Source organism: Neoarius graeffei, chromosome 23 (assembly GCF_027579695.1).
Source record: "Neoarius graeffei isolate fNeoGra1 chromosome 23, fNeoGra1.pri, whole genome shotgun sequence".
Lineage (NCBI taxonomy): Eukaryota > Metazoa > Chordata > Actinopteri > Siluriformes > Ariidae > Neoarius > Neoarius graeffei.
Window position 1 is genome coordinate 19828224 of NC_083591.1, and position 144179 is coordinate 19972402.

A 144179-nucleotide genomic window follows, 5' to 3' on the forward strand; every position below is an offset into this window, starting at 1 on the left:
AGTTACCCTGGGGTCCTTTGTGACCTCACCGACTATTACACGCCTTGCTCTTGGAGTGATCTTTGTTGGTCGACCAATCCTGGGGAGGGTAACAATGGTCTTAAATTTCCTCTATTTGTACACAATCTGTCTGACTGTGGATTGGTGGAGTCCAAACTCTTTAGAGATGGTTTTGTAACCTTTTCCAGCCTGATGAGCATCAACAACGCTTTTTCTGAGGTCCCCAGAAATCTCCTTTGTTCGTGCCATGATACACTTCCACAAACATGTGTTGTGAAGATCAGACTTTGATAGATCCCTGTTCTTTAAATAAAACAGGGTGCCCACTCACACCTGATTGTCATCCCATTGATTGAAAACACCTGACTCTAATTTCACCTTCAAATTAACTGCTAATCCTAGAGGTTCACATACTTTTGCCAGTCACAGATATGTAATATTGGATCATTTTCCTCAATAAATAAATGACCAAGTATAATATTTTTGTCTCATTTGTTTAACTGGGTTCTCTTTATCTACTTTTAGGACTTTTGTGAAAATCTGTTGATGTTTTAGGTCATATTTATGCAGAAATATAGAAAATTCTAAAGGGTTCACAAACTTTCAAGCACCACTGTATATATATATATATATATATATATATCTCATATCATCTCTAGCCGCTTTATCCTTCTACAGGGTCGCAGGCAAGCTGGAGCCTATCCCAGCTGACTTCGGGCGAAAGGCGGGGTACACCCTGGACAAGTCGCCAGGTCATCACAGGGCTGACACATAGACACAGACAACCATTCACACTCACATTCACACCTACGGTCAATTTAGAGTCACCAGTTAACCTAACCTGCATGTCTTTGGACTGTGGGGGAAACCGGAGCACCCGGAGGAAACCCACGCGGACACGGGGAGAACATGCAAACTCCACACAGACGGGCCCTCGCCGGCCCCGGGGCTTGAACCCAGGACCTTCTTGCTGTGAGGTGACAGCGCTAACCACTACACCACCGTGCCGCCCATATACATACACACACACACATACATATATATATATATATATACACACACACACACCAGAGCATCAGTGACGCAACAGCTCACATGGCTGTACCATGAGAAACCAGAACCATTTATAATTGGCCAAGCTGCTACTCATGAGAACAATTAGAACAATTTGATCTTCAAATCAAAACAATCTGAATCAAAATCCATTGAAAACTCAGGGAGGAGTAGTGATTTTCCTGAAAGTTTGCTCATCGGCCTAATTAGCAACTTGTTAATGAGAAACTCCCTGGTCTTGTGATAACTTTTGTGTAGACTTCCCAACAAAACAATCAGAATCAAAATCCACTGAAAACTCAGGGAAGAGTAGCGATTTTTGTGAATTGTGGACAGATGGACGGATGGACAGACACCCTGTGGTGGCAACAGTTCATCATCCTACAGCCGGTAAGCTAATGAGAGACAGAGGGAGAGACAGAAGATGGTTATGAGTAAGTGTGTGTACTAGTCTCTGTGATGTGTGTGGCATGCATGTCCCTGGTCATGTTGTTCTTTTCTTTAAGTTTGGCCTGCAGCAGTGTGTGTTCCACTACCCCCATACGCACATCCATCTCCTGGATCTCCTGCTTTAACTTAGTCAGACTCTGCCGGATCTTTACTACTGGAGCTACAAAACAAACATTAATTTATACCAGAAAATTAACAAATGTTATCAGGTAATTGTGCAATAAGGGGTTATGTGTGTTGTTTCACCTCCATCTGACATGCTGCTACCCTTCTCTTCCATGTCCTGTTTGACTTTCTCAAGCTCCTCACTGATCTGTACATAATATTACAAACGTGACATTAAATGCTATGAAAACATGAGACATGAATATTCATGTGTCTGTGCCTGTCAGGTATGTTGTATGGGCTTTTGTGAAGTCAATATATTTAATAGGTCACAGGTTCCCAACCTTGGTCCTGGCATACCCCTGTCCTACACATTGTAGTGTTTTTTTTTTTTTTTTTTCTGCTCTTGTAAAATGATCAAAAATAAATCAGCTGAAGTGGTTGTGATAGAGCAGGGAAAATACAAAAATGTGCAGTACATACATGTGGGTTACATAAAGCTTTGAGGTGAACGCATCTGTAGTGATTGTATTACCTCTGCTATTGCTCTGGTTCTTTCAGTTACTCCTCCACTGCCCTGCTGATACAGCTCCTTGGCCTAAACACACACACACACACGGAGCAAATGTGTAATGAACTACTATACCCTGCTTGTGTGCCATATCATACTACATTAATTACATAATAAAATACTATTCAAGCATAACATCTTAACCATGCTTGCTTCATGCAGACTACATTCTATATGCATGTGATAAATTATCTAGTTTTGTATGTATGGTTACTTTAGATGTGTGTGGTAAGTTTTTGTGTCAAAAAGACAGCGGTATGAACACAATTTTGGTATGAAAGTCATAATGCTCAATGTCTAAATATTTTGTGCACTTTAAACTTCATGAGCTGGTTTGGGATGCATTACCATCTTACTTGTGAAGAATACTGATGATTTCATAAATAAACTGTAATGGATGCAATTTATATGAATTGTGCTGTTAACTGAATTGTGAAAAGCTGTAATTGTGTAAAGCCTGGGACATATTGCAACAGTTCATCAACCTTCATCCCAGACAATCACTAAATTAACACTACAATTAACCAAGGAAACAAAATACGAAACAAAACACGATGTCTGCTTCTCTTAATTCTTTTAGGTCTAAGCCATCTTTTCCCATTTTTTCAAAATGATCTCCTTGTGCTTGTATAACATCAACACTGTAATATACAATCAAGTTATATACACAATTCCCCCCCCACTGGGCTATCAGAATAGGTATGCTGCAGTGATGTCACATGAATGTATAAAGTTATAACCCCTGGCACATATATATATATATATATATATATATATATATATATATATATATATATGTGTATATGTATGGAATCATTACTCTTGGAGGATGTTCATTCTGTTCTTTTACTTCGTAGTGCGAAAAAAAAAATTCACAGATATGACAAAACTATTTTTGTTTAACACCTGAACATTCTGGCTTTGTAAAACATACCTCAAACAAATTAAATGTAATTGTTGCAATTAATGCCATATTTTTTTCCTGATCAATTAGAAAAAATTATGGAAATCACACATCGATGAGGGAAAAAATCATGGAAATCACCTTGTAATTTGCATTTCTAAAACAAATACCTGCATAGGTCTGAATATGCACATTAGTCAGCAGTTAAAAGAGAGTACTTGCAGATCTTAAAGGTATACAAAACCCCCCAAATAAACTCCTTTATACTGACATAACTCCATACAAGACATTTTTGACTACTGATTTGCTCATATTTGTACCTGTCCAGATTGTTTATCTATTAAAATAAAATGTCCCTATGGCAGCTCCCAGGGACATCTCAGAGGCTCAGATATCGCACTCCGAGTACAAATTATGCAAGACAATCTGAGATTGTGAGGGAATTTGCATGCTACATTACTTACCGAGGCTGAGATCTAGTGGATACATCACTTCTAAATTGTTGTAAACAACTCTAAAGTTGCCCGAAAGTCAAGCGTCTGGCTGTAAAAATAGGTCCGATCATTGAAGCAGTGAAAACACACACACACCCCTACTCAGTGTTGTTTTTTAAAAAAATTCCTTGTATTTTTATGACATGCTTTTATTTGTTTGTATTCACTGAAAAAAGCGATCTTTTTAGATGGCAAGAATCGTGTTATGATGACAATGGCTTTTGTTTACTAGTATCTGTATCAGCACTGTGTATGTGTTATCTAGCTGAGTGAGATTCACAATTCATAAAAGTGAAAACAGAAAAGTGAAAATTCTGCCAATTCTGTTTTGTGATTTTGCCAATTCCATTTTTTTTTTCATTTTCTGTAATAAGAGATATAAAAAAAGTTTCCATGTTTTGCAGTTACATTTTACATCCAATTTTGGAGTTCTGAAATACAGAAAAACAAAACTTGAGCAATAAAATATTTCTTCAATTTCTACAAAATCATAGATTTTCAGGTTCAAATTGGGACGGTGAGAGAAAGAAGTTGAAGAAATGTATGGTTTCACCTCCACTGAACGACATCAAAATGAAACAAAAAGACATCATGTCAGGGCTTGACATTAACTTTTTAATTCACTTCAAGATTTTTCACTTGTCCTGACCATAACCTTTTTATTACGATGTATTTTCTAGTTTACTGAAAGGAAAGTAGTTAACAAAAAAAGTTTATTAAAAAGCAGGTTTGGTTATGATAATCATCATGTTTTAATGATTTAGAATTTTTCAATAAAACTCAAACTTTAACTGTAACAAACAAAAACTATGCAGTGTCCCATTATGGTGCATGTGTTGTTATAACCCATTACAATGACAAGGCTCTGACCTGCAAAATAGATCTGTCAACTGTTTATACGAGAAAGTTGGAATCTGAGTGATGGAGAATATTGTTTTTCATTAGTGAAGTCCATGCCTCAAAGAATTCAAGCCATCATAAAAGCCCGATGAGGTACAACAAGCAAATGTGATTTTATTTGTGATTTTTTTTTTTTGGTTGAGGATTCCATAAATTTTTCCTCGTCATTTAGTGATTTCATAATTTTTTTCTCTACTTGATCAATTTAATTACAATTTGTGAGGTATGTTTTACAAAGCTAGAAAGTTCTGCTGTTAAAAAAAACAGTTTTGAGTCATATCTAAGAATTTGTTTTGCTACCAAGTAAAAAAGCTGAATGAACATCCTGAGTGATTCCATATTTTTTGCCAGAGGTTGTATATGACCATAAATACAAAATAAAAACTAAAATGTACATTTAATTTCACAGAACTTTACTGAAATCTCACAGAGAACAGTCATGAAAAAGTTTTTTTGGTTTTGCAAATTGTTTTCCCAAGTCTTGGCACAGGGGGGAAAAAACAACAAAACATTCGAACGCAACAAAAACTATATTTTTTCAAGAGGAGTCGGTCCATTTTTCCATTTACAAAAAACATTATATGGATTAGCCCCTCCTAGAACTGCCACCTTATTGTGGTGGACGGGTTTGTGTGCTTGAATGATCCTAGGAGCTATGTTGTCGGGGGCATTATGCCCCTGTCAGGGTTTCCCAAGGCAGACAGGTCCTAGGTGACAGGCCAGACCAAGAGCAGTTCACCAAAAACCCCTATGGAGAAAAAAGCAAGGACGGTGATGTCGCCCGGTATGACGCAGCCGGGGCCCCACCCTGGAGCCAGGCCCGGGGTTGGGGCTCGTATGCAAGCGCTTGGTGGCCGGGCCTTTGCCCATGGGGCCTGGCCGGGCTCAGCCCGAAGAGGTGACGTGGGCCCGACCTCCTGTGGGTTCACCACCCACAGAGGTAGCAGTAAGGGGATTGGTGCAGTGTGGATTGGGTGGCAGTCGAAGGCAGGGGCCTCGACGACCTGATCCCCGGACACAGCAGCTGGCTGTTGGGACATGGAATGTCACTTCGCTGGGGGGGAAAGAGCCTGGGCTTGTGCGGGAGGTTGAGAGGTACCGGCTAGAGATAGTCGGGCTCACCTCCACGCACAGCTTGGGCTCTGGAACCCAGCTCCTCGAGAGACTTTCCACTTCTCTGGAGTCGCCCGTGGTGAGCGGCGGCAGGCTGGTGTGGGCTTGCTTATAGCTCCCCAGCTCAGCCGCCATGTGTTGGAGTTTACCCCAGTGAACGAGAGGGTCGCCTCTCTGCGCCTTCGGATTGGGGAGAGGGCTCTTGCTGTTGTTTGTGCCTACGGGCCAAATAGCAGTATAGAGTATCCGGCCTTCTTGGAGTCCCTGGGAGAGGTACTGAGAGGTGCTCAGACTGGGGACTCCATTGTGCTACTGGGAGACTTCAATGCTCACGTGGGCGATGACAGTGACACCTGGAGGGGCGTGGTTGGGAGGAACGGCCTCCCTGATCTGAACCCGAGTGGTGTTTTGTTATTGGACTTCTGTGCTAGTCATGGTTCGTCCATAACGAACACCATGTTCGAGCATAGGGGTGTCCATAAGTGCACGTGGCACCTTAGGTCGGAGGTCGATGATCGACTTTGTAGTCGTTTCATCTGATCTCCGGCCCTATGTCTTGGACACTCGGGTGAAGAGAGGGGCTGAGCTGTCAACTGATCACCACCTGGTGGTGAGTTGTATCCGCTGGCGGAGGAGGAAGCTGGACAGACCTGGCAGGCCCAAACGTATGGTGAGGGTCTGCTGGGAACGTCTGGCCGAGCACTCTGTTGGGGAGGTCTTTAACTCCCACCTCTGGGAGAGCTTTTCCCAGCTTCCGAGGGAGGCGGGGGGCATTGAGTCTGGAGTGGACCATGTTCTCTACCTCCATTGTGGACGCAGCTGTTCGGAGCTGTGGCCGCAAGGTCTCCGGTGCCTACGAAGGCGGCAATCCCCGAACCCGGTGGTGGACACCAGAAGTAAGGGATGCCATCAAGCTGAAGGAGTCCTATCGGGCCATGTTGACCTCCAGGACTCCTGAGGCAGCTGACGGGTATCAGCAGGCCAGGCGTGCTGCAGCTCGGGCAGTTGCGGAGGCAAAAACTCGGAACTGGGAGGAGTTCGGGGAGGCCATGGAGAAGGACTATCGGTCGGCCTCGAAGAAATTCTGGCAAACCGTCCAGCGCCTCAGGAGGGGGAAGCAGTACTCTGCCAACACTGTTTACAGTGCGGGTGGGGAGCTGTTGACCTCAACTGGGGACATTGTCGGGCGGTGGAAGGAATACTTTGAGGATCTCCTCAATCCCACCGTCATGTCTTCCACTGAGGAGACTGAGGCTGATGACTCAGAGGTGGACTCGTCCATTACCCAAGCCGAAGTCACTGAGGTGGTTTGCAAGCTCCTCGGTGGCAAGGCACCGGGGGTGGATGAGATCTGCCCTGAGTATCTCAAGTCTCTGGATGTTGTGGGGCTGTCTTGGTTGACACGCCTCTGCAACATCGCGTGGCGGTCAGGGACAGTGCCTCTGGAGTGGCAGACTGGGGTGGTGGTCCCTCTTTTTAAGAAAGGGGACCGGAGAGTGTGCTCCAATTATAGGGGAATCACACTTCTCAGCCTCCCAGGGAAAGTTTACTCCAGGGTACTGGAGAGGAGAATTCGACCAATAGTCGAACCTCGGATCCAGGAGGAACAATGCGGTTTTCGTCCTGGTCGCGGAACACTGGACCAGCTCTATACCCTTCATAGGGTGCTCGAGGGTTCATGGGAGTTTGCCCAACCAGTCCACATGTGCTTTGTGGGTCTGGAGAAGGCATTCGACCGTGTCCCCCGTGGTATTCTGTGGGGGGTGCTTCGGGAGTATGGGGTTCGGGGCTCTTTGCTAAGGGCTGTCCGGTCCCTGTACGAACGGAGCAGGAGTCTGGTTCGCATTGCCGGCAGTAAGTCAGACCTGTTCCCAGTGCGTGTTGGACTCCGGCAGGGCTGCCCTTTGTCACCGGTTCTGTTCATAATTTTTATGGACAGAATTTCTAGGTGCAGCCAGGGGCCGGAAGGAATCCTGTTTGGGAACCACAGGATTTCATCTCTGCTTTTTGCGGATGATGTTGTCCTGTTGGCTTCTTCAAACCAGGACCTTCAGCATGCACTGGGGCAGTTTGCAGTCGAGTGTGAAGCGGCTGGGATGAGAATCAGCACCTCCAAGTCCGAGGCCATGGTTCTCGACCGGAAAAGGGTGGCTTGCCCTCTCCAGGTTGGTGGAGAAGTCCTGCCTCAAGTAGAGGAGTTTAAGTATCTCGGGATCTTGTTCATGAGTGGGGGAAGGATGGAGCGTGAGATCGACAGGCGGATCGGTGCAGCCTCCGCAGTGATGCGGTCGCTTTACCAGTCCGTCGTGGTGAAGAAGGAGCTGAGCCAAAAGGCGAAGCTCTCAATTTACCGGTTGTAGCGGGAACAATGTGTGGGTGGAGCACAGAAGACGGCAGGACAGAGATCAGGATGCAATACCGGCTTTTATTGCCAAACTTTTCAGTCTAACACTCAAACCAACACTCAGAGACTGACTCGCGCACACACACACTGTAGTCTCCTCTCGGCAACAACTCCCCTCCGCTCTAACTCTCCCTCCTTAAATAGGGCGCGGTTTACTGGGGAGAACACACACAAAACATAGGTTAATTACACTCAGGTGTAGCAATTCTGCCACTTACCTTCCCCAACTCCGCCCTCCTGTCACAGACCGGCGCTTGACCACGCCCCCGCTGCCACACCGGTCGATCTACGTTCCGACTCTCACCTATGGTCATGAGCTTTGGGTAGTGACAGAAAGAACAAGATCGCGGATACAAGCGGCCGAAATGAGTTTCCTTCGCAGGGTGGCTGGGCGCTCCCTTAGAGATAGGGTGAGAAGCACAGTCACTCGGGAGGAGCTCGGAGAAGAGCCGCTGCTCCTCCACATCAAGAGGAATCAGCTGAGGTGGCTCGGGCATCTTTTTCGGATGCCTCCTGGACGCCTCCCTGGGGAGGTATTCCAGGCATGTCCCCCCAGGAGGAGGGCCCGGGGAAGACCCAGGACACGCTGGAGGGACTATGTCTCTCGGCTGGCCTGGGAACGCCTCGGTGTTCTTCCCGAGGAGCTGGCCGAGGTGTCTGGGGAAAGGGAAGTTTGGGCTTCCATGCTTAGACTGCTGCCTCCGCGACCCGGTCCCGGATAAGCGAAAGACGACGAGATTATATGGATTAGGTGGATTATATAACAACAACATAAATTATTAAAAGATTTTATTTCAATATTTGACCATTTTTTAGGTGGTTCCCACAGGTGAAAACTCATGAAATTTGGCACAAACATCAGTACTCAGGGACAGCTTTGGCCCCGGGTATGGCCCAGTGTATGTGCTATGAGCTCCATAGCGTGACCATTTGTAATTGAGTCTTGTTCTCGGCATATAGTTTTATGTACACACACCAAATTTGGTACACATGTGGGTCTCCCTAAGATGAACACATTTGTCATATTACATTGCTTTAGCCATGCCCAACAGGAAGGGAGTTATTGTCACAAATGGTGAGCTGAGGTGAAGTGAGGGCCCAAGAGCAGACCCAGAAAACAGGCAGTGTAAAGAGAAAACTTCTTTAATGAAGTAGATGGCAGAAAGGCCAGTAGGGCTCGGGCAAAAATCGGTAGTCAAAAAACAGGCCAGGAGGTCAAAAACACAGAGGAGCAGGCAGACACGATCAGGGACAAAAAACAGGACAGAAAAATCTTCGCAAAAACTAATGAACACAAGGACAAGGGAAACCCAGGCAGAGGTAGCAAAAAACACAATCCAAAAGAACTGGCAGGCAAAAACAGGGACAAAAAACTGGACAGAAAAACTTGACAAAAACAAGGAAAAATTCAGGTGGGGGAATCAAGAAGACAAAATACCAATAAGCTGTAGAGGCAAGGAAAGTCTACAAGAGACAGTCTGGCAAACGGAGTAGCTCCAAACAGTTCTTAAAAAGCCCTGGCTGATGGGAGAGGAGTGGTAGCAGGTGTGGGAATGCCACTTCAGGAAATGGCCTTCAGCAAGGCAGGACTGAATTCGTGTCCTGGATCTGGCCTGGAAGTCCCACAATTTAAGACATGGATGGACTGGACAGGACTGTGACAGTTATTTTGGAGTGTGTGTGTTTTGACACGTAACATTCTGAAACACTCCTTCCAGACGGTTCATCGGATTCTTGCCAGATTCGGTACACATGTTGTTACTGATGCAAAATTGCAAAAGGGACTTCTGATATCATACAATGCGCTGAAATGGTGACAATGAATTTATATATGTCTCACTGGGCATAAATTCTTCATGCATTGCTTAATGAGGCTCAAACGTCACAGGTTATTGGTTATGATAATGTATGTTGTAAAACCATTCTTCCCCAGAAAAATAACAGTTCAAAGAAATTAGAAACCCAATATTGCCATGACATTCATGTCCATAATGAGGATATGTATTCTGACCGCAACTTATATATATATATATATATATATATATATATATATATATATATATATATATATATATATGTATGTGTGATATATATATATATATATATATATATATATATATATATATATATATATATATATATATACACACATACATACACACACACAACCCCAATTCCAAAAAAGTTGGCATGCTGTGTAAACTCTAAAGAAAAACAGAATGTAATAATCTGCAAATCATGGAAACCCTATATTTCATTGAAAATAGTAAAAAGATAACATAGCAAATGTTGAAGCTGAGAAATTTTATTGTTTTTTGAAAAAATATATGCTCATTTTGAATTTGATATCAGCAACACGCTTTAAAAAAGTTGGGACAGGGGCATGTTTACCACTGTGTTTCATCACCTCTACTTTTAACAACACTCTGTAAACCTTTGGGAACTGAGGAGAGCAATTCCTGTAGTGCTGAAAGAGAAATGTTGTCTCATTCTTGCCTGATATACAATTTCAGTTGCTCAACAGTTCGGGGTCTCCTTTGTTGTATTTTGCACTTCATAATGTGCCAAATGTTTTAAATGGGAGACAGGTCTGGATTGCAGGCAGGCCATTTTAGCACCCTGACTCTTTTACTATGGAGCCATGCGGTTTTAATATGTGCAGAAAGCAGTTTGGCATTGTCTTGCTGAAAGAAGGAAGGCCTTCCCTGAAAAACATTTTGTCTGGATGGTAGCATATTATTCTGAAACGTGTATATATCATTCAGCATTAATGATGCCTTCCCAGATGTACAAGCTACCCATGGCATGTGCACTAATGCACCCTCATACCATCATAGATGCTGGCTTTTGAACTGTACACTGATAACAAGCCGGATGGTCCCTCTCTCCCTTAGCCTGGAGATGTGGTGTCCATGGTTTCTAAATAGAATTTCTACTTTTGATTCATCAGACCTCGGGACAATTTTCCACTTCACCTCAGTCCATCATAAAAGAGCTCGGGTCAAGAGAAGGTGGCATTATTTCTGGATATTGTTTATATCTGGTTTTAACGTGCATTTGTGGATGCAGTAATAAACCGTTTTCACAGACGATGGTTTCCTCAAGCAGTCCTGACCCCATGCAGTGATTTCCAATGCAGACGTGTCTGCTTTTAACGCAGTGTCTCCTGAGGGCCTGAAGATCACAGGCATCCAATGTCAGTTTTCAGCCTTGTCTCTTGTCTACAGAGATTTCTCCAGATTCTCTGAATCCTTTCATGATATTATGTACCATAGATGATGTGATTCCCAAATTCTTTGCAATTTTACATTGAGGAACGTTATTCTTAAATTGTTGTACTGTTTGCCCATGCAGTTTTTCAGGCAAAAACTGCAGTTTTCAGGCAAACTCCATTTACTTAGACAGGCATGAGCAAGCAAAATACTAAAGTGTGCCTGAAGCACTCTCTATTAAGTTTATCTATTTTGCTTAGAATTTTACCTCACACAATTTTGATTGTGCATTCCTGTAGTCTGTGATTAGGTGTTCTAGCTGTGTGTTGACATACTTCTCTCTGCTGCTCACTTTCTCCTGAGTCTTACTGATCTCCTCCATCAGTTTATCCAGAAAAGCCTGAAACATATGCAAACACTGAGCTCCAAAAGCATTAAATGAAAAAAAAAAGAAAACACACACACACACACACACACCAGGGCTTTACATTAGCACCCGCCCACCTGCCAAATGCGGGTAAAATTTGGCTTTAGCGGGTAATGACTTTAGTCCCACTAGCCACTTTGGCGGGTGGTTTATTCTGTGGTATGACAATATATTTTAACTGTATTTGTCTCTGAAGGCATTTAATATAATAAACGCACTGCAATGTAATATTACGCGCCTACAGCTCCCATGAGCACCTGCATAAACATTCTGACATGTTAGAATTGTTTAGAATGTTTGTTTATATCTCAGATAAAATCAATGATACAGTAACCTGCGGTTAATGAACGAAGCAACAAAGTTGCTGACGACTGACAAGTGCACTATGTGGCGGCATATAGCTGGAGTTTCAAACCCTGCTGCTCAGGAAAAAAGGGGCAGAGATGAGCAGGGCTACAGGCAGCATTTTAAAATCACCGAGGTCTGTGATGCGCAAAGCACGCGCCGAAAAATTTGACATATTTAAATGAGAGGGGTGAATTACACGCCACACGAGATCTATTCCTGAAATTACTTTTAATGGTGTTTGAACTGAATATCATCAGTTTTGAAAAAAAAAAATGTATGTGGCAAGAGTAAGAATAATTTAAACTTGTTTAATGGTTTGATCTACCCCAAGCAATGAGGACAAAAGATACCCTAACCACGTAGCCTATGTAACTAAGATACATTAACAATCTGGCATCCGTTACACCTACACAAAAAAAAATTCTGGGAAAAAAAAAATCAGTATACACCACCATGTTTTAGGCAAAGTTATCCAAGGCAAACATAAGTTGAAACTTTCCACTCTATTGCTTTGGCTTATCGAACGATTTATTTTTAAAATCACAAACAAGGTAGGCTACAACTGCACTGCTTTGAAAATGTAAATTTAACAGCTTGATGAAAGTGCGCTGATGGTTCCCATGGAAACCCCGTATCTCCTGCACTGCGTTCCTCCCCCGAGTTGCGCGCTCATTCGCTTTTGTGTTCTTGGTCTCAGAGCCACGCACACAAAACAGACATAGAAGACAGAATCAATGTTTAACATAATTAACAATGCACTTTTTACGAAGACATTTTAATGTTTTTTTTTAAATCCAGTTGAATATTTAGCGTACAAATGTATTTTCAGCTCTTAAAAATGACCGAAGTCCGGACCTCGGTGGCCTCAGAGCTGGCTACAGCCATGGAGATGAACAAGACGCTAATAAGACAGTTCAATGACAAATGGAAGTTCGGGTGAGATTGGCTAGTTCATAGCAAAACCAAAAATACCATGTACTGCGAAGACTGTAGAAAGTATGGCAAAGACAGGCACCAGTAATTTTAAACTCGAAACTCTAAAGGACCACGAAAAGTCAAATGCACACATCGGTACTATAACATCAAAACTGGCGAAGACGGCTGGTTCACTACAGGACAGCATTGCTTTCAAGTCTCTGGCTGTCATGAAGTCGGCTGAGCTGGAGAGAATGGAGCTGCTGCTTAGAAACGTTCATGCGATTGGAAAGAAGTTGATCCCGCCCCAGCTATCAACTTATGGCCTGCTGGAAGCCTCAGGTCACGAAGACCATTTTTCATGGATCATTCAGACTCATCTGATGATGAATGTAATGAGGACATTCTCTCTCTACATATGTTCACATTTTAATACTTTTATTTGGATCTAAACACAAGGAAATTTCTTATTACAGATCCAAATACTGATGGAAGTAATTTCAGAGGATTAGTAAGAACAGATCACAAAATGTCATGCGCTATCCATTGCTATGCATTAACTAGGACAGGTCAATCACAAAGTGTCCCATACTATACATTACACTGTATTGATAGTTAGGGGTAAACATGTAAAAATAGGTATGGTTAAGGGTACACATGGCATCTCCTCCAGATTGATATGCTGCCTATTATGGCAGAGATTGAACAATACTTAGCAAGGTTTTTTTTTAATTGTCCTTATTCAGTCCACAGAATTGCAGCCCACACAGGGCAAATCTATGTACATGTCCCAGGCTGTCAAACACTAGGACAACAAGTTTACACCTATAGCCCTGGTTTGTGACTGTATCCAAAAGTGGCTGGTATTTTAAAAGCTTGGAGTAGTAACAAGTGTCCATGTATAAATCAAAACAACAACCTATTTCCACAAAAATAACATTCTTATTGTCAGCATCTATAATGGTGATGTCAGGGGTGTTTGGAATGTTACTAAAGGGGGTGTCTTCATGATTAGCGCTAAACCAGTCCATTTTTACTGCACAGTGGTTATGGATTTTTATTGAAAGTCCGTACACCTCTTTGATGTCTTTTGTTACCAGGTCCACCAACCTGTCATGCCATGCTATATAGAGACCATTATAAAAGTTGCATCCATTTAAAATGTGTGCAACTGTCTCATTATGATGGGTAGTGAGATGGAGAATGCAATGTGGATGATGTCTAGATGGATACCAGATGGCCAGATTAGATTTAGTCGGTAGCACTTGAAGACGGGCTTTGATGGTAAAAATGAGGATATCCTCACCGACTGAGGTGTTGGAGTATACAGTATGAGACAGGGAGTAATTTGCGTATGGTAAACACGCCAGTTTCCCTTGTAGCCTGAGACCTGTCCAATGTTCTGCACTCTGAGATCGCCAAATTTTGAGTATGGCTGCTCTCACGCTTTCAATTGGTAGCTCTTGTAATGTGTCGTGGAGTTTGTAAGTGACGCGGGGGTAGGTGAGCGGGTCTGTTACAACGTTTTGAAGCACCACTGGTGCGCTGTCTGGTCTCGCCCACTTCAGGTTTAATCCCATACGATTACATAAATCGTTTAGATCAAGCCAATCAGATCTCACCCCGAATCCCACAGCTTTGATGTTTAGTTTGCCGTTGTTTTTAATTTGAAACCCCAAAAACTGCTCTTCACCCTCCTGGCGACTGGAACTTTGCGCCTGTTAAGATGTTGTATAAGAGATGCATGAGCCGTCTCTCTCACTGTCAGGTCGCTATTATGTAGCATGTTCAGGAGGTGGTTGGTTCTCGTGGCCGTGTATACCCACTCAACATTCGCAATACCCAGACCACCATCCTTTCGTGACTGAAAAATGATGTCTCTAGTTGAGTGCGTACAGTGGGGCAAAAAAGTATTTAGTCAGCCACCAATTGTGCAAGTTCTCCCACTTAAAAAGATGAGAGGCGCCTGTAATTTTCATCATAGGTACACTTCAACTATGAGAGACAGAATGGGGGAAAGAATCCAGGAAATCACATTGTAGGATTTTTAATGAATTAATTGGTAAATTCCTCAGTAAAATAAGTATTTGGTCACCTACAAACAAGCAAGATTTCTGGCTCTCACAGACCTGTAACAACTTCTTTAAGAGGCTCCTCTGTCCTTCACTCGTTACCTGTATTAATGGCACCTGTTTGAACTCGTTATCAGTATAAAAGACACCTGTCCACAACCTCAAACAGTCACACTCCAAACTCCAGTATGGCCAAGACCAAAGAGCTGCCAAAGGACACCAGAAACAAAACTGTCGACCTGCACCAGGCTGGGAAGACTGAATCTGCAATAGGTAAGCGGCTTGGTGTGAAGAAATCAACTGTGGGAGCAATTATTAGAAAATGGAAGACATACAAGACCACTGATAATCTCCCTCGATCTGGGGCTCCACGCAAGATCTCACTCCGTGGGGTCAAAATGATCACAAGAACGGTAAGCAAAAATCCCAGAACCACACGGGGGGACCTAGTGAATAACCTGCAGAGAGCTGCGACCAAAGTAACAAAGGCTACCATCAGTAACACACTACGCCGCCAGGGATTCAAATCCTGCAGTGCCAGACGTGTCCCCCTGCTTAAGCCAGTACATGTCCAGGCCCGTCTGAAGTTTGCTAGAGAGCATTTGGATGATCCAGAAGAGGATTGGGAGAATGTCATATGGTCAGATGTGAAACCAAAATAGAACTTTTTGGTAAAAACTCAACTTGTCGTGTTTGGAAGAGAAAGAATGCTGAATTGCAACCAAAGAACACCATACCTACTGTGAAGCATGGGGGTGGAAACATAATGCTTTGGGGCTGTTTTTCTGCAAAGGGACCAGGACGACTGATTCGTGTAAAGGAAAGAATGAATGGGGCCATGTATCGTGAGATTTTGAGTGAAAACCTCCTTCCATCAGCAAGGGCATTGAAGATGAAACATGGCTGGGTCTTTCAGCATGACAATGATCCCAAACACACCGCCCGGGCAACGAAGGAGTGGCTTCGTAAGAAGCATTTCAAGGTCCTGGAGTGGCCTAGCCAGTCTCCAGATCTCAACCACATAGAAAATCTTTGGAGGGAGTTGAAAGTCCATGTTGCCCAGTGACAGCCCCAAAACATCACTGCTCTAGAGGAGATCTGCATGGAGGAATGGGCCAAAATATCAGCAACAGTGTGTGAAAACCTTGTGAAGACTTACAGAAAACGTTTGACCTCTGTCATTGCCAACAAAGGGTATATAACAGATGAACTTTTGTTATTGACCAAATACTTATTTTCCACCATAATTTGCAAATAAATTCTTTAAAAATCAGACAATGTGATTTTCTGGATTTTTTTTCTCATAGTTGAGCACGGACGATTGCTCTAAGACAACGAGGGAGGCTCAGCCTCCTCTAAAAATGACGAACATCGTGTAGGATGAATTGCGCTAGGCTTATGTTATAGCCGACCTTATAACATTGCTATTTCAGATCCAGAATCATAGAAATATATGTGCTCAACCCACTACAGTGCGAAATCATTCCCTTATAACTTTAATGTGTGCGTGAGTTTTTCCCCCTCGTGACAGCGCGATGCAGCGCAGCCTCAGTGGACTTCAATGGCATTTGGGAGCTCTGAGCTTTTCAATCTCAAAATGCAAGACAATTATTGGACAAATACTGCGAAAACGCCTGCCCACGGAGTCTCACGGACTCCCAGCCTCAGTGGACTTCAGTGGCATTTGGGAGCGATGCGCTTTTCAATATCAAAATGCAAGACAGTTATTGGACAAATACTGCGAAAATGCCCGCCCATGGACTCCGAGCCTCACATGGGAGGGACATGGCAGTTTCCGCGAGGAGACTGGTGATTGGTGAAAGCGGCCGGATATTTTCTTTGATTGACAGCTCGTTTCATCTATAGACAGGCAGCGGTGAATCTCAGTTCAGTCCCATGTGGATTCGCAAGTGCTGTGGTGTATTGTAAGAGATCAGCTTACATTTCGATTTCATTCATTACATACGGTTTCTACCAGCTTTTTTAGTTTGTATATATTTTCATTGTAAATAAAGTGTAAATATAGTGTTGTCAAGTTTGCTATCTTAGTTCCAGAAATTTTGTTTATTTGAGTGACTGAACTTGAACTTGAGGGGGCTAGTCAGCTAGCAAGAAAGCTGCGCACGGATGCCAAGCATTGCTGATTTAATTTTGGCGAAGCCATTTGCCAGTCTTCCTTTCGAGGAAAAAATTAAAATTAAAGAGCAGGGTAGACCAACGCCTCAAATTGACTTGGTGAAAAAGGTAGGGAATAATACTCGTTCCTTTCAGCTCTCCTGGTACGAGAAAGTGAATTGGCTAACAGCAAGTGACCCACATCAACAACAGTAAATAGGCTACTTTAGTAATATGTCATGGATGAACCAAAAATATAGAATCTATTTAAAATGTTTATGCTGAGTATATTATATTGGAATATATATTTTTCTGGATATGAATTAAACACAGCTACAATTTGGAAAACATTTTTAAACAAAAACACAGCCGAGAACATTTCACGCTACAGACCTGGATTAAAAGTGAAGGGTTATCAAAATTGTCAATAAAGCATCTCAGTCAAAATAAGTAAAATATAGGGAAAGTGTCACTGAATGAAATGTGTGGCACCCAGCTCTACTGCTGAGGTTCCTGACAAAGAGCTGCTTTCATCTCATCTCATCTCATTATCTCTAGCCGCTTTATCCTTCTACAGGGTCGCAGGCAAGCTGGAGCCTATCCCAGCTGACTATGGGCGAAAGGCGGGGTACACCCTGGACAAGTCGCCAGGTCATCACAGGGCTGACACATAGACACAGACAACCATTCACACTCACATTCACACCTACGGTCAATTTAGAGTCACCAGTTAACCTAACCTGCATGTCTTTGGACTGTGGGGGAAACCGGAGCACCCGGAGGAAACCCACGCGGACACGGGGAGAACATGCAAACTCCACACAGAAAGGCCCTCGCCAGCCCCGGGGCTCGAACCCAGGACCTTCTTGCTGTGAGGCGACAGCGCTAACCACTACACCACCGTGCCGCCCAGAGCTGCTTTCAATAATGATCAATTTTTAAACAACATGCCACAATTTTAAAATATAAAATGTTAAAATATACCCCTCCCCCCAACACCACCACCAGTAGGCTAGACAGTAGGCTAATGGGCCAAAAGAACCTGTTATTTCACAGTTTGTGACCCTGCCAACAATCAGCCAGACCAGAGGCAAGAGTATGGGCAAAATTGATCTTTTTTTCTTTTAAAATCTGGAAATATTGTAACCGACCAGCCTCCCCTGTTTGAAAGACTACCAGCCACCACTGTAGTTGAGGTATACCTATGATGAAAATTACAGGCCTCTCTCATCTTTTTAAGTGGGAGAACTTGCACAATTGGTGACCGACTAAATACTTTTTTGCCCCACTGTATTAATGGTGCACTTCCTTACCAGTTGCACCGTTTTATTGTTTAAATCTATGAGTGTCTTCTGTGGAATATGGACATTGGCGAATAAATGCTGAATTTTCGCCAAGGCAATTTCTCTGATGGCCTGAAGCTTCATGATGATGGGTAAGGGGCTGGAGTCAATGAGAGCCAGCCTATTTGAATATTCGCTGGTAAGCTCCACCAATTGTTCTTGCCAGTCACCTGCCACATTAAACTTGTGACCGAGGTATGGATATGTTTTGTAGCGTGAATAAACTCGTATTGGTTTTTGAAATATTGTAAATGTTAGTGGCTTGTCTGATTTTGCTGAGTACCAGCGGTTGCCTCCGCTGCGCCTTTCGTAAAAGACAGCACACTTGGCTTGTTTCACCTCCAGTTTGGACCACTGCAGAAAAGTCTCTGTGCGATTAAGCATCTTAGTTGATCACGGGCTCGTCTCTCGATGCTGGCTGCACGTCATCTGTGTATCCTTGAACCGGGTTTGGAGAGTGCACCCCCGCAGGTGCGCACTGCTGTATCCATTTTAGCCAGTTGTTTAAGGCCAGGATGAAGTTGACCGCACTCCATGGACAGCCTGTCTTAATTCCGATTTTCAGCGGGACAGGATCAGTTAAGATGTTGTTACAGATAATTTGAATAAACGAATTTTTGTATACATCCACAATGATATAAATTTGAGGAAGATTTATTTCTTGAAGTGCATGCAGCATTACTGCGTGGGATAAGGTGCTGAAGAAAGTCCAAGAAAATTGTGTAAAACTTGCACGAATCGTGCTTAAAGTCGTCTATTCCAGTCTTTAGGCAGAAGGTGTGTTCATTCATCCCCTGTCTGCTGATGTAAGCCTTTTGACTGGTTGATAAGATTTAATTTTTTATAAGCCAAGGCAGAATACGGGCAAGTAAACACTTCATGAACACTTTATAGACCGTCGGCAACAATGAACTGTCTCTCCATGTGGAGGGATCATCGAGAATATTGTCTTTTTTTTGGGACACGGTGTATTAAAGCTCCTTTCCAGGAATCAGGAACTTTACCGTTTAACAGGCATGCATTGAAGATTTGGGTGAGAGTCGGACATGATATTTGCTTTGTGGCTTTTAGCGTCTCATAAGTGACTCCATCGGAGCCAATCGCTTTATTATTTGGTAGGGCGTACATGACTTTTTCTACCTCTGCCACTGTACCTTCAGGCTTGTACCTGAAGTTCACAGTCTGCACGGTCAGAGGTGAATTGGTGTTGCCACGGTGTGTCTTGTATTGGGGCGTGTTCATCTTTACCATATTTATCAGCATAATATGTTTAAACAAAACATTTTATTGGCTACTACGGGTAAATTTGGGTATGAGCTATTGTTTAAAATTATGTCAATTGCTTTCGATCTCCGGTGTTGCCACAGATAAGAAAGTTTGTTTCTTCCCACCTGTTTCGGGTGTTGACATTCAGTTCTTCTACTGGTGACCTGTGGTTGAATGACATCCCGAATGAAGCGCAATTGCACCTCAATGCAACCTCGGAGAGTATCCAGAAGCCTGGTGTCAGAAAAAGTTTGGTTGCAGCGTGGAAACTTTTTTAATATCCTTCGGGTATACTTCAGTAATGGTAATCCAAATGGCCTTCCATCACCATGGCAAGTCGTAAATGCGCCGTTCTTGAAGTAAATCCCATTCAGAATGCGGATGATCTTAATCCATTTTTTAGACGCTTCGCTGCTGGAGACAAAATGCTGTCTCTTCTCCAGGTGCTTCGTATCCCAAGTTCTCCTAAAAACCCTCTCCTCATGCTGGAATAGTATCCACTCATCTGGGGAGAGAGGAAGGGTGTACACGGAGAAATCGGGCCATGGGCCTCCTCCAGCGGTCTGCGTCTTCGGTATCGGGTCAGGAACGCTCCAACTCCGTTGCCTAATTCTACCGGTAAGTAAAGCGGCTTTTAATGCCACTTTCAGGTTAGTGATTATGCACATTACAAATATGAATTGACCACTTCCATACTAACGCTACAACTTTTACAATGCCACACCACTCTGAACCGCACGCACCTGTTGTGTCTGCCAGCGATAACGCAGGGAACTGCATTATTGCCGACAGTCATGACAGGTGTGTGCGGTTCAGAGTGGTGTGGCGTTCGCTCTGGCCGCCATATTACACACAGAAACACACACACACTATTAATAGATAATCCATAATATACATAATAATACTTGATAATACACAAAATACTTGCATATCAAAACATCAAATGTTTTTCAATGATAAATGTTTTGAATTGAATTTGAATTCTCCCCCCCCCCCATCTGTCCCTCTGAGTTACATGTTTATCCTGGGATTGAGATGCTGGCCTCTTCTGCCCCTCGGACCTGCTTGATCCATCCTGGTGCCCTGTGTCTGGTCGGAGTTTTATCGCCCCACTCCTGTGAAGGACGGCCCCATGAGGACAGTTGAGGGTTATACCTGTTAAAACTGTTAATATTATAGTCAGGCTGTCTGTTGTTGCCCAAATGAGGATGGGTTCCCTTTTGAGTCTGGTTCCTCTCGAGGTTTCTTCCTCATGTCGTCTGAGGGAGTTTTTCCTTGCCACCGTCGCCACAGGCTTGCTCATTGGGGATAGATTAGGGATAAAATTAGCTCATGTTTTAAGTCGTTCAAATTCTGTAAAGCTGCTTTGCGACAATGTTTATTGTTAAAAGCGCTGTACAAATAAACTTGATTTGATTTGATTTGAATTGGACTTTTAATATTAGAATCAGTTCAGTTGTACTGAATGTTATTTTTCATATTATACAATATTTCATATTGTAAGGGGCTTGAATTTGAGTTCAATAAACAGAACACTGTTTATATTTTTGTCTGAATTGGTTACATGTTTTCATATAGCTACCTTAACAGCACTGAATACTGAGTGCGATTTCCTGGCAACAAAATTGTGGCTAGTGAAAAGGCTGAATGGCTCACTAGCCATTCAGCCTTTTCACTAGCCACAATTTTGTTGCCAGGAAATCGCACTCAGGAAAACCACCAGCCACAGTGGCCAGTGAGCAAAACAGTTAATGTAAAGCCCTGACACACACACATATTATATATATCTCTTCATCCATTATCTGTAGCCGCTTATCCTGCTCTACAGGGTCACAGGCAAGCTGGAGCCTATCCCAGCTGACTATGGGCGAGAGGCAGAGTACACCCTGGACAAGTTGTCAGGTTATCGCAGGGCTGACACACAGACAAACAACCATTCACACCTACGGTCAATTTAGAGCCACCAATTAACCTAACCTGCATGTCTTTGGACTGTGGGGTTAACCGGAGTACCCAGAGCAAACCCACGCAGACACAGGGAGAACATGCAAACTCCACACAAAGGCCCTCGCCGGCTGCTGGGCTCAAACCCAGGACCTTCTTGCTGTGAGGCGACAGTGCTAACCACTATATATAAAATAAAGCTTCCTCCCTGGAAACGTGTAACATACCTTAGCCTCTTTCAAAGAGCTTTTAATGCCATCCTGGTGTTGATGCATCTGGTTCACATGGCTCCGCCAATCCTGAAGGGTACCATAAATATTTGTTACTCAAAACTCTGAATAAGTAAAACATCCTGATTGGCAGGCCTGGTCAAAGCATTTAATTTGGAAATATAATACAAAATGAAACAAACAAAGTAAAAAAAAAAATGCAAATAGCAGGTGTAAATATTTAAGATTCAGTGGTGTTATTAGGATTTGTTATTTTTACTTTCTGTAACTTAAGTAGGAAATGATTTGTGAAAATGGAAGCTCTAACCTTAAAATCTGTGCATACAGAGACTTTGAGCTGGGGTAGAACCCTCTCCACCTCCAGATTCCACTCTGCAGAATTGGTCACTGACTCCAGAATCATCTCTGGTCTAAGTCCAGTCGCCTCCTATACACATATTCACTTGCACATCACATCAATCAGTAAAAAGAATAAACATAGAATAAACAAAGATAATTTTACTTTTAATTAAAAACTAAAATGTCACATTAAAAGTAAAAGCGATGCATCCCACTTGGGTTCCCAGCCACAGATAGCTGTTGCATCATCAGAATTCAAACTCTCAATTTCCAGATGATGGACCAAATGCTTTTCTGTTAAACTACATCAGCGGTACAGTGCCTTGCAAAAGTATTCATACCTCTTGAACTTTTTCACATTTTTCCACCTTACAACCACGAACTTAAATGTTTTTTATTGAGATTTTATGTGATAGACCAACACAGAGTAGCACATAATTGTGAAGGGAAACAAAAATGATAAATGGTCTTCAAAATTTTAAACAAATACAAATCTGAAAAATGTGGTGTGCATTAGTATTCAGCCCCCTGTCCTCTGATACCTCTAAATACAATCCAGTGCAATCAATTGCCTTCAGAAGTCATCTAATTAGTTAATAGAGTCCTACTGTGTGTAATTTACTCTCAGCATAAATACACTTGTTCTGTGAAGGCCTCAGGGGTTTGTTAGAGGACACTGAAGAACAAACAGCATCATGAAGACCAAAGAACTCACCAGACAGGTCAGGGATAAAGTTCTGGAAAAGTTTAAAGCAGGGTTGTTATAAAAAAAAAATATCCCAAGCTCTGAACATCTCAAGAAGCACTGTTCAATCCATCATTCAAAAATGGAAAAAGTATGGCACAACTGCAAACCTACCAAGACATGGCCGTCCTTGTTTGCTGACAGAGCAAACAAGGAGAGCACTGGTCAGAGAAGCAGCCAAGAGGCCCATGATCACTCTGGAGGAGCTGCAGAAATCCACACCTCAGGTGGAAGAATCTGTGCACAGGACAACTATAAGTCGTACACTCCACAAATCTGGCCTTTTTGGAAGAGTGGCAAGAAGAAAGGCATTGTTGAAAGACAGGCATAAGAAGCCATGTAGGGGACACAGCAAAGATGTGGAAGAAGGTGCTTTAGTCAGATGAGACCAAAGTTGAACTTTTTGGCCTAAATGCAAAATGCTACGTGTGGCGGAAAACCAACTGTGGCAGCGGGGGCGTGGTCAAGCGCCGGTCTGTGACAGGAGGGTGGAGTCAGGGAAGGTAAGTGGCAGAATCACTACACCTGACATCAATTAACCTGTGTTTGTGTGTGTCTTCCCAGTGACCGCGCCCTATTTAAAGAGGGAGAGCTGAGAGCAGACCGCGCCCTATTTAAAGAGGGAGAGCTGAGCTCATCCCCGAACAAGACGCCAGTCGTGTGTGCGCGTCTATATCAGTGAAGATTGTTAGACTGAAAAGGAGAGCAATAAACGCTATTTTTGAACCCGATCTCTGTCCTGCCGTCCTCTGTGCTCCACCCACACCTAGTGAACGCTACAGTGGTGCTGAAACCCGGGAAAATGGAGCACCAGCCGAGCAGCCCCATGGAGTCCTCTCCGTTCGCCGACCTGGTCCACGCCCTCGCCACGGCCCAGCAAAGCCAGCACCAGGCGCTCGTCACCCTCCGGAAGGAGCAAGAGCGGTGCTTCGAGGCCCTGGTGCTGGCCCAACAAGAAGATCGCGAGGCGTTCCGGCACCTCCTCGCGTTGGCGGGGTCCACCAGCGCTCCTACTGCGGGACCGTCTCCCCTCACCGTCACCAAGATGGGCCCGCAGGACGACCCTGAGGCGTTCATCACGTTCTTTGAGCAAATTGCCGAAGCCTCGGGGTGGCCGATGGAGCAGCGCGCGGCGCGCCTCCTCCCACTGCTAACGGGAGAGGCACAGCTGGCCGCGCTACAGCTCCCCACCGACCGCTGGCTGGCCTACGCGGACCTCCGCTGGGCCGTCCTCCAGCGCGTGGGGCACACCCCAGAACAGCAGCGCCAGCGCTTCCGCGCGTTGCGCTTGGAGGAAGTTGGCCGGCCGTTCGCGTTTGGCCAGCAGTTCCGGGATGCCTGCTGGCGGTGGTTGAGGGCCGACAACCGCGATGCCGAGGGAATCGTCGACCAGGTGGTGCTGGAACAGTTCATCGCTTGCTTGCCAGCAGGAACCGCACAGTGGGTCCAGTGCCACCGCCTGGCGTCGCTGGATCAGGTAGTCGAGCTGGCGGAGGACCATTTGGCGGCTGTCCCGGCGGCAGGACAGCAGACGGCATCTTCTCTCCTCTTCTCTCTCTCTCTCTCCCCCTCCTCCTGTGTCCCGTCCTCGCCCCATTCCCCCACCGCGGAGGCGGGGGCCGGCGCCATCCCAGCCGGCCCGCCGCACCCGCGGTGCCCTCCCGTTTCTCCCTTCTGTGTCTGTCTCTTCCCCCACCTCAGGTGAGTGAGCCCCAGAACACCGGTGCAGAGGGAAAGCCCGGGCCGGTTTGCTGGCGCTGCGGGGAGCCGGGCCACCTTCAACAGCAGTGCACGGCGATGGAAGTGGGCGCGGTGGTTCGGATCCCCGATGCGCCAGAGGCCGCCCTCGATCGGGCCGGAGCATATCGCATACCGGTGAGTATCCAAGGTGATACATATCAGGTGTTGGTGGAGTCTGGTTGGAACCAGACCTCGATTCACCAAAGCCTGATGCAAAATGAGGCATTGGGGGGAGCACAGGGGGTGAAGGTGTTGTGTGTGCACGGGGATGTTCACAGCTACCCTTTGGTGTCAGTCCACATTTTTTTCCGAGGGGAAAAATTTATAGTGAAGGCGGTGGTTAATCCTCGCCTTACCCACTCTATAATTTTGGGGACTGATTGGCCGGGATTTTGGGATTTAATGACACGCTTAGTAAAGAGTGAGTCCTGCCATTTGACAGTGGGAGGTCCCGGTGTCGCTTTGGCGGCAGCAGCTGTCACAGAGCCGTCTACGTCATCTCCGCGTCAGAGTGAGGAGCCACCGGCTCCTCCTCTCTCTATTGGGGAATCCCTCGCGGATTTCCCATTAGAACAATCGCGAGACGAGACTCTGCGACATGCGTTTGACCAAGTGAGAGTAATCGATGGTCAAACACTCCCGCCGAACGCCACCCCGTCCTTCCCCTACTTCGCGATTATGAAGGATAGGTTATACCGAGTGACGCAGGACACTCAAACTAAAGAGCGAGTCACGCAGCTTTTAATTCCAAAGAGCCGCCGGGAATTGGTATTCCAGGCGGCTCACTTTAATCCCATGGCTGGACACTTGGGGCAGGATAAGACACTAGCCCGAATAATGGCCCGATTCTATTGGCCGGGGATTCGCGGCGATGTTCGTAGGTGGTGTACGGCGTGCCGCGAATGCCAGTTAGTAAATCCAGCGGCCATTCCAAAAGTGCCTTTGCGCCCTCTTCCATTAATCGAGACCCCATTTGAGAGAATTGGGATGGATCTCGTCGGGCCATTAGATCGGTCAGCATGAGGGTACCGCTTTATATTAGTTCTGGTGGACTATGCAACACGATACCTGGAAGCAGTGCCTCTGCGCAATATCTCAGCACGCAGTATTGCTGAGGCACTTTTCCGCGTCATCTCCCGAGTCAGAATCCCGAAAGAGATTCTGACTGATCAAGGCACTACATTTATGTCACGAACACTGCGCGAACTGTATGGGTTATTGGGGATTAAGCCGATCCGCACCAGTGTGTATCACCCACAAACGGACGGTTTAGTGGAACGGTTCAACCGCACCCTCAAAAATATCATTAAAAAATTCGTAAGTGAGGACACACGTAATTGGGATAAGTGGCTCGAGCCCTTGTTGTTCTCAGTGCAAGAGGTTCCCCAAGCCTCCACGGGGTTCTCCCCATTCGAGTTATTATATGGGCGTAAGCCGCGCGGCATCCTAGATGTGCTGCGGGAAAATTGGGAGGAAGGACCTTCGCAAAGCAAGAACGAAATTCAATACGTTATGGACCTGCGCGCAAAACTCCACACGCTCACCCACCTAACCCAGGAGAATTTGCGGCAGGCCCAGGAACGGCAAGCCCGCCTGTACAACAAGGGTACGCGCCTTAGGGAGTTCACACAGGGAGATAAGGTACTCGTACTGTTGCCCACGTCGAGCTCCAAATTGATTGCCAAGTGGCAAGGACCCTTTGAGGTCACACGGCGAGTCGGGGACGTCGACTATGAGGTAAGGCGAACGGACAGGGGTGGGGCGCTACAGATTTACCACCTCAATCTGCTTAAACTCTGGAATGAGGAGGTCCCCGTGGCATTGGTGTCGGTGGTTCTGGAGAAGGCGGAGCTGGGGCTGGAGGTTCAAAAAGGGGCATTGATATCATGTACCTCTCCGGTCCCCTGTGGAGACCACCTCTCCCCGACCCAACTCACAGAGGTCGCCCAGTTGCAGAAAGGGTTTTCGGATGTGTTCTCGCCCCTGCCCGGTCGCACTAACCTCATAGAGATGCACATAACCACATAGAGATGCCCCCAGGGGTAGTAGTGCGTAGCTGCCCTTACAGACTACCTGAACACAAAAAAAGGTGGTTCGGGAGGAACTTGAGACCATGCTCGAAATGGGCATCGTCGAGGAGTCCCACAGTGACTGGAGCAGCCCGGTGGTCTTGGTACCCAAGGCCGATGGGTCGGTCCGGTTCTGCGTGGACTACAGGAAAGTCAACGTGGTGTCTAAATTCGATGCGTACTCAATGCCTCGTATTGATGAGTTGCTCGATCGACTCGGCACGGCTCGCTTTTATTCGACACTGGATTTGACGAAGGGATATTGGCAGATCCCCTTGACTCCCCTATCCCGAGAAAAAACGGCCTTTTCCACACCGTTTGGTTTACACCAATTCTTCACCCTTCCGTTTGGGCTGTTTGGGGCGCCCGCTACGTTTCAGCGCCTGATGGATAGGGTCCTCCGCCCCCATGCCATGTATGCGGCCGCATATCTAGATGATATTATCATCTATAGTAATGACTGGCCGAGGCACCTTGAACATCTGAGGGCCGTCCTTAGGTCGCTGAGGCGAGCGGGGCTCACAGCCAACCCAAAGAAGTGTGCGATTGGGCGGGTGGAAGGACGGTATCTGGGCTTCCACTTGGGCAACGGGCAGGTGCGTCCCCAAATTAATAAGACGGCAGCGATTGCGGCCTGCCCGAGGCCCAAGACCAAAAAGGGGGTGAGACAGTTCCTGGGGCTGGCTGGCTATTACTGTAGGTTTATACCTAATTATTCGGACGTCACCAGCCCGCTGACTGATCTCACTAAAAAGGGGGCCCCAGATCCGGTCCAGTGGACGGAGCAATGCCAGCGGGCTTTTTCAGAGGTAAAGGCTGCACTGTGTGGGGGGCCACTTCTACACTCCCCTGACTTTTCTCTCCCCTTTGTGTTGCAGACTGATGCGTCGGACAGAGGGCTGGGGGCAGTTTTGTCCCAGGAGGTGGAGGGGGAGGACCGGACCGTCCTCTACATCAGTAGGAAGCTGTCAGTGCGTGAGGGGCGCTACAGCACCATTGAAAAGGAGTGTCTGGCGATCAAGTGGGTGGTCCTCGCCCTCCGTTACTACCTGCTGGGGCGCCCTTTCACCCTCTGTTCGGACTACGCGCCCCTCCAGTGGCTCCACCGCATGAAGGATGCCAACGCGCGGATCACCCGTTGGTATCTAGCACTACAACCCTTCAACTTTAAGGTGGTCCACAGGCCGGGGGCGCAGATCGTCGTGGTGGACTTCCTCTCCCGTCAAGGGGGGGGGAGTCGGCTGCGGGCCGGACGGCTGCCCGGCCTGAGTCGGGCGGTGGGGGTATGTGGCAGCGGGGGCGTGGTCAAGCGCCGGTCTGTGACAGGAGGGCGGAGTCAGGGAAGGTAAGTGGCAGAATCACTACACCTGACGTCAATTAACCTGTGTTTGTGTGTGTCTTCCCAGTGACCGCACCCTATTTAAAGAGGGGGAGCTGAGAGCAGAGGAGAGCTCAGGAGAGCTCATCCCCGAACAAGACGCCAGTCGTGTGTGCGCGTCTATATCAGTGAAGATTTTTAGACTGAAAAGTAGAGCAATAAACGCTATTTTTGAACCTGATTTCTGTCCTGCCGTCCTCTGTGCTCCATCCACACCTAGTGAACGCTACACTAACACTGCTCATCACCCTGCACACACCATCCCCACTGTGAAACATGGTGGTGGCAGCATCATGCTATGGGGATGCTTTTCTTCAGCAGGGACAGGGAAGCTGGTCTGAGTTGATGGGAAGATGGATGGCGCTAAATACAGGGCAATCCTGGAGGAAAACCTGTTGGAGGCTGCAAAAGACTTGAGACTGGGAAGGAGATTCACCTTCCAGCAAGACAATGACCCTAAACATACAGCCAGAGCTACAATGGAATGGTTTAGATCAAAGAATATTCATGTGTTAGAATGGCCCAGTCAAAGTCCAGACCTAAATCCTATTGAGCATCTATGGCAAGACTTGAAAATTGCTGTCCACAGATGCTCTCCATCCAATCTGGCTGAGCTTGAGCTATTTTGCAAAGAAGAATGGGCAAAAATTTCAGTGTCTAGATGTGCAAAGCTGGTAGAGACATACCAAAAAAGACTTGCAGCTGTAATTGCAGCAAAAGGTGGCTCTACAAAGTATTGACGCAGGGGGCTGAATACTAATGCACATCAAATTTTTCAGATTTTTATTTGTTTAAAATTTTGAAGACCATTTATCATTTTCATTTCACTTCACAATTATGTGTTACTCTGTGTTGGTCTATCACATAAAATCTCAATAAAAAACTTTTAAGTTCGTGGTTGTAAGGTGGAAAAATGTGAAAAAGTTCAAGGGGTATGAATACTTTTGCAAGGCACTGTATACATGACACTCTTATCCAGCGTGACGTACAACAAGTTCAACAAATTTTCCCTAATCTGCATGTCTTTGAAGTCGGAGGAAACCCATATAGACACAGGGAGAACATGCCAACTCCATACAAAAAGGACCCCATCAGTCATGAGGTTCAAAATCTGAACCTTCTTGCTGTGAGGCGACAGTGCTAACCACTGCACTATTGTGCCACTGTGGAGTCCCTGGAATTTATATGTATATATATATATATTTTTTTTTTGCATGCAACATAGAAATGTAATTTTTGCATGTAGCATGGAAATGTTTTATGTCTTGAACTTCATGTAGTAATAAACAACAGCAAATGCGCCAAAAGGGGCTCTTTGATAGCTAAATTTATATATTATTATTATTATACAAATATAATAACCAATTTTGCATGTATTAATTGTGATTTTAGGTACTTAATGTACAGCCCCAATTTAAAAGATTTTGGGATGCTGCAGGCCTCTGTAAAAGAGCTGAAGATGAAGAAGAATTTCACCTTTCAGCACAATAATGACTCAAAGTACAAATCCAAGTTAACAATGGAATGCCTTTAGAAAAAAGATCAAAAATTTTGGAATGGCCCAGTCAGAGTCCAGATCTAAATCCAAACAAAAACTGTGGAATGGCTTGAAGAGGGCTGTGCACAGGACACCCCCCTCACAATTTGTTAGATCTGGAACACTTTTGCAAAGAAGACTGGAATAAAATGGCCAAATCTAGATGGCTGACATTGGTACAATTTTACCCCAAAAGACTGAGTTCTGTATTACAAGCCAAAGGTACTTTAACAAAGTACTATTGAATGGATGTGCACTCTTATGCAAATAGGTTATTGTATCAGGGCTCGACATTAACCACTGCCCGATTGCCCAGGGCAAGTGAAACACGCATTCCGGCAAGTGAGATATGTCCCCGACATGCCAGACCGGGCAAGTTGGAATGGGCATATATTACGAACTAGCATCACAAAAATTAGGCTTTTTTGATATTTTATTTCAGTTCCTAAAAGCATCCCTCACTACATATCCACCATTATGCCTTGGCTGTTTTCTTAGGCCCTGTCCACACGGCAACGGATTCAGGTGAATCTGATAAAATTTATCATCATTTTGGCCTGGCGTCCACACGGCACCGGCGTTTTGGGTGCCCCAAAACGATATTTTTTGAGAACGGTTTCCAGAGTGGAAAAATCTGGCAATGGCGCCGTTGTGAAGTCGTCTGGATGAGTAGAATGGATTTGTTTACGATGACGTCACAACCACATGACTAGAACAAGCAGCACTCTCGGGTTTATGCGCATGCGTCCTACTTCTATTGTTCTGGTGTCTCCGATGGGACCGTCTTACAGCGCACGTAGAGGTGTGGCATGTGTATTGCATCGTTTTCAGCAAGCGTTGCGTTGCCATATGTACCTGATATTTTACTGATCCGATGCCCATGTGGACGTGATATTCTTTTTACCTGCTAAAAAAAAAAAATCTCGTTGCCGTTGTCGTGTGGATGTAGCCTTAGTCTTGGTTTCATTTACTGCTTTGCAAGTTATTTTATATACCCCCGCTGTTGTAGTATGGTACTGTTTATAGACCCCTTGTGCATGACGTCACGCATCATGTGATAATTACAGCCAGGGTCAGACAGACACCGTCTTTCATGCAAGCAAAGCTTAATCTGTCTTCAATATGGTTAATTTTTGCTTGTTCAAACAGAGAAATTGATAAAAGGCATTACCGTCTCCCCGCTATCAAGAAAAATGCTAAATAGAAGCAAATGCTTCAAGAACAATGAGTAAATGAGTGGTTAAAAGAATACAACGAGAGGAGCGCAGCCTAAAAACTCCAGAGAAATTCACAGTTGTATTTAAAATGTATTTTACAAAAACAGAAAGTCAGAAGTGAGTATGGAAGTTTGCTTAAAAATCTTTGTTTTTTCTGCTTGCATTCAAGTTAGCTCCTTCTTGAAAGTGTTTGATTTTCTTAAAGGTGAAGCCGCTTCCTTATTTGACACAGAAAACCCAAATTAGTTTCAAACAACTCGGGCATGCTTTAACATGCGTGATAAAACCTGAAAGAAACAGAACAGCTTAAGAGCAGAGAGAGCTGGAGCTTTGTTTCTGTTATCAGAGGAACACAGTCCTATGCAAAATATTTATATACCAGTTGGGTTTTTTTTTTGTTGTTGTTACATCATTCACCTCTCATCTCATCTCATTATCTCTAGACGCTTTATCCTTCTACAGGATCGCAGGCAAGCTGGAGCCTATCCCAGCTGAAGGCTAAAATAGCCTTCCAGCACTGCTATTGCAGTAATAATTTAAACACTGTCTTTTTAAAGACTATTTCAGCCCTCTTTTCTCGCTATAAAACTCCATTTAAGTACACTTGCTACAATCGGGGGGGACCAGACCACAAATGTTTGAGAACCCCTGGACTAGGCCATTCCAAGACATTTAAATGTTTCCCTTTAAACCACTCCAGTGTAGCTTTAGCAGTATGTTTAGGGTCATTGTCCTGCTAGACCATGAACCTTCAATCCCAGTCTCAAACCTCTGTCTGACTCAAACAGGTTTTCCTGTATTTAGTGCCATCCATCTTTCCTTCAGTCCTGACCAGCTTTCCTGTCCCTGCAGATGAAAACCATCCCCACAGCATGATGCTGCCACCACCATGCTTCATTGTAGGGATGGTGTTCTCAGGGTGTTGGAAATGCCATGTGTGGTGCAAACCCCACGATGGCCAAAAAGTTAAATTTTTGTCTCATTTGACCAGAAGGCTATATTTGGCTATAATGGATTTAATGGTGCTCCCTGGGATATTCAAAGTTTGGGATATTTTTTTATGACCCAACCCTGATCTATGCCTCTCCACAACTTTGTCTCTGACCTGTTTGGAGTGCTCCTTGGTTTTCATATTGCTTGCTTAGTACTGTTGCAGAGTCAGGGTCCTTCCAGAACAGGTTGATTTATACAGACATCATGTGACAGATCATGTGACTTTGATTGCACACAGGTGGATCTTAATCAACTAACTATGTGACTTATGAAGTGAATTGGTTGGAACAGCTCTTATTTAGGGGTTTCATATGAAAGGGGGTGAATACCGATGCACACTCCAGATTTCTGTTTTTTCATCTTAATTATTGTTTGTGTCATAATAAAACAACAATTTGCACCTTTAAAGTGGTAGGCATGTTGTGTAAATCAAATGGTGCTAACCCCCTAAAAATCCATTTTAATTCCAGCTTGTAATGCAACAAAACAGGACAAACACCAAGGGGGATGAATACTTTTGCAAGGCACTCTATATATATATATATATACATACACACACACACACACATTATATTATCTCATATCATCTCTAGCCGCGGCGGCACGGTGGTGTAGTGGTTAGCGCTGTCGCCTCACAGCAAGAAGGTCCTGGGTTCGAGCCCCGGGGCCGGCGAGGGCCTTTCTGTGCGGAGTTTGCATGTTCTCCCCGTGTCCGCGTGGGTTTCCTCCGGGTGCTCCGGTTTCCCCCACAGTCCAAAGACATGCAGGTTAGGTTAACTGGTGACTCTAAATTGACCGTAGGTGTGAATGTGAGTGTGAATGATTGTCTGTGTCTATGTGTCAGCCCTGTGATGACCTGGCGACTTGTCCAGGGTGTACCCCGCCTTTCGCCCGTAGTCAGCTGGGATAGGCTCCAGCTTGCCTGCGACCCTGTAGAAGGATAAAGCGGCTAGAGATAATGAGATGAGATGAGATCTCTAGCCGCTTTATTCTCAGGGATCATCTAAAAATTAGCTACCTTTATTACAAAGTTAAACAAAGGGAATTTTAAAAGGCCATATTAAGGGAAAAAATTTATACACAGACATATATACGCTTATTGTTCACTTTATTATGAACATCTGCACATTCATGCAGTTATCTATTTATTCAAACATGTGACAGCAAAGCAATGCATAAAATCATGCAGATACAGGTAAAAAGCTTTAGTTAATGATCAGACCAAACTTCAGAATGGAGAAAAAAGTAATCTTCGAGATCATGGCTGCATTGTTGTTACAAGATGGGCTGGTTTGAGTATTTCAGAAACTGCTGATCTCATTGAGCAAGTGGAACTGCCCTGTGTGTGTGTGATTTTTTATATATATATATATATATATCATCTCTAGCCGCTTTATCCTTCTACAGGGTCGCAGGCAAGCTGGAGCCTATCCCAGCTGACTATGGGCGAAAGGCGGGGTACACCCTGGACAAGTTGCCAGGTCATCACAGGGCTGACACATAGACACAGACAACCATTCACACTCACATTCACACCTACGGTCAATTTAGAGCCACCAGTTAACCCAACCTGCATGTCTTTGGACTGTGGGGGAAACCGGAGCACCAGGAGGAAACCCATGCGGACACGGGGAGAACATGCAAACTCCGCACAGAAAGGCCCTCGCCGGCCAAGGGGCTCGAACCCAGACCTTCTTGCTGTGAGGCGACAGCGCTAACCACTACACCACCGTGCCACCACATTATAATATTATAGTTGGCCTAGTGGTTATCGTGTCTGCCTCTTGATCAGGAGTTCGACTCACGGTCAGGTCATACCAAAGACCATCAGAAAAATGGTACCTACTGTTGTCTAGCAAGGCAAGCTGCAATACAGATGCGAGTGGGGAGTCAAACTCTCGTTGTTACCAGAGGACTAGCCCCCCACTGTAACCCTAGCTATATAACAGGCGAGAGGCCGAGGGCTACGGAGATCAGCGCCACCCTATGTGCCACATGGTGTGGGAAGGACTTTGAGATATATATCTCACACACACCCAATTCCAAAAAAGTTGGGGCACTGTGTAAAACAAATAAAACCAGAATGTGAATATTTACAAATCATGGAAACCCTATATTTCATTGAAAAATAGTACAAAGACAACATATCAAATGTTGAAACTGAGAAATTTTATTGCTTTTTGAAAAATATATACTCATTTTGAATTTGATGTCAGCAACACATTTCAAGAAAGTTGGGACGACTGAAAAAGTCTTGTGATGCTGAAAAAAACAAACAAACAAAAAAAACCTAATTTGGTTAATTGTGGCAACAGGTCAGTAACATGATTGGGTATAAAAAGAGCATCCCAGAGAGGCTGAGTCTCTCAGAAGTAAAGCTGGGGAGAGGTTCACCACTCTGTGAAAGACAACACAGGGCAAACAGTGCAACAATTTAAAAATAATGTTCCTCAATGTGAAATTGCAAGGAATTTTGGATCACATCATCTATGGTACATAATATCATTAAAAGATTCAGAGAATCTGGAGAAATCTCTGTATGCAAGAGACAAGGCTGAAAACTAACATTGGATGCCTGTGATCTTCAGGCCCTCAGGCGACACTGCATTAAAAACAGATACGTGTCTGTAGTGGAAATCAATGTATGGGCTCAGGAACACTTCAGAAAATCACTCTCTGTGAAAACAGTTCATTACTGAATCCACAAATGCAACCTAAAACCATATATAAACAATATCCAGAAACACCGCCACCTTCTCTAGGCTTGAGCTCTTTTACAATGGGTGAAGGCAAAGTGGAAAACTGTCCCAAGGTCTGATGAATCAAAATAAGAAATTCTTTTGGGAAATCATGGACACAATGTCCTCCAGGCTGAAGAGGAGCGGGACCATCTGGTTTGTTATCAGTGCACATTTCAAAAGCCAGCATCTGTGATTGCATGAGGATGCATTAGTGCACATGACATGCACATGACATGGGTAGCTTGTACATCTGGGAAGTCATCATGAATGCTGAATGATAGGTACACATTTTAGAGGAATATGCTGATATCCAGACAAAATCTTTTTTCAGGAATGGCCTTCCTTCTTTCAACAAGATAATGGTAAACTGCTTTCGCACTTCCTGATTCCCGAGTTGTTTGCGACAAGTCTTTTTTCCGTGAGTGTTGGCGTTAATTACCAATCTTTATTTTTTCTACAAATAATTTTCCAGTATCCTCTTCATTTTTTATTGTACTTTCGCTTTCCTTTTTGTACTTTCCACTTTCGCTTTCCTTTTTCTTTCTCTCTCTTTTGTTCGTAAGAATGCCAAGACCGTAAGCTTTCTTTTTTTCTCCTCCTGCGTAAAGATCACAAGCAGAGGCCATCCACATTGGATCTGCTTTAATATCAACAGATCTTCGATTAAGGTACATGAATCCTTTCATCATGGCACACCTTCAGCCTGTTCAGTGTGCTGAGTACAGGATGTTTAGTCATTCTTCCTCCATCGCTAGCGATAGCTTTACTTGTGGTAAGTGCAGATTAGTTAGCTCTCTGACAGAGAAGATTATAGTGTTAGAAGCACATATCCAGGGTTTAGAGAAGGCCAGTGAGAATGAGAACAGTGTAGTTTCTGTAGGGGAAAGTCTGGATGACCTAGGTGGAGTTAGTAATCCCCCAACTCCAGCATTAGAGCCCTTACAGTGATGGATGCGAATGGATGACGGCTCAGCGGCATAAGCGTAGAGCCAAAGCTACCGCTGAGGCTCGCCCACAGGAGCACCACTCCTCTCCGCATCATGTGTCAAACAGGTTTGCTCTCCTTAGTGATGCACCCACTGAGAAACCTGAAAGAGCTCTGGTTATAGGGGACTCTATCATACAGCATGTGAAATTAGCTCAGCCTTTAGGGGCACCAGCAGCTTTAGTCAGGTGTATACCGGGAGCCAGGCTGCCAGACATAGCAGGTAATCTTAGGGTCCTAGGCAAGCACAGGTTCTCAAAGATAGTTATCTATGCAGGAGCTAATGATATACGCCTTCATCAGTCTGAGGTTACTAAGAGTAACTTTGTAGAGGTGTTTAAATTAGCAAAGGCGATGTCCGATGCTGTAGTATGCTCTGGCCCCATCCCATTGCGGCGTGGCGATGTAGCTTACAGCAGGTTATGGTCGCTGAACTGCTGGTTGTCCAGGTGGTGCTCTGAAAACAGTGTGGGCTTTATAGATAATTGGACTAATTTTGAGGGCACTGCTGGCCTGTTAGGGTGGGACAGTATCCATCCCACTCGGGAAGGTGCTGCTCTCATTTCCTGCAGCATAGGTCATAGTCTCAGAACAGGCCTAGTTAATTTCTGAAAATCCAGAGCCAAGGCCAGGGAGCAGATGAACAGTAACCTAATCTAGTAACTTAATCAATATAAATTGTTCTAGTAACCTAATCAATATAAAATTAGATCATACTGACTGTACAGCTGCTGCCAGCACCTTTGAACTAAAGGTGGGGCTATTAAATATTAGATCGCTTACATCTAAAGTGCTAATGGTTAATGAACTTATTACTGATTAGGAGGTTTACTTTGTTTAACTGAAACATGGATTAAGCCAAGTGAATATATAGCATTAAATGAAGCTAGTCCTCCTGGATACAGTTATATACACCAGCCTCGTCTAACTGGCAGAGGAGGAGGTGTCGCGGTTTTTTATAATGATTATCGAGGTGTAACACAAAAACCTGGTTATAAATTTAATACATTTGAAGTTCTTCATACTCATATAGTGTATGTAGCCTCGAAAAAGAGGTCTACCCAGTTAATTCCATTACTTATTATTTACAGGCCCCCGGGGCCATATTCTGAGTTTCTTTCTGAATTTGCAGATTTTATCTCAGATCTGGTTATTTCCTTAGACAAAGCTTTAGTTGTCAGAGATTTTAATATTCACTTCAATAACCAAGAAGACCCTTTGAAAACAGCATTTGTGTCCATTTTAGATTCAGTAGGGGTTAATCAGAATGTCATAGGACCGACCCATAGTGGTGGCCACACCCTCGATCTAATTCAGGTTAAACGTAGAAAATATAGTCATACTTCCATAGTCTGAAGTTATCTCAGATCATTATCTCATTTCATTCAAAATATGTCTGAGTAATAATATATGCACCTCACCACGCAACTAACGTACATTCACGTCAACTACTGCACAGAGCTTTATAAATGATCTCCCGGAGTTATCAACTTTGATTGGGTCACTGTCAGCCCCTGCAGAACTTGATCAGGCAACTGAATGCTTAGAGTCAACGTTACGCCATACTTTAGATAATGTAGCTCCTCTTAAAAGGAAAATGGTCAGAGACAAAAAATTAGCAGCCTGGTATAATGATGACACTCGCACTTTAAAACAGACCACTCAAAAATTGGAACATAAATGGTGTCAAACAAAATTGGTAGCCTTCAAATTAGCGTGGAAGGAGAGCTTCCTGAAGTATAGAAAAGCTCTTAGTGCTGCTAGATCAACATATCTCTCCTCCCTACTAGAAGATAACAAAAATAATCCTAGATTCCTATTTAATACTGTAGCAAAATTAACCAGGAATAAGTCCACTATAGACACATGCACACCTGCAGTATGTAGTAGCAATGACTTCATTAATTTTTTTAATGAGAAAATTGAGAATATCCGACAAAAAATTCAAACTATTAATTTAAGGTCAGACAATGTAAGTGACCCTGTAGTTAACAATATAACTGTATCAGATCAGCAATTAGAATGTTTTACTCCCCTTAGAGAAACTGAATTACTTTCATTACTCTCCGCATCAAAAGCCTCAACTTGTGTACTAGATCCCTTACCTACGCGTCTATTCAAAACAGATAATACCTGAAGTAATTGAACCGCTTCTAAAAATAATAAATTCTTCTCTTCTTCTCTTGGCTATGTACCCAAATCCTTTCAACTAGCAGTTATCAAACCTCTGATTAAAAAACCTGACCTTGATCCTTGTCAGCTGTCCAATATCAAACCTTCCCTTTATCTCCAAGATCCGTGAAAAAGCTGTGGCATAGCAGTTATGCTCATATTTACATAGGAATAACATCCATGAAATGTATCAGTCAGGATTTAGACCTCATCATAGCACAGAGACAGCACTGGTTAAAGTAGTAAACAACCTACTGTTGGTGTCTGATCAGGGCTGTGTCTCACTGCTTGTGTTGCTTGACCTTAGTGCAGCATTTGATACCATTGATCATTCCATTCTTCTGGATAGACTAGAAAATGTTGTGGGAGTTAAGGGAATGGCTCTCTCCTGGCTCAGCTCTTATTAAACTGATCGCTATCAGTATGTTGATGTAAATGGTGATTTTTCTAGACAAACTGAGGTAAAGTTTGGTGTTCCACAAGGTTCAGTCTTGGGTCCACTGCTTTTTTCTTTATATATGTTACCTCTGGGTGATATTATTCATGAACATTGTATTAGTTTCCACTGTTATGCTGATGACACAGTTTATGTTTCTGCAAAACCTGATGAGAGACACCAGCTCTCTCATCAGAGGAATGTGTGAAGGACATTAGACACTGGATGCTTATTAACTTCCTTCTGCTTAACTCTGACAAGACTAAAGTACTAGTACTAGGACCACATGCAGCTAGAAGCAAGTTTTCTGATTACACAGTAACTCTGGATGGCCTTTCTGTTTCTTCACGTGCAGCAGTAAAAGACCTCAGAGTGATTATTGACCCCAGTCTTTCATTTGAAACTCACATTGATAACATTACCCAGATAGCTTTCTTTCATCTCAGAAATATTGCTAAGAAATTTAATGTCACTACATGACGCAAAAAACTAGTTCATGCTTTCGTTACCTCCAGGATGGATTATTGTAATGCCTTACTGTCTGGATGTTCCAATAAGTGCATAAACAAGCTCTAGTTAGTTCAAAATGCAGCAGCAAGAGTCCTTACTAGAACTAGTACATGACCACATCACCCCTGTCTTATCCACACTGCATTGGCTCCCAATCAAATTTCATATTGATTATAAAATACTACTATTGACCTTTAAAGCACTGAATGGTCTCACACCACAGTACCTGAGTGAACTTCTGCTCCTCTATAACCCACCATGCCTACTTAAATCAAAAGGTGCAGGCTATCTGCTGGTACCTCGTATAGTGAAGGCTACATCAGGGGGCAGAGCCTTTTCTTACCAAGCCCCACAGTTATGGAACAGCCTTCCAAGTAATGTTCGGGAATCAGACACAGTCTCAGCGTTTAAGTCTAGGCTGAAAACATACCTGTTTAGTCAAGCCTAAAGACTAATAGTGTTTATGAGTTAATAGTTAATAGTTAAAAGTTAATAGTGTTTATGAGGTAAAGGAGTAGATCTGGAGGGTCCTCAGACATAGAGCGTTTTGGTAAACTGGGATGTATGAATCCTGTCAGTCCCCCACTTGCTTGCTCACTCGAGTTTGTTGATGGTGTACTGGCTGGCTGCTTTATGTCCCGGGGCTTCCTCATGCCTGTGTTACCTTCTGGCTCTCCCCTTTTAGTTATGCTGTCATAGTTAGTTGCCGGAGTCCCTGCTTGTACTCAGTGCAATATGTATACTGTTCCTACTTATTCAGGTGACATTGGCCATACCCAACAACCTGTATTTTCTCCCCCCCCCCCCCCCCAAATCTGTCCCTCTGAGTTACATGTTGGTCCTGGGATCGAGGTGCTGACCTCTTCTACTCCTCGGACCTGCCTGATCCATCCTGGTGCCCTGTGTCTGGTTGGAGTCTCATCGCATCGCTCCTGTGGAGGATGGCCCCATGTGGACAGTTGAAAGTCACACTTGGAGGATGCTCTGGACACTTAGTCATGCTTTTATGGCTGAGGACTACAGTTGACTTGCTAACTTTAAAACTGCAGTTGTCATGAACAGTTTTGCACTCAAGTTTCCATCAATGAAAAGTTCATAACATCAGCAAAACTGACTTCATGTTAAAACTGTTTATGTTATAGCCATGTTTTCTGTTGTTGCCCAAATGAGGATGGGTTCCCTTTTGAGTCTGGTTCCTCTCGAGGTTTCTTCCTCATGTCGTCTGAGGGAGTTTTTCCTTGCCACCATCGCCACAGGCTTGCTCATTGGGGATAGATTAGGGATAAAATTAGCTCATGTTTTAAGTCGTTCAAATTCTGTAAAGCTGCTTTGCGACAATGTTTATTGTTAAAAGTGCTCTACAAATAAACTTGACTTGACTTTCTGCACATATTAAAACTGCATGGCTATGTAGTAAGAGAGTCCAGGTGCTAAACTGCAGTCCAGACCTGTTTCCCAGTGAAAATATTTGGCACATTATGAAGCGCAAACTACGACAAAGGTGACCCCAAACTGTTGAGCAACTGAAACTGTACATCAGGCAAGAATGGGACATTTCTTTTTCAAAACTAAAGCAATTGGTCTCTTCAGTTCCCAAACATTTAAAGAGTGTTGTTAAACATAGAGATGATGCAACACAGTGGTAATCATGCCCCTGTCGCAACTTTTTTGAAACATGTTGCTGACTCCAAATTCAAAATGAGCATATATTTTTCAAAAAACAATAAACATTCTCAGTTTCAACATTTGATATGTTGCCTTTGTACCATTTTTCAGTGAAATATAGGGTTTCCATGATTTGCAAAATATCACATTCTGTTTTTATTTCGTTTATGCAGTGTCCCAACTTTTTGGGAATTGGGTTTGCGTGTGTTATATATATATATATATATATATATATATATATATATATATATATATATATATATTATATAAAATACACACACACACACACACACACACACACACACACACATACATACACACAAATATATATACCGTACATACACACACATACATACATATATACATATATATGTATGTGTGTGTGTGTGTGTGTGTGTGTGTGTATACACACAGTGGTGCTTGAAAGTTTGTGAACCCTTTAGAATTTTCTGTATTTCTGCATAAATATGACCGAAAACATAATCAGATTTTCACACAAGTCCTAAAAGTAGATAAAGAGAACCCAGTTAAACAAATGAGACAAAAATATTCTACTTGGTCATTTATTTATTGAGGAAAATGATCCAATATTACATATCTGTGAGTGGCAAAAGTATGTGAACCTCTCGGATTAGCAGTTAATTTGAAGGTCAAATTAGACTCAGGTGTTTTCAATCAATGGAATGACAATCAGGTGTGAGTGGGCACCCTGTTTTATTTAAAAAACAGGGATCTATCAAAGTCTGATCTTCACAACACATTTGTGGAAGTGTATCATGGCACGAACAAAGGAGATTTCTGAGGACCTCAGAAAAAGCGTTGTTGATGCTCATCAGGCTGGAAAAGGTTACAAAACCATCTCTAAAGAGTTTGGACTCCACCAATCCACAGTCAGACAGATTGTGTACAAATGGAGGAAATTCAAGACCATTGTTACCCTCCCTAGGAGTGGTCGACCAACAAAGATCATGCCAAGAGCACGGCGTGTAATAGTCGGCGAGGTCACAAAGGACCCCAGGGTAACTTCTAAGCAAGTGAAGGCCTCTCTCACATTGGGTAATGTTAATGTTCATGAGTCCACCATCAGGAGAACACTGAACAACAATGGTGTGCATGGCAGGGTTGCAAGGAGGAAGCCACTGCTCTTCAAAAAGAACATTACTGCTCATCTGCAGTTTGCTAAAGATCACGTGGACAAGCCAGAAGGCTATTGCAAAAATGTTTTGTGGATGGATGAGACCAAAATTGAACTTTTGGTTTAAATGAGAAGTGTTATGTTTGGAGAAAGAAAAACACTGCATTCCAGTATAAGAACCTTATCCCATCTGTGAAACATGATGGTGGTAGTGTCATGGTTTGGGCCTGTTTTGCTGCATCTGGGCCAGGACGGCTTGCCATCATTGATGGAACAATGAATTCTGAATTATACCAGCGAATTCTAAAGGAAAATTTCAGGACATCTGTCCATGAACTGAATCTCAAGAGAAGGTGGGTCATGCAGCAAGACAACGACCCTAAGCACACAAGTCGTTCTACCAAAGGATGGTTAAAGAAGAATAAAGTTAATGTTTTGGAATGGCCAAGTCAAAGTCCTGAGCTTAATCCAATCAAAATGTTGTGGAAGGACCTGAAGCGAGCAGTTCATGTGAGGAAACCCACCAACATCCCAAAGTTGAAGCTGTTCTGTACGGAGGAATGGGCTAAAATTCCTCCAAGCCAGTGTGCAGGACTGATCAACAGTTACCGGAAATGTTTAGTTGCACTTATTGCTGCACAAGTGGGTCACACCAGATACTGAAAGCAAAGGTTCACATACTTTTGCTACTCACAGATATGTAATATTGGATCATTTTCCTCAATAAATAAATGACCGAGTGTAATATTTTTGTCTCATTTGTTTAACTGGGTTCTCTTAATCTACTTTTAGACTTGTGTGAAAATCTGATGATGTTTTCGGTCATATTTATGCAGAAATATAGAAAATTCTAAAGGGTTCACAAACTTTCAAGCACCACTGTATATATATATATATATATATATATATATATATATATATATATATATACACACACACACACACACACACACACACACACACACACAGGGTTAGTCAAAATTATTTTAACACTAATGGATTATTTTTCTTCTCCAGATAGACGTACGCCCTGTAAATCATCTTGCACATATGATGTATGCTTTGTTTTTAAGTGTTAACATAATTTTGACTAACCCTGTGTGTGTGTGTGTATATATATATATATATATATATATATATATATATATATATATATATATTAGTGCTGTCAAGCGATTAAAATTTTAATCGCGATTAATGTCGCGACTGTCATAGTTAACTCGCGATTAATCGCAATTTAATCGCACATTTTTGTCACATGAAAAACCATTGTAATTCTCTTATCAGCATAAAAAAGTGAATGGGCTTGCTCACCATTCGAACTACGGGGGTACTCGGGGGATCCGAGATCCCCTGAAACAGACATGAGATCCCTTGAAAACATGATTTGGGAAATGTTGGGGGGTCTCTAAAATATTGGCAAAATGATGTTTATTGACATAGCAATCGAGTGTAACGGGAAGCATTTGCATATCCGAAGTGAGCGCGCGATGGAGAGCCGCGCTCTGAGACAAGCGCAAGCACACACACCCCCCCCCCCCCCCCCCAAGGGAAAATAAGGGACCCCCCCCCCGAAAATATCGGCATAGTTCGAACACTGGTTGTACCAATGTTTTTTTTTTTTTTTATTGCAGAGCATAACACGTCTTGTCACAGCCACTGCAAAGTGGGGCTGGAGCCGCCGATGGGAAAACGAAACTTAAACCGAGCACCGTGGCTCTTCGGGGGAGGGCAGAGGACTCTGGCTGTGCGGGGCGTGGCATCATGTCACAGAGCGTTAATCTCGTGATAAAAAAATTATCGCCGTTAAAATTGAGTCAAGTTAACGCGTTAATAACGCGACATTTTTGACAGCACTAATATATAAAAAAATCTCCTTCTCACCCCCGGCGGGGGTGGGGTGGGGGGGGGTGGTATCCATGTCATCCTCAAGCTCGGGTCCTCTACCAGAGGCCTGGGAGTTTGAGGGTTCTGCGCAGTATCTTCGATGTTCCTAGGACTGCGCTCTTCTGGACTGAGGCTTCAGATGTTGTTCCTGGGATTTGCTGGAGCCACTCTCCCAGTTTGGGGGTTACTGCCCCAAGTGCCCCCACTACCACGGGGACCACGCAACCCTTGACCTTCCACATCCGTTCCAGCTGCTCTTTCAACCCTTGATACTTCTCAAGTTTCTCATGTTCCTTCTTCCTGATGTTGGCGTCAGCTGGGATCGCCACATCTATCACCACCACCCTCTTCTGCTCTTTGTCCACCACCACTATGTCCGGTTGGTTAGCCAGGATCTGTTTGTCAGTCTGGAAGCTGAAGTCCCACAGAATCTTGGCCCTGTTGTTCTCAGCCACCTTCTTTGGTATGGCCCATTGGGACTTGGGTATTTCTATTCCATACTGGTTGCAGATGTTCCTGTATACTATCCCAGCCACTTGGTTGTGCCTCTCCATGTACGCTGATCCAGCTAGCATCTTACACCCTGCTACTATGTGCTGGACTGTTTCAGGGGCTTCTTTGCACAGTCTGCATCTTGGGTCTGATCTACTCTGGTAGATCCTGGCCTCTATGGCTCTTGTGCTTATGGCCTGTTCTTGTGCTGCCATGATTAGTGCCTCTGTGCTGTCTGTCAGTCCTGCATTATCCAGCCACTGGTAGGATTTCTTGATATCAGCCACTTCCTCTATCTGACGGTGGTACATGCCATGTAGGGGTTTGTCTCTCCAGGTTGTCTGTTCCTCCTCCTCCTCTGCACTCTCATCAGGGTTCTGCTGCCTGAGACATTCACTTAGCAGTTCATCCTTTGGGGCCATCTTTCTGATGTATTCTCGGATTTTCGATGTTTCATCCTGGACCGTGGTCTTGACGCTCACTAGCCCTCGGCCTCCCTCTTTCCGCTTAGTGTATAGTCTCAGGGTGCTGGACTTGGGGTGGAACCCTCCATGCATGGTGAGGAGCTTTCTAGTCTTGATATCTGTGGCTTCTATCTCCTCCTTTGGCCAGTTTATGATACCAGCGGGGTATCTGATGACTGGTAGTGCGTACATGTTGATGGCTCGGACCTTGTTTTTACCATTCAGCTGACTTTTCAGGACCTGCCTTACTCTCTGGAGGTATTTGGCTGTGGTTGACTTCCTTGTGGCCTCTTCATGGTTTCCATTAGCCTGTGGGATGCCAAGGTACTTGTAGCTGTCTTGGATATCACCTATGTTGCCCTCTGGTAGGTCAATCCCTTCAGTCCGGATCATCTTGCCTCTCTTTGAGACCATCCGGCCACACTTGTCCAATCCGAATGACATCCCTATGTCATCGCTGTAGATCCGGGTGGTGTGGATCAGCGAGTCTATTTCTCGCTCGTTCCTGGCATACAGCTTGATGTCATCCATGTAGAGCAGGTGGCTGATTGTTGCCCCACTACGGAATCGGTACCCGTAGCCGCTCTTCGTGATGATCCGACTGAGGGGGTTCAGGCCTATGCAGAACAGCAGTGGTGATAGCGCATCTCCTTGGTATATGCCGCACTTGATGTTGACTTGGGCAATGGGTTTTGAGTTGGCCTCTAGGGTTGTCTTCCACATTTCCATTGAGTTCTGTATGAAGGTCCTTAGGTTCCTGTTGATCTTATACAGTTCCAGACATTCCAGTATCCATGTGTGTGGCATTGAGTCGTAGGCTTTCTTGTAGTCAATCCAGGCAGTGCACAGGTTGGTCTGTCTCTTCTTACAGTCTCGGGCGACTGTTCTATCGACCAGTAGCTGGTGCTTGGCTCCTCTGGTGTTACTGCCAATTCCTTTCTGTGCCTCGCTCATGTATTGAGCCACATGCTTACTCATTTTTGCCGCAATGATGCCTGACAGGGCCTTCCATGTTGTGCAGAGACAGGTAATTGGCCGGTAGTTGGATGGGATGGGTCCCTTCTGGGGGTCCTTCATGATTAGGACTGTCCTGCCTTGGGTTAGCCATTCTGGGTGGGTTCCATCCCTCAGCAGCTGGTTCATCTGTGCTGCTAGGCGTTCATGGAGTGCAGTTAGCTTCTTCAGCCAGTACGTATGGATCATATCGGGGCCTGGTGCTGTCCAGCTCTTCATCTTTGACACTCTTTCTTGGACGTCTGCCATTGAGATGGTTACTGGTTCTTGTTCTGGGAGGTTGCTGTGGTCAGCTCTTAGGTCCACTAACCATTGGGCATCAGTTGTGTGATGCCTTTCTTTCCCATATGTCTTTCCAGTATTTTTCCACCTCAGCTCTTGGTGGGTCTGACCGGTTGTTGTTCCCCTGCCATTGAGAGTACACCTTGGCTGGTTCAGTGGAGAACAGCTTGTTTATTCTCCTGGCCTCTCCTTCCTTGGTGTATCTCCTCAACCGGGTGGCCAGAGCTGTTAGTCGCTGTTTGGCAGTTTCGAGTGCCTCTGGTATGGAGAGTGAGTTGTACTTCCTGGGCGCCCCTTTATTCACCATGTTCCCTTTCTGTAGTTCAGCTAGCTGGCTAACTTCTCTCCTTGCTGCCTTTATCTTGGCCTCTAATCGTCTCTTCCATGGTGGATACTGTTTGTTATGTCCCGAGCCCACCTTGTGTCCAAGCATCTCCATGATTACTGTTGCTGTACTGGGCAATTCCATGTAAATGTCAACCTCACCATGCAAAAATAAAGCAACATGTAATACATCAAAACCACTCCCAGAGATCTCACCTAGGCCTGTATTTTACAGATGTGAATAAGTTGAACCAATTTGTAACCAACCTAATATGTCACTGTCAGTCTTTCTTTCTTATAATGTAAAACCCAAGCTAAAATCAACTTTGATCATGTACAATTCTATATTATTGCCACAAGCCACAGAAATGTATGCTAAAATCCACAAAACAGCAAAACAATAGCCATCCTAAATATTATTTAAGAACTTTGATAGTTTTAGCTGATATTTAGAGAGTTTTTCAAAGGGTTATGGTGGTTAAATTGCTGATTTTCTAAACATATGCCATGTCTATTTCAGACGCGTCACATCCATAACGGAATTTCGTCACATCCATAACGCTGACTTTTCCTTCCGAAACTCTGCATGAAATACAAAATATTTTAAACAAAGATTTTTTAATATTCACCTTGGACCCCTCTATCAAATGGATATCTCCATTTCAACATTAGGTTTACGATTTCACAGAGTTTGATAAAAATGGACAGTCACCCAAGAAAAGTGATACTTTTTCTGTCACATCCATAACGCATCTTTTATTGGCATTTTCTGGCATGCCCTAGATGTACTATGGGAATTGTTCTTGTTCTATCACTTCTCCAGTATGGTACAGTCTTAAAATATGCAACACCTGTTTAAATACTGGGAGACAATAAAACATGCACTGGGTCATTTGTTGCCATTTTGAGTTCAAGTGTCACGTCCATAACGCTGGAATTGCCCACTGTGTATCAGCTTGTTGGTCTCAGTGATGGTTCTTGTGGAGATTGTCTTCAGAGCAGCATTCACATCTACTAGTAGATCTTCTGAAGGTACTTGGCAACTCAGCTTCGGTATTCGTCGGGGGCTCCAGGTTTCCAGTTGGGTCACGATCTTCCTTCTCAGGTCAGCAGCTCTTGTGTTGAGGCTGTTAGCTGTTGGGGCTTGGTACCCAATCTCTGGTTGTGGGGATGATGACATCTCCCCGCTGACCTGTCTTCCTGGCTCCCCCTCATTGTTGTATTTCATTAATCTCTAGTTGTGATAGCAGATTTCGATTATGGATGTTGGAACACTGGGCTAATAGCTGTTTCTTTGTTAGCCTTGATTGTGGGTTTCGAAGTATCCAATGGTCCCACATTCGCTGCATGCATCCCCTCTCTCTGGGATTGCTTGTATAGTAGCATTCCAGCAAATCCGTATTTTCTGTCCTCGTCCATTGATGTCTTGTTCCAGTAGCCCATTTCTCATCAGTTTGCCCTGGTTCCCTAGCAACTGACGCAGACCTTGTTGACCCGGGCGACGTCTGAGCCGGTATGACTCTATCAGTTATGTTTTCACTCATTCCTGAGGTAGGCTGATATATCATGAAGGGTTTTTGCCTAAGGACCCTTACTGGATGATGTTTTGCCCCGACCGGGATTCGAACCCCGATCTCCTGCGTCGTAGTCAGTGAGCCTTACCACTGTACTATCCAGCTGATAGTACAGTGGTATATGATATGTGATGTATATAATGATATATATATACACACACACACCCAACAGCAGAGATTGGGAGGCTTGTCAAGATCAAGGGATTAAACAGAACAAAGTATACACCTTTGTCTAATTTCTGGCTGCCTATTAGCATGCATCTGTGTGTCTTTCAGATGGCCAGTAACAAGAGACAGAGAGAGAGAGAGCGCTGTGTTCCCCAAAGCATGTGGTGTCTGTGTGTGTAGTATTCACTGAAAAGTGAGCATTAAAAATAAAGTGCACCTTGAATTCTAGTGCCTGCCTCTAGTTCCTCATTTTCCACTGGTGCTGAAAGCCAAGAATGAGGAACAGAATGCCACCATGGAGACCAAACCAGTCAGGGAACTCATCCAGACACTCACCAACAACCTCTACCAAGGATTTGTCACGCTGTCCGTGGATCAGCGCTTGTGGGCTCTTCTCGAGGCCGGGGGGGGGGGGGGATATATCAGGTGATCCGGAGCTTGCTCCAGTGGTTGTTCATGCAACCAGCATGCCCATCCAGCTGGTCAAGATGGGGCCGCAGGATGACCCGAAAGCCTTCCTTGAATTGTTCAAGTGTGTTGTGGAGGCAAGCTCATGGTTAACCTCATAGTGGGTGGCTCGCCTACTGGCGCTCCTGGTGGGGGAAGCACAGCTTCACATTCATGCTCATTTCACTATATAAGAATGAGTACCTCACTGCAATTTATCTTTTACACTCATTTTAATCTCTCTGCATAAGAATGAGCACTTTGCTGTACCTTGATGTTTGCGAGCCATTTTTCCCTTCTACATTTCCAAATCTCTCTAGTTTCCCCCCCGATGGTTAATTACTTTTGGTAAATTAAAAAAAAAAAATCTGATGTCTTTGTTTTGTTTACAATGATTTGCACATCCAAAAACACAGCAAAACCTTCCCATACAAGTCAACCAGAATCAAAATCAAGTTTATTGCCAACTATATACTCACATGGTGATTGGTGCTAAGATAGAAGAATTTAGCAAAGACAAAAGTAGCTGCATACATAGAATAATAAGATACAAATTTGAAAAGTGTGTCCAATTTAAGGGGTATGTGTATGAGTTGTTGAAGTCCAAGCTGTATAGTACGTCCCTGAATGTGCAAAAACAGGTCACATGATGAAGATGGAGAAAAGTCATGATATGAATGTATGAGAGGAAGAGAATACATGCAATGGGTTAAATAAATAGCCAAGCTGTGCGGTGTGTGCCAGAATGTGCAATAAAAGTTCACAAAATGAAGATGTATGACATGACCTTGAAATGTGCAAAATCGCAGTTCAGAGACAAAGTGCATTCACATTACAGTACAGATTGGAAGTGTGAGGTTAGAGTCAGTGGGGGACTCTGACCTTATTGATGAGGCCAGCTGCAATGGGGAAAAAGCTGGCTTTATGGCATGAGGTTGTAATGGATTGCAGCTTCCTACCAGAGGGAAGTGATTCAAAAAATTTGTGCCCAGGGTGAGAGGGGTTGGCCACAATCCTTTCTGCTCTCCTCAGGGTCCTGGACTCATACAGGTCTTGAACAGATGGAAGATTGCAGCCAATCATCCTCTCAGCAGAGCAAATGATGCACTGCAGTCTGCCCTGGTCCCTGACAGTGGCAGCAGTGTACCAGATGGTGATGGAGGAGGTGAGGATAGACTCAATGATGGTGGCGTAAAAGTGCACCATCATTGTCTTTGGCAGGTCAAACTTCAGCTGCTGCAGGAAGTACATCCTCTGCTATGCTTCCTTGGTGAGAGAGCAGGTATTCGTCTCCCACTTAAAGTCCTGAGTGATTATAGTGCCCAGGAAGCAAAAATACTCCACTGAGGTTACTGGGAAGTCAAAGAGGAATATGGGGGAGGGTGTGGCAGAGCTTTGCCCGAAGTCTACAATCATCTCCACTGTCTTTACAGCATTAAGCTCCAAGTTGTTTTGCCTGCATGAGGACACCAGATTGTCAGTCTACCCACTTGTAGGCAGACTCATCCTCAGTAAAAACTAATTCGTCTGAATGAAGCACTACAAGCATGCCTCGTCATGACGACGTAGTTACCGTTGCTATGGGGGTCACATGATGGTGCAAAGCTTCTATAGACCAGCAAAAGAGAGGAGTAGGGTGAGCAGTGGCTCATTATCATTTTAAGGAACAGGCAGTCAAATTGGATGTTTTGAATTGGGTTGTTTAGATACAGTGTGAAGGGTGCTGTTTTTTTGTTTGTTTGTTTTTTAATCCTTGTGGTATTTTAACCAAAGCATATCACAGACATTTCATTAAGACCTCAGGGAACTGTTTCAACTTGTGGAAATTATGTCACCTTTTAATAAGTTTCATTTCTGATTTGACATTGAACTGAGAACATTATTTGTGATAGTTTCCCAGTTCAAACAGTGATATAAGTGCTGCTAATTCTTAAACTCACATTCTGACTAGTTCTGGACTTCAGTTCCTCCAGATCAATGACATCATCTTCCTCATCAGCCTCCTCCTACAAACAGACACAGTTTAGTGTTGTATTGTTGGGTGGAGATAGTGTTCAGCTCTACCACAGTACACAATACTGTAAGTTGAAATTAATAGTGAATGTGCAATACAGACTTTCAGCTTTAAAGGAACAGTCCACCGTACTTCCATAATTAAATATGCTCTTATCTGAATTGAGACGAGCTGCTCCGTACCTATCCGAGCTTTGCGTGACCTCCCAGTCAGTCAGACGTGCTGTCATTCCTGTTAGCAATGTAGCTAGGCTCAGTATGGCCAATGGTATTTTTTGGGGCTGTAGTTAGATGCGACCAAACTCTTCTGCGTTTTTCCTGTTTACATAGGTTTATATGACCAGTGATATGAAACAAGTTCAGTTACACAAATTGAAACATAGCGATTTTCTATGCTATGGAAAGTCCGCACTATAATGACAGGCGTACTAACACCTTCTGCGCGCTTCGGCAGCGTATTGATATGGAGCTCAGATATCAATGCGCTGCCGAAGCGTGCAGAAGGTGTTAGTACGCCTGTCATTATAGTGCGGACTTTCCATAGCATAGAAAATCGCTACGTTTCAATTTATGTAACTGAACTTGTTTCATATCACTGGTCATATAAACCTATGTAAACAGGAATAACGCGGAAGAGTTTGGTCGCATCTAACTACAGCCCCAAAAAATACCATTGGCCATACTGAGCCTAGCTACATTGCTAACAGGAATGACAGCATGTCTGACTGACTGGGAGGTCACGCAAAGCTCGGATAGGTACGGAGCAGCTCGTCTCAATTCAGATAAGAGCATATTTCATTATGGAAGTACGGTGGACTGTTCCTTTAATTTGGGAGTATTTGCATTCAAATTGGGTGAATTGTTTTAGAAACACAGCACTTTTAAAATGTGGTCCCACCCTTTGTAAGGGTCCAAAAATAATTGGACAATGTCCCAAGAAAAATCAGGAACTTAAGAAGCTGCAGTAAAGGCCTGGCAGGGCTACGTACACCAGGGAAGAAACCCAGTGTCAGGTGATGTCTATTGGTTCCAGACTTTAGGCAGTCACTGACTGCAAATGATTAACCAAGTACTAAAAACTACAATTTAAAATAAAAATCACAAGCAGCAATCTATGGGGGACAGCAATCTATGGGGGACAATCACTCCTTGCAAATAGCACCCCCAGTGACAAGCCAAGTTACATAGAACCTTAAAGAGATCATACATGAACATACTTCTCAAGTTTTATGATGATAGCCTAGTGCTAGTTATACTGGGAAATAAACCACTCATATTTCTCATACGTGCTACAACCAGGACATGGAAAGCCAAAACTGTGACCCCTCTCATATATATATATATATATATATATATATATATATATATATATATATATGACCCCCCCCACCCCTGATTCCCCCCTTCAAGTCCCGTGTTTAAAGTTTAAAGTGTACCTGTGTTGTAGTTGTGCTTATGCAAAGGTTTTTTAAATGTTCCCACAGTGTACTCCTGACAGGAGCATAGTGGGGGGGTGTTCTTTTTTTTTTCCCTCATCTCTCCTCATATTGTGCTTCCTTTTTATCTTTATCCCTGTCTTCCTGTCCTGTCTACCCTATGTCAATTGTATGTTGTATATGTACGGACAGGTTGACAGCTAATTTCGCTGGTACATGTGACTAGTGACAATAAAGGGCATCATCATATATATATATATATATATATATATATATATATACACACACACACAAAATTACTTGTGAGGAACTCGAATTGTTTTTTTTTTTTTAAAGATATCTTTTTGGGCTTTTTTCACCTTTATTGGATAGGACAGTGTAGAGACAGGACAGGAAATGAGTGGGGGAGGGATCGGGAAATGACCTCGGGTCGGAATTGAACCCGGGTCCCCGGATTTATGGTATGGCGGCTTATCCACCTGAGCCACGACGCCCCCTGAACTCGAATTGTTTTGATAAATTTTACAATTTTACTCCAATGATGGTCACTCCCAGTGTTTCCCGTTGAGTGGACACGTGTTGTCAAGATGGTGAACCGATTCAAAATTAAAATTCTTTTGATGAACTTACATATTTTTTGTAGATGTCTCTATATAATATAAAGAACATTACATGGTCAAACAAAGATATGAAGTTTATCTTCTCGTGTTGAAAAATATTTCACTCGTTTGCTCTATTCACTTGTGAAATAAACATTCACCATTCAAAGATAAACAGATATCTTCAAAGATATCTTCGCATGACCACGTAGTATTCCCTCTCTCTCTCCTTCATATTATATATATAAATAAATACAATACAATATAAACACACACACACACACAGTGGATATAAAAAGTCTACACACCACTGCTAAAAGGGCAGGTTTTTTGCATTCTGAAAAGTGAACTTATTCCACATTTATTGTAAAATTGCAACCTATATAAAGAAGGTGAAAACAAATCAGAAACTGTTTAGCTAAAAAATGGAAAAGGAAAATTCATCCAAAAATCGGGTTGCATTAGTGTGCACATCCCTAAACTAATATTTACAGTGGTGCTTGAAAGTTTGTGAACCCTTTAGAATTTTCTATATTTCTGCATAAATATGACCTAAAACAACATCAGATTTTCACACAAGTCCTAAAAGTAGATAAAGAGAACCCAGTTAAACAAATGAGACAAAAGTATTATACTTGGTCATTTATTTATTGAGGAAAATGATTCAATATTGCATATCTGTGAGTGGCAAAAAGTATGTATGGCAAAAGCCCATTCCTCCGTACAAAACAGCTTCAACTCTGGGATGTTGGTGGGTTTCCTCACATGTACTGCTCGCTGCTCATATGAAAGTTTTCAATTGGATTAAGGTCTGGGCTCTGGCTGGGCCTTTAGCAAACTGCAGATGAGCAGAAATGTTCTTTTTGGAGAGCAGTGGCTTTCTCCTTGCAAGCCTGCCATGCACACCATTGTTGTTCAGTGTTCTCCTGATGGTGGACTCATGAACATTAAAATTAGCCAAATGTGAGAGAGGCCTTCAGTTGCTTAGAAGTTTCCCTGGGGTCCTTGGTAACCTCGCCGACTATCATACACCTTGCTCTTGGAGTGATCTTTGTTGGTTGACCACTCCTGGGGAGGGTAACAATGGTCTTGAATTTCCTCCATTTGTACACAATCTATCTGACTGTGGATTGGTGGAGTCCAAACTCTAAAGATGGTTTTGTAACCTTTTCCAGCCTGATGAGCATCAACAACACTTTTTCTGAGGTCCTCAGAAATCTCCTTTGTTTGTGCCATGATACACTTCCACAAACATGTGTTGTGAAGATCAGACTTTGATAGATCCCTGTTCTTTAAATAAAACAGGGTGCCCACTCACACCTGATTGTCATCCCATTGATTGAAAACACCTGAGTCTAATTTGACCTTCAAATTAACTGCTAATCCGAGAGGTTCACATACTTTTGCCACTCACAGATATGTAATATTGGATCATTTTCCTCGATAAATAAATGACCAACTATAACATTTTTGTCTCATTTGTTTAACTGGGTTCTCTTTATCTACTTTTAGGACTTGTATGAAAATCTGATGTTGTAGGCCCTATTTATGCAGAAATATAGAACATTCTAAAGGGTTCACAAACTTTCAAGCTCCACTGTAGTTGAAGCACCTTTTGATTTTATTCCAGCATTCAGTCTTTTTGGGTGAGTGTCTATCAGCTTGGCACATGTGGACGTGGCAATTTTGCAAAAAAATTTACCAGATCTGTCAAAATGCGAGGACATCTGTGTACACCTCGCTTCAGGTCACCACAGAGATTTTCAGTTGAATTAAGGTCTTGGCTCTGGCTGGACCATTCCAGAACACTGATCCTCTTTTGGTGAAGCCACTGCTTTGTTGATTTAAATGTATGCTTTGGGTCGTTGTCATGCTGAAAGATCAAATTCCTCTTCACCTTCCTAGCAGATGCTTGAAGGTTTTGTGCCAAAATGGAATGATATTTGGAGCTAATCATGATTCCATCCACCTTGACTAAAGCTGAAGAAAAGCATTCCCAAAGCATGATGCTGTCTCAACTATGCTTCACTGTGAGAATGATGTTCTACTACTGATGTGCTGTGTTATTTTTGCACCAAACATACCTTTTGGAATTATGGCTAAATAGTTAAACCTTAGTCTCATAAGACCATAATACATTTTTCCACATAGTTATGGGAGGCTGGATAAACCTTTTTGCAAAGTTTTGCCGGGTTTGAATGTTTTTCTTTGTGAATAAAGGCTTTTATTGTTAGCAAAGCCATTGAGAATGACAGCATGAGCCAAACTACAAACATGGTCACTCAGAACTACAACTACCAGAGAGCACAACGCCCCCTGTCACTGGCTTATTGATATCAGCTGTCGTTCATTCACAAACTCGTCAACTACACTACTTAAGCCTCTCACACACACACACCTCTTCAGTGTGAAGTATAGTTCTGCGTTTCTCTAGTCCTTACCAAGCCTTTCTCTCACTGCCTGACTCTAGTATTTCTGACCCTTGCTATCTCTCTTTGTTTATGTTATCTGTCTTGCCTCTATTACCCTGTTTGCCGATCAAACGACCCTTGCCTGCTTTCTGACTACGCTTCTTGTCTTGCAATTTGGCTTTGTTTCCAGTTTGCTCCCCGCTCTCCCCTGCACATACATCCATAAGTGCCTGCATTCTGACAGGATACTTTGCCTATCATGGACGTAGCAAAAGAGGTGAAGCAAACTACATTGAATGCTCAAGGATGACTTCTAGGAGAACATCAACAGATGCTTGCAGACCTCAACACCCGAATGGCTCAGCTCACAACTGTGATGTCACAGGCCCTCCTAACATATCCTGAGGCTTCTCCTAGTCCCGCACTGCAACTTCCCATTCCAGAGAAATATGCCGGGAATGCTCTCACTTGTAAGGGGTTCTTACTTCAGTGCCCCATGTACTTCTCCACAATGCCCAATCTCTCTGATGAACACAAGATCACTAAATTTTTGTCATTCCTTGCTGGCAAAGCATTGCAATGGGTGAGTGCTGTTTGGAGAAATGGCGGTGAGCAAACAACTTCGTATGAATATTTTCTCAAGTTGTTCAAGAGAGTTTGACCATGAACCCGAGGGAACTGAAGTCAGCAAAAGTCTACTTACAATCTCACAGGGATCCTGAGGAGTCACTGAATACGCCCTGGACTTCAGAACGGTAGTGGCAGCCAGCAGACAGAATGATCCAGCACTAAAGGTGGTGTTTTGCCAAGGTCTTTGTCCAGTAATTCTCAGTGAATTAGCGTGTAGAGATAAGCAACTAATGCTGGACTCCCTCATTGACCTAGCAATACGACTAAATCATTTACTGACCCACTGACCCACATCAAGGTGAACACCAAACCAGTTCAACCCTCTGAGGACACTACACTCATGGAGGTTTCTCACACCCATTTGAAACATGCTGAACATGAAAGGCAGAGGAAGGAGGGGCTATGCTTCTACTCTGGGAGTTCCAAGCATCATATTGTATCAGTCAGTGTCCCATCTGCCCGTCTCGCACCGGCTCAGCTGAAAGTCCAGCTCAAGCAGTGAGTCCGGTGCAAATTCAATGCAAAGTATTGCTAAAATTGGCATCCTCCACACACATTCTGTCTGCTTTTGTCAACTCAGGGGCAGAGGGGAACTTCATCAACAGCATGATTGTCCAGAAGTTCAACCTACCGACGACCCCTCTGCAAAGTCCACTCGGCATCAGAACCATCGATGGGGGACCGATAAGTGATGGTTTTGTCACTACTTGCACTGCTCCCATTCATATTCAGGTGGGAGCACTCCACTCAGAACTCTTCTCCCTCTACGTGACCACCACTGTTAAATCACATCATTCTTGGTTACCCCTGGTTACAGCTTCATGATCCACATCTCTTGGCAGAACAAAGAAATTCTCCAATGGTCATCCACCGGCTTTCAGAACAGTCTCTCACGTCCCCAAATCAATCTCTCCTCCACCTTTGTTGAGAGCCTACAACCGGATTCCATGGAGAGTGTTCCTGAGTGTTACCTGGACTTGAAATAAGTTTTTAGCAAGGGGAAGGCTTGTAGGCTGCTATCACCACACCAACCTTATGACTACACCATCGATCTTCTACCCGGCATGTCACCTCCACATGGTCACATCTACCCCCTTTCTCAGAAAGAACACTCTGCCATGGAGGAATATATCCAAGAGGCCCTCAAACAGGGTTACATCTGGCCTTCAAAGTCTCCCGCATCAGCAGGCTTCTTTTTTGTGGAGAAACAAGGTAGTGGTCTCCAGCCATGCATAGAACGAATGAACCCTTTATTATCACTGTTACCAGTGAAATTGACCATCAACCTGTCCTTACAGAGGGGGAACAGGACAGGAAGACAGGGATAAAAGAAAAAGAAACAGTAGTAACATGAGAAAAGATGAGGGAAAAAAGAACACCCCCCCCCCCCCACTATGCTCCTATCAGGAGTACAGTGTGGGAGCATTTAAAAACCTCCGCACAAGCACACAATAACACAAGTACACTTTAAAAAACAGGACTTGAGGGGAGGGGAGGAGGTAGAGGTAACCCAGCGCAAGCAAGCAGCCGTCCGCTCCTGCAGCCATGAAGGCACTGGTCACGCACCTGCTTGTCACACTGGGGGTGAAAAACGGCGACCGCAGAAAATTGGGGAAGGAATGCAAAGAATGCGAGAGTGTCTCCCAGCAGTGACCTTCTGGGGGAAATGTTCCCCAGCAATGGCCTTGATCGAGGCCGGTGCTGTTCAGGGAGCCGAATGTCGACAAGATAGAGATTGTTTGGTCTTTTGAACAGACGCAGTCTTTACACGTCCACACCACTCGTCCATATCTGTCCATTTTGTCCATTCTGTTCAATTCAATTCAATTTGGTCTCTGAAATACTTATTCCTTGCAAAGCCGAAAGCATTTCCAAGATGACAACCATGTTGTGGTTCAAGTTCTGCCACAGTCTGAGTGCCGACAGCTTTGCCCACCACTTCAATCACATCGGGCAGCTTTGTGGGGCTTTGAACAGCTGTCACCGTTGTCTGATTTCCTCGATATACCAGGGCAATGCCTAATCCAATCAGCAAAAGTCCGGTAATCATGGTTCCGAATAGGTAGATATCGTCAGTGTCCTCCACAGACGTTCTGGCAGGACAGGTGGGTTCCCCCAAACCCAGGCTTCTTGTCGAGAAAAACTACATAGACTATAGAGGATTGAATCAAGTCTCTGTCAAACATCCCTGTCCTCTTCCTCTTATTCCTTAGGCTCTAGAACACCTTCGATCCACCAAGATCTTCTCAAAGCTCGACCTATGTAGTGCCTACAACCATCAGAATGAAGAAAGGCGATGAATGGAAGACCACCTTCAGCACAACCGCCGGCCATTTTGAGTACAGGATAATGCCCTATGGCCCTTCTTAGGCACCTAGCATGTTCCAGTGCTTGATCAATGATGTGCTAAGGGACATGCTAGGCAAGTTCATGATTGCCTATATTGACAACATCCTAATGTACTTTCCCAACAAGAAAAGCCACCTAGAACATGTCTGAGCCATCCTCCAACGCCTGCTGGTTAATCATCTCTACGTGAAAGCAGAGAAATGTGAATTTCATCAGAGTTGAATCTCCTTCTTGGGCTACATCAGTGCAGAAGGAGTCAGCAAGGATTCTGCCAAGGTATTTGCCATCATGTTCTGGCCAGCACCCACATCTGTAAAGGACCTTCAGCTTTTACAGATGTGGCAGACCTTTGCCAACTTTTACTGTCGCTTCATTAGAGGCTTCAGCATGATTGCCGCTCCTCTAATGGCCCTGCTCGAGAAGGGACCCAAATGTCTTCAATGGAACCTTCAGCAGAAGAAGCCTTCAACCGACTCAAGCACACCTTTACCTCTGCCCCAGTTCTTCAGCACCCTGATCTGACCAGGCCATTCACAGTTGAGGTCGATGCTTCTGATACTAGAGTAGGAGGAATCTTGTCTCAGCACTTCGGTGAGAAACACAAGCTTCACCCAGTGACTTTCTTCTCAAAGAAACTCACCTCTGCAGAGAGGAATTATAATGGTGGGAATAGAGAACTACTCACCATTAAAATTAGCCCTTGAGGAGTGGAGACACTGGCTGGAGGGAGCCATTGAGAATGACAGCACGGGCCAAACATGGCCACTCAGAACTACAACTCCCGGAGAGCACAGCGCCTCTTGTCACCCGCTTATTGATATCAGCTGTCGTTCATTTCTAAACTCAGCCACACTACTTAAGCCTCTCACACACACACCTTCAGTGCGAATTATCACTGTGTTTCTCCAGTCCATACCAAACCTTTCTATCTCTGCCTAACTCTTAGTATTTCTGACCCTTGCTCTTTCTTTGTTTATGTTATCTGTCTTGTCTCTATTACCCTGTTTGCCAATTGACCGACCCTTGTCTCCTTTCTGACTACACTTCTTGTCTTGCAATTTGGCTTTGTTTCCAGTTTGCTCCCCGCTCTCCCCTACACATACATCCATAAGTGCCTGCATTCTGACACTTATCTTGCTCTCATAACCCAGACATATGAAGAATATGACTGATTGTTGTGACATGTAGGGAACAACCAGTATTTTCCAGGAAATTCTGCAGCTTCTTTAATATTGCTGGCCTCTAGGTGGCCTCCCTGACCGGTTTTCTCCTTGTCTTCTCATCAATCTTGGAGGGATGTCCCAACCTTGGTAGAGTCACTGTTAAGCCATATTTTCTCTACTTGTTGATGACTGTCTTCACTGTGCTCCATGGGATGTTTAATGCTTTGGATACTTTTTTGTACCCCTTGATACTTTCAATAAGGAGATCCCATTCATGTTTTGAAAGCTCTTTGCTTGGCTTATGGAGTATGATGCAACCAAGAGGATCTCAGAATAATTCTACAGGAACAGCCAAACTTTATTTGAGGTCAGAGCCACTTTAGTTTGTATACACCTGGCACCAACTACTATTTAAGATGAGACTAAACGTGATTGGTTGATTCTGAACACAGCCACGTCCTTGATTATTAAAGGGTGTGCACAATTAGGTGCACAAAGGGTGTGCCAGGTTTTTGGATGGTTTTTATTTTATTTTTTTGTTGCCCTAAACAGGTTTTGATTTTTCACCTTTGTATAGATTGCAATTTTACAATAAAGGTGGAAAAAGTTCTGGCAGAATTCAAGTTCTGATGGAGGTGTGTAGACTTATGTTCACTCCGTGTGTGTGTGTGTGTGCGCGCGAGAGAGAGACAGACAGACAGAGAGACAAAGAGAGCACACGCACAAACTCCATTTCCAGAATAATTGGGATATTTTCCAACAAAAACAAATCTGTGATTTTGTTAATTCACGTGAACCTTTTATCTCATCTCATCTCATTATCTCTAGCCGCTTTATCCTTCTACAGGGTCACAGGCAAGCTGGAGCCTATCCCAGCTGACTACGGGCGAAAGGCGGGGTACACCCTGGACAAGTCGCCAGGTCATCACAGGGCTGACACATAGACACAGACAACCATTCACACTCACATTCACACCTACGGTCAATTTAGAGTCACCAGTTAACCTAACCTGCATGTCTTTGGACTGTGGGGGAAACCGGAGCACCCGGAGGAAATCCACGCGGACACGGGGAGAACATGCAAACTCCACACAGAAAGGCCCTCGCCGGCCCTGGGGCTCGAACCCAGGACCTTCTTGCTGTGAGGCGACAGCGCTAACCACTACACCACCGTGCCGCCCTGAACCTTTTATTTAAATGACAAAGATTTTCAATAGTTTTACTGACCAACTTAACTGTATTTTGTCAATATAAACGAAGTTGGAATTTGATGTCTGCAACACACTCAAAAAAAAAAAAGTTGGGACAGAAGAATTATTACCACTGAATTACATCACCTTTCCTTTTATAACTCTTTCAATCGCATGGGAATTGAGGATATTAATTGTTGCAGTTTTGCAATTGGAATTTTTGCCCATCCTCGTTTTATACAACACTTCAGCTGCTCAACTTTCTCTGATTGCTGTTGTCTGATTCTCCTCTTCATGATGCTCCATCCATTCTGAATAAGAGACAAATCTGGACTGCCAACAGACCAGTCAAGCACATGCACTCTGTCTATGAAGCCACGCTGTTGTAGCCCATGCAGAACGAGGCCTAGCATTGTCCTGCTGAAATAACCATGGACTTCCCGGAAAGAAATGATGCCTTGATGGCAACATGCGTCTCTCTAAAATCCCAGTGTATACCTCTGCGTCAATAGCACCTTCACATACATGCAAGTCACCCATAATGTGGGCACTGATGCACGCCCATACCATCAAAGATGCTGGCTTTTGCACCTTTCTCTGATAAACTGGATGCTTGTGTTTACCTTTGGCACAGAGAACTCAACGTCTGGTTTTCCTGAAAACAAGCTGTGATTTGTTAATTCTGACCACAGCACAGGTTTCCATGTCTTTCGGTCCCTCTGAGCTGAGTTCAGGTCCAGAGAAATTGGCTGCATCTCTGCATAGAATTGATGAATGGCTCCCTCCTTGCATAAAACAGCAGCGGACTGTGTTGACAATGGTTTGCCAAAGTATTTCTGAGCCTATATGGCTATATTTATCATATTAGCATGACCGTTTCTCAGGCAGTACTGAGAAAAGCCCTGAGGGCTCAAAGTTCACGCACATTCAACAGTGGTTTCCCTTTATGCACTGAGATGTCTCTGAATTCCCTGGATCTTTTCACAATATTATGTACTGTAGATTTTGAAAGACTTAAATTCTCTGCAATCCTGCACTGAGAAATATTGAGTTGATTAACAATTTCATGAATTTTGGAACAAAGTGGTCAGCCATGGCCCATCCTTGCTTGCAAAGACTGAGCCTTTGGTGCATGCTCCTTTTATACTCAATTATGATACTCTCACCTGTTACTAATTAACCTGCTTCTTGTGGAATCTTCCAAAATGGTGTTACTTGAATATCCTATCAACGATTCAGTTTTATTTTGCCTCTGTCCCAAAATTTGTGTGTTGCAGGCATCAAATGTTAACTTTGTTTATACTTACAATTAAGCTGGTCAGTAAAACCACTGAAATTATTTTCTTTGTACTTTTGTCAGTTAAATACAAGGTTCATGTGAATGAACAAATTAGAGATGTTTGTTTTGACTGCATTTTGGAAAACATCCCAACTTTACTGTAAATCGGGTTTGTATATGAAAAAGTAGTAACAGAGTAATTAGTCATTAGTGCAAAAATTGCTGTTTTTAATGTGAAATGAGACCAGCTTAAAATACATACAGTAATCGCTACCTTGTACCAACAAACTTAGCTCTGAATATTAGCACACTTTATTTCATCCCCAAATTTAGCCCTGCTGCTGTTTTGAGCATGGATTAAATAAAATTATAGATTCGACTATGCTGCCTCACATGCAGGCTGTAACATTTAATGTTTTTTCCAGCACTGGCAATCAGTAAAACCAAGTATGGAGATAGGTCTGTTTATGCAAGACTTCATTAATGTGAGCTAGCTATCTTTACTGCCAACTTGCTGACACTGTTAGCTAAGGAATCAGACTAAAGGCATTTTACAATCTCTGGCATGACCATTAATGTCACTTACCAAATGTCACTGACCACTTAAGTAAATTGATGATGCTTACTTGCTTGGTGGCAGTCAGATAATACTTTTTCATCTTTTAACAAAGTCATGATTAGCTTTTAGCTATACAAGGCTATATTTGAGCCCTGCATACTGTACAGAATGGGAGAGGTGTCTTATTCAGCTTTTCAACATCAATCCAGTCTATTTTCCATTTTTGAATTGCCAGAGTGGCAACTTTCTTTGCTGTTTTGTTTGCTGAGGATGGTGTTGGCCCAAGATTTTGGTTTCTTTCTTCTGAAACCGTCCCCCCCCCCCCCCCTTTTAAAATACAATACTGATCCATCGCAGCAGCTTACTTCACTGCAGGTGCAAGATTGTCCTGCCTCTGCCAGGTATTATAAAAGTGTTACATAGAAGTACATACCATTTTCATACAGTTACGTACAGTGCCAGTTAAAAGTTCGGACATGTGCGCATTCATAAGTCTTTTTCTGTATTTCAACTATTTTTGACATTGCAGAACAATAGTGAAGACATAAACTATGAAATAATACATGGAACATGTATGGACTTATTTGATAAAAGTCTTCAGAAAAACCAGAAAATGTTTCATATTTTAGATTCTTCAAAGTAGCGACCTTGATGGCAGTTTTTTTACACTGTTGGCATTATCTTAACCAGCTTCATGAGGTAGTTACCTGGAATGCTTTTTAATCAATAAGTGTGTCTTTTTAAAAGTTTTTTTTTATTTCTTGCTTTCTTAAAAGGTGTTTGAGATCATCAAACAGTAAATAGTCAATAATAAAGTACAGTAATTTTATGCATTACTATGGATAAAGAAAAGCTACTGAATTAGGTGTGTCCAAACTTTTGCTTGGTACCATCAAAAGTATGCAATAGCACTGTTTGCATGAGTGTGTTACAGATGGAAATGGCTTAATGTAGGATAATAAATGTAACATATAAAATTATTACTTTCTGGTCACATTCATTATTTAATTTAAATTCCAATATACTGTGATTGACAGGTTTTTTTAAACTATGTCCACGTATTAATGGACCTGACTATATGTGTAACTTTGAAAGTGTGTGTGCCTCACAGTCAACTCTTCCACTTTGCTGAGTGTGAGCTCAGCATCATCTCCAATCACTGACTTCTCCTCCAGTTCCTCTGAGGGGTATAGAGGCCTGAGAAAAAGAATGAAATATTTGAAGAGCTCTTCTTAAATGTTCTTCTAAAGTCATGAAGTGTTATTTACCTCTTCCAGACAAACTGTCTACACTTCAGGGCTTCCTCTGCTAAGCGGTCCAAGGTGTAACATACATATTCCCCAGAACCAGACTTCAGCTTAGTTGGGGGAAAGTCAACCAACACACCCTACAGCAACCACACAATCAATCAAATCATAGAGTGAGTACACTTTCTAGAAATGGCTGTTTCTCTCTTTTTCATACACATACACATGCAATCACAAACAGTCTTGTGTTCTTATGTGGTTGTAACTGACCAGCGCCCTAAGGTGCATCAGGACATTTGAGACAATTGCATTGGGGTCATCGTATTCTTGTGGTGTTTCAAACGACTGGCCACATAGTGTGATGAGCCACGCTGCAATGACGCTGAACATGTAGAACTGTTCACCAGGGTTACTCACTGTGTAAGAATTTGTGACAAAATAATGCCTGGAAGAAAGATAGTGGGGAGCAAAATGGAGAGAAGCAGAGAAAGATGATAAGATGGCAGTAGTCAGTTTTGGTACAGTTTTTTTTTTCCAATGCAGCCACTCAATCATGCATGCACTGACATTTGAGAATGTACATTTACTATGCCAGCATAAAGGCAAAGACTCCGGTTCCTCTGGAGAGTTTCCAAATGGCCCTTTTCCACTACCCTTTTTCAGCTCACTTCAGCCCGACACGGCTCGCGTTTCGACTATCTCAGAACAGCACGACTCAGCTCGCTTCAGCCCTGCTCAGCACCCAAAACTCGCACGGTTTTGGAGTAGGGCTGAAGCGAGCCAAACCGAGCTGAGTGGGGCTGGGGGCGTGAGGAGACACTCCCCTGTGCACTGATTGGTGAGGAGGAATGTCCTCACATGCCCACACACGCCCTGCGAGCACGCTGGGATCTGTAAACACCGTAAACCCGGAAGAAGAATAATTACGAATTACGAGAATTTCTGAAGCCTTATGCGCCTCGCCTCATCTATACGCTCTTGCCAGTATCTGTTGGCGTTGTTGGTGACAACAAGCCACAGCACCAAGACCAGCAACACTAACGACTCCATGTCCTCCATGTTTATTGTTTACTATCCGGGTCGTGAGACTACCGCTTAAAAGGTCACTGATGTCACTGTTTGCGCCGCCTAACGACATCACGTGACGTCCACCCACTTTTGCTAACTCCACCCAATGTGTCCACCCACTTCCAGCCAGCACGGTTCAGCGCGGTTGTAGTCGAAATGCAACTCCAACAGCCCCACTCAGCTCGACTCAGCCCAACTCAGCACAGCACGGCTCAGCCCAACTCAGCCGCGTTGGTAGTGGAAAAGCGGCATTAGTGGACCAGAGAGTTTCCAGAACTCCCAGATATCATTTTTTCAATATCAATAATTCATGTTTGAGAGAGTTTCAATAAAATGATGCCATTCAATCCAGTTATAGCAGCAAAACATTGAATGTAAGTATTGTGGTCCAATTTCTACGTTTGGTTTCCTTAAAGGTCCCATGGCATGAAATTTTCACTTTCTGAGGTTTTTTAACGTTAAAATGAGTTCCTCTGACCTTCTTAAGTCACACCAGTGGCTAGAAATTTCATAATGTGTAAACCAAACTATGCCCAACATTTGAGAATGGCGCATCAAAACGGCGCGTTGATAAGCTCTTCCCTTTACTACGTCAGCAAAGGAGATGATCCCCATGCCCCCCCTCTGGATTCCCACCCACCGTATGAATTGCCCGCCCAGTTGTAGTGAGGAGACCATACACAACATGGCATCACCTAAGCGAGCGAAACATGGAAATTGCGCTGTACATGGATGTGACAACACAGAAAAGAGTCTGTTTTTACTGCCGACGGGAGAGCCCCTGAAGACGCATTGGCTTAATTTTATTTACTTCAATAATACGCCGTCGAGTCTACCTAAGACGGTGTATGTTTGTCGGAAGCATTTTCCTGAGGAATGTTTCCACAACTTGGGACAGTACAGGGCAGGTTTTGCACATCAACTGTCACTGAAGCCTGGGTCCGTACCAAGCATCCCTGCCGCATCAGCCACAAACAGTGAACAAGTATAACTGTTAAGTCATTTTGCCGTGTTTTAAAATCGGTGCCACGTTAGCCTTGCAATGGCTACATTAGCTGTGCAGCTAACCGCTTCCTGCAGTTAGCCAGGTACTCTGCGCTACAAAACCAAAAAGCATGCAGCATGCTCTATTACAATAGCCAATCAACAGTTTTTACAAAAGACACCCACATTCTTTTAAGTCACTCGTTCATTTTATTTATTTGTTTGTTCAGTAAAAACCCAAACATTTGTTGAATTTATTTTATTTCCTCGAGTCGCACCTTACTGACATCAGCGCGCGGTATTTTTCCCTTTGCGGTTTGTTCCTTCTCTCTCGCCATAGTAAGACACCCACATCTGCTTGTTCTGACCCACTGGAGGTAGCGTCACAGTGCTGTTAGCCAATCAGAGGTAACACGTTTACATGTCATGAATATTAATGATAAGACCCGCCCCCACCCTCTACCCTTCCCCGCCTCCATGCTTCTCATTAGCAAAATGACGCACTGGGAAAAGCGCTGAAATGGGGCTTTCTCCCAGGAGGCTATATCTACGTGCCGAGGGTTCATTTCGAGAAAGGCTGCGGATATAACATCCGGAAACCTCCACGAGCCCGTTTAAAGCATCAACAAACCACCATGCCATGGGTCCTTTAAAGTTGTTCATTTTATACTCTACAGTCAGTGAGAAAAAAAATCTAGCCATGCACTCGTAAGTACAGTGTGCAAACCATCGTAACACTACTAATTCATTACCCAGCCACCATGTTCAAAATAATAGTGAAAGAAAAAGGCCCAAATGTGTGGAAATCTAATATCACACATTACGCCAGCAGAATGGAAATCAACATACCGGTAGACATTTTCAATCACTATAAATAAATGAAATATTCGATCGCTGCAAGTCTGTTATTAAAGGGTACTTGTACAGCATTTAAACTTAATTTATATCGATAGTAGAAGCCTTAATTATTATAATGCATACAAGTGCAGCCACCTGATTAGCTATCATAAGTAGCTTTAAGTGCTTAACAGTCCAAAAGCACGTCAAGCTTTACTGTACATGGGCAACCAATATGGCGCCCAGGATGTGACATCAAGTCGTTGATAGCCAAGCACCAGACGTTAGGTGTAGAGTAGAGTGGGGTAATATGCCCCCGGCCTGTTTTACCCAAAATAACCACCAGATGGCGCAAAGTTACATTTCTATTGTTGCTCTGGACTGGCTTGACAATGGGGATATACAAATATCCACTGTGGATCGCATATCAGCAACGCAGCGGAGAGAAATCAAATTTCATGGTAAGTGATATAATTTTCAGATATCAGTAAAACTGTATTTAGATAGCTGCTATTTCGTCAGATATCACAACTGTGTATGTGGTATGAGTAGACAAGTCAGTACGTTAAAAAAATACATTAGGTATAAAAAGTTGAATCACATTTTGAAAGTAAGACCCTTTTTTGTAAAAGTGTAGTCTGTGGGGTAAAACGCCCCCTTAATGGCGAGGTAAATGGCCCCCAGGGGGCATCGTTTCCTTTTATCATAATTACTGTATTTCATACATTTCTGAATAGCAGATACATAGTTTTTAATAACATCTCGCTTACCTGGTTGAGTAAAACAAGTAATTTGAACTTAATATTAAAAATAATTGAAATTTAAAAAAAAATTGAAATTAAAATGCGAAATATAATAAAATACTGCATCTATTCATTAATTCAGGGATATTTTCTTGTTTCTTTCACATTATAGGCTTAAGTAAACACTTTTGCTATCCAAACAGCTTTTTTTGAGTGAGGGGGCCTATTGCCCCACCTCAGGGGGCCTTTTACCCCACTGGGGGAGGGGGGTAAAAGGCCCCCTTGGCACAATGTTTGTTTTTGTTAAAAAAAAAAAGTATTAACTTTAGGCAAACTTTAGGTGGCATTATTGTTCATGTCACTGTTGTCAAAAACTATGAGTAAAACTAAACACATGGTTCATTTCAACTTGGAGAAAAACTGAATTTTCCTTAAGGGGGGCTTTTTCCCCCCACTCTACTCTAACCGATGTCGATGTATTTGTGAGCCTGGATTTAGTCAGATGAAAAAGACTTACCCGTATCTGCAAGTCAGTATGGATAGGGGAGAAACTGGATATTTGTAAGAACCTCAGAAAAAGGACGATAATAAGTCAGTGAATTGTTTCACAGATAAACCCAGTTTGGAAATGTATGTTGCACACAAGCCTGCATTAAAAATGGCCTACATACAGTGGTGCTTGAAAGTTTGTAAAGCCTTTAGAATTTTCTATATTTCTGCATAAATAGGACCTAAAACGACCTAAAACATCAGATTTTCACACAAGTCCTAAAAGTAGATAAAGAGAACCCAGTTAAACAAATGAGACAAAAATATTATACTTGGTCATTTATTTATTGAGAAATGATCCAATATTACACATCTGGGAGTGGCAAAAGTATGTGAACATTTGCTTTCAGTATCTGGTGCAGCAATAACTGCAACTAAATGTTTCTGGTAACTGTTGATCAGTCCTACACACTGGCTTGGAGGCATTTTTTTTTTTTGAATATTTATGTTTGATTTTTTTCAAGAACAAGGACAAAATTACATTTACAAACTGGCAAGACAAACTCAAATCAAGGAAAAACTCAATGTCCACAAAGTGGCAAAGTAAAAATTAAATGAACTCACAATTACAGGACAATAGAAAGTGGAAAAATTAAATAAATAAAAAAAAAAATAAATAAATACAAACAATAATAGCAATAAATGAATAAATAAAATACATTATGCAATAATCGAAGATACAGAGAAAGACAAAGGGTAGCATCACTACTCATAGATCATGTCAAACTTGAATACAGGGAAATTAGTCAGTCAATCTGGCATGCTGGTACTGTAGATTTTCCATATAAATTAGAAATGGTTGGCATATTTTGTAAAAAGTCTTACTACTTTTCTGCATCCAGTAAGTTATTTTCTCTAGAGGCACACAGCTATTGACTTCACTGCAAACTGCAAACCGTTTTATGCTCTGCGAGAGTTTTCCTCGTTTATTCTGGTTGGAGTCTACATCCCTTCTCAGGCTTGTGTTACTGAGGCATTACAACACCTGGCTAACCAGATAAACAACGTGGAGAAAAAACACACGGACTCTTTGCTCATTGTTTTGGGGTACTTTAACAGAGCAAACCTCAGCCACGAACTGCCAAAATATAAACAGCACATTAAGTGGACAGGGACACTAACACTCTGGACCATTGTTACACTGTTTTAAAGGACTCATACCACTCTGTCCCTCGTGCAGCCTTGGGACTATCTGATCACTGCATTGTTCATCTTATCCCGACCTACAGGCAGAAGCTGAAATCTGCTAAGCCTGTAGTCAAGATGGTGAGGAGATGGTCCGATGAGGCCAAAGTGGAACTACAAGTCTGCTTTGACTGCACTGATTGGAGTGTTTTTGAGGCTGCAGCTTCAGACCTGCATGAACTGACTGATACTGTGACATCTTACATCAGTTTTTGTGAGGATATGTGACCCCTCACCGAATCCAGGGACACATGTCGGCCGAAACGAATCCGAGATAATCGCAAAAGAAGCATTTTTTTCTAAATTTGTGATTTTTGTTTTTTTCCATCATGTGCAAGTTGAGATCTTGAAGAATGCAATCAGTATTTCAGATAATATATTGTTTTGTTAGAAAAGCATACATGTTTGTTGCAAATTGTCTCGTTTTTGTCAGGACTGTAGCCTGCTGGGGGGTGTGGGTAAATTACCATATGGGCCATTCACATGATGATTTAAGTCTTTTTTTTTTTTCGCGAATCAGCTGTATGATCCGAGCTGAGCGCATGGCAACTTAACCTGCATAGAGGCGTGTAATTTCACTATGGAATGAGCATGTTAAACAGAGCACAGAGGAGCTGAAACACCGCGAAGCAAACAGACACACGGTATTTACATCGGAGATAACCATTTCTAGCAAAAAAAAAACAAAAAAACGCAACCTCGTTTTCCAGATTGAATGGAATACTTGAATGATCGGATGATACACGGACCGTTCTAGGATTACATTCCATCGGAGGCATTGGTGTGTGCAAGGCGCCGTTTCTCTTTCTGATGGGGCAAGTTTATTAATCTAAGGCTGTGTGGTTATTTTTGCATGTAATGGAGAGTGGTTTGGTTAAGCCTAGGTCACAACCGGACATACGATTTTTTGGCCGTGCGATTTTTGGCGTTTCCCAAATCGCTGTGGTTTTTTTTTTTTTTGTTCACGGAGAAAGACGCGCGTTGGCCGTAAGTTTGTCTTGCAACCTGAAAAAATCGTAAGCGCCCGTAGAGTTTGTTTGATATGACAAAGAACTTCTGCGGCCGGTCTGCGGCTCGAAAATCAGCACATCACACGCGCGCTCTCGTGCGTTTCATGCGCGCTCTCGTGCGTTTCTTGCGTTTTTTGCATGTAGACCGGCCGTAGGAGCACGTACGGCCGGTTGTGACCGAGGCTTTACATGAAACTAGTGTTGTGTTAGTTGTGTCATCATTGTGCTATCTTTCTTTCTTACGGTGTGAGTAATTTTTCAACCACAAAACGTTAAAGTATACTTTAGGACTTATTTTTGTACTTCATAATTGTGTTGGGTATACTTTGCATGGAAGGAAAATTGACGTGGTGATCTTTGTTTACATGAAAGTAGTATCGTGCTAGCTAGTAGGGGGTAGAGCTTTCCTTAATATCATGCAAATGAGCACCATTATGTGCCCGCCCTACACCCAGAGTAGCTGAGATGGAAAACTTTGAGGGCGATTTTCTCCCTTTTCTGTTTTAAGTAGTATACACTTTCAAAAGGCCACACATTCTTCAAATATTGTCAGATCTCCACATGGAAGGCATCATTGGAAAGCTTAGAAACTGTACTTTCTGAATCTGTCAATAACTCAAAATGCCCCCGGGCAGACATGTGTCCCTGGATTCTGTTTTCTGACACATATGCGTGTGCCCGGGCCCCACCCTGGAGCCAGGCCCGGGGTTGGGGCTCGTATGCGAGCGCTTGGTGGTCGGGCCTTTGCCCATGGGGCCCGGCCGGGCTCAGCCCGAAGAGGTGACATGGGCCCGACCTCCTGTGGGTTCCCCACCCACAGAGGTAGCAGTAGGGGACTGGTGCAGTGTGGATTGGGTGGCAGTCGAAGGCAGGGGCCTCGATGACCTGATCCCCGGACACAGCGGCTGGCTGTTGGGACATGGAATGTCACTTCGCTGGGGGGGGGAAGGAGCCTGAGCTTGTGCGGGAGGTTGAGAGGTACCGGCTAGAGATAGTTGGGCTCACCTCCATGCACAGCTTGGGCTCTGGAACCCAGCTCCTCGAGAGGGGCTGGACTCTCCACTTCTCTGGAGTCGCCCGTGGTGAGCGGCGGCGGGCTGGTGTGGGCTTGCTTATAGCTCCCCAGCTCAGCCACCATGTGTTGGAGTTTACCCCAGTGAACGAGAGGGTCGCCTCTCTGCGCCTTCGGATTGGGGAGAGGGCTCTTGCTGTTGTTTGTGCCTACGGGCCAAATAGCAGTATAGAGTATCCGGCCTTCTTGGAGTTCCTGGGAGAGGTACTGAGGGGTGCTCAGACTGGGGTACATTGTGCAGACATTGTGCTACTGGGGGACTTCAGTGCTCACGTGGGCGATGACAGTGACACCTGGAGGGGCGTGGTTGGGAGGAACGGCCTCCCTGATCTGAACCCGAGTGGTGTTTTGTTATTGGACTTCTGTGCTAGTCACGGTTTGTCCATAACTAACACCATGTTCAAGCATAGGGGTGTCCATAAGTGCACGTGGCACCAGGACACCTTAGGTCGGAGGTCGATGATAGACTTTGTAGTCGTTTCATCTGATCTCCGGCCCTATATCTTGGACACTTGGGTGAAGAGAGGGGCTGAGCTGTCAACTGATCACCACCTGGTGGCGAGTTGGATCCGCTGGCGGAGGAGGAAGCTGGACAGACCTGGCAGGCCCAAACGTATGGTGAGGGTCTGCTGGGAACGTCTGGCTGAGCACTCTGTTGGGGAGGTCTTTAACTCCCACCTCTGGGAGAGCTTTTCCCAGCTTCCGAGGGAGGCAGGGGACATTGAGTCTGGAGTGGACCATGTTCTCTACCTCCATTGTGGACGCAGCTGTTCGGAGCTGTGGCCGCAAGGTCTCCAGTGCCTACGAAGGCGGCAATCCCTGAACCCGGTGGTGGACACCAGAAGTAAGGGATGCCATCAAGCTGAAGGAGTCCTATCGGGCCATGTTGACCTCCAGGACTCCTGAGGCAGCTGACGGGTATCGGCAGGCCAGGCGTGCTGCAGCTCGGGCAGTTGCGGAGGCAAAAACTCGGAACTGGGAGGAGTTCGGGGAAGCCATGGAGAAGGACTATCGGTCGGCCTCGAAGAAATTCTGGCAAACCGTCCAGCGCCTCAGGAGGGGGAAGCAGTACTCTGCCAACACTGTTTACAGTGCAGGTGGGGAGCTGTTGACCTCAACTGGGGACATTGTCGGGCGGTGGAAGGAATACTTTGAGGATCTCCTCAATCCCACCGTCATGTCTTCCACTGAGGAGACTGAGGCTGATGACTCAGAGGTGGACTTGTCCATTACCCAAGCCGAAGTCACTGAGGTGGTTTGCAAGCTCCTCGGTGGCAAGGCACCGGGGGTGGATGAGATCCGCCCTGAGTATCTCAAGTCTCTGGATGTTGTGGGGCTGTCTTGGTTGACACGCCTCTGCAACATCACGTGGCAGTCGGGGACAGTGCCTCTGGAGTGGCAGACTGGGGTGGTGGTCCCTCTTTTTAAGAAAGGGGACCGGAGTGTGTGCTCCAATTATAGGTGAATCGAAACTCCAGGGTACTGGAGAGGAGAATTCGACCAATAGTCGAACCTCGGATCCAGGAGGAACAATGCGGTTTTCGTCCTGGTCGCGGAACACTGGACCAGCTCTATACCCTTCATAGGGTGCTCGGGGGTTCATGGGAGTTTGCCCAACCAGTCCACATGTGCTTTGTGGATCTGGAGAAGGCATTCGACCATGTCCCCCGTGGTATTCTGTGGGGGGGGTGCTTCGGGAGTATGGGGTTCGGGGCTCTTTGCTAAGGGCTGTCCGGTCCCTGTACGAACGGAGCAGGAGTCTGGTTCGCATTGCCGGCAGTAAGTCAGACCTGTTCCCAGTGCATGTTGGACTCCGGCAGGGCTGCCCTTTGTCACCAGTTCTGTTCATAATTTTTATGGACAGAATTTCTAGGCGCAGCCAGGGGCCGGAAGGAATCCTGTTTGGGAACCACAGGATTTCATCTCTGCTTTTTGCAGATGATGTTGTCCTGTTGGCTTCTTCAAACCAGGACCTTCAGCATGCACTGGGGCGGTTTGCAGTCGAGTGTGAAGCGGCTGGGATGAGAATCAGCACCTCCAAGTCCGAGGCCATGGTTCTCGACCGGAAAAGGGTGGCTTGCCCTCTCCAGGTTGGTGGAGAAGTCCTGCCTCAAGTGGAGGAGTTTAAGTATCTCGGGATCTTGTTCACGAGTGAGGGAAGGATGGAGCGTGAGATCGACAGGCAGATTGGTGCAGCCTCCACAGTGATGCGGTCGCTTTACCGGTCCGTCGTGGTGAAGAAGGAGCTGAGCCAAAAGGCGAAGCTCTCAATTTACCGGTCGATCTACGTTCCGACTCTCACCTATGGTCATGAGCTTTGGGTAATGACCAAAAGAACAAGATCGCGGATACAAGCGGCCGAAATGAGTTTCCTTCGCAGGGTGGCTGGGCGCTCCCTTAGAGATAGGGTGAGAAGCACAGTCACTCGGGAGGAGCTCGGAGTAGAGCCGCTGCTCCTCCACATCGAGAGGAATCAGCTGAGGTGGCTTGGGCATCTTTTTCGGATGCCTCCTGGACGCCTCCCTGGGGAGGTGTTCCAGGCATGTCCCCCCGGGAGGAGGCCCCGGGGAAGACCCAGGACACGCTGGAGGGACTATGTCTCTCGGCTGGCCTGGGAACGCCTCGGTGTTCTTCCCGAGGAGCTGGCCGAGGTGTCTGGGGAAAGGGAAGTTTGGGCTTCCATGCTTAGACTGCTGCCTCCGCGACCCGGTCCCGGATAAAGCGGAAGAAGACGAGACGTGTGTGCCCACCAAGACCTTCCGCACATACAACAACAAAACCCTGGTTCACTGCAAAACTCAGGCAGCTTCGCCAGGCCAAGGAGTAGGCCTACAGAAGTGGGGACAGAGTCCTGTACAAACAGGCCAGAAAAACACTGATGAAAGAGATGAAAGCAGCTAAGAGGAGCTACACTGAAAGGATCAAAAACAGCCTTTCAGCCAATGATCCAGAGTCCTTGTGGAGAGGCCTGAAGAGCATCACCAACTACAGGAGACCATCCCCCAACACTGCAATGAATCATCAACTGGCTGACGAGTTGAATGTGTTCTACTGCAGATTTGGCACATTCACACCTCTTCCCCCCCCAGACATTAAAGACCCATTTACACCCCCTGCTATTCTGCTTCCTCTCGCCTCTGACCCCACACCAGCACTTAAGATCTGTGAAGAGGATGTTTGTCAGCTTTTTCGCAGACAGAAGATCAGGAAGGCACCCGGCCCAGACGGTGTGTCACCCTCCTGGCTGAAGGTCTGTGCTGATCAGCTGGCCCCCATCTTCACCCAGATCTTCAATAGATCCCTGGAGCTGTGTGAAGTCCCCTCATGCTTCAAACGCTCCACAATAATCCCGGTTCCCAAGAAAACCACCATCACAGGACTGAATGACTACAGGCCTGTAGCCCTCACATCTGTAGTCATGAAGTCCTTTAAGAGACTGGTGTTGTCACACCTGAAGGACATCACAGACCCCCTTGCTGGACCCCCTGCAGTTTGCCTACTGGGCAAACAGGTCAGCAGATGATGCAATCAACATGGGACTGCACTACATCCTGCAACACCTTGACTCTGCAAGATCGTACGCCAGGATCCTGTTCGTGGACTTCAGTTCGGCGTTCAACACCATCGTTCCAGGCATCCTCCACACCAAGCTCACCCAGCTCACTGTGCCCTCCTCCACCTGTCAGTGGATTATAAACTTCCTGACTGACGGGAAGCAGCAGGTGAGGCTGGGGAGCAGAAATGGGTCAAAAATTGAGGGAGGAGAAGCAGTTTAATTGATTTGCACAAAATTCAAAATGGGTCAAAAATTGAAGGAGGAGAAGCAGTTTAATTGATTTGCACAAAATTCAAAATGGCGGGAAATTTTTCCGGGCGGAAAATGATGTCACAGGGTGCGCTGGAATCGTCTCGGCCCAAGGATTCCAGGGACACCAAGTTTTTGAAAATCGGACCAACGGTTCAAAAGTTACAAGCAGAAACGTATCGGTGACTTGCACCCGCGAATTTGAGCTGCTGGTGGCGCTAGAGAGTTTAAGGCGTAGACTTGAAACTTGCTGAGACGAACCTTGAGTGTGTGAAGAAACAGTGTGCAAAAATCCAGCACCCGGACTATCAGCACTGGCGCCCCCCAGGGGTGTGTGCTCTCCTCACTGCTATTCTCCCTTTACACCAACGACTGCACCTCAAGAGACTTGTCTGTTAAATTCCTGAAATTTGCAGATGACAACAGTCACTGGCCTCATCCGAGACGGTGACGAGTCTGCATACAGACAGGAGGTTGAACGGCTGGTCTGTTGGTGCGGTCAGAACAATCTGGAGCTGAACACACTCAAAACTGTAGAGATGACAGTGGACTTTAGGAGGAGCCCCCCCACCCCCACCGTCACCAACAACACTGTGACTGCTGTTGAAACCTTCAGGTTTCTGGGCTCCACAATCTCCCAGGACCTGAAGTGGGAGACCAACACAGTCACCATTATCAAAAAGGCCCAGCAAAGGTTGTACTTTATGCACCAGCTCAGGAAGCTCAACCTGTCTAATGCCGCTTTTCCACTACAAACGCGGCTGAGCCGTGCCGTGCCGAGTCGAGCTGAGTCGGGCTGAGCGGGGCTGTTGGAGTTGCATTTCGACTACAACCGCGCTGAACCGTGCTGGCTGGAAGTGGGTGGACACATTGGGTGGAGTTAGCGAAAGTGGGTGGACGTCATGTGATGTCGTTAAGCAGCGCAAACAGTGACATCAGTGACAGTGGCGGAACAAGTCAGAGCCGGGCCGGGGGCAGGGCAAACGACCGGACCCTTTATTAAAGCTTATCATAACATCATTTTAGGCTACAAAATGTCCGCAACTGCGGTGTTTACCAATTTCAACACTACCGGGTGCAACTATGTTATTTAGTACATCAAGTCCTTCAAACGAACATGTAACTCAGAAACAAAAAACATTAGGATACTGTACATGGCTCATAATAAAACATCAATAGCCTATACTGCGCACATTATTTGAAGGGCATACGAATGAGCGCTCAGAGGTTGCAACGCTGACAGGAAGAGTCAGAAATAAAAGGAGGGCGGTGCAAACCTCACTGAATGCACTGTGTTTACCAATTTCAACACTACGGGGTGCAACTATGTTATTTTGTACATTAAGTCCTTCAAACGAACATGTAACTCAGAAACAAAAAAACATTCGGCTACATACTGTACATGGCTCATAATAAAACATCAATAGCCTACTGCGCGCATTATTTGAAGGGCATACGGCGAGCCTTACGCTCCGCGAACTCGTCCCCGATGCTCTGTATGTCACTGATTCAGTGATCTTTTAAGCGGTAGTCTCACGACCCGGATAGTAAACAATAAACATGGAGGACATGGAGTCGTTAGTGTTGCTGGTCTTGGTGCTGTGGCTTGACAACGCCAACAGATACTGGCAAGAGCGTATAGATGAGGCGAGGCGCACAAGGCTTCAGAAATTCTCGTAATTCGTAATTCTTCTTCTTCCGGGTTTGCGGTGTTTACAGATCCCAGCGCGCTCGCGGGGCGTGTGTGGGCATGTGAGGACACGCCTCCTCACCAATCAGTGCACAGGGGAGTGTCTGCTCACGCCCCCAGCCTCAGTCAGCACGGTTTGGCTCGCTTCAGCCCTACCCCAAAACGGTGCGAGTTTTAGGGGCTAAGCAGGGCTGAAACGAGCTGAGTCGTGCTGGTTTTTGGTAGTCGAAACGCGAGCCGTGTCGGGCTGAAGTGAGCTGAAGCGAGCTGAAGTGAGCTGAAAAAGGGTAGTGGAAAAGGGCCATAAGGAGCTGCTGACACAATTCTACTCTGCCATCATTCAGTCTGTTCTCTGCTCTTCCATCACTGTTTGGTTTGGATCGGTCACCAAGCAGGACAAAAACAGACTGGAACGGACAATAAGGTCTGCAGAGAAAATTATTGGTGTCAGCCTGCCCTCCATCCAAGACCTGTACCTGTCCAGAGTCAGGAAACGGGCAGGTAACATCTCTGCAGACCCATCACACCCTGGTCACAAATTGTTTAAACTTCTCCCCTCTGGGAGACGCTACAGAACACTGTACGCAAAAACAACCAGACACAAGAACAGTTTTTTTCCCCTCAGGCTGTCTCTGTGATGAACAGCTAAAACCGGATTCAAATATCAGTAACATCAACTGTGAAATATCTGCACACTCATGCCGTCATTCTGTGCACACTGTATATTTATATTTACTAAGTCATCCTTGCACTATGCACCATTTTGCACCAAAAGATTAAAAATTTATATCCTTGTCGATACATATATTTACCCTTCTACATGTACATAGCTTTTTGTTTTTTGTCTATGCTTTTTTTTTTATCTGTTTGTACTCAGAGAGCTAAGTGAAACCGGAGTCAAAGTCCTCGTGTGTGTTCACATACCTGGCAATAAAAGTGATTCTGATTTAAAGTAGAGGTGACCCCATCTCTGCACAAGTCCCTCCATAACTGCTCCTCAATACTTATTCCCAGGTCCTTCTCCCATTTAACCCTTGATCTATCCATATCTGGTATTGATAAAGTCGACATAAGAGCTGTATACATTTTTTTTTTTAAAGATTTTTTTGGGGGGCTTTTTCACCTTTATTGGATAAGACAGTGTAGAGACAGGAAATGAGCAGGAGAGAGACAGGGAGGGATTGGGAAATGACCTCAGGTCGGAATCGAACCCGGGTCCCCGGATTTATGGTATGGCGCCTTATCCACCTGAGCCACGACGCCCCCAAGCTGTATACACTCGAACTGATAGTTCTAAATAACGGTTGGCCATCATGACACAGATGCTCAACTGGAGATATGGGAGATACATTCCAATCTCCTTTTTGATTGGCTCTAATAAAGTCATGTAACTGGAGATAACTAAGGAAATCCTTATTTGTCAAACTGTGCTTTTCTTTTAACTGTTCTAGAGATGTAAATACTCTGTCTTTATCGCAGTGTTCTAGGCGGCAAATACCTTGATCCTGCCAAGATCTAAAGTTGCCACTCTGAAGGATCATTGGTAACAATCTATTTCCCCATAATGGAGTTTTAGGAGAAAGAAACCCATCTATCTTAAAAAATTCATGGAGTTTATACCAAACCTGGATTGAATGGATAATTAAAGGATTAATCAGTTGTAGTTTTGATTGTTTGTTTATTTATACAATAAATTTGTTGGTGGCGGCACGGTGGTGTAGTGGTTAGCGCTGTCGCCTCACAGCAAGAAGGTCCTGGGTTCAAGCCCCGGGGCCGGCGAGGGCCTTTCTGTGTGGAGTTTGCATGTTCTCCCCGTGTCCGCGTGGGTTTCCTCCGGGTGCTCCGGTTTCCCCCACAGTCCAAAGACATGCAGGTTAGGTTAACTGGTGACTCTAAATTGACCGTAGGTGTGAATGAGAGTGTGAATGGTTGTCTGTGTCTATGTGTCAGCCCTGTGATGACCTGGCGACTTGTCCAGGGTGTACCCCGCCTTTCGCCCGTAGTCAGCTGGGATAGGCTCCAGCTCGCCTGCGACCCTGTAGAAGGATAAAGTGGCTAGAGATAATGAGATGAGATGAGAAATTTGTTGGTGTCTCCTCTTTCATTTCTATCCTTTCAATATTGAGCCATGAAGAAGGAGGGCCCGTGTCAAACATCTGTGCCAAAAATCTGGATTGAGCAGCATAATAGTACAACTGAAAGTTCAGGAGTTTCAGACCTCCATCCTCATAATCCAGAGTTAATTTATCCATGCTGAGTCTTAGCGTCTTACCATGCCAAATAAACTGATTATTTTTTAAGGGAGGAAAAGAATGCTACTGGGACATGAATCGGAAGTGACTGAAACATATATAGGAATCTAGGCAGGATATTCATAACATTTAATTCTATCAAGTAAAGTAAGAGGCAAATCCATCCATTTTTTCAAATCTCCTCCCATTTTCTGAAGCAAACTGACTAAATTGAACTTGTAGAGATTTTTTAAGGTTACTGTCAACAAACACACCTAGATATTTAAAACCCATAGGAGACCATTTAAAAGGGAACTTATACTTAACTTTACTGAAATCAAATACAGACAACAGCAAAATCTCGCTTTTGTCAAAATTAACCTTGTACCCAGAAAATGAACTGTATGTACCCAATAATTCCTGGAGGTAAGAATGAGAGTGTTCAGGGTTGGTCAAAAATAAAACGATGTCATCAGCAAAAAGTGAAATCTTATGTGTATCAGTACCAATCTCAAAGCTACATATATTAGGATTGCTTCTAAGGGCCTCTGCCAGGGGCTCAATGGCAAGCGCAAAGAGGGCAGAGAAATAACCCTAGCCTGGGGGGGATCTGCAAAGAGATTTTATCAAATCAATAAAACCAGCACCAAAACCAAACTTCTTCTCATCTCATTATCTCTAGCCGCTTTATCCTTCTACAGGGTCGCAGGCAAGCTGGAGCCTATCCCAGCTAACTACAGGCGAAAGGTGGGGTACACCCTGGACAAGTCGCCAGGTCATCACAGGGCTGACACATAGACACAGACAACAATTCACACTCACATTTACACCTACGGTCAATTTAGGCCAAGTTTACATTAGACCGTATCTGTCTCGTTTTCTTCGCGGATGCACTGTCCGTTTACATTAAAACGCCTGGAAACGCCGGGAAACGGGAATCCGCCAGCGTCCACGTATTCAATCTAGATCGTGTCTGATCCGGTGCTGTGTAAACATTGCGGATACGCGGATACGCTGTGCTGAGCTCTAGCTGGCGTCGTCATTGGACAACGTCACTGTGACATCCACCTTCCTGATTCGCTGGCGTTGGTCATGTGACGCGACTGCTGAAAAACGGCGCGGACTTCCGCCTTGTATCACCTTTCATTAAAGAGTGTAAAAGTATGAAAATACTGCAAATACTGATGCAAATACTGCCCATTGTGTAGTTATGATTGTCTTTAGGCTTGCCATCCTTCCACTTGCAAGTGGTAAGTGATACGCGCTGGGATCACACACACAGCGGCTCAGTCCCGAATCATTGCTCGTGTGCTTCACTCGCGCGCTCTGTGAGCTGCGCAGGGCCGGAGTGCGCACCCTCCAGAGGGCACTCGCTGTTCAGGGCGGAGAGATTTGGAGCGCAGGATGCCTGCGGAGCTGAGCGTATCCGTGTATTGGCGTTGCTGTGTGCAGGCGAATCGTGTATTGGTGTTGCTGTGTGCATGTTAATCGTTTTAAAAACGTTAATCTGATGATCCGCTGATACGGTCTAATGTAAACCCCACCTTAGAGTCACCAGTTAACCTAACTTGCATGTCTTTGGACTGTGGGGGAAACCGGAGCACCCGGAGGAAACCCACGCGGACACGGGGAGAACATGCAAACTCCGCACAGAAAGGCCCTCGCCGGCCATGGGGCTCGAACCCGGACACCAAACTTCTTCAGAACACAAAATAGATATGACCATTCAACCATATCAAAAGCCTTTTCGGCATCGTGTGAGACAGCCATACTTGGTATCTTATTTTTGTTAGCCAGATGTATTATGTTAAACAAACGCCTTAAATTATTGGTGGACAATCTATTTATTTATTTGTTTAACCCTGTTTGATCTGGGTTGACAAGTAGGGGAAGACACATTTCTAATCTTTTAGCTATCATTTTAGTAACTAATTTATAATCTGTGTTGAGGAGTGAGATTGGTCTATAGGAGGAACATTTTTGAGGATTTTTCCCTTTTTTGTAATAACAGCTTGAGAGAGTCTGGAAAGCACCTGTCCCTCCTGCTCTGCTCGAGCACCTCCATCAATAGTGGTACAAGAAGGTCTTGAAATTCTTTATAAAATTCAGATGGAAAGCCATGATCCCTAGGTGATTTATTTACATCAAGTGATTTAATGGTGTCCAACAATTCAGCACAAGAAAAGGGCTTCTCCATACTCTCCCTATCTTCCCCTGATAAACATGGCAAGTCAATGGAGGATAAAAAAGACTCCATTTTAGATAAATCTCCATGAAATTGTGACGTATAAAGGTCCATATAATACTTTTTAAAGGCCTCATTAATTTCAGTGGGATTGCAAGTTATAACTTTGGACGATGTTTCTATAGCATTAATTGTTCGTTTGCTCTCTTCAGTTTTAAGCTGCCATGCTAGCACTTTATGTGCTCCCCCCAAGTTCATACAATTGTTGTTTTGACCTAGTTATTGCCCTCTCTGCTTGATATGTATTTATAATGTTGTATTTTAATTTCAGATTCACCAATTCTCTATACATGTCCTTAGTTGGGGCATTTTGGTACGTTTTTTCAAGTGCATGGAATTTGTAGTTCCAGAGTATTAAGCTCAGTGCTATGTTTCTTCTTTAACCCTTTTGTATAGGATATAATTTGGCCCCTCAGAAAAGCTTTTAATGTGCCCCAAAAAATGAAAATATTAGGAGTCAATGGTCCATTTGTTAAAGTGAAAAAGTCAATCTGTTCTCTTATGAAACTACAAAATTCAGGTTGTTTTAAAAGTGTAGGGTTAAGCCTCCATTTGTACCTTTCAGTTACTTTGTCAGGAATGGATACAGACAGCACCAAAGGATTCACGAAGCAATCTCGGAAGGTATTCAACGTCTATCACTCTATAAAATATATGACTAGAAATCAAAAAGTTATCTGTACGAGTACGACAGTTGTGAGGGTGCGAATAAAATTAATAGTCTCCATCCTGTGGATGCATATGCCTCCAGACATCATTCTCATCTCATCTCATTATCTCTAGCCGCTTTATCCTTCTACAGGGTCGCAGGCAAGCTGGAGCCTATCCCAGCTGACTACGGGCAAAAGGCGGGGTACACCCTGGACAAGTCGCCAGGTCATCACAGGGCTGACACATAGACACAGACAACCATTCACACTCACACCTACGGTCAATTTAGAGTCACCAGTTAACCTAACCTGCATGTCTTTGGACTGTGGGGGAAACCGGAGCACCCGGAGGAAACCCACGCGGACACGGGGAGAACATGCAAACTCCACACAGAAAGGCCCTCGCCGGCCCCGGGGCTCGAACCCAGGACCTTCTTGCTGTGAAGCGACAGCGCTAACCACTACACCACCGTGCCGCCACCCTCCAGACATCAATTAAATTTAAATCTCTCATGAAAGAAATTGTGGTTTTAGCTGATTTGGTGAGAAGACAGGGTCTATCAGAAGATCTATCCGAAGATCTATCTGATCTATCGTCAGCTGTTTAATCTCATTTACTGCGTCCTCGGTGTCACTGATATGATTCTCAGCCCCAGTCACCCTCGATAGCACGTTATCCAAAGTAGCCTTCACTCCATTCATGGAAGTTTGGAGTTGTGCTGAATTCAAGTCAATTTTCTCAGAGAGAGACTTGTTTAACTCACGAATTTCCCTGAGCATAATGGGAAGCACCCCCATGGATGTATAACTCATGAATTTCCCAGAGCATAACGGGAAGCACCCCCATGAATCCTCAGATTCACACGGTGTTGAATTCACATTGACCGTGGCCATGCTTGTCTCGTTTTGGCTGGTGTTAGCTTTAGCCACAACTCCTTCTTTGCTAGCAACAGTTTGGTCATCTCTTTCTTATCTTTCTTTCTGTCTTTGTTTCGAAATCGAGCATCCATTCCACATCAACTGTCTTTTACGTTATATTTACCCACTCCGAGGTTTAATTTAGCATTGTTTTCTGTTGAGTTATAGGATAAGTTAGAGAGCTCAGTCTGGGCATGTCTGCTCAGCTACAAGGCATCCCAGAATCCTCAGTTTGGAGGAATTTTAGCCCATTCCTCGGTACAGAACAGCTTTAGCTCTGGGATGTTGGTGGGTTTCCTCACATGAACTGCTCGCTTCAGGTCCTTCCACGACATTTCCATTGGATTAAGGTCAGGACTTTGACTTGGCCATTCCAAAACATTAACTTTATTCTTCTTTAACCATTCTTTAGTAGAACGACTTGTGTGCTTAGGGTCGTTGTCTTGCTGCATGACCCAACTTCTCTTGAGAATCAGCTCATGGACAGATGTCCTGACATTCTCCTTTAGAATTTTCTGGTATAATTCAGAATTCATTGTTCCATCAATGATGGCAAGCCATCCTGGCCCAGATGCAGCAAAACAGGCCCAAACCATGATACTACCACCACCATGTTTCACAGATGGGATAAGGTTCTTATGCTGGAATGCAGGGGGTTTTTTTTACAGAGGGTGTGATGTTTGCTTCCAGATTTGCTGGTATTTATTTGAATCCATGCTTCCCTCAACCAATGAAATGTGCCATGTGCCACTGGCTGCAACACAACCCCAAAGCATGATCGAGCCACACCCATGCTTCAGAGTTGGAGAGGTGTTCTTTTCCTAGAATTTGGCACCCTTTTTTCTCCAAACATACCTTTGCATATTGTGGCCAAAAAGTTCGATTTTGATTTCATCAGTCCACAGGACTTGTTTCCAAAATGCATCAGACTTATTTAGATGTTCATTTGCAAACTTCAGATGCTGAATTCTGTGGCTAGGATGCAGGAAAGGTTTTCTTCTGATGACTCTCCCATGAAGGTCATATTTGTTCAGGTGTCGCTGCATAGTAGAACAGTGCACCACCACTCCAGGGTCTGCTAAATCTTTCTGAAGGTCTTTTGCAGTCAAACAGTTTTTTATTTGCCTTTCTAGCAATCCAACAAGCAGTTCTTTCAGAAAGTTTTCTTCATCTTCCAGACCTCACCTTAATCTCCACTGTTTCTGTTAACTGCCATTTCTTAACATTACAATCTGAGGAAACAGCTACCTGAAAACACTTTGCTGCGTTCTTGTAGCCTTCTCCTGTTTTGTGAGCATCAATTATTTTATTATTCAGAATGCGAGGGAGTTGCTTACATGCGAGGGAGTTGCCCATGGCTGTTGATTTTAGCGACAAGTTTGAGGAGCCAGAGAATTTATACAGCTTTGAAATCTGCATCATCTGACCTTTCCTAATGAAGAATTATGGCCCGGTTCTATTGGCCAGGGATTCGCGGTGTGGTGTACGGCGTGCCGCAAATGCCAGTTAGTAAATCCAGCGGCCATTCCAAAAGCGCCTTTGCGCCCTCTACCATTAATCAAGACCCCATTCGAAAGAATTGGGATGGGTCTCATCGGGCCAACACAAGGGTATCGCTTTATTTTAGTTCTGGTGGACTATGCAATGCGATACCCGGAAGCAGTGCCTCTTCGCAATATCTCAGCACGTAGTATTGTGGAAGCACTCATCTCATCTCCCGAGTCGGAATCCCCAAAGAGATTCTGACTGATCAAGGCACTTCGTTTAGTTCGCGCAGTGTGCGTGACGTGTATGGGTTACTGGGAATTAAGCCGATCTGCACCAGCGTTTATCACCCACAAATGGACAGTTTAGTCGAACGGTTCAATCGCACCCTCAAGAATATAATTAAAAAGTTTGTACGCAAGGACGCATGCAATTGGGATAAATGGCTCGAACCCCTGTTATTCCCAGTGCAAGAGGTCCCACAAGCCTCCACAGGGTTCTCCCCGTTCGAATTATTATATGGGCGTAAGCCACGCGACATCCTAGACGTACTGCGGGAAAACTGGGAGGAGGGACCTTCACTGAGCAAAAATGAAATTCAATATGTTAATCAACCTGCGCGCAAAACTCCACACACTCACACACCTAACCCAGGAGAATTTGCGGCAAGCCCAAGAACGGCAAATCTGCCTGTATGACAGGGGTACGCGCCTTAGGGAGTTCGCACTGGGAGATAAAGTACTCGTACTGTTGCCCACGTCGAGCTCCAAATTGATCGCCAAGTGGCAAGGACCCTTTGAGGTCACACAGCGAGTCGGGGACGTTGACTATGAGGTTAGGCAAATGGACAGGGGTGGGGCGCTACAGATTTACCACCTCAATCTGCTCAAACTCTGGAACGAGGAGGTCCCCGTGGTGTTGGTGTCGTTAGTTCCGGAGAAGGCAGAGCTGGGGCTGGAGGTTCAAAAGGGAACATTGACATCACTTACCTTTCCGGTCCCCTGTGGAGACCACCTCTCCCTGACCCAACTCACGGAGGTTGCCCAGTTGCAGACCGAATTTTTGGACGTGTTCTCGCCCCTGCCCAGCCGCTCCCGCCTCACAGAACACCGCATTGAGATGCCCCCGGGGGTGGTAGTGCGCAGCCGCCCTTACAGGCTACCCGAACACAAGAAAAAAGGTGGTTCGGGAAGAACTCGAGGCCATGCTCGACATGGGCATCATCGATGAGTCCCACAGTGACTGGAGCAGCCCGGTGGTCTTGGTTCCCAAGGCTGACGGGTTGGGTCGGTCCGGTTCTGTGTGGACTATAGAAAAGTCAATGCGGGGACTTCTGGTTTGACGAGCAATGGAGTAGGCAGCAGATCAGAAGAGCTCTGTCACAATTCGACATTTATTTGATATATACTGCATTATTTGCCTACTTAATGTGGTGAACCCACTTCTAAAGTTGACTTCTAAGTTTATGGCCATGATATTCAATGAAACATGGTCAAGACACCCAAAAGTAAAAAAGCCGAAAACGAGAACAGACAAGATGGCGGCTTAGCTTCTGGGCTACTAGCTAGCAATGACCCTGCATACGGCGGCAACAATAATCCACCAATGGCCTCTCTGACTGATATCCAGGAACTACTCGCTGGTATGGAGGAGCAGATTATTACAAGCTTGACTGCACAAATTTCAGCCAACTACGCCACTATCGCCAAACATGACCAGACGATCCAGGCCATTGAAACTTCAATGAACAATTTCCACGGGAGGTTAACCACATTGGAATTGGCAGTCGAAAAATTTAGAAAGGAAAACAAGCAGCTGCATTTTAAAGTGGATGACCTCGAGAACAGGTCCAGGAGGTGTAATATTCATATAACGGGCATACCTGAAGGAGCTGAAGCCAACCAACCGACCTCTTTCATCGAATCCTGCCTGGGAGAGGTCTTTGGTCCCGGCGCCTTCCCTCGCCCTCTGACCGTGGATAGAGCACACAGGCTGGCCATCCAGAAGAGACGAGACAGCGCTCCGCGAGCCTTCATAGCCTGCATCCACCACTTCCAGATGAAGCAACATATCATGCAGCTAGCGCGAGAGAAAGGTCCCCTGTCCTATAGAGGCTCGGAGAAGCGCCGAAGTGGCTAAGAAAAGAGCTGCCTTTGCTCTGGTCAAGGCCCAGCTGAGAGCAGCGGGATACCAGTTTAGCCTACGCTTCCCTGCCAAGCTTCATGTGGTTGCCGGTGGATCCAGACATGAGTTCAGCACCCCGGCTGAAGCCGCTGCTTTTTTGGAGGACAGACGGCCCCCGGTTGGGACTCCTTAGCGAAAGTAACAATGCCACTGAAGAACAACTCCAAGGACATTGCACTTTTCTAGCCCAGCTCGGTTGGACCGGTGAGTGAATAAAAGTGCCGACTCAACTAAGATGTTAAGTAACGGAGGACTGATTAACCTATCCTGTTATGCTGTGATTCGTTAGGATAATACGTGGCGGCCTTTATTTTTGTTTAACACGCTGCTAATTTTCATTGTTCTGTTTGCTGTTTGAAGATTTAAAAACAACTTAAATGGTTTAAAACTATTCAAAGAGAGTTATTGTGGTCTGATGTCCCAGTGACATTTGATGATGCACTCCCGTCATTATTACATTATTATGAATGTTGATTGTTGTTTTTCCTCCTGTTCAGGCTGTTAACACGTAGAATTGCCGTTTATTGATGTGTGTGTTGACTATGGCACTGTATGAATATACTACAGTTTGAATACTTGTGTGGAAGTGGTTCATCATGCTCAAATTCTTTTTTTTTCCCCTCTGTATTTAAAAAAGAAAGCATTACATAATGGCAGAGTTTGAAGTGCGGGTAATATAATGCACAAAGTGCGTAATGGCACAAGCCAGGAGATAGGTTTTATAGATTTATGAGCAAAAAAGCGACAAAAAACAACGCTCCAATCTTGTGAACACAAGATTGGAGCGTTGTTTTTTGTCGCTTTTTTGCTTTGTCCATTTGTCTTCGTTTTTTTTTGTTTTTGTCCCCTCTCCCCCAAACGTTCTCTGCTGCTGCACACTTTTCAGACAGGGCACCATCTTTCTGTCATCAAACTATCCTGCTTTACCACCTATTTACTCTTTTAAACCAGTATGGGTAGCCACCATAATAAGGCAACTGATAACCCCACCAAGTTCATATCTTGGAATGTTAAAGGGGTCAATAACCCAGTTAAAAGACAAAAAGTTATGTCTCATTTACAGCAGCTGAAGGTACTGTAGATGTAGCTTTTTTACAAGAAACCCACCTATGTAATGCCAGTGTTACCAGCCTCAAACGAAGTTGGAACCATTCAAGTGTACCATTCCAAATTTAATGCAAAGGCGAGAGGGACGGCCATATTAATAAACAAAAATATTTCCTTTCATTCCCAAGAAGTAATTAGTGATCCTAATGGGCGATATGTTATTGTTGTTGGTCAGCTCTTTGCCAATCCTGTAATTTTAGTGAACTTGTATGCACCAAACTGCAATGACAGTAATTTTTTTTGAAAAACTATTTCTGACAATACCCAAGATTGATAAAGGATACCTCATAATAGGAGGGGATTTCAATCTTGTATTGGATGTCACCTTGGACAGGTCATCAACTAACCCTCAGACTCTTTCTAGGTCAGCAGGAGTTGTGAAGGATTTCATGTGTCAATGTGGCCTTTCGGATGCTTGGAGGTTTCATTTCCCTCACACTAGATCTTATTCCTTTTTCTCAAACGTACATCACACCTGCACCCGTATAGATTATTTCTTACTTGATAACAGGCTTCTACCCAAGGTCAAGACTTGCTCATATACCAGTATTATTATTATATCAGATCACAGCACCCTCCAATTTGACCTGGATCTCCCAAATCGCCCTCCCCCATCAGAATTTGGAGACTCAATCCCCTTTTACTTTCGGACGAAAAATTTGTAGAGTTTATCTCATCCCAAATTAAATTCTTCCTAGAGACAAATACCTCCCCTGAGGTTTCATTTGCCACACTATGGGAGACTCTTAAGTTTTACATTTGTGGACAAATCATAGCTTACTCTTCAACACTTAAAAGAGAAAAATATTCAAAAATACATGAAATCTCCCAACAATTACTAGATGTCGACACGAAATATGCTCAAAGCCCGACTCCGGATCTTTATAAAGACCGTTTGAAACTGCAAACTGAAATCGACCTCATAATCACTGATGAGGCAACACGCCTTGTTATGAAGACTAGGCATAATGTCTATGAATTTGGAGACAAATCGAATAGACTATTAGCTCTGCAGGCTCGTCAGGCAGCAGCTGCCCGCTCGATTACAAGGATCCAATCACAAACAGGTGAAATATTGACGGACCATGATGACATAAATAAAGCCTTTTCCCAATTCTACTCTGACCTTTATACATTGGAATGCAGTGGTGACTCCGATCTCCCATGCAATTTCTTTGAAAATCTAACGATTCCTACTGTGTCAGAGGACCAAAATACAAACTTGTGCGCAGACATTTCGGTCTCTGAAATTGTTACAGCTGTTAAATCTATGCAAAATAATAAGGTCACCTGGCCCCGACATGTTTACGTGCGAATTCTATAAAAAGTTTGCCCATCTACTAGCACCAATTCTCCAAACCATGTTTAATGAGGCACTCTCCCTAAGTATTCTTCCTATGACATTGAGACAGGCCTCAATCTCTCTATTGGCAAAGAAAGATAAAGAGCCACTTTTTTGTACATCATATCGTCCCATCTCTCTGTTAAACGTGGACTTTAAAATACTATCCAAAGTGCTGGCCAAGCGCCTAGAGAGTGTGGTCCCTGATATTATTCCCTCTAATCTTTTCCCCCTTTAAAAGGGTCCAGAATGGCCTTAAATATCTGGGAACTGAGGTCGCTCGCTCTTTCCCTGCTACCTTTAGGAAAAACTTCCTGGCTGTCTTTAATAAATGTAAGCAGGATATGAACCGTTGGACCGCTTTACCATTGTCAGTAGTAGGATGTGTTAATCTTATTAAAATGATAGTATTGCCAAAATTTTTATATCTTTTCCAAAACATCCCAATTTTAATTAAAAAAAAATCTTTCTATAAAACTATTGTCTCTTTTATATGGGCGAACAAACCTAGTCGTATCAGCAAGACTCACCTCCAACGCTCTGGAGGACTTGCGTTGCCAAATCTGATTTTTTATTATTGGGCATGTAACATCCAAAAATTAATTCACTGGTTTGAAGATAATCCAATCGCAAATAAAGCAGACTGGGTGCAATTGGAGCTTTCATCATGCCAGCACCACTTAAGCTGAGTGATTTGTGCGGCCTTGCCCCTTATTAGTAATAATTTGAGCTCAAATGCAATAGCTAATCAATCCATAAGAATTTGGGCTCAATTTAGAAAACATTTTGGGCTGCAGAGGCCCTCTATCCACCTGTTAAGTCAAATCATATGTTCACGCCCTCTTGCACTGATCCTGCATTCAGTCTGTGGTTTAACAAAAGGGATCAAGTCAATGAGTGATTTATACATAGAAGACATATTTATGTCTTTCTCTCAATTATCTCAAACTTATGACTTACCTAAGAACCATTTCTTCCGATATTTACAGATTAGGAGCTTCGTACAAAAGGCATTTAATTAATTTCCAGATAAACCCATAAAATCACATCTTGAATATTCTTGAACTGAAGTCAGACCGTAGAGGACTGGTAGCCCAGATCTATGGTATCATTCAGAGCATTAACCCACACTCCACTGAAAACTTAAGGAAGGCTTGGGATTCTGATCTCGGAGTAGTTCTTAGGAGACGATCAATGGGACTGTATTTTAAATTGGATACATACTTCATCTACATCAGCTAAACATAGCTTAATCCAACTTAAGGTGCTGCATAGAGCTCACTTTACTAAGGCCAGGCTGGCAAAGATCTACCCAAATGCAAATCCATTATGTCCCCGATGTAGAGGTCAGCCAGCAGACCTAATGCACATGCTTAGGCGGTGTCCGAACCTCTCCACCTTTTGGTTGAGAATTTTTAAAGCTTTTAGTGAGATGTTTGGAACTCAGTTAGATTCTGATCCGATCTGTGCCCTCTTTGGTCTAACACCAGAGGAATCTCAGTCTGCCTTACCAGCCAAAGTTATAGCCTTCACTACACTCCTTGCGAGACGTTTGATCCTTTTCAAATGGAAGCAAACTCCCCCATCCTTTTCTCATTGGATCAATGATGTTGTGTATTTCTTAAAGTTAGAAAAAAACAAATATACACTTAAAGGATCCTCTCAATCTTTTTTCAAAATATGGAGGCCCTTTCTCGATTTTTATGACTCCTTACAAGAGCCCCTTAACAGTGAATAAAGGTGGAACTCATACACGATTGGCCGTAGCAGTGAACACTCCCTTCCCTTTTTTTTGTTTGTTTTTGTGTGTTTGTTTGCTTTCTGTTCTGTTATCCTCTTTTCTTTTTTCCACTTTTGTTTTACTCCCCAAGTGTGCTTTAAATTCAAAAAACCAAAGGGTGGGGGGGATGGGAAAGGTTAACTCACTGTGTCAACATAATTGCTGAACAATGCAGTTCCACGTTTTGGAGACAAATGTGTAAATTGAAGTGATATGCATACTGTATGTTCTGTAATTTCATTTTTGTGGGATAATAATTGCGAAAAACCAATAAACATACAAAAAAAAAAAATCAACGCAGTGTCTAAATTCGATGCGTACCCAATGCCTCGTATTGACGAGTGACGAGTTGCTGGATCGACTAGGCACGGCTTGCTTTTATTCGACACTGTATTTGAAAAAGGGTTATTGGCAGAGCCCCTTGACTCCACTATCTCGAGAAAAAACGGCCTTTTCCACACTGTTTGGCTTACACCAATTTGTCACACTTCCTTTTGGGCTGTTTGGGGCGCCCACTACGTTCCAGTGGCTTATGGATAGGGTCCTCCGTCCCCACGCCACCTATGCGGCCGCATACTTAGACAACATTATAATCTATAGTAATGACTGGCCGCGGTATCTGCAAGACCAAAAGGGCCAAGACCAAAAAGGGGGTGAGACAGTTTCTGGGGCTGGCTGGCTACTATCGTAGGTTTATACCTAATTATTCGGACGTCACCAGCCCGCTGACTGACCTCACTAAAAAGGGGGCACCAGATCTGGTCCAGTGGACGGAGCAATGCCAGCAGGCTTTCTCTGAGGTGAAGGCTGCACTGTGTGGGGGGCCACTGTTACACTCCCCTGACTTCTCTCCCCTTTATGTTGCAGACGGACACGTCAGACAGAGGGCTGGGGGCTGCTCTGTCCCAGGAGGTGGAGGATCGCCCCGTGCTGTACATCAGCAGAAAGCTGTTGGTGCGTGAGGGGCGCTACAGCACGATAAAGAGTGCCTAGCTATCAAGTGGGCGGTCCTCGCCCTCCGCTACTACTTGCTGGGACGCCCTTTCACCCTCTGTTCAGACCACACGCCCCCTCCAGTGGCTCCACCGCATGAAGGATGCCAACGCGCGGATCACCCGTTGGTATCTGGCACTCCAGCCCTTTAACTTCAAGGTGATCCACAGGCCAGGGGCGCAGATGGTCGTGGCGGACTTCCTCTCCCATCGGGGGGGGGGGGGAGTCAGCTGCAGGCCAGACAGCTGCCTGGCCTGAGTCGGTATGTGGCAGTGGGGGCGTGGTCAAGCGTTGGTCTGTGACCGGAGGGCGGAGTCAGGGAAGGTAAGTGGCAGAAATCACTGCACCCGATGTCAGTTAACTTGTGTTTGTGTGTCTTCCCCAGTGATCACGCCCTATATAACAAGAGAGAGAGCAGAGGAAGGGAGCTCTCTCCCCAACCAGATGACTGATGTGTGTGCGCGCGTGCGTGTCTGTGTGACTGGGAGATTGAAAAGCTGAAAATAAAGAGCTTTTTGAAACTCAGTTCTGGCCTGCCGTACTTCTGTGCTCCACCCACCCGCTCAAAGTCCTACTGTCACAAAGTGCTAAAGTCCCCAGCTGTTTCTTTGTTTCCTCCTCACAAAGTCCATATGCATGAAGGTCGCGACAAAATTTTTACCCAGCCATACAGTTACAATGTGCCATGATCACGTCTCTGTCTTGTTTAACTAAGATCTAGGTCTTTAAAGGGGTTTCTGATGATCTTTGTGAATGATTTACCTGAGAGATAAGAGCCAACACAAGTGAGAATCAAGCAAACTGTTTGTTTACACTTCAACTTGCAGCGCTTCGTTGTAAAGATGTGAACAAAAAGCTTTAAAAATATATATATATATATACTTACACAGGCAAAAACAATACAGGATTCATTCAGCAGCGACTTGATACTGAGGTCCTTTACCTTGCCACATACAAAAAATTGGTACCATATGAGTACATGCGGCTACTGCTTATATAGTCAAGCTGGAAAGTCTGCACACCCCTTTCACCTTCTCCATGTTTTATTATGTTACAGACTTATTCTACAATAGGTTGAGTTCATTTTTTGTCACAAAATAGCCCATAAAGAAAAAGTAAAAGCAAATTTTTTAGAAAATATGCAATTTTATTTTACTGACAAAAATAGGTTATTTAGGGGCTACATATCTGTACACACCCTTAGCCTAATACTTGGTTGATGCACCTTTGCCAGCAATTACAGCTTCAAGGCATCTTGGGAAAGAAGCTACGAGCTTGGCACACTTGTTTCTGGACATTTTTGCCCATTCCTCTTGGCATATCCTTGCAAGATCCGTCAGGTTGGATGGGGAGCATCGCTACACAGCCATTTTCAGCTCCTTCCACAGATGTTCAATTGGATTCAGGTATGGGTTCTGGCTGGGCCACTCAAGGACATTCACAGAGTTTCTCCGAACCCACTCCTTTGTTCTCTTGGCTGTGTGCTTCGGGTCCTCGTCATGCTGGAAGGTAAACCTTTGCCCCAGTCTGAGGTCCAGAGCACTCTGGAGCAGGTTTTCTTCAAGGATCTGTGTACTTAGCTGCATTCATCTTTCCCTCAATCAGGACAAGTCGCCCCGTTCCCGCTGCTGAAAAACATCCCTACGTCATGATGCTGCCACCACCATTGTAGGGATGCATTAGCCAGGTGATGAGCGGTGCCTAAAATATACCAAGTGTCTGTACTTTATTTATATAATTTTACTTACAGCTTATGAAACTGAAACAAGGCAGACATACACATGCGGTCTTTGAAAAATAAGGAATCCAAGGCACTCTTCGTATCCAACTATATATAAAAAAGCCTTTATTTTACATGGCTATTTCATACAGAAAACATGAGCTGAGCAGCAACCCACGCGTAGCGGACAGCCTTCTTCAGGGCATGCTGCTCCAACAAGCAATTTCCTCTTAAGAGGTAAACTAATTTTAAAACACCTGAATGCAAACTAGTAATGAATTCACAGGTATGCAGTTCAAGAAAAAGCCACTAGATGGCAATTTGTGGTATATCGCTTATCCTGTTTATGTGGTTGTTACCGCCGCCAAGGAGGTTATGTTTTCGGTAGCATTGGTTTGTTTGTTGGTTTGTCTGTTAGCAACATTGCGGAAAAAGTTATGAACAGATTGCTCTGAAACTTTTTCCAGGAGGTGTGACTGGGCACAAGTAACAATCCATTAAATTTTGGCGGTGATCCGGATCACCGTCTGGATCCCGGAATTTTTTAAAGGATTCTTGGCGGAGTGCTTTTCTAGTTTTTATATAAGCCGAATGAAGAGGCGACTTAAAGACAGAATCTCTGAACATAAGACCGCCATTAGAAAGGCTAATTTTGATTATAAACATGCTTGGCAATAGGATAATGTGCATAATAGCAATCCAGACAGTCTCATGGTTGAAGGTCTGGAGACCATTAAGGAGAACATTGGGGTGGTGATAGATTAAGGTTATTATTACAGAAAGAAAAAAAAAAAAATATTATATATATATATATATATATATATATATATATATATATATATATATATATATACACACACACATATATATATATATATATATATATATATATATATATATATATATATGTATGTGTGTGTGTGTGTGTATATATATATATATATATATATATATATACACACACACACACACACACACACAGGCTACAACATATCCAGGGCTAAATGAAGAAATTGATTTTAGTCCTTTTCTGTAATGGTCTATTGTTGTCTTTTTCTAAATGTTTTCTTTTTCATGCTCATATGGACTTAATTTAAGGGGTATTGCCATCTAGTGGCTTTTTCTTGAACTGCATACCTGTGAATTCATTACCAGTTTGCATTCAGGTGTTTAAAATTAGTTTACCTCTTAAGAGGAAGTTGTTTGTTGGAGCAGCATGCCCTGAAGAAGGCTGTCTATGCTGCTACACGTGGGTTGCTGCTCAGCTCATGCTTTCTGTATGAAATAGCCATATTAGAGAAGCCTTTATTTTACATAGTTGGATACAAAGAGTGCCTTGGATTCCTACTTTTTTCAAAGGTTTTTGCATTCCCTCTACCAAAGAGCACCTTCAATTTTTTTATTTTTATTTTTTTATCTCTATTTTCATCAATTCCTGAGCACTTTGGATTTTTTCTCATCTTATGAGATTTCGGTCATGCTGTCGCCATGACCGAAACTCTTATTTCACAGAAAAGGCCCGGCACTAGAGTTCAGTGGTCTCAATATTCTTTTCAACAACTTCCCATAACAACTCGGAAGTGCGTCACATCTACATCACACATGGGACCACTGGCCGAAGAAGGCGAGGAAAGGGGGACAGGAGTATATTTAAAAATATGAACGCACTTTCCCTTGGTAATACATGTCTGAAAGCAATTTCTTTAGTCCATTTATTTCGAATGGTGAACGAACTGTATACACTCACTGGTCATTTTAATCGGAACATGTGTATGCGCAGTGTGCGATTGTTACACTCATTCTTACAACTGTCTACAGCCTCTAATGCCCCTTTTCCACCAAAGTAGTTCCAGGGCTGGTTCGGGGCCAGTGCTTAATTTGGAACCGGGTTTTCTGTTTCCACTGACAAAGAACTGGCTCTGGGGCCAGAAAAACCGGTTCCAGACTAGCACCAACTCTCTGCTGGGCCAGAGGAAAGAACCGTTTACGTCAGCGGGGGGCGGAGTTGTTTAGACCAACAACAATAACAAGACCGCGAAAGATCGCCATTTTTAAGCGACGAGAAGCAGCAGCTGTACAAATGCAAAGTCATCCATCATTATTATTGTTGTTGTTGCTGCTTCTTCCGTGTTGTTTTTGCTTCGATATTCGTGCCAAGGTTTATGCAAACGTAGCGACGTAATGACGTATACAATGACGTAAGTGACGTATATAGCGACGTAATGACATGGCTTCCCTTAGCACCGCGAGCTATGGAAAAGCAAACTGGTTCTCAGCTGGCTCGCAAGTTGAATGAGTTGTGAACCAGCACTGGCCCCAAACCAGCCCTGGAACTGATATGGTGGAAAAGGCAGTAGCCACAAAAAACTGTAAAACTGGAAGAGTACAGTAAAAAACTGTACTCTTCCACGCTTTCATCTGTTTTGTGGTGTAGAAGGATGTCTGCAACACCAGATAGTTTGAGATGTCTGGGAACTCAACTGAAGGGTAGTTTTCGAGATCGTATGACAAATACTTCTTTCCCCAGACTGTAGGGGTCTATTCCATTGCACATAGCAATCCTCTGGTGCACGGTGGTGTAGTGGTTAGCACCGTCATGTCACAGCAAGAAGGTCCTGGGTTTGAGCCCAGCGGCTGACGAGGGCCTGTGTCTGCGTGGGTTTCCTCCAGGTGCTCCGGTTTCCCCCACAGTCCAAAGACATGCAGGTTAGGTTAACTGGTGGCTCGAAATTGACCATAGACGTGAGTGTGAATGGTTGTTCGTCTCCATGTGTTAGCCCTGAAATGATCTGGCAACTTGTCCAAGGTGTACCCTGCCTCTCACCCATAGTCACCTGGGATAGGCTCCAGCTTGCCTGTGACCCTGTACAGCAGGGGTCACCAAACTTTTTTCTCTGGGGGCCACATTGTCGTTCCTGACTGTGATGGGGGCCGGGGGTCGGGTCAGCTATATCACATAGAATTGTATGACCCAGACAAATATGACCACCAGCAGGCCTCATTGTGTAGTAGAGATTACTAGCCTGGCACGGCCATCCCCACTACTATATCCATATTACTATATCAACACTTGATTCCTGGCACATATTTGTTTATCTTTACTAGTGGTTTGCAAAAGTAGTAATCAAGTCTTCACACTTTGTTTTAATTTGAAATACCACTGATATTCCATTTATTTATTTTCTAATAAAAATAATATCAAAGCTGTCAAGGTAAGAAACATCTGCCTATTTGAGGTGATTGACACTGGCAAAGGTGAGTGGAAAATTATAAATTGTAGGTAGGCCTGTTGATATTATTAATATAAATAATAATTGTATGCAGCACTTAATAAAGGTCAAATAAATAGGCCTATAAAATAAATACATTTTAAAAAACAGTGAAATTATAATAATATGAGCAATAGATCAATAGATCACAGCAGTTGTGCTGTGTCCTGCACGTCATTGCTCTCATCCATGGCCAAAGCAAAAAACTCGAATTCTGACGCTTTCTCATTCAGCTGGTCATACACGTTGTCCCCCAAATCTTCGGTTCGCCTGGTCATAGTAGGTGCGGAGAGACTCACCGCATTGAGCGCATCCTTCTTGTCAGGACACGCCTCCTCGGCCACAGCAAGCATGCATACTTTAACAAAGTCCCCATCAGTAAACGGCTTTCCATGGGTAGCTAGTAGGTGAGCTACCTTATGGGTCATTCCGTGCCAACTCACCTAAATTTCAGGAACTCCCCCACATCACCGTCTCAGATTTTACTCAAAAAATTCTCTAATCAAGAATCATATGTTTGTACCACACATGCAAAATATTAGCCCCCAATTATGTTGTAGTTTTGGAACTACAGGCCTTTGAAATATTGATGTCAAAACACCACATGTCGAAATTGGCTCTTTCCCCAACTTCAGAGACCCATAACTTTTTATTGCAGCTATCTAGAAAGTTGTGTGTGCAGATTCTTACTGAATGATACCCACTCTTTTCAAATCTGTTGCCAGAAAGCCTCTGAAGGACATACTTTTTGCATAATAGGAAGCCAAAAATGGCATTTTGGCCAAAATCGCTTAAAATTCATTAAAACTCAAAGGGGCCTAGTAGAAATATGAAACTAGTTAGATTTTTTTCCTCATTACATAGTAATTGTAGGGTTGTTATCTGTTCACAGAAACATATTTTGCGATGAAAATGATATTCCTGAATTTTTAAAAAAAATTTTAACATCTTACGTCCTTTCCGAGGGGGCTAAAATAGGGCATTTTTGCCATCTTATTTGTTAATGTGGCTAAGGGTTTAGGATCTTCTAGTTTTTTGTGAAGATGCTCTCATATAAGATGTAACTACTCCCTGATTATTTTTAACAAACGCCCCTTGCTTCATATTTTAATAATTTTTTTTGTACATGGACAGTTTCATCATTTTTCACTTTTTTCCACATTCAGAACTCTGTAACTCTACATTGGAAAATTCCTACTAGCAGCTATTTCAGATTTACATACACTGACATACAAATTTTCATATTTTAGTAGTAGTCTGCCCAAGAAATTCATATTTTTCTTTCTATTGGGACCTAAAAACAGCTATTTGGCCAAAAATGACAAAAATGTTGACTTGATATTTTTCAAGTTCTGGAGGGAATGGGCTATTTTCCTCATAAATTAAAGATGTGGTGACTTTTTCTATCCATATTATATATATATATGGATAGAAAAAGTCACCACATCTTTAATTTATGAGGAAAATAGCCCATTCCCTCCAGAACTTGAAAAATGTTCCAATAGTTTTTATACTGGTATAAAAACTATAAAAACTTTAGCAATTTGTTGCACCATCAGAATGACTTCAACTTGGAGGCTGAGTGGCATTTTTTTGCCACCAGCCACGGAAAAAGTCCGTGTGACGGTATTGGGGGCACAGTGAAACGACTTGTTGCAAGGGCTAGTTTGCAAGCAGCTGACCATAACCAAATTCTCACAGCTGAAGCAATGTATAAATGGGCTGACCAGAATATCATGGGAATCAAGTTTTTCTTTGTCTCTGCAGAAGAAATTCTTCACAATGCTGTGGCATACAAGTTGGAACAGCGTTTCAAAAATGTTTCAACCTTTCCTGGAACAAGATCTCATCACAGCTTCTGCCCAATTGCACCCACTCAGCTGGAGATGAGAAGGGTTTCTTCTGATGTGGTACCATCATCGGTAGTGGACATAGGACCTGAAACCACACCAGTTTTACAGTCCCAGTTACAGGCCCCAAGCCAAATGTCCCAATCTGCACCAAATATGTACCAGCCAGGCAAATATATTGCCTGTGTTTATGACAGAAAATGGTACATTGGAAATATTGTCACCAGAAATGAAGAAAATGATGTGTATGTCAATTTCATGAGACAAGGACGAGGCAACACATTCTCATGGCCACCACAAAGCAGGAAAGATGAATGTTGGGTGCCTTTGCTTCATGTCCTTTGTGTGGTAGAGGCCCCAAACATAAAAAGTGGGGGACGCCATTACCAACTAACAGAGGATGACTTCAAACTTGTGAAAGACTTAAGTTTTAACTTATGTACTACTAGATGACAGTTTATGAGTGTCTTAGCACATCACATGAAACTGTACTGCCTGTGAATGAATTACCCATTATCACGGATGCCCATATTTGACTTTAAATTATGTACAAATCTTGTGATGTTTTTCAACATCATGATCATGGATCATTGAATGTGTTAATATGTAAATAAAACCTCATTGCTAAATGTTTTGTGCTTACACAACCTTGAAGTATATAAAAAATACTACTCCAGAATTTTGTTGTTATTTTTCTATATTTTCCAAGGATATTCAACAAAAATTGCAATTATACCTAAAATTTTCTAATTGCAAAAAATAATATACAATACAGAAAAAGTTGTTCAGGAAATGTGTATGCCTAGATTAGGTTCTTATAAGCCTTAATTTGTGTGCAAAACACCCCTTTATTATTCCCTTGTTTATTAAAAGCTGCCCAGCGTTTTTGTCATTTTTGGCCAAATAGCTGTTTTTAGGTCCCAATAGAAAGAAAAATATGAATTTCTTGGGCATACAACTACTAAAATATGAAAATTTGTGTGTCAGTGTATGTAAATCTGAAATAGCTGCTAGTAGGAATCTTCCAATTTAGAGTTACAGAGTTCTGAATGTGGAAAAAAGTGAAAAATGATGAAACTGTCCATGTACAAAAAAAATTATTAAAACATGAAGCAAGGGGCGTTTGTTAAAAAAAATCAGGGAGTAGTTACATCTTATATGAGAGCATCTTCACAAAAAATTTGAAGATCCTAAACCCCTAGCCACATGACCAAATAAGATGGCGAAAATGCCCTATTTTAGCCCCCTCGGAAAGGACGTAAGATGTTAAAATTTTTTTTGTAAATTCAGGAATTGAAATTTCATGGCAAAATATGTTTCTGTGAACAGATAACAACCCTACAAATACTATGTAGTGAGGAAAAAAAATCTAACTAGCTTCATATTTCTACTATGCCCCCTAGAGTTTTAATGAATTTTATGTGATTTTGGCCAAAACGTCATTTTTGGCTTCCCATTATGCAAAACGTATGTCCTTCAGAGGCTTTCTGACAACAGATTTGAAAAGAGTGGGTATCATTCAGTAAGAATCTGCACACACAACTGTCTAGATAGCTGCAATAAAAAGTGATGGGTCTCTGAAGTTGGGGAAAGAGCCATTTCGTCATGTGGTATTTTGACATCAAAATTTCAAAGGCCAGTAGTTCCAAAACTACAATGAATTGGGAGCTAATATTTTGCATGTGTGGTACAAACATATGATTCTTGATTATAGAATTTTTTGAGCAAAATCTGAGACGGTGATGTGGGGACCCTTAGGTGAGTTGGCACGGAATGACCCTTATAGCTAGCTCAGACAGCAGCCTGGTTGATCTGGGTTTGGTGAAGGAATACATTCTGTTGTGCAGCCAGTCCGCATTTCATCCTCCGAATCCTGTCTTCTCTTGTTTGCCCTCGCAAACTAGCATACTCTTTGTGGCGGGTTTCATAGTGACGACGCAGATTATATTCTTTGAAAACCGGCACACTTTCTTTACATACAAGATAAACTGCACGGTCCTTACACTGAACAAAAAATAATAATAATAATCGGTGGTCCACTGTTCTTTAAAAACTCTGCACTCTCTGTCCGCTTTTCGCTTACCGCTAGCCATTTTGCTGTCCTGAACACTGACAGTTCTCTGCGCATGCGCTGCCTGTCACTGCTTGATCGCGAGCATATGACGAAAATTCAGAAAATATGAATAGTTCATTTTATAACTAAATATATCAATTTTAATTGATAAAATCAACAAAATACAAGATGCAGACATGTTATTATTTGCCAAAAAGCAATTTAAAAAAAATAGGCCATGACCACTTTTGGGGATTGCCTCATAGGGCCGGCTCTGGCCCGCGGGCTGTAGTTTGGTGACCCCTGCTGTACAAGATAAGCGGCTAATATAATGATATAATGAAGATAATGGATGGATGTTGTTTTTCCAGGGTGGAATGACTGTACAGCATATATCTTTAATGACTTCAAAAAGCAAGAATTGAGTGCACAAGTTTGAATTTATTTTGGATTTTCTCTCATCCACACAGGGTCAAAATTATACATACAGGCTCAATACATACAACCCTGATTCCAAAAAAGTTGGGACAAAGTACAAATTGTAAATAAAAACAGAATGCAATAACTTACAAATCTCAAAAACTGATATTGTATTCACAATAGAACATAGACAACATATCAAATGTCAAAAGTGAGACATTTTGAAATTTCATGCCAAATATTGGCTCATTTGAAATTTCATGACAGCAACACATCTCAAAAAAGTTGGCACGGGGCAATAAGAGGCTGGAAAAGTTAAAGGTACAAAAAAGGAACAGGTGGAGGACCAAATTGCAACTCATTAGGTCAATTGGCAATAGGTCATTAACATGACTGGGTATAAAAAGAGCATCTTGGAGTGGCAGCAGCTCTCAGAAGTAAAAATGGGAAGAGGATCACCAATCCCCCTAATTCCATGCCGACAAATAGTGGAGCAATATCAGAAAGGAGTTCGACAGTGTAAAATTGCAAAAGAGTTTGAACATATCATCTACAGTGCATAATATCATCAAAAGATTCAGAGAATCTGGAAGAATCTCTGTGCGCAAGGGTCAAGGCCGGAAAACCATGCTGGGTGCCCGTGATTTTCGGGCCCTTAGACGGCACTGCATCATAAAATATTCCATAAAATATGGAATTTTGAAACTTCCACATCATTGCATTCCATTTTTAATTAGGATGCAGTGCTGCAGCACAGCAACTATTGTTCTTCTACGTATTTCTTCTTCTTCTTCTTATTCCTACGCAAATTTTGATTTCGATTAACTCAATAACCGTACGTCGCACACAGACAAACAATATATCAAAACGTGCGGCTCGATCGGACTCGCTATGCTATTACTTTTCTCTACAGATTACGATTTTTTCGCGACGTAGTCGCGAAAAAATCGTCCAAAAAAACCCCATTCATTTCTATGGAATTAATTGAAAAAAAAGCACTTTTTCAACGTTTTTCAAACGTCCACTGCTCTGGCATGCTTTCACCTAGAGACGTGATTCAAACTCTAAAACGTAGGAAAACTTCTCCTCTGTGGATCTGGCATTCAACTTTTCTGCTAGGTTCTACACTTTCGGATCAGTCCCGGGTCAAACGCCATGTGGGTTCTGGGAGAAAATCCGGCTTTTGTATGGGTGTCTATTGCGTTACACACCAGTGGACCTCGTTAAGCTCAGAGTGGAGAGAGGTTAAAACAAAAGGTCAAACTTTCTCGCTTAAACTCTGTTTTCAGCCACAAATTTCACTCTACAGACATGATTTTCTCAAAAGTAGTAGGAAAACTTGTCCTGATTCACACAATGTGTCTACCTAAACGATAGGATTTACGGTTTTTGAATGACAAGTGTCAAACTGAGGACAGGGCAGCTGACAGGCTTCATTGAAACCCATTGTAAACGTGAGAGAAAAGTCACTCGTTTTTAAATCGCTCTAGTGTCGTTATTTTTAAGAGTACAAACAAAAAAATACATTATTTTATTCAGGAGACCCTTCTAGCGCTCACTGTGAAAGAATTTTGTGAATAGCTGCTTCCGTTGTCGAGTTATTTGTCATTGTTTGAGGTCTGGTCCGTAGTAAAACACAGCCCAAAATTCAAGACCTTGTGTGTTTTAGCTCATTGACATGCATTATAAACGTGATAGAAAAGTCACTCGTTTTTAAATCGCTCTAGTGTCGTTATTTTTAAGACTACAAACAAAAAAATACATCATTTTATTCAGGAGACCCTTCTAGCGCTCACTGTGAAAGAATTTTGTGAATAGCTGCTTCCGTTGTTGAGTTATTTGTCATTGTTCGAGGCCTGATCCTTCATAAAAAAAACAGTAGAAAACTCCAGCCCTTGTGTGTCTTAGCCTCACCTTAGCCGCCCACTTTATTAGGAACACTTCTGTTCGTACATACAAACTACAAACACTCTTCTTAGAGTTTAGAGTTTATTTTATTTTTAAAATGGACAGTGCACAAATTAAACATTATCCTTGTGGTAAGGACAGATGTCTGTCCCAGGTTATAGCAGTACATGCTAATTTCCGCCTGTAGTCACTTTGGTTATACTGTTGAATAGCTCTTCTTCATGACGGCTGCTGTCTCAAGCACACACATAATCATTGCATTGAAACATCATTGCGGGTCACACGTTCACGGCCAGCGAACGTGCGTGACCGAATTGCTTCGCGCACTGCATCCTCTCACAATTTCCCCCGGGGAATTGTCCGGTCTAGTTATAATTTGTACTTTGTCCCAACTTTTTTGGAATCAGGGTTGTACACCTCCACTAATATTTGGTTAAATCGTATAAATGGTTAAAAGTTGCACCTCAACTAGATGCTTTTGGTAGCAATCAACAAGCTTCTGGCACAATTCTGGCTGGATATTTGACCATTCTTCTTGGCAGAATGGGTAGAGTTCATTTAAACTGTTTGGTTTTGTGGCATGGACCGGGCTTTAAAGAGTAGTCCACAAATTCTCCATAGGGTTGAGGTTGGGGCTTTGGAAAGGCCATTCCAGAAGTTTAATGTTAGCCTGCTTTATCCATTCCAAAACCAGTTTTGATGCGTGTTTGGGATCATTGTCCTGTCAGAACACCCAATTGTGTCCCAAGCTTCAACCGTCTAGCTGTTGATTTGAGGTGAAGTTGAAGAATTTGGAGGTAGTCCTTCTTCATTATTCCAGCCACTTTGTGCAATGCACCGGTACCACTGGCAGCAAAACAGCCCCAGAGCATGATGCTACCACCACCATGCTTGACATTTGGTATAGTGCTCTTAGGTTTGAAAGCTTCACCTTTACTCCTCCAAACATACCTCTTATCATTGTGGCCAAATGGCTCAATCTTTGTCTCATCTGACCATAAAACTTTTCTCCAGAAGGCATTTGGCTTGTCCATGTGGGCAGCTGCAAATTTCAGCCAAGCTTGAAGGTGTTGATTTTGGAGCAGGGACTTCTTTCTTGGTTGGCACCCTCTCAGTCCATGGCGATGTAAAACTCGTTTCGCTGTGGACAGTGACACTGGTGTTCCAGCGACACTGGTGTTCCAGCAGTTTCCAGTTCATGGCAGGTTTGAACCTTGGTGGTTCCTGGGTTGTTCCTGAACAGCCTAACCAATTTCCTCTCATCTGAGGGTGACAGTTTGGGTCTTCTTCCAGACCTTGCCAAAGTGGTGACACATCCGATTAACTTGTACTTACATACAATTGTTTGAACTGATGATCTTGGAACCTGCAGTTGTTTAGAAATGGCTCTAAGAGACCTTCCCAACAAAAATATTTTCAATGCAAAAAGAGAAATTTCATATCTTCACGTAGGAGTTGATGCAAATATTCACAGGGCTAAAAATTAACTTCAGTGCTTGGTCGCCACTCAGGCCAGTATCCCTGAATTCTTAGTGGACCAAGCCAAAATAAAGTGGCCCTTAAATTTCCTCTCGTTAAACACAAAACTTTAAAACCATTTTTACTTGAATGACACCCCATGGTGTTTAATCCATTTCTGGGGGCATAAGTTAATCAACAACATTAATTTTATGTAATTGTTGTTTTGATATTGTACATTATTCAAACATTACACTACATTACAGTCATTTAGGTGACATTTTTATTCAAAGTGACTAACAATAATTGCATGTAGCTTCGGTAGTCAAGAGTGACCAGTGCTGAAGTACTAGTGTAAACAAATAGCCTCCAAATACCATCCAATATCTGGATTCATGAGGGTAATTAAGAAACTGAAGCTTGGACAAATCCATAGACAAAGAATTATTTAAGTATGGTATGTTTATTGTTTCCAAAGTTTGACAGCATTTGCATCAAAAATGGTTAGCCTATGCTTCTCTGACCTAGCTTTTGCTTCTTGAGCCTATACAAGAGACATCACAGTACAGTAGGCTGGTAGAGTTCTATTAGACTAGAGATGGGTGCTTATGGTTAATATGGTTATAGTTATGGTATTTGGCAGACAGTTTTGTCCAAGGTGACTTACAATATATAAACATTATATTATTAGTATAATGTAACATGTTGGAAAATGCAAGGTCTTCCCTGAAAGAGCCATCGTCTGAATCGGAGCATATGTTGCTCTAGAGCCTGGATATACCTTTCAGCATTGATGGTGTCTTTCCAGATGTGTAAGCTGCCCATGCCACATGCACTAATGCAACCCCATACCATCAGAGATGCAGGCTTCTGAACTGAGCGCTGATAACAACTTGGGTCGTCCTTCTCCTCTTTAGTCCGAATGACACGGCGTCCCTGATTTCCATAAAGAACTTCAAATTTTGATTCATCTGACCACAGAACAGTTTTCCACTTTGTCACAGTCCATTTTAAATGAGCCTTGGCCCAGAGAAGACGTCTGCGCTTCTGGATCATGTTTAGATAATGTTATCTGGAGATATTCCTGAGCCCATTTTGTGATTTCCAATACAGAAGCATGCCTGTATGTGATGCAGTGCCGTATAAGGGCCCGAAGATCATGGGCACCCAGTATGGTTTTCCGGCCTTGACCCTTACGCACAGATTCTTCCAGATTCTCTGAATCTTTTGATGATATTATGCACTGTCGATGATATGTTCAAACTCTTTGTAATTTTACACTGTCAAACTCCTTTCTGATATTGCTCCACTATTTGTCGGCACAGAATTAGAGGGATTGGTGATCCTCTTCCCATCTTTACTTCTGAGAGCCGCTGCCACTCGAAGATGCTCTTTTTATAGCCAGTCATGTTAATGACCTATTGCCAATTGACCTAATGAATTGCCCCTGTCCCAACTTTTTTGAGATGTGTTGCTGTCATGAAATTTCAAATGAGCCAATATTTGGCATGAAATTTCAAAATGTCTCACTTTTGACATTTGATATGTTGTCTATGTTCTACTGTGATTACAATATCAGTTTTTGAGATTTGTAAATTATTGCATTCCGTTTTTATTTACAATTTGTACTTTGTCCCAACTTTTTTGGAATCAGGGTTGTAGTTCCTTAGCTCCTCGCCATCAATGCCATCACTAAAAATAAAATAACTGACAATGTCAAATGTAGCTGATGTCAGGCCACAACTTCATGATGTCTGTCCATTCCGTGAGGGTAGATGGATGGGGCACTTTGATCGTATTATCCCCAAAGCACGTCAGAAAATCAGACCAGCGTAACCATCTTTTAGTCATCTCTGATCTTACCTACCTAGCATTTAATGTTAGCTACAAACGTCAACACAGTGAAGCGGAAGAATGATCCCAGTTTCCACTATAATTCAGCAATGAATCATGGGAAAGGTCAGAGTTCGGGAAAGTTGTGGATATTGTGGCGCGATCTGAAAACCCATGAACGGCTTTGAATTTTTCACTTTAGAACTAAATTCTGACTAGAATTCACGAACTTAGAGTTGAGGAAAGGAAAGCAAAGAAAAGAAATGTACTCCAAGGATGGAACATTTTATTTAATTTTTAAGTGTCTTTTTTTTTTTTTTACACTTCTCAAATCATAGTCACCCTTTGGGCAATCAAACCTCAACTTTTAGTGGCCCTGGTCAGTTTTTAATCACCACTGGTGACAGTACAACTGCCAAGTTTCAGCCGTGTATTCAATGAGAGTTTTCTGCTACACATGCGCAGAAGCATTTCTTTGTTCACCAGTAGTGCCAGCAGTAAACTGTCACAGTGAATTGAAAATGTCATAAGATACATATTACACGTAAAACCTCTGCACTAGCAAGCGACTGTGACAATTTGTAAACAAACATGGTCGCCAGGTTTGTTTTGTTAAATATGGAAGATTGAGAGAATTTTGAAAGAGAAAGACGCGTTAAACACCCAAAAGGCTACCAAAACTTCATTAGAGCATTAGAATATTATTCCATCGAATGTGTATGTATTATTATAATAATAATAATAATAATAATAATAGCTTTTTTTCATGGCATATCAGATATATTCCATTCAGCTAGCATGATACTGAAGGAGTCAAAGACGAGTTCAATATCATGCTAGCTGAATGGAATATATCTGATATACCACTCAAAGCAGCCAATATTATTTAAATGTCACTCAAATTGTATTTCGTATGACAAATGCGAGTTTTTCAACACGAGAAGACAAACTTCATATCTTTAAGCCAATGTGTCATTTTCTTTTTATGATACAGACACAAACAAAAAGCACCCAAATTTATCAAAATTAAATTCATCGATTGCCTCCCGAGAGACATACAGAGCTTTAAGTCATGCTTTTGGATCTGCATGTCCCAGATGTAGCAATGTGAGTGGTGCATTTCCCAGTAACATGCTTGTTTCCATATATCTTATACATACACATTCAGAGAAGGCCCAAACCTATCAGCATTTCAAATGTTATATTCAATTTCTTTCATTCTTTAATTTCTTTCATAATTTCATGATTATTCTCTTCTAATTTGGCCTCATTGTCTATCAGATTTGCTTCAGAAATGAATGGTTTACTATCCTGAAAACATTAGTGTTATCCAATGAGATTTTTTTGTTTGTTGTCTCTAGGCTGAGAAGAGTTTAGAGCTGGCTCACTCATTGGTTGGACTTCATTGTAGAGGTCTGCGCGGGTTGGATTTTTCAGTCCCGCTCCCGCCCGCACTGTGCAGTCCCCCTCCCGCCCGCAATGAATTATGATTTTCAGTCCCGCTCCCGCCCACAAAAAAATTATGATTTTTAGTCCCGCTCCCGCCCGCAAATCCCGCATGATGCAGACGTTCGCGTTATTTCTCAGGAAAGTTTTTGTCTCGACACAGCGTGATGGTGCCCCGCCCCCTACTTTGAGTGGATTTGAGCATAAATATCTACATCTCACGTTTGTTATTATTTACCTTGTTTCTGAATTCAGCATGTAGCGTCTCTAATAATAATAATAATAATAATAATAATAATGTGCTGTCAAGCGATTAAAATATTTAATCACAAATTTTTATCACATGAGAAACCATTGTAATTCTCTGATCAGCATAAAAAAGTGAATGGGCTTGCTTTGTACCAATGGTGTGTTTGTTTTTTTTATTGCAAAGCAGAGCTAGTAAGAGCAGTGAATTGATTTACTGCTTGCGTTAGTCTACAACTCTAATCAGAGAGACAGGTTACACAGTGACGGTAGGGTTGACTCAATGCTATCCCAGAAATCCTTTCTGTAATATGCAAATTTGGCCGCCTCTGATTGGACAGCCAAATTTACATATTACAGGAAGGATTTCTGGGATAGCATTGAGTCAAGCCTACCGTCACTGTGTAACCTGTCTGTCTGATTAGAGTTGTAGACTAACGCAAGCAGTAAATCATTTCACTCATGGTTCTCTTGCTAGCTGGGTGTGAACTGCGAGTCATTAGAGTGATCAAAGGATTTCCCGTTAGGGTGATCAATGGCAAATTTAAGATGCCATTCCTCACTCAATCTGGGAATCTGACTCTCTCTGCAAATTTAGGCATCTTAAAATGCTTTTATTAATGCCAAATAAAATATCCAGCACAAATTACATATGATAGACATAAATTAATAATTTATAAATTTTTATTTCAAACACGTTTTTAGTTAGCGGGACTGCAGCTCGTCACCGCTCCCACCTGCGCCGCATATGTGCACTCCCGTTCCCGCCCGCGTGCGCATATGTACACTTCCGGTCCTGCCCGCGCCCGCAATGAGTTTTCAAAATTTGTCCCGCGCCACACTGCTTTGCGGCGGGTCCTGCGAGTCCCGCGGGACTCCCGCGGGAGTGCAGGGCTCTACTTCATTGCCAGGACAGAAGGTCATGGCAGTGTATGTTTCTGTAGGAAGTGACAGATGAATTAACTAAATCAGATGTTGATTTATAGGAGGGACCAAAAATGTATCGCCCTAGGCCTTTTTGAAGGCCAACGTGAGCTTAACGGTGACTGGGTGTCGTTAGCACTGCAGTGACGTAACCCTTCAGCTGGTGTAGCATTCATCAGTAGTGTTGGCGAATGCTAATACTGTAAAGCAGTCAAGCCAGTGCTCTCAAGAGCAAGTAGCACAGGCTAACGACCGAGAAACTAAGATTTCTGTCTCCAGACTCTTCCTCCACACATGCTCGCCACATTAATTTTCACTTAAGTATTCATTTTCCTATCTTTTCTTAGCTACTTTTAAAATCAACATTGAAAACTACAGACAACGGTGCTACCTGGCAGCCTGCCACTATTTCCTTGCAAAATCCTTTGCTCTGTTGCTTTTTTGGTGTGTCTGGCTCAGCTGAAGTCCCAGCTCTAATATGGATATGCGCGGATAGCCAACGAGGCGCGTAGTGCCGTGTTGGCTATAAGCCATATACGATGAAATTGAGTGGAATAACTGTTTTACTCTATCCACATTCACTTGATTTTGAGAAACAGAGCATTTTTATTTTTTGCAAATACGATACATAAAAACTATACAAAACATCCAACAAAGTAATTTCCGCTTCGAAGGTAAACGGGCAAAATGATGGTAGCAATTTGTGAAAAATGCTATAATAATAATTCTTGAAAATAACATATATACATTCTTACCATCAAATATTTTTATTTCATATTTTGTTGGGGTTTTTTTGTATATTTTGGGGTTTTGTTTTAATAATCAGTTGAATTTATATAGCGCCTCTCTCATACCCAAGGTCGCTTTACAGTTTTCAAGTACAGTGTTTATTTCGTCCTCGGTTGTTTCAGTAACGCTCTCCCCCGCAATTTTCTTTTCTTCTTGTTTTGGCGGTTGGAAAACCAACTTAAAGGTGTATTACCACCACCAGCTGGGCTGGAGTGTGGAACAGGAGCTATCCATCCATTATCTGTAGCTGCTTATCCTGTCCTACAGGGTCGCAGGCAAGCTGGAGCCTATCCCAGCTGACTATGGGCGAGAGGCGGGGTACACCCTGGACAAGTCGCCAGGTTATTGCAGGGCTGACACAGAGACAAACAACCGTTCACACTCACATTTACACCTGTGGGCAATTTAGAGCCACCAATTAGCCTAACCTGCATGTCTTTGGACTGTGGGGGAAACTGAAGCACCCGGAGGAAACCCATGCAGACACAGGGAGAACATGCAAACTGTACACAGAAAGGCCCTCGCCGGCCGCTGGGCTCAAACCTTCTTGCTGTGAGGCGACAGTGCTAACCACTACACGGGGGAAAAATATATTCTTTTAGTTAGCCATTCCTGTTTATTTTAAATACTTGAGAACAACGTGATCTCACTTGATGTGCTCCACCATTTTGTTTTTCTCTACTCACAGTATAGGAGCTGATATCCTAGTAGTGGACTAGCCAATCAGAGCGCGCGATTGCTCATATCCAGTGAATATAGAATAAATTCCACATTCACTGAATCCGAGCAATCATGCGCTTACTTGTTCCAGTGATGACATTTGTTACACTGTGTGACAAAGCTTTCTCGAGTAATCCGGTGTTGAAATCACAGCAAATAAAATAATTACATTTATTTCCTGTAGGGTCCCTTTAGTTTGTGCAAGCACACATTGTAGAACTAGGCTATTTATTTTTAACCCATTGCATTCTCTTCTTCTCGTACATTCATGTCATGACTCTTCCTTATCTTCATCCTATGACCCATTTTTGCACATTCCCGGACATACTGTACAGCTTCGACTTCAAAACAACCCATGCACATACCCCTTAAATGTTTCCATTTTTCAAATTTGCATATTTTATATTATTCTTATTTTTATTATATCACTACTTTTGTCTTTTTTATTATCTATCTAAACTGTTAAGCACCAATCACCAAAGCAAATTCCTTGTATGTGAGAACGCACTTAGCAAGAAACTTGATTCTGAAATAGTGTTGCTTGACACTGCGATGCGTTTTTACATTGCGAGCCGGTGTTCCGCAACAAGCGGCGTGATGTGTCACAACGCAGCATCGGCGTCTCAGGTGACGGGTCTACAAGTCAGAAACATGAATACCCCTGAGCATACCGCTGATGCTTGCAAAACACCGGCAGATGAACTGATTGTTGAGCTGCTTTTGTTAGCCCTGCACATTTATACCACTCTTCAAAGACGAGCAAAGTTCCTGAAAATCAGATATAACCTGGGATGTAGTGGTGCGTAAACGCACATAAACGCCGTTTACCCACCTCCAGATTTTAGGAAATAGCGTTTATGAACCTCTAAATATAGTTTACGCACGTCCAAGCATAGTTTACCCACCTCTAAATACAGTTTATGCACGTATGTCTCTTGTTTTATACAGATATTAAAACAGCTTTTCCGTTATTTTTCAATTGCCTCCACCTAGTAGATCCTGCACAAGTTCTTGTGGGTTTTATCAACACTGCGTAGCCTACGCGTAGTAATTGTCTGTCTACCGCTCGCCCTCTTGCGGGAGCCAGCAGACTGCGAGATTCATTAGTCACTGATTACGTGTGTGAAGAAATGGTGAAGAAATGGATATTAGGCGATTTCTGAAGCGTCGGAGCATCACCCTTCCAGCTGATACCAGCAAAACGTCTCGACACAGTGAGTCCAAAAAGAATCCTGAACTTCACGTTTTTAGGATAAACTCCCCATCGTTTTGGTTTGTGAACCATGCCACTAACTAACGTTAGGTTGTTAACTTGTACCATCAAATTAGCCTACCTTTCTGGCAGACAAATGACGTTGTTAGTGCAGTCTAAAGTTTTTGGTAATTATTATATCAACATAAATTCAGTATTTGTAGCGACAAATAGTTGTCATTTCATGTTAATCTCGAAGTCATGATGACAGCATGCTAGCTTCATGTCACGGACATAATATAGAGAACTTAGCCTAAAGTAACGTTAGGCAAGTCACTTCTCCCCGCCCTTCTCGGTGTGTGTGTGTGTGTGTGTGTTTATTTTTTAAAGAAGGCTATAGCATTCAGATTGGGCAGAAATACTTGTCCACATGATTGGTGTACTTAGCTGTTTTAATTTAATTTTACAGATAGTGGTGGAGAGACAGACAGTGTTGCGGGGCCAGGAGAAACAGCAGGAGGAGAGACAGAAGGAGGAGAGAGAGGAGGAAAATAGGGCAAAGAGAGGATGAAACAGGATCAACTACAAGAGGAGAAAAGGGAGGAAAAGAGAGAAGGCAAATGGATGGAGAATCAGATAGGCCTTTAAGAGAAACTTTGATAGAGGAAACTGAGGGAGAAACAGAAGAAAGAGAGAGGAGAAAATGAGGGAAGAAAAACAGATAGACGGAACAGAAGGAAGAGAAAATGAGGGAGGAGAATCAGACAGAGAAGATGCAGAGACAGACGAAATGGAGGCAGAGGAAACTGAGACAGTATCAGAAAGCATCAGATGCCATCCACACATCTGGACTGAAAGTATGTGTAATTTGCCATTCTTACACACAGTCTTTATTTTTCTCTATTGATTATTTAGATTTCATAAACACCACTCTACTTGGTGTCACACACACACACACGCTTGGACTCACTCACACATGCACACAAGTAAACACACATGCACATTCACACTCACACACAAACACTTTCATACACACACATACAAAAGTTAACATTCTTCTAGTGCAAGGTCTACTGCTGTGATATATCTGTCAGCTTATGGATTTCATATGGCCTACTGTTGGTATGTGTAATTTGCCATTCTTTCACACTGACATTATTGTTCTCTTTATTAAGATTTAATAAACCTCAAACATACTTATTGTGTATCTTGTTTTATGAATGATATAGAGTAGAGACCTCAGGGAACCTTTGTCGCACTCACACACACAAGTACATGCACATTCACAAACACTCTGTCATATATACACACACACACACACACACACGCACTGTCATGCGCGCGCGCGCGCGCACACACACACACACACTCCTATGTGTCAGAAAAGTTGTTTCATACAATACGCATCGTAGCATCCTTGCGTCATGCTTGCGTCGACTATGAATTGGCCCTTACAACGTCGTGGTCCCCCGATCCCAAAATTTATAGTTTACCCACCTCTTTTTTTTTTTTACCACTACACCCCTGGATATAACATGTAATCACTTCTGTTGAATAATTCACGTTTAAGGGAATAGTCTCTCTCTCTCTCTCTCTCTCTCTCTCTGACGTTTTTATATAACTTCTGCGTGGTTTAAGTCAGATAAATCTTGCCAGTTAACAACATCTAAACAAGTCAGGATTCTTTCGTCTTACCTTACCTGGATAGTGGTTTCATGTTGTGCTTTCCAAGGACTTGTTCCTCATAATCCAACAGTTTTAGTTTATCTAACAAGTCCTCCATAATTACAAACATCTGGTGCTGTAATCCAGGACTCCTTTCATCCTCGTCCTCCTTTCGACCATTGTCTGTCATGATTATATCTACCCAGGCAGTTACTTTTATCTAGTGCGCTGTGCTATAGCTTTTTGCAGTTTGGTATACTGAATACCAATGACGTTTCCGGTGAAACCGTTAATTTACTTGCGAAATTTAGCTAGCGGTGATTCAGTTAGTTAGCTTTTACCAGTACTGGACACAAATTTGTTTTCGTTAGCTTAGTTACGGTTGTCAGGGTACAACCACTAAAAACAGCGAATTCTCTTATGACGTCATAAACAACAAGCGAATTCGCTCATTTTACTTCCGGGTGTGTACGGAAGCCGAGAAAGGCCTTGCTTGAAATATTTTTTATTTAATGTTGTTCTCTCGTGATAACGAGAAAATGGTAGATGGGCTTTCCAAAAAGCTGATTGGAAAAGATTTATGGAAATGGGCGACTCCTATCTCAATTCAGTACAAGAGGAAAATGATGTTGAGAACTATGAAATTGAAATATGGCAGAGTATATATTTGGCTGCAATGACTACTATTCCTAAAAGCACAGGTAAAAGTATGAGGAAAGCTGTACCATGGTGGAATGAGACATGTACTGAAGCTATAAAGAACAGAAATAGAGCCTTTAGAGTACTGAAAAGAACTCATAATTTTTCAACATCGAATTGAATATAAAAAAAACAAGGCAGTAGTGAGAAGAACTGTAAGGCAGATGAAAAGAACATACTGGAGGGAGTACTGTAGCTCTATTGGGAATACAACTTCCATTGAGCAAGTATGGGGGATGATCAGGAGAATGGAAGGCAATAGAAGAGACTGGTGCTATCTTATCCTTTCTGATGGAGGGCAGGTGGCAGTATCAAATACAGAGAAAGCAGAAATGATGGTGGAAACACTGAGTAAAGTACATAGCTCCTATAATCTATCAGAAGAGGAGAAGAAGGGCAGGGCAGAAACAAAGGAGATTTATGCGGAAGTTATCCTAAGAAAGGAAAAAAATCCAAGATACATATAATGCTCCATTCACCTTAGCTGAGCTAAAAACGGCATTGTCTAATTGTAAGAAGTCATCGCCAGGGAAGGATGAAGTTTGCTACACCATACTAAGGCACTTAAGTGATTAGGGACTTCAGAGACTTTTAAATATATATAACAAAGTATGGGACGAGGGTAAAATTCCTTCAGGGTGGAAGGAGGCAGTTATTATCCCCATTAAGAAACCAGGGAAAGATGCCAGTAACCCAGTAAACTACAGGCCAATTGCCTTAACATCCCATGTTGGCAAATTAATGGAGAAACTGATTAATGGAAGACTGATGCATTATGTTGAGGAAAGAGGGCTGATGGCCAACTACCAGAGTGGGTTTAGGAAAGGGAGAAGCACTACTGATTCAATATTGTGCTTAGAAAATGAGATAAGGAAAGCTCAGATAAACAAAGAGACTGTAGTGGCAGCATTCTTAGATGTTGAGAAAGCATATGACGTGGGTAGATGGCCTTTTAATCAAAATGCATATGATGGAAATAAGAGGAAGTCTGTTTGGGTAATGGACTTCCTAAATGGGAGAAGTATCTCATCTCATCATCTCTAGCCGCTTTATCCTGTTCTATAGGGTCGCAGGCAAGCTGGAGCCTATCCCAGCTGACTACAGGCGAAAGGCGGGATACACCCTGGACAAGTCGCCAGGTCATCACAGGACTGACACAGACACAGACAACCATTCACACTCACATTCACACCTACGGTCAATTTAGAGTCACCAGTTAACCTAACCTGCATGTCTTTGGACTGTGGGGGAAACCGGAGCACCCGGAGGAAACCCACGCGGACACGGGGAGAACATGCAAACTCTGCACAGAAAGGCCCTTGTCGGCCATGGGCCTCGAACCTGGACCTTCTTGCTGTAAGACAACAGCGCTAACCACTACACCAGCGCTAACCACTACACCACCTGGGAGAAGTATTCAGGTTAATATAGGATCAGAAATTTCAAGGATATGTATGGTGGAAAATAGATCCTATACTATTCAACATCATGATTAATGACATTTTTTCAGAAATCCAGCCAGGGATTGGAAAACCATTGTTTGCAGATGATGGAAGTTTATGGAAAAGGGGGGAAAATATTATTTTTACTGTGAGAAAAATACAAGAAGCTGTAACTCAAGTAGAAGGTTGGGGAAGGAAGTGGGGCTTTAGATTCTCTGTTGAAAAGACCAAAATCATGTTCTTTACAAGGAAGAAGATTGGAGAGAATATAAAAGTGTCCCTGTATGGCAAGGGCCTGGAAAGAATGGAAAACTTTAAGTTCTTGGGAGTATTCTTTGATCCTAGACTTACATGGAGACACCGTATAAGGAAAGTGGCTGACCAGTGCAAAAAGGTTGTGAATTTAATGAGATGCCTTGCTGGAACCAAATGGGGAGCAAGTATGGCCTCTTTAAAACAAATTTATGTGTACCTGATAAGGTCAAGAATGGAATATGGTAGGATCTGCCTCCAAATCAGTTCTGTCCTGGCTAGATGTAATTCAAGCTAAAGCTCTCAGGATATGCACAGGAGCTGTGTGGTCACCACTTGTATGTGCTCTCCAAGTCGAAATAGGAGAAATGCCACTTAGTCTTCGCCGGAAGCAACTGCAGGCTAATTACTGGGTGAATATGAAGGGTCAAACAGACAATCATCCAGTTAAAGCAATAAGTCAGCCAAGCTGGGAGAGAGAGAGGTGGCAAAATTGTCAAGCTATGGATGGTCAGGTGACACTGTAGTGAAGGAATTGTCAATACATGTCTTCTGTCCTGTTGTATTGTGGCCCACTGTTCCTTTGTGGCAGCTGGAGGTAGCCAAAGTTGATTTGGAGCTACTTGAATTAAAAGCAGAGAGTAAATCTGGAGACTTAATTAGTGCATTTCACATCCAGGTAGCAGAGAGATATCAAGACCACATTTTAATCTTTACTGATGGGTCAAAGGACCCAGAAACAGATACCACTGGTGCAGCTTTTATTGTCCAAGGGTGGAACATTAAATCATACAAGAGAACATCAGATTTTTTAAATGTGTTCACAGTCGAATTGTATGCTATTCTAATGGCAGTGCAGTGGGCAGCTCAGATAAATAATCAGAAAGTACTGGTGTGCAGTGACTCTGTGTCAGCTGTTAGTAGTATTGGGACAGGTTCATCCAGAACTCGACAAGACCTCATTTATGACATTCTTTTGGCAATCAGGGATGTGATGAGAAAAGGGATTGAGTTGTCATTGATGTGGGTTCCTGCACATATAGGTATTCCAACAAATGAGAAAGTGGATAGGCTAGCAAAAAAAGCAGTGAAAAAAGAAAACATAGACATCAATATTAGTCTATCCAAAGCAGAGGACAAGTGTATTGTCTGGAAACAAGTTAACCTAATATGGCAGCAGTGCTGGGAACAAGAGGGGAGATATTCATTCTCTTTAACTAATAGAGTGACTGATTCAGTGACCTGTAAAAGAAGAGGGTGGAAAAGGAAGGATGAAGTCAGTATTTCTAGGTTGAGAATTGGCCATACTTACCTCAATAATACTCTGTTCCTTCTAGGAAAACATCAGAATGGACTGTACCTAGATTGTCAACAGCCAGAGACAGTACAACATGTTCTTATTGCCTGTAATAAATACAGTAGAGAAAGACAAGAACTTCTTACAGAACTCAGGAAAGTGGGCATGAAAGAAGTGTCAGTGGGATCAATTTTAGAAATGGGGTCAACTGGGAAGGGAAAATGTTGGCTTTTTAAATATCTGAAGGACACTGGACTCATCAAGAGAATCTAATGCAATAATGGACTGACACTGAAGGTGGCAGCAATGCAACAAATTGGATGCCAGCTGCCATAAAACGCTATAGAAGAAGAAGAACTAGAAAATGAGAGGACCGGAGGAGAGTGGGGGGAGGATGGCTGAGAGGAGTGGAGGACGTGGTGGCGTGCAGGCGGTTGGTGGCAGCTGGGCTGGGAATGGTCAGGAGGTAGGAAGTGATGCGTCAGGCAGTGAGGTGGAAAATGAGGGTATGGATGTTAGCGGGAGGTTTGAAACTGACAGTTTGGTAAATCTGGAAGGTCCATGGAGTACACCAGGAACTAAACGCAAAATCGGGAAGGGGCACAGTACTGCTGATGGTGAGAAAAAGGCGAAAGTTGATCGTAAAGTTGTGGAGTACAAAGTACTTGTGAAGTTGCTAAAGGAAGGTGCCAATTTCGACGAATGGAGTCCATCTCTGCTTACCGTCGTGTTACAAAAGGAGTTTGGGGAGGTGAGCGCAAAGAAAATAAGAAGTGGGCTATTAATCATGTGCAAAAATGAAGAACAGCAAAAGCGCGCAGTCACGGTGAAAAAGTTAAATGGCCATAGAGTTCAGTGTACGGTGGCACATGATAAGAAGCTGGTGAGAGGGGTAATCTCAGGTATCCCATTAGCTGAATCTGTGGATATTATCAAATCTAGTATCAGAAATGTCAAGGTTAAGGAGGCTAAGAGGTTCAAAACCAAATGAGATGGAGCACTTACGGATAGCCTATCTATCGTGTTAACTTTTGATGAACCCCTACTCCCCAGGAGGGTGTTTATTGGATTCATGAGCTACGAAGTGAGGTTGTATGTCCCACCTCCCCTCAGATGTTTTAAATGTCAGCGGTTTGGGCATGTTGCGGCGGTTTGCAAAGGGAAACAGAAGTGTAGTAAATGTAGTGAAGAACACGAGTATGGTCAATGTAATAAGGATGCAAAACTAAAGTGTTGTAACTGTGGGGGTGAACACAGTTCAGCCTACGGTGGGTGTGAAGTGAATAAAAGGATACGAGAGGTACAGAGAGTTAAAGTCACTCATGGCATAACTTACGCAGAAGCGACGAAGGCTGTCAGGAAGGTGGAAACAGAACCAGTTGAGAGAACCAGAGTAAGTGAACAATGTAGGAAATGCGAAGTTATCAAGGAAGAGACGCTTATTGTACCTAAAAACGACTTTGTGTTATTTATGGCTTATGCTATCAACTGTGCAGCCCAAACTGATAGCCGAACTAAGAAAATCCAATACGTAGTTAAAGGAGCTAGTAAGTTCCTAGGTATTCATATGCAGTGGGAAGCGGTCAGAGACGCTCTAAATCTGACTGATGACATACCTCGAGCTCAAGGATGTGGTGGTACTGGATAATGGATATTGTCATTCTGCAATGGAATGCACGGAGTCTAATACAAAATGGACAAGAGTTTAAGAAATATGTTGATGAGCTCAGTGTGAAACCCAGTGTTATTTGCGTCCAAGAAACCTGGCTGATTCCTAAGCTTGACTTCTGTATTAAAGGATACTCGTCAGTTAGGAGAGACAGAGATTATGGTAGGGGTGGGGGAGTTATAACATTTATACGAACAGACAGTATAGGGAGGTCAAAAGAGGGAAAGAATTAGAATATGTGATGATAGAGGTCTGGATAGGGAAAGAATCTATAGAAATTATTAATTTCTACAACCCATGTCAGCAATTACGATTGAGTCAGTTGGAGGAAATTTGGGAGGATACAAAAGGGAGAGTGATATGGTGTGGTGACTTTAATGCGCACAGCTCATTATGGGGAGATAAGAGTGATGGTAATGGGGATGTAATTCTAGAATTTATGGATAGGGAAGAATTGGTATGTCTAAATGATGGGTCAGGCACTAGAATGGATATAGCAAGAGGGACAGAGTCTGCAATTGACTTAACGCTGGTTACAGCAACATTGGCAGACAAGTGTGGGTGGGAAGTGCTGAGAGCTAATGCAGTGGGCAGTGACCACTTCCCAATTAAAATTGAAGTGGGAATGAATTATACAGCGGAGCAAGTGGTTCACAGTGAGAGGTGGATTCTGGGAAAAGCTGACTGGGAAAAATTTAGAGAGGTCAGTGATGCTCTACTGTCCCTAGTAGATACAAATGGAGATGTAGAAGAGTTGTGTTTACAGATTAGTGCTGGCATAGTCGGAGGAGCTACAGCAGCAATCCCTAAAACTAAACCTGGGAGCCTAGGTAGGATTGTCCCTTGGTGGACTAACGAATGTAGAATGGCAATTAAAGCGCGAAATAAAGCGTTTAGAGTGTTGAAGAGAACTCATAATTTTCAGAATCTGGTTTTGTTTAAAAAGGCCCAGGCAAATGTGAGGAGAACCATCAGACAGGCCAAGAAAGATTGTTGGAGAAAGTTCTGCGATTCGATAGGGTGGGATACACCAGTGGGGAAAGTATGGGATATGATAAAGAGGATGAAGGGGAGTGGGAAGCAATATGGATACCCTGGATTGTTAGATGGGGATACTGTAATTACAACCGACATTGGAAAAGCAGAGATTATAGCCCAAACGCTGAGCAAAGTTCATAGCTCTGAAAACCTCTCCCAACAGGAAAGGATGGCAAGAGATGAGACGGTACAGAATCATCAGCAGGAAAGTGTGAGAACAGAGGACAGTACGGATGTGATAGGATGGGAAGTGAGTGCACTGTTCACTATTACTGAACTGAATAAAGTTCTTAGGAAGTTAGGCAACTCCTCTCCTGGGGGGGATAGGATATGCTACTCCATGTTGAGAAATCTAACAGATAAAGGAAAAGAAGTGCTATTGGCGCTCTATAATAAAATTTGGACAGAGGGAGTAATTCCAAAAGCATGGAAAGAGTCCATCATTATTCCTATTAGGAAACCTGGCAAAGACCCGCAAGTCCCAGGTAATTATAGGCCAATAGCTCTAACCTCACAGATGGGAAAAACTATGGAGAAAATGATAAATGACAGAATGAGCTATATAATTGAGTCGAAAGGTTTGATACAGGGCTACCAGAGTGGATTCAGAAGGGGCAGAAGCACAATGGACCCATTAGTGGTCCTAGAGGATGCTATACGGAGAGCGCAGGCAAACAGGGAGAATGTTGTAGCTGTGTTCTTTGATATTGAGAGAGCCTACGACATGATGTGGAAAGAGGGCCTGCTGATTAAGCTGCAAAAAATGGGGTTTAAGGGGAGAACGTTTATCTGGATCAGGGAGTTCCTAACAGCCAGAACCATTAAGGTTAGGATAAATGGTGTATTTAGTCAGAGCTATGCAACTGAAAATGGCATTCCACAAGGAAGCATAGTCAGCCCCCTGTTGTTTGCCATAATGATAAATGGGATTTTTAGCGAAGTAGAGAACCATGTGGAGGTTGCCCTATACGCTGATGATGGTGCCCTGTGGAAAAGAGGGAGAAATCTTGACTTTGTGGGCAGGAAAATTCAGCAGGCAGTCACTGCGGTGGAGACATGGGCCATTCGATGGGGCTTCAGAATCTCTGTGCAAAAAACAAAAACAATGATCTTTACTAGAAAGAAGGTGGTGGAAGAAATTAAAATTGCAATATCTGGTCTAGAACTGGAAAGGGTTAACTCTTTTAAGTATTTGGGCATGTGGCTAGACCAAAAGCTGTCATGGGCACTGCATATTGATAGTATGTTGGAAAGATGTAAAAAAGTCCTTAATGTGATGCGATGCCTACGTGGTACAGATTGGGGAGCAAATAGACTTGCCTTGAGGTCAATATACACTGGCCTAATAAGGTCTGTACTGGATTATGGTAGTTTCATTTATGGCTCAGCAGCCAATACGCTGAGGAAACTGGATGTAGTCCAGAACCAAGCATTAAGGCTGTGTTGTGGTGCCATGAACACCACCCCTGTGGCGGCCATACAAGTTGAGATGGAGGACATGCCCCTTCATCTCAGAAGGGATCAGCTGGCCTCTGTATTTTGGGTAAATCTGAAAGGACATAGAGTTGACCACATAAGCCAGTGTGTATTACAGCCATGTCAAGAAAGGTTGCAGGCACACTCCAGGAGTTATGGTTGGATGATTGGTGAAAGGGTGAAAGGTATGGCTATTGGGGACTTGAAAATCAGCCCTACTGTGTTTATTCCACCTACTCCGCCTTGGGTTATGGAAGGGGTGCCCACTGATTTCCTGCTGCTGGAAGAAAAACAAGGTGAAGAACTGGATAAATACAGAGTGCAAGAGTATTTAAATGAGAAATATCGGGATGAGGTTAAAATATTCACTGATGCCTCCAAACAAACAGATGGATCAGTTGGGGTTGCATTTGTCATCCCTGAACACAGCACTGAAGTAGGCATGAGAGTCACGGATGACTTAGCCGTCTACACGGCTGAATTAGTTGCTGTGTGGATTGCACTGCAGTGGGTGGAGTGGAATAGGCCTGACAAGGTAGTTATTGCCTCAGACTCAAGTTCTGCGCTGATCAGCATTGATACCTGGCAGTCAAAATCAAGGCAGGATGTAGTGTCCAATATATCACAAGTCTGCAACACCTTGCTAAAAAACGGAGTAAAACTTTCTTTTGTATGGGTACCTGCTCACATAGGAGTAGCAGGCAATGAAATGGCTGATAGCTGTGCCAAAAAAGCTGCCAGCAACAGCAATGTTGAGTTAGAAGTGGACTACAGCAAGGCTGAAGTCAAAAGCATAATAAAACGAAAAACTAGAGAATCATGGCAGTCTCTATGGGACAGTGGACATACTGGAAGGCATTTACACAGCATACAAAATAGTATAGGTCGATGTAGATCCTCAAACAGGAGTAAGGGAGAAGAAGACATTCTTTCAAGGATGAGATTTGGGCACACTAGGCTGAACGTCACCCTAGCACTTGTGGGAAAGCATGTAGATGGAAGATGTGAGTTTTGTGGTAGCCCAGAATCTGTACAACATGTCATGTGTGAATGTCCTGAATATCAAGCAGAAAGGAACGTCTTAATGGAACAGCTGAGAAAAGAAAAACTAAGTTTGAATATACAGGAACTTTTGAGAGTAAGCTCAGGCCATGTCTGCTATAATTATGTTTTTAAGTTTCTGAGGGATACAGGGCTTATTCAGAGGTTCTAGTGTCACCAATCATTTTCTTTCTCTCTCTCTTTTTTTTTTTTTAGTCACCCAGGTTAGTTGTAGAATAGGCTCTTGAACCATACCCCAGTCCAGCAGGTGGCGGTAATGCACCTCATACGTTAAGTTGCCAACCGCCATAAAAATCCAAGAAGAAGAAGAACTAGAAAATGGTTGAATTGATGGGATGGGATGGGATGGGATGGGATGGGATGGCGGTCACGGCATGCGACTGGATTGTGAATGGACAGAGGATGGCAGAAGGTAGTGACGGATCAGGAAGTGAGCTAGGAGGAATGAATGAGGATGGTGGGAAAGATGAAGGTTGTTTTACTGCAACTTTTAAAAATAGTCGGAAACGAAGGAAGCGTAAGCAACTAGGGAAACATTCGAGTGTTGAAGACACTGGCAGTGATCAAAGCATGGTAGATGCAGGAAAACAAGTTGAAGAGTATAAAGTGATAATTAAACTCACTCAAGAAGGAACATCGTTTGGTGAGTGGAACCCAATTCAACTAACTAAAGCAATAAACAAACTTGTAGGTGATGTGAAGAGTGCCAAGATACTACGAAGTGAAGCACTTTTAATTGTTTGCAATGATAATACTCAGCAATGGAGGGCTATCAAACTGAATAAAATTGAAGACAAAAGAGTGCAAGGAACATTGGTCAAGGATAAGAAGTTTGTACGAGGAGTCATTTCAAGGGTACCCACAGCTGTGTCAGTGAACTCGATTAAAGAGAATATAGTAGGGACAAAAGTGATTGAGGCAAAATGAGAACAACAAGAAACGGGGAGACGTGTGATAGTTTAGCGGTAATGATAAAAATTGATGAGGAAAAGCTGCCAGCTAAAGTATATTTAGGTTATATGTGCTATGATGTTACACCTTATGCTCCCCCACCACTGAGGTGCTTCAAATACCAGAAATATGGACATGTAGCAGCCATATGCAAAGGAGAACAGAGATGGGGAAGATGTGCAGGAGAGCATGAATATGGAAAGTGTGAAAGTGGAGCCAAATTAAAGTGCTACAACTGTGGAGGGGAGCATAGCTCAGCCTATTGCGGATGTGAGGCCAGTAAGAGAGCAGCAGAGGTGCAAAAAGTGAAAATCTCACAAGGGATAACATATGCAGAAGCAGTAAGGAGAGTGTCTGGTCAGACAGAGAAGCCAAAACAAAGTAACACAGAAAGCTACAAAACAAAACCATGTGAAGGCTGTGATAAAATAAAGAAAGATACACTGATTGTAAGGAGAAATGATTGTGTTGTTCATGGTGGAGGTGTTCAGCACAAACAGACAAGAAAACTGAGAAAATCAAAATAATAGTGAAGTCAGCAGAAAAATATCCTGGGGTTAAGGGTTTGCGTTGGGAAGCAGTTGAGGAAATGCTAAGTGGGGAAGCCCCTCTAGTTCACAGGTATCGAGGCTTGGTGATTCATGGCACTGATCATTCTGCAGTGGAATGCAAGAAGTCTCATTGCTAATGGGCAGGAGTTTAAACATTTCTTAATAAATTTACAAGATAAACCACACATCTGCATCCAGGAAACATGGTTGAAACTAAAATGTGATTTTATTCTATGGATACACTGCTATTAGAAATGACAGGAAAGATGGTAAAGGTGGAGGGGTGGTAACATTTGTGGAGAATGGGATGAGGTACAATGTAGTCAATAAAGGGAAAGAAGATGAATCAATAACTTAAGATCTGGACAGGACAAGAGGAGATTTCATCTCATCTCATTATCTCTAGCTGCTTTATCCTGTTCTACAGGGTCACAGGCAAGCTGGAGCCTATCCCAGCTGACTATGGGCGAAAGGCAGGGTACACCCTGGACAAGTCGCCAGGTCATCACAGGGCTGACACATAGACACAGACAACCATTCACACCTACAGTCAATTTTAGAGTCACCAGTTAACCTAACCTGCATGTCTTTGGACTGTGGGGGAAACCGGAGCACCCGGAGGAAACCCACACGGACAACATGCAAACTCCACACAGAAAGGCCCTCACCGGCCACGGGGCTCGAACCCGGACCTTCTTGCTGTGAGGCGACAGCGCTAACCACTACACCACCGTGCCGCCAAGGAGATTTCAATCATTAATTATTATAGCCCTTGTAAAAGGTTGACTAAAGACACATTAAATATTATTGGTGGAAGGTTGCAGGGTAAAGTAATATGGTGTGGGGGACTTTAATGCTCATAGTACACTGTGGGGTAGTAGGGATACAGATACTAATGGTTCAAGTATAGAAGATTTTATTGATGAGAAATGATTAGTGTGTGTTAACAATGATAAAGGCACAAGATATAACTGCATACAAAACACAAAGTTCAATCGACCTCACGTTAACATAACAGGAAATAGCAGGTATCACAACATGGGAAGTGATTAATAAAACAACTACTGGTAGTGATTATTATCCTATAGTGATCAAAGTTGGTACAGAAGTGTGTCAGGAAATATCAGTGGGGATACCAAGGTGGAATTTCAAAAAAGCCAACTGGGACAAATTTCAAATATTAAATAAAATATGATGTGAAGAACTGGTTAGGGAGGATATTACTGGTATAGATGAGTTTAACAATAAGTTGGTGACAGCAATCATACAGACAGCTTTTCTACAATTTTCATCCCACCAGGGAACCATCTTTTTCTCTCTACCTCCTACTGCTTTTGGAATTGTTTCCTCTGCTATCAAAAGAAGAAATGGAGCTTTCAGACAATTAAAGAAACATCATTCATTAGAAACTTTTAATTCAGTATAAAAGAGCACAAGCAATAGTTCGAAGAACTATTAGAATAACAAAAGATACATATTGGAGACACTACTGCAATAGCATAGGCAGGGAAACGCAGCTGTCAGATGTCTGGGGAATGGTCAGACAAATGAGTGGTATAAGAAGAAGGTATGAAATACCAGTGTTAAACCAAAATAATAAAATAGCAGTTACAAACATAGACAAAGCAGAGATATTGGCACAAACGTTTGTTAAAATTCATAGCAGAGTGTATCTGTCAAATACAGCTAGACAACCCAGGGAAAATACATTGGCATTAAATCCAGGTGTTGAGGTGAGGAAAACTACAACCCCGATTCCAAAAATGTTGGGACAAAGTACAAATTGTAAATAAAAACGGAATGCAATAATTTACAAATCTCAAAAACTGATATTGTATTCACAATAGAACATAGACAACATATAAAATGTCGAAAGTGAGACATTTTGAAATTTCATGACAGCAACACATCTCAAAAAAGTTGGGACAGAGGCAATAAGAAGCTGGAAAAGTTAAAGGTACAAAAAAGGAACAGCTGGAGGACCAAATTGCAATTCATTAGGTCAATTGGCAATAGGTCATTAACATGACTGGGTATAAAAAGAGCATCTTGGAGTGGCAGCGACTCTCAGAAGTAAAGATGGGAAGAGGATCACCGATCCCTCTAATTCTGCGCTGACAAATAGTGGAGCAATATCAGAAAGGAGTTCGACAGTGTAAAATTGCAAAGACTTTGAACATAATCATCATCTACAGTGCATAATATCATCAAAAGATTCAGAGAATCTGGAAGAATCTCTGTGCGTAAGGGTCAAGGCCCGAAAACCATACTGGGTGCCCGTGATCTTCGGGCCCTTGGACGGCACTGCATCACATACAGGCATGCTTCTGTATTGGAAATCACAAAATGGGCTCAGGAATATTTCCAGAGAACATTATCTGTGAACACAATTCACCGTGCCATCCGCCGTTGCCAGCTAAAACTCTATAGTTCAAAGAAGAAGCCGTATCTAAACATGATCCAGAAGCGCAGACGTCTTCTCTGGGTCAAGGCTCATTTAAAATGGACTGTGGCAAAATGGAAAACTGTTCTGTGGTCAGACGAATCAAAATTTGAAGTTCTTTATGGAAATTAGGGACGCCGTGTCATTCGGACTAAAGAGGAGAAGGACGACCCAAGTTGTTATCAGTGCTCAGTTCAGAAGCCTGCGTCTCTGATGGTATGGGGTTGCATTAGTGTATGTGGCATGGGCAGCGTACACATCTGGAAAGACACCATCAATGCTGCAAGGTATATCCAGGTTCTAGAGCAACATATGCTCCCATCCAGACGACGTCTCTTTCAGGGAAGACCTTGCATTTTCCAACATGACAATGCTAAACCACATACTGCATCAATTACAGCATCATGGCTGCATAGAAGAAGGGTCCAGGTACTGAACTGGCCAGCCTGCAGTCCAGATCTTTCACCCATAGAAAACATTTGGCGCATCATAAAACGGAAGATACAACAAAAAAGACCTAAGACAGTTGAGCAACTAGAATCCTACATTAGACAAGAATGGGTTAACATTCCTATCCCTAAACTTGAGCAGCTTTTCTCCTCAGTCCCCAGACATTTACAGACTGTTGTAAAGAGGAAAAGGGATGTCTCACAATGGTAAACATGGCCTTGTCCCAACTTTTTTGAGACGTGTTGTTGTCATGAAATTTAAAATCACCTATTTTTTCTCTTTAAATGATACATTTTCTCAGTTTAAACATTTGATATGTCATCTATGTTCTATTCTGAATAAAATATGGAATTTTGAAACTTCCACATCATTGCATTCCGTTTTTATTTACAATTTGTACTTTGTCCCAACTTTTTTGGAATCGGGGTTGTACATTAGGTGATAGTCTAGACTTATCCATCAGTGTATTCGAGTTAAATAGAGCTATCATGAAGGTAAAGCAAACTTCCCCAGGGAAAGATGGTATTAGCTATAGCATGGAGGAACATATGGATAATAGCTCACTTGATGTAGTTTTGAGACTATTTAACATGGTCTGGGAAACAGGAATAATTCCAACAACTTGGAAGTAGTCCATCATTGTGCCAATTTTAAAGCAGGGTAAGTCCAAGCCAAAAAGACCCAATATATAGAAAATTGGTTGCAGCAATATTTTTATTTTAATGGTGGAAGTTCATCTCATCTCATCTCATTATCTCTAGCTGCTTTATCCTTCTACAGGGTCGCAGGCAAGCTGGAGCCTATCCCAGCTGACTACGGGCGAAAGGCGGGGTACACCCTGGACAAGTCGCCAGGTCATCACAGGGCTGACACACAGACACAGACAACCATTCACACTCACACCTACGGTCAATTTAGAGTCACCAGTTAACCTAACCTGCATGTCTTTGGACTGTGGGGGAAACCGGAGCACCCGGAGGAAACCCACGCGGACACGGGGAGAACATGCAAACTCCACACAGAAAGGCCCTCGCCGGCCCCGGGGCTCGAACCCAGGACCTTCTTGCTGTGAGGCGACAGCGCTAACCACTACACCACCGTGCCGCCCATGGTGGAAGTTACAGATGAAAATATATGTAAATTAGTTTTCAAAATTTCAGCTTTCTAGACCCAAAGGTTTTTTATTTATGCCATTTTGAAAAATTACTAAATTAGACTAGAATGTACCCCCTAAATCCTCGCCAGGGATTTTTGGGATCTTAAATGCATTTTTCTCAGCTTCTAGGCTACACAGAGGTTTGAAATTTGGTAAATTAACTCTCTACATGTTGCTAATCTGGTAGGAAAACATAGAGCCATCTATCTAGAAAATCCTGGCCATAGGTACTTCCTAAAAATGCTAAAAATGAAGAAAAACACACTCACGAGTGGGGTTGAGGGCCCTAAAAATACTAGAAAACAAATGTATTCATCTCCTATCACTACCTGGTCTTATTATAAACCAGATTGCCTGGTCACTTATATAATGGAAGCTCTCTAGATAGAATATTTACAGAAATATGGCAGATTCAATTACATACCCCACAAAAAGTATCATATCTTTAAGACCCTGAATGGAAGTGAAGCACAGGTAGCACAGGTCTGCAACTTGGTAAATACTTTCATTAATTCAATCACTACAAACATGTGAAGGGTCATTTTATTTGTGCATCATTTTCTCCCCCCCCCATCCCAAATCATCCATTTTTTTATACAAGTACTCAAGTAGTGTTACATTAAAACTAGCTCTCTCTATCTTCAGCTTGAATAACAATAGCTTGCTGCTTGTTTTTAAAAACTATATTTGATGTGAGCCCTGTGATGACCTGGCGACTTGTCCAGGGTGTACCCCGCCTTTCGCCCGTAGTCAGCTGGGATAGGCTCCAGCTTGCCTGCGACCCTGTAGAAGGATAAAGCGGCTAGAGATAATGAGATGAGATGAGATATTTGATGTGTTTGTGAAGCAGGTAAAGGCCATTTTATGGTGTAGTTATAATAGTAGTTAATTGGTTTTGGTTGGTAAATGTGTGCTTCGTGCATGGTGTCGGCAAGTAATGCTAATTTCCAGTGACTTTGACCAGTGTGTGTGACAAGCACAAGCATCATGGGAGTTGTATAACTTTGAAACCGTCGTCAGTGACAGCGAGAGCAAAATTCTTGACGTGAGTTGTACTTGAAATAATTTCTTAATGTACAGTGCCTTGCAAAAGTATTCATCCCCCTTGGTGTTTGTCCTGTTTTGTTGCATTACAAGCTGGAATTAAAATTGATTTTTTGGGGGGGTTAGCACCATTTGATTTACACAACATGTCTACCACTTTAAAGGTGCACTTTTTTATTGTGACACAAACAATAATTAAGATGAAAAAACACAAATCTGGAGTGTGCATAGGTATTCACCCCCTTTCATATGAAACCCCTAAATAAGAGCTGTTCCAACCAATTCACTTCATAAGTCACATAATTAGTTGATTAAACTCCACCTGTGTGCAATCAAAGTGTCATGTGATCTGTCACATGATGTCTGTATAAATCAACCTGTTTTGGAAGGACCCTGACTCTGCAACACTACTAAGCAAGCAACATGAAAACCAAGGAGCACTCAAAACAGGTCAGAGACAAAGTTGTGGAGAAGTAAAGATCAGCTTTGGGTCATAAATAATATCCCAAACTTTGAATATCCCAGGGAGCACCATTAAATCCATTATAGCCAAATGGAAAGAATTTGGCACCACTACAAACCTGACGAGAAGGCCGCCCACCAAAACTCACAGACTGGGCAAGGAGGGGAGAGATGCAATTGTTGTGGAAAAATGACCAACACCAGTCTCGTCCCTTTGCAAGTGAAAGAAGGTTTATTGCAGAAACGGACATATAGTGATGAGGGTTCAGCACACCACTCATACCACCTCTTTGTTCTCAAATCTATATGCACAGCATTTGCTCTTTACGAGATAAAAAGGAGACAGCTATTGCATTACATGCCCTGATCACGCTCCGGGAACGTGATCCACTCTCAAGCTGATTGGTCCTTTCTCTAATCACTGGCTTGCACGCACATCGGCTACACACGTCTGCTACGCACGTAATGAGCATGACAAGATGAACGTGTTTCGGTGCAGAATGTTCATTAGTCCTTGAAGAGGCAACACTCAGTGAAAAGGAAAATTACAAAACAGTATGACACTAAAATTTACTCTATAATTCCCACTTTTATCATGTAAATAACACAATATTAAATCTATAATACTGTCAAACAAAATGAGATCGAGGTAGTTCATGACAACAGATACATTGTTGCCTGGAATTCAAGACGATTCAACCAGGCCTTTCATGAGGCGTGTCATGAGGAAATAATATTAAGGCTGTTTTTCCCAGTGTAAAGCACTCTATTGAGCAAGCATAGTCAGTAGATGGAAACGTATTACTTAAAGCTAACGATCCTTTCTTCTACAAGAGTTTTGCTCCTGCGGTCAGAGGATCATCATCCTCGTTATGGTCCTCGGAGGTCTGGAACCCAATCAGGTTTGGGATACAAGTCAGGTTGGACGCTTTATGGGTCATGGTCACCTGAAGATGTGCACTTGTCAACTAAGAGGAGTTGCTTAGACTGCAATGATTTGTATGTCCAAAAGCTATGCATAAGGGTTTAACTGGCGGCCAATATCTAGGCATGTGGGGTCCACCTACTAGTCACCGTCTTGTCTGTGGCAATAGTCTGTCAATGAACTACGTGGTGTTGGGTATTTTCTATAGAAGTCTCTACATCTAGGGCACTTAGTCCCCTCACCTCAGGGGCGCAGATAGGATTTTTGAACTGGGGGGGACTGAGCTGTCAGCAAATGATTCCTTTTTGTGTAAATGCATATATGTGTGTGTGTGTGTGTGTGTGTAGTGAAGCTTCAATATACAGTGGTGCTTGAAAGTTTGTGAACCCTTTAGAATTTTCTATATTTCTGCATAAATCTGACCTAAAACAGATTTATGCAGAAATATAGAAAAAAATTCTAAAGGGTTCACAAACTTTCTGACCTAAAACTGCTCAGACTGGGGACTCCATTGTGCTACTGGGGGACTTCAATGCTCACGTGGGTGATGACAGTGACACCTGGAGGGGCGTGGTTGGGAGGAACGGCCTCCCCGATCTGAACCCGAGTGGTGTTTTGTTATTGGACTTCTGTGCTAGTCACAGTTTGTCCATAACGAACACCATGTTCGAGCATAGGGGTGTCCATAAGTGCACGTGGCACCAGGACACCTTAGGTCGGAGGTCGATGATCGACTTTGTAGTCGTGTCATCTGATCTCCGACCCTATGTCTTGGACACTCGGGTGAAGAGAGGGGCTGAGTTGTCAACTGATCACCACCTGGTGGTGAGTTGGATCCGCTGGCGGAGGAGGAAGCTGGACAGACCTGGCAGGCCCAAACGTATGGTGAGGGTCTGCTGGGAACGTCTGGCCGAGCACTCTGTTGGGGAGGTCTTTAACTCCCACCTCCGGGAGAGCTTTTCCCAGCTTCCGAGGGAGGTGGGGGACATTGAGTCTGAGTGGACCATGTTCTCTACCTCCATTGTGGACGCAGCTGTTCGGAGCTGTGGCCGCAAGGTCTCCGGTGCCTGTCGTGGCGGCAATCCCCGAACCCGGTGGTGGACACCGGAAGTAAGGGATGCCGTCAAGCTGAAGAAGGAGTCCTATCGGGCCATGTTGACCTCCGGGACTCCTGAGGCAGCTGACGGGTATCGGCAGGCCAGGCGTGCTGCAGCTCGGGCAGTTGCGGAGGCAAAAACTCGGAACGGGGAGGAGTTCGGGGAGGCCATGGAGAAGGACTATCGGTCGGCCTCGAAGAAATTCTGGCAAACCGTCCGGCGCCTCAGGAGGGGGAAGCAGTACTCTGCCAACACTGTTTACAGTGCGGGTGGGGAGCTGTTGACCTCGACTGGGGACATTGTCGGGCGGTGGAAGGAATACTTTGAGGATCTCCTCAATCCCACCGTCATGTCTTCCACTGAGGAGACTGAGGCTGATGACTCAGAGGTGGACTCGTCCATTACCCAAGCCGAAGTCACTGAGGTGGTTTGCAAGCTCCTCGGTGGCAAGGCACCGGGGGTGGATGAGATCCGCCCTGAGTATCTCAAGTCTCTGGATGTTGTGGGGCTGTCTTGGTTGACACGCCTCTGCAACATCGCGTGGCGGTCGGGGACAGTGCCTCTGTAGTGGCAGACTGGGGTGGTGGTCCCTCTTTTTAAGAAAGGGGACCGGAGAGTGTGCCCCAATTATAGGGGAATCACACTTCTCAGCCTCCCAGGGAAAGTTTACTTCAGGGTACTGGAGAGGAGAATTCGACCGATAGTCGAACCTCGGATCCAGGAGGAACAATGCGGTTTTCGTCCTGGTCGCGGAACACTGGACCAGCTCTATACCCTTCATAGGGTGCTCGAGGGTTCATGGGAGTTTGCCCAACCAGTCCACATGTGTTTTGTGGATCTGGAGAAGGCATTCGACCGTGTCCCCCGTGGTATTCTGTGGGGGGTGCTTCGGGAGTATGGGGTTCGGGGCTCTTTGCTAAGGGCTGTCCGGTCCCTGTACGAACGGAGCAGGAGTCTGGTTCGCATTGCCGGCAGTAAGTCAGACCTGTTCCCAGTGCATGTTGGACTCCGTCAGGGCTGCCCTTTGTCACCGGTTCTGTTCATAATTTTTATGGACAGAATTTCTAGGCGCAGCCAGGGGCCGGAAGGAATCCTGTTTGGGAACCACAGGATTTCATCTCTGCTTTTTGCAGATGATGTTGTCCTGTTGGCTTCTTCAAACCAGGACCTTCAGCATGCACTGGGGCGGTTTGCAGTCGAGTGTGAAGCGGCTGGGATGAGAATCAGCACCTCCAAGTCCGAGGCCATGGTTCTCGACCGGAAAAGGGTGGCTTGCCCTCTCCAGGTTGGTGGAGAAGTCCTGCCTCAAGTAGAGGAGTTTAAGTATCTCGGGATCTTGTTCACGAGTGAGGGAAGGATGGAGCGTGAGATCGACAGGCGGATCGGTGCAGCCTCCGCAGTGATGCGGTCGCTTTACCGGTCCGTCGTGGTGAAGAAGGAGCTGAGCCAAAAGGCGAAGCTCTCAATTTACCGGTCGATCTACGTTCCGACTCTCACCTATGGTCATGAGCTTTGGGTAATGACAGAAAGAACAAGATCGCGGATACAAGCGGCTGAAATGAGTTTCCTTCGCAGGGTGGCTGGGCGCTCCCTTAGAGATAGGGTGAGAAGCACAGTCACTCGGGAGGAGCTCGGAGTAGAGCCGCTGCTCCTCCACATCGAGAGGAACCAGCTGAGGTGGCTCGGGCATCTTTTTCGGATGCCTCCTGGACGCCTCCCTGGGGAGGTGTTCCAGGCATGTCCCCCCGGGAGGAGGCCCCGGGGAAGACCCAGGACACGCTGGAGGGACTATGTCTCTCGGCTGGCCTGGGAACGCCTCGGTGTTCTTCCCGAGGAGCTGGCCAAGGTGTCTGGGGAAAGGGAAGTTTGGGCTTCCATGCTTAGACTGCTGCCTCCGCGACCCGGTCCTGGATAAGCGGAAGAAGACGAGACGAGACGAGAATCTGACCTAAAACATCATCAGATTTTCACACAAGTCCTAAAAGTAGATAAAGAGTTAAACAAATGAGACAAAGATATTATACTTGGTCATTTATTTATTGAGGAAAATGATCCAATATTACATATATGTGAGTGGCAAAAGTATGTGAACCTCTAGGATGAGCAGTTAATTTGAAGGTGAAATTAGAGTCAGGTGTTTTCAATCAATGGGATGACAATCAGGTGTGAGTGGGCACCCTGTTTTATTTAAAGAACAGGGATCTATCAAAGTCTGAGCTTCACAACACATGTTTGTGGAAGTGTATCATGGCACGAACAAAGGAAATTTCTGAGGACCTCAGAAAAAGCATTGTTGATGATCATCAGGCTGGAAAAGGTTACAAAACCATCTCTAAAGAGTTTGGACTCCACCAATCCACAGTCAGACAGATTGTGTACAAATAGAGGAAATTCAAGACCATTGTTACCCTCCCCAGGAGTGGTCGACCAACAAAGATCACTCCAAGAGCAAGGCGTGTAATAGTCGACGAGGTCACAAAGGACCCCAGGGTAACTTCTAAGCAACTGAAGGGTTCTCTCACATTGGCTAATGTTAATGTTCATGAGTCCACCATCAGGAGAACACTGAACAACAATGGTGTGCATGGCAGAGTAGCAAGGAGAAAGCCACTGCTCTCCAAAAAGAACATTGCTACTCATCTGCAGTTTGCTAGAGATCATGTGGACAAGCCAGAAGGCTATTGGAAAAATGTTTTGTGGATGGATGAGACCAAAATAGAACTTTTTGGTTTAAATGAGAAGCATTATGTTTGGAGAAAGGAAAAACACTGCATTCCAGCATAAGAACCTTATCCCATCTGTGAAACATGGTGGTGGTAGTATCATGGTTTTGGCCTGTTTTGCCGCATCTGGGCCAGGACGGCTTGCCATCATTGATGAAGCAATGAATTCTGAATTATACCAGCGAATTCTAAAGGAAAATGTCAGGACATCTGTCCATGAACTGAATCTCATGAGAAGGTGGGTCATGCAGCAAGACAATGATCCTAAGCACACAAGTCGTTCTACCAAAGAATGGTTAAAGAAGAATAAAGTTAATGTTTTCGAATGGCCAAGTCAAAGTCCTGACCTTAATCCAATCGAAATGTTGTGGAAGGACCTGAAGCGAACAGTTCATGTGAGGAAACCCACCAACATCCCAGAGTTGAAGCTGTTCTGTACAGAGGAATGCGCTAAAATTCCTCCAAGCCAGTGTGCAGGACTGATCAACAGTTACTGGAAATGTTTAGTTGCAGTTATTGCTGCACAAGGGGGTCACACCAGATACTGAAAGCAAAGGTTCACATACTTTTAACACTCACAGATATATAATATTGGATCATTTTCCTCAATAAATAAATGACCAAGTATAATATTTTTGTCTCATTTGTTTAACTGGGTTCTCTTTATCTACTTTTAGGACTTGTGTGAAAATCTGATGATGTTTTAGGTCAGATTTATGCAGAAATATAGAAAATTCTAAAGGGTTCACAAACTTTCAAGCACCACTGTACATTTGAATTGTGAGTTTTCTAACTGAATGAACATTGGTAGACAAAGGCCTACCTGGTCAACATTGCTCGGTTTTTGAAAAAACGCTGTAGCTAATTGTTTTTTGTTTTTTCATTGTTGACCCCACCAGGGATTGCCTGCAGGCCAGGAGGACAATGTTAACATCTTGAATCTCATAATTTCAGTTAACAGTTGCTGCTTACTAAAATAACATTATACATAAAAATAACAACATTAAAAGATATTCACCTACAGCCTAGAATGCTGTTATTTTACATTTAGCCTACTTCAGGTAAGTCCAAATTCCTTATTATTATTATCAGACTAGCTACTCAACATTACAAAACAAGTATTTGTCACATCTGGGAAAGGCAACAGGCATAGGATATTTGCATCTTTTGGTTCTTGAAACAAACGCTGTGATTTTTTTTCCCCTCTTCTCTGGCTTAATGTGGCAGAAAGATCACCAGCTTGGTCATTAGACAGTTGTTTATGATCACTATGGTTACCACGACAGGCAAAGTCCCCAGCTCCCCTTAGGACCCCGGGGTCGAGATGGTGCGTTACATTTACATTGGAAGTCGGAACTTGGAGCTCCGAGCAATATAACCTCAGAACTAAGCGCTTCCCAGTTTAAAAACTGGGACATCATGGAACATGGAATTCGAAAAAAATGGCCAGTTAATGAAATGAAACGAAAACCCCAACGTTTATGCTGGGAGATGCTGGATTTCAATGCTTTTCCGACTTCAAACTTCCAACTTACGAGTACAACTGAACACACCATTAGTCACAGCAGAAACACTGCTGCTATCAAATGGATGAGCTGTGCAGTGCTATTAACCGAGAATTACGTGGAAAATGAACACCTTGCTTTCTCAACTCTGCAAGGATCTGCTCCAGCCGACACCGATTCAAGAAGGGGAAAATGTGGCTTGATCACTGACAAGGCTGCTGCTGCTGCCATTTCAACTTTGTGCTGCAGTGTAAGTTAGTCTAACTAACGGAACATTAATCCTCACTTTTTCTACCTATGTGTGGCGCCTTACGTAAGGACAGTGGGTGGAGGGGACAGATGGGGGTCACTATAAACCTGGGGGGGACATGTCCCCCCCATCCCCCGTGCTATCTGCGCCCTTGCCTCACCTAAATCAGCTACCGTAGGTGTCGTACGCTAGTGTATGTGTAGTCAGAATGTATTCTTTCAGCTACCACCATGTGATTGGTATTATCAGTCAATGTGACATGAACCCAGTTAACAGTTTGATCTCTTTCTATCTTATCTTTCCAGCTGAGAAGTCTGCCACCTGGAGTACCTGTGGTGCCAGACACTGCTCCTGTAATATGTGTATTAATCTGTCACTGGACAAACTACCAAATACTACTTATACCATGTGTGAGGTTCACAATTTTGGACAGAATGAAGAATGTGTTGGAATGCACAGTCTGTCATGTGGCTGTGTGTGTGTGGATGTGTTGTTGCTCATGCTCGTTGGTCCCCCTGAGGGCCTCTTGATAGCAGTCTGTCCACTCATGGTGTGATGAGGCCCCCTAAGGGCTTCTTGAATGCTGTCTTAATCTCCTTCCTGTACCAGGCCCTTCTTGTGCTGCTTGTCCGTTGGTTCAGGTATTCTTCTGCAGTGGCTGGCGTGTACGCACATGGCTCTGTTGTCCACCTTTACAGCTGACTGTGTGGTGAGCAGCACTTGGGATGGTCCTGTCCACCTGGGCTTGTTCCACTTCACTCTTCTGAAGTCCTTTAAACCCAGTCACCAAGTTTCAGGTCATGCAGTGGTCTCAGCACCGGAACTGGTAAGGCTGCCCTCACCTGCTTGTGAATATTATTCAGAGCAGAAGAGAGAGTTGCACAGTAATTCAACAACACATCATTACATAAGGACATGTCAGGGCATCCTGGTGTAATGGGACCTATCCCTGTGTTTGGGGGCATTCCAAACAATATCTCAAAGGGGCTCAAACCATGCTTTGGTCTTCTCTCATTCTCATCTGCATTAATACTATGGGTAGGACCTTTGTCCACCCTAGTCCTGTTTCAGCACAGCATTTGCTCAGTTTATTCTTCAATGTCTCATTCTACCTTTCTACCACTCTTCCACTAGCAGGGTGGTATGCATAATGTTGTCTTAAGTCTATTCCCAGATAGTTACCAAATTGTTTTAATGCCTGGCTTATAAATGGTGTGCCATTATCACTGGAAATCTTCCTTGGAATGCCCCATCAGGGAATGATATCTCGTAGGAGGGCCTTGGCCACCGTGTCAGAGTCCTGTTTTACCACACCAAAGGCATACCGTATCTGCTGTCTGTATAGATAGTGGCCAATTTACCTGTTGCATGCGGGTGGCACGGTGGTGTAGTGGTTAGCGCTGTCGCCTCACAGCAAGAAGGTCTTGGTTCGAGCCCCGTGGCCGGTGAGGGCCTTTTTGTGCAGAGTTTGCATGTTCTCCCCGTGTCCGCATGGGTTTCCCCCACAGTCCAAAGACATGCAGGTTAGGTTAACTGGTGACTCTAAATTGACCGTAGGTGTGAATGTGAGTGTGAATGGTTGTCTGTGTCTATGTGTCAGCCCTGTGATGACCTGGTGACTTGTCCAGGGTGTACCCCGCCTTTCGCCCATAGTCAGCTGGGATAGGCTCCAGCTTGCCTGCGACCCTGTAGAACAGGATAAAGTGGCTAGACATCATGAGAACGAAGGAGATGTTTACATGCTTCTATCAAGGCATATAGAATGAGTGCTCCACCTCCTGTCCATCTTCATCCTGACATGACCCAGGTTTTGAGAACCTTTCTATGACTTGAATGGCCTGTTGCCCCAATTGTGCAAATTGATCGAGAACTTGGTTCAAATGGTAAATGCAATTCTCCCTGTTTAATGACTGAATGGGTAGTTCCTGAAATTAAATTTATTTCCCTGTATTGTCAACAGCATGCACATTTAAAGCATATACGCAGAGCCATGGCCTCACTTTCGTTTATAAATGCCTTGAGACCTCAAGAATGGCATAGGAATAGTTTTAAGTGTTAAAAATAAATCTAATATAGTAATTTTTATGATTAAAGTGATTCATATAGGGAGTGGACTGAGTGAATGAGCTTGAGATCCGTAACATCACAGCAGGAAGTCTATCGGTCTCATCACTGTTTCCGCTATTCTAAAACACAGAGCTGACTGCAACTCTGATCCTCCATTTTGAGCTAATTTATCGCCATGCCACATAGATGTGTTGCTGGCGGGTGCAGCAACACGACAGAAGGTGGATTTATGTTGCATTCATGGCCCAAGAATGTTCAAACTGCAAAGATTTGGATGCTTTTTGTGAGAAGTTCACGGGCACATTGGGTGGCTATGAAGTCTTTCTCCTCTGCTCTGCACATTTTACTGAAGACTCTTACGAGACCTCTGATCTGTTGAGGAGCATTGGCTACAAGCCTGTACTGAAAGAGGGTGCAGTACCAACAATTAAAGAAAACAAGAAAAGGAAAGTATTTATTTTTTTAAAAGTGAGTTCATTTGCACCAGTTCTCCCGGCGCGTGAGCTACCACTGGTTGTTGGTAAAACCTGTGACGGAACATATTGCTCAGGCAGTCACCTCCCCACGGTTGTTGCTAAAACCAGTGACATCCCGTTCTGTCCTGGGCTTTAATAATTGCCTGAGCCGAGCAGTAATGGTGGAATAGTCAGTATTAGAGAGAATGGAGAATGAGTGGAGCAGCCACCTGAATTCTAAACTGGATATTGCAGCCATCTCACCCTTACGTGGAAGAAGTGAATGAACGGAGAACTGAATGAGCAACTGAAAGTCAGATTGTTTCAAAACGATCGGCCTTCAAGAAGCGAGAACACAGACTGGTAAGCTCCAACTCTCATTTGGATATAAAACAACAAAAACAACACTCGTTGTTTACCTGCATTTAGATTAATACATGTAACTTGTGTGTTTAATTTACCAGTGTAAGATTATTTAATATGCTTCAGAATGTGATTCTCAGTTCATCTGATTATTTAATTAGCCTTTTACATTTTATCAGTGAAAATGCATGTTTGTACATGTATGTTGCATAAGTTATAACACCTATCCTGTTTTAATGAGAGTCAACCCACAATCAATGAAGTCAAACCAGTCTTAGTTGAGCAAGTCGGTAACGATATTTCTTACTTTCACCATAAATTTTTATTTATATGACTTTGGTCTATAGCTGTCAAAGGCCTCGGCCTTAAAACCAATTACCGCTGTGGCATCATGCACTCAGGGATGGCTAGTTTAGCAGGGCAGCTCGAATGCCAACTTTGCATTCGAGTTTAACTCTCAAAAATATATTTTTAAATTCCCATTTATGCAGCATACAAGAGTCAACGATGAAATACAAGAACGTTACTATCCACTCAGAAATTTATTTAAAAATAAAGGTTCTGTGTATATCCTTTAAGGAAAGATAAATTTATATCACCTTGCTGCGTTTGGAAGTCATGTTGTCTGTGCGATTAGGCTGGGGTGTATGTTCCTGCATAACGTGAACTACCTGATTTGGTTTTGTGTTGTCTGTTCTCAGCCGCCTCTCTGTCCCTCTCCCCCTGCCCTTCAGTCAGCTTTAGGTTGCTCTGCCATACACTCTCTTGCAAAGTGTCCCATCTTCCCACAGTTGTAACACACCAGATCAGATCTGTTAACTCTTCCTCTACCAGGTCCGCCTCTAGGGTTGTTCTGGCCTCGCCCTGCACCATGCGTCGATGTGTCAGGTTGCCCTCCTTGAAACATGGCCAGAGTCATGGTATGTAAGTCCTTCTCCCTTTTCTGTCTTCCTTCTTTCTCCTTCTCAAAGACATTGTTCTGCATGGACAGCATATCGCTCAATAGTGCTGATTGTGCTAGTGTCCCATGTTATGCATTGGCATTTTGCTGCTGCTATCTCAGGCTTCATACCATTAAGAAAGCTGTTCCTGAGGTGGGCCTCCCAGGCAGTTGTTGGGGTTTTGCCTGTGGATAGCTGGTCAGGGTGTTCCAGTCCCAAATTGGCATCGTGCACTGTTATGAGGCGAGCTAAATACTGACTCAGTCTCATTTTTATCTTGCCTACATATTGCAATCTTTATCATGTCCATTTGCATTGGGAAGGCCTGTTCTAGGTGTGTCTTGTGCACATTAATGGCTCCCACATGTGCTGTAGTATTTGCCAGAGTCCACTCAGGTTCCACAAGTCTGAAGTCTTCAGTTGGGTACTCTTGAGAGACTTTGCTCTAATCTACACCCATCTTGGCCATAAGTAATCGTCTCAGTTCATGTATGGTAGGTCTGAATTCTCTGCAAAAGATTAACAGCTCTTCCCCAAACTTCCTTCCTCCCATTTCACGCACATTAGGGAGGTGTGTCATGCTTTCCTTGATATCTGCCAGAGTTCATGGGTGGTGAACCAGCATAGGCCCATCTGTCCCTGCTACTTCCACCATCGGCATGTTCAATGCCTCGTTGCCATCATCCTCTGGATGTGAGCCTGCTGTGTGCTCTTTAGCTTTTCTCTGTTTCCTTGTCATCAGTGGTGATGGCTTGCTCTGATGAGGTGTCGTGGGGCGGTCCTCGTATCTGGGTCGTGGAACTGTGACTTCTGTCAGGTTTGGGTAGAGTGGGTGCTGCGCTGGAGCCTGCGGGGGAGGTGCACTGGGCATAGGCGACGTGAAGACTGGGGCTCCTCCCTCTGCTACTGGTGGTGTTGTAACAGGAAGTGTTGGGTCATTCTCATCTGGCTGTGGTGGTCGGCGGGGCGGAGTTGAGGTCAGGATCAACCTGCAACTTAGAACACTGAGAAACAGATGAGGGCCCTGCCTGTCATTTCTCTCTCTTATGTGCCTCACTCTGCCACTCTCCAAATGCTTTCCAGTTCACTAAAAATTAAGCATGCACCGATACCGATACTGGCATCGGCATCGGCCCCGATACTCCACTAATATACTCATACTCGTACTTGTCAAACAGTTGCCGGTACCATGAACCGATACCAGTGCCGATCCCATGCGCCGATACCAATGTTCCCCGCAGCGCTTTTTGTTCCATTCGAGAGAGAAAAAAAACTGAAGCATTGTTGAGCTCAGGCTTGAGCATAATATGATAGGCTATACCATGCGCCGATAGTGTTCCGTGAAGCGCCTTTTGCCAGCCTCCGTTCGAGGAAAAAAAGCCTCTCCCAGGAAAAAAATTGTAAATCTCAAGCATTGAGCGTAGGCTAATTTCGTCAGAAGACAAAAAAAATTGTTCGACAACAACCCATTTTTCCATGATGAAGATGTGTTTGCATAGTCATGAAACAGTGCCGTCACAACATCTTTCCCCAACACTGTCATTTTAAACATCTCTCCACACTCCACTCCCTTTCGCTGCCATACGCAGATAGGCCTACGCTAAGATCCCCAACGTTGTCCTTTTTTAATGTTGGCTATTCGCCTAGGTAAGGGTTTTGTAGGACAGGCTACTCACTAACAAACAAATGAAAATCGGATTTTTGTATAGGTGAATCCAACCGGCAGAGTTTTTAAGTACGAGTCCAACCGGGAGAGTTTAAGAGTGAAGAGTGAGAGAGAGAGCTTTAAGAAATGGCTGATTGAGTTTTCCAACTTGTTTCAGTTGAGGGCAATGCTAAGACCAAGGAAATTGACGTCCCATCTACAGGTATGGAGCTCCACGAGCACGGGACGCGATGTTGCGAATGGACAGCAACAGCGTCTGCCTAACAAGTTCTGCGACTGAACAAGAGCGTGCTCGAGGCATTCAACTCTCCTGCAGCACACAGCAGGATGTGCGCACATGCACATGAGTGGGGGGGGCATATATTAGTCTGCATTACTGGCGATGGAAATTAAATAATACATGGTCGCCGGCCGCCACTGTTATCTTGTGCGCTCTCTGTGATGTTGCGATGGTCACTGCTCCTCCCTTTCACGTCCTTGTCTTGTTGCTAAATGTAATTGGAGTAGTTTAAGCGCACCACCAGAACAACCCTTAAGTCAACCAAGACCGCGATGTCGCGGAAGGCCGATGATAGAGGGGGTAAGTGACCAGCGGAGTGAAATGATCACGCTGCATGTGGTAACTCACTGCTCTCTCCTCCCTTCATCAACAATCGGTCTTACATGTTGCAAGAGTGCAAGTCTTTCTTGACTTCGAAAGTTGGACATTGTAATCTAATCCAAATAAATAGCAGCCTTTTTTAGAAATTGCAGCAGCTAAATATTTAATTCTTTGTGTAGGCTATTTGCAATGAGTGTAGTTTTCTGGGAGTGAATGTTGCGCGACAATCGAGAGAGGTTGCACACGGAAGCGCAGATAGCCTTGTAGTCCACGTTACACTGCCAGCAGACAGCGCCTCTTCATTTCACGGTAGCGCTTCTTTTGCAACATTGTTATGTAGGCCTAGCGCAGCAGCGTTTAGGTTTTGCAACATTATTGTAACAATGTTGCAAAAGATAAGCGCTACCGTGAAGAGGCGCTGTCTGGCTGTGTGACGTGGACTCAAGGCTACTCTGCGCTTCTGGAGCAGCGGAGATTGTCAATGTGAACCCGTGTGCATGATCACTCCAGTTAGAAAACAACATTCACGGGAAATAGATAAAGTAGGCCTATTAAATATTCAAATGCTGCAATTTTTGAAAAATTATATTTTAATAACATCAACAGTATCGGTATCGGCAAGTACTGAAATGATAGTACTCATCCTCGTATCGGTTTTCACAAATGTGGTATTGGTGCATCTCTACTAAAAATGCCTCATTCTCTTTTTTTGGTCTAATTCATCTTTCTCTTTCTTATCTAAAGCCTTTTTTAAGCCTTCCAACTGCCTCATACTAAAACTTCTTTTCGGAAAACCCGCATTCTTTTACCCAGATATCAAACTGTGCTAGAGAGTCTTCCCCATAATTAACTCTCATGAATGTTATGTTAGGACTATCATATGAACAACCAGAGCACCTTATCGTGTGCCGTGTTGTGCCTTTGTTATGGCACGAACTGATTTTGACTCCTTGTTATAGAGGGAAAATCTTATTACAACTGTATGTGTAGAATAATGAAATAAAACATGCATTAATAAATTGCATATATAAATTTGCACCACCCATGCTACATACACAAACACACTGGAAATCTCTCTCTCTCACTCACACACACACACACACACACACACACACACACACACACACACACACACAGAGCGCCTTGCAACTGTGTGTGAGAAGAAAGCGAAGAGCGAGATCAGAGTAGACAAAGGAGAGCACACTGGTGTATATAGGACAAGTCTGACGTTCTTATTATCTATGTAGGAACAATTTAATGTGTCATGGGTGATGTTCAATGACTGAGAGTCAATGGCGGATCTGTCTTTTCCTGGCAACTACCCGTCACAAGTTACACCATTCAGCCAAACTACATCTTTCATTAGTTTAACCCACCTTGCCAAACTACCTCTTTCATTAGTTTAACCAACTTGCCGTAAGTTCCATAAGATATACCCATCAGTTTAAATCCTCAGTTTTCTCAAGAACTAAGGGAAACATAATCCTCAGTCATCGCGGAGGTCGAAATTCCCAGAACTTCTATCTTATAAACCCAGTTGCTAGATCATTGACTCCTCACTGATGCATCTTTTGCCATGACACAGACATTAAACTTCACTGATCAGTAATTTCAGTACTCCTTTAATTTTGTAAAATTTAAACAAGGTCAAACAGAATTAGTGGTTCCTACCTATTTAATGGTGGACTGCAGCGTTTCCCACCTCTGGGGGGCAAAGGGCACACTGCCTCCTCTCTGAGGAATATGAGGTTTGAGGGTGGATGTTTGTTTCTGCACAAGCGTCCTCCGGTCCGCTTGCTGCCCAGAAGACCTATTTAATGGTGGACTGCAGCGTTTCCCACCTCTGGGGGGCAAAGGGCACACTGCCTCCTCTCTGAGGAATATGAGGTTTGAAGGTGGATGTTTGTTTCTGCACAAGCGTCCTCCGGTCCGCTTGCTGCCCAGAAGACCGCAGAAGTTGTGCAGCCCACCCAGGGATGCCAAGATTTGTTGTGGAAAAATTACAAAAACACCAACACCAGTCTCATCCTTTTGCAAATGAAAGAAGGCTTATTGCAGAAACGGACACATAGTGATGAGGGTTCAGCACACTACTCATACCGCCTCTTTGTTCTCAAATCTATATATACTCTTTAGTAGATAAAAAGGAGACATCTATTGCATTACATGCCCTGATCATGCTCCGGGAGTGTGATCAGCTCTCAAGTTGATTGGTCCTTTCTCTAATCACTGGCTTGCACGCACATCAGCTATGCACGTAACGAGCATGATAAGATGAACATGTTTCAGTGCAGAATGTTCTAAGTTGTTAGTCCTTGAAGAGGCAACACTCAGTAAAAAGGAAAATTAAAAAAAAAGTTATTAAATTAAAAAAATTATAAATAAATAAAAAAGTTATTGCTTAAAAAAAAATTACATTTGGAGTTTGCCCAACAGTATGTGGCAGACTCCCCAAACACATGGAAAGAGATTTTCTGGTCAAATGAGACAAAAATTAAACTTTTTGGCCATCATGGGAAATGCCATGTGTTGCGCAAACCCAACACCCTAAGAACACCATTCCAACAATGAAGCATGGTGGTGGCAGCATCATGCTGTGGGGATGTTTTTCATCTGCAGGGACAGGAAAGCTGGTCAGGACTGAAGGAAAGTTGGATGGCACTAAATACATGGCAATTTTGGAGGAAAACCTGTTTGAGTCAGCCAGAGGTTTGAGACTGGGATGAAGGTTCACAGTCTAGCAGGACAACGACCCTAAACATACTGCTAAAGCTACACTGGAGTGGTTTAAAGGTGTCACGCAGTGGCGATAAAAGTCGCATTATTCTGCACCAGAATGCTTTCGAGATTCGAAATAAATTGACCGTCGATTTTTCAAAAGCTTCCCGCAGTTGTAATCGGTCCTTATTTGGTCATGCCCATCACTTGAAATTTCCCGCGTTCGCAGCGCCCCCTCTCGGTCAATGGAACAGCTGCGTGACATCATACCAGTAACCACTCGGTGCAGTTGCAATGGCGGACACACCAGAAAATAGGAGCGATGCTGAGGAAATTAGCTTTGATTTTACCGATACAGAAGAAGAAAATGGCCCACAAGTAGAGATTTTGACAGCTGAATGTCCTGGTGGTATCCAGCCTTACAGATTTGAACCTGAGCACTCATCTTC

General features: G+C 43.6%; 1 protein-coding gene across 2 annotated transcripts; it reads right to left on the bottom strand.

Annotated features, from left to right (window-relative positions):
• Positions 1-833: 833 nt before the first annotated feature.
• ift57 (intraflagellar transport 57 homolog (Chlamydomonas)) lies at positions 834-112847 on the bottom strand. 2 transcript variants are annotated; one of them, XM_060905907.1, is made up of 11 exons: positions 112463-112847; positions 63327-63501; positions 63078-63196; positions 62919-63006; positions 50121-50186; positions 22174-22293; positions 21864-21935; positions 11475-11606; positions 2144-2206; positions 1750-1816; positions 834-1663 (listed from the first exon to the last, which is right to left on the bottom strand). In XM_060905907.1, exons 1-11 carry the CDS (start codon positions 112615-112617, stop codon positions 1482-1484), a joined length of 1239 nt encoding a protein of 412 aa, XP_060761890.1. In that variant the 5' UTR covers positions 112618-112847; the 3' UTR covers positions 834-1481. The 2 variants fall into 2 exon arrangements, with proteins under 2 accessions (XP_060761890.1, XP_060761891.1); XM_060905908.1 differs by having other exon boundaries at positions 112458-112522.
• Positions 112848-144179: the final 31332 nt, after the last annotated feature.

Coding starts and splice junctions, on each gene's coding strand:
- ift57 (XM_060905907.1), bottom strand. CDS start 112,617: ATGACAGACAATGGTCGAAAGGAGGACGAGGATGAAAGGAGTCCTGGA. Junction 63,007..63,077: donor AGACAGTTTGTCTGGAAGAG/GTAAATAACACT, acceptor TCTTTTTCTCAG/GCCTCTATACCCCTCAGAGG. Junction 21,936..22,173: donor CTGTATGCACAGATTTTAAG/GTTAGAGCTTCC, acceptor GGTACCCTTCAG/GATTGGCGGAGCCATGTGAA.